Genomic DNA, 135552 nt, shown 5'->3' with positions numbered 1-135552 from the left:
GAGCGCAGCGGGGACGCGCAGTCCGTATGAATGGCCGGAGGACCTTGCCTAAAGGGGAGTAGAATCCCTGAAGGCACCATAGGTCTAAATATTGGCCCTTTCGGTAATAATGTATAAGAAGTGGCCAACCCCCTTTAAGCGACCTCCATTGCATTATGCTTTACGACAGGATGTATACTCTGAAAACATGCGTGTTCAAAAGGCACTGGGCAAGGAGGCTGAAAATAATACAGCAAAATGTGTAAGTAATTATCACAGGTAGTAAAAATTTTTTATATATTTAGTTTTATATATATTTTTTTTATAAAATACAATTGAATTAGAGGTTACAATTAAATTAAAGAGTTCATGATACCGAATATGTCTAAGATATTGATTGTCTTTCTTTCTATTAATTTCATATTATTTTTAAAATAGTTCAAGCAATTTAGATGAGATAACTATACACTGAAGTTATTTCAACTGTTACATAACTAAACATTTCTTTGTTATAATTTTTTTTATTTTGATTCCTTATTTCACTTTTTGCTCAAAGTAACAAACCAAGTGCAAAAATTGTATAGTTATATGGTCTCTGTTGTCTAAATTGTCTAACCATCACAATATGACCTTTGCTCAGAATCATGTAGATTCCTGCATTCATTTTTATTCAGAATATGCATCCTTAACATCCTAAAAAATTTCCTCTTCCAATTGTTTTTAGCGGCCATCTGTAAACTGCAATGTAAAATTTTGTCCAGTACAGATTTGAAAGATGTAATAAAGAAAAAGTAGTAATGAAGAATCAGTGCAGTTTCCAGCCTAGAGTCAGGTTAGCTCCAGCAGAAGGGGCCAAAACCTTCTGCAGCATGGATTTTTTTTCCCCAGAATATCTTCAATGTTATGGCGAATATGTACAGACATACGCATATATCATTTATTTACTTTTGCGTAGAAAATTACCTTCATGAGTGATGCGTGTCTACAAGACAAATTCTGTATTGAGAAAACCAATTTCAGGTGGCGCTTTTATATAATGCTAGATGTTTTTTTCTAAAGGGATTAAGTTTCTCCAAGGAGCATGGCACTGATCTAAGCAAACAGTGCTGCTGCTCATATTAGCAGCAACAAATGGGATTTATCCCAAGTGGAAGTAGCCTAAGTTAACCTCTTTCCCTCTTTTGTTTTCTAACTCACATTCTAAGACACGTAAGGTTTTTATTTTTCCATTGCCGAAGCCATATAAGGGCTTATTTGTTTTGCTGTACGAATCTAAACTGCTGATAGCCCCCTATTGCCCAGGAGGCGTTGAGGATGAAGGTACCTTCTTTTACCCTTATCCTCTGCCTTGTTCTAGTGGGTTAGTCACTTGCTTCACGGTCTGGTAAGATTGTTACGAGCACTAGGGCATCGCTAGGAGCACTGCCCCACACCCATAGCTGCTGATCCGTCGCCATCCAAACCACCCCTTTTCTATTTATAATCAATGGAGTGCACATGCTCCTTCTGCATAGCAGACCTATACACAAAATTGTAGGATAATTTTATTCAAGGCTTTTTGCTCTTCTTTTTTTTTTTAGATTCATTAGAGGGGGAAAAAACATTGATTACAATTGTATGCCTTTAAATTGTGTGGTACTCAGCCAGTGACATTATGATGTCACTCATGACGCCAGTCTTGTGGTAGTATACAGGTGTGGTGTTGTTACTTGTTTTGCAGGCGTGTTGTCCCCAAATAGTCGGTAACCTCCAGGCTTGTTGTGGGTCCCTTGGACACTTGTCACAGCAACCTGGAGTGGTAGTAGACCTACCCGGAATATCGGTACCGCCACCCACAGAGAAGGGGAAAAATAACCCAAGATAAATTGTGGTGTATGTGTGAGTGCAAACAGAGCCAGCAGAGTCCCATGCGTTTCGTATAAAAAATATAGCACTTTAATAAATAACATTGCAAAAGAACAGTACACTCAATACAAATAGCGAAAATCTTGATAAACTTGGTTGCTAACAACAGAGTAAATCAGTGCTTTTTCTAGGAATAGGTGCTTGAAGAAGTAAGTGCTTATGTAGAAATAGAGAGAAGAGGAGTTGCCAGAGGAGCCCTGCCAATGCTGCAACAGAAGCGTAAATAGAGGTAGATAAGTGATATTCCTACTCACATTTAGACTAAGTCTGACAGCCTTCTACCCCCTATAAGCGTGGAACCCGTCCTTGGGGGGTAATGCGAGCCCCAGTCGTTAGTTATCTGGGTGTGGCAGACTTCCAAGGTTACCCGGCTGTCTTACACTGTGCAGTAGCATACATTCCGGTAGCTTTGTCTTACTGAGGTCGATTCCTCTTACTTTTAGGAAATCGCCCTGCACTTTTTTGAGAGTAAATGCCCTTTTTGAGAGGAGATGCAGAGAGAGAAAATCTCTCTCTGCATCTGTCTCTGGTCCCTGTCAGGGGTCCTGGCCAGAGCCAGGCCCTGACTTAGCTCCTGCAGGAACTGTTCTCTGTGTGTCCTTTATCACTGGAAACTAAGTGAAGGCTGAACTATTTCCTTCACAAGGTTAATTCCTCCTACAGGGCTGTATCTAAACACTCCTGTGAGTGGTGGGGCTGAGTGTGTGTAAGAGAGAAGATGCATAGTATAGGCCAAGAAGAAAGAGAACCTGTTATTGGTCAGCAGAGAAACACATGACATAAAATAGTAAACTCATTACCCTTCAGCTGTGTACGTAGAACATAAAGACAGTAGTTACACCTAGTGGGGAAAACAAGATACTTCATCTCTCACTTTTTTAACCTGCGTGAATGACTTACTGGGGTGCATATGCAGGAATATTTTAGGCTATGTTCCCTGTTTTTTGGCCATATTTTGGCCAGCTGCAGAAAAGACAACTATCTTTTGTTAATTATTGCTGCAAAAATTATCACTATTTTTGGCCATAATTGCAAAAAAAAAATGCTGTCTCTTGGCGTTAAATGACGGCTGTCCAAAAACGGCATTTCGACATTATGTGAAAATACCACTTCTGCCATGATCTATGCCTGCTAGCAGGCATAAATCATGGTAAGTCAGGTGTGGGAGAAAGCCCCAGTCAGGTTGTTCAGCTCCAGTGTTTTCAGAGGTTGATGTTTTAAAAGAATTTGCCTGTTTAAAGTTGAATTAGGAAAAGGGTTCAGATTTTACGACAGAGTCCTTAACTCCTTCCCAACCCACATTAATTAAAGGGCTAGGCCGGGGAAAGGGTATACGGAATGGCTCAGGTGGGGAGCCAGTCCTATACACAACAGGTGTAGATAGCAGCAGACATACCAACTAATGACTGACACCAATGATCCTTTTGGTGTTAGTCATTTAACTATTTAAATGCTGAGACCAGTAGTGATTACAGCATTGTAACAACAGATTGTAAAAAAAAAAAAAAAAGTTTTTCAATATATAAAACAAATCACCCCTCTTTTTCAATTTTCCAAAAAATAATGTTCCTGGAAGTTTGGAAAATGAAAAATGATTTAGATTTACTAGATAACCAGCGAAGACAATTAAAACTGAAAGAATCCTCTATCCAAGTTCCGTATTGTCAGATCTGTGTTAGCGAAGACAAGGAATTAGGGGTAATGATTTCTGAATGAGTCTCTGTATAGCGAGAGGTATAACCAGTAGGAAGAGGGAGATTGTGATCCCACTGTATAGAGCTCTGGTGAGACCACATCTGGACATATTAAAAACCCTTAGGATAGCTTTACACGTTCCAGATCCGCAGTGGATTTCACGCTGCGAGTTTGCAGAGAAATCCACTGTGGATCCTGTACTGTGAATCTGAATGGGTCCCATACACGCAGCGGATCTGCTGCCTCTATGTGACCCGGCCCCTTTAACCCCCCACATCCCGCAGCCCTGGCCCGAAGCATACATTACCTGTTCGGCGTCGCGGCTGAGTGAAGCTCCCAGCTCTCCTCTTCAGCCAATCAGTGTACGGCAGCACTCATTGGCTGATGAGGAGCGAGGGGAGCCGGGAGCGTCACACACAGCCGTGGCGCCGATCAGGTAACGTATGCTCAGGGCCGGGGGTGCGGGTGGCCGGTGGCGGGGGTGTTAAAGGCAGATCCGCTGCCTGTATGGGACCATTCAGCTTCACACTACTGGATCCGCAGCAGATTTCACTGCAAACTCGCAGCGTGAAATCCGCTGTGGATCCGGTATGTGTGAAGCTACCCTTAAAGTTGTTAAAGCATTGACATGGTTAAAACGTAACTGTCATTTCAGGGTCATCTTTCTGAAAACATTAAATATCAACAGTACAAGCGATTTTAAGAAACTCTGTAATAGGTTTTATGTACTAAAAGAGTTTTCTTCTGTACTGAAAAAGCAATCTCCCAGCCTCCCCCCTCACATCAAATGAAGCAGGATTTCTGTCTCCATTATGTGGCTATGGAGAGGGGAGGGGCTGTTAGGAGTGACTGAGCACTGAGGATTTCTGCACAGCACAACACCCTGCAATCTTCTCTCAGTAAGTTCATAGATAAGCACTGACCTTTCTGACACCTGAATTTAGCGTTTTAGGTGCCCAGAGAGTCTACAAACAGCTGACCTTCATGTCACCTCTTCCTGCTCCCTCATCACCCTTGGCCCCTCCCCCCTCCACAGGCTTACAATGGAGAGAGCAGAGCCCGTCTTCACTGGCTTCTCTGTAATGAAGACGTGTTTGCCTGATAATGCACAGATAAGAAGTCAGGGGGGGAGGCTGGGAGATTGCTTCTTGAGTACAGAAGGAGGCTTTTTTGGCTGATGAAACCTATTACAGAGTTTCTTAAAATCGCTTATACTACTGATTTCTGCAATAAAAAAAAACATGACAGTTACTCTTTAAGTATGTGAGCAGTTTGGGATGTGTTCTCTGGCTGACAATTTCCCTTTTAAGGCACTTTCCAACTAACATTCTTCTTGGCTATAAATTCTGTATGGTACCTGGTTGATTGATCAATTTTACTGTTATGAGATGTTCCCTACTGTTTTAGTGCTGCAGTAGCCAGTGAGGAGACCTCCAGAGCAGTCTTTTGGTTCTCCTCTATGTCAGGTGTTGTCCATCCATCTTGTGATCTGCTTTATGCTTACCTATGTGTATGCGATGTGACTGTCTTCTTCCCTGCTAGCCCACCTGCAGTCCTCTTTAGCCCTCCCACAGTCTTGTGCAGACTGTTGTGGTACTGTTGTAGTAGTGTCACATTTTAATAGTGATTTTGTGAAGTTTCAGTATAATGGCATAATTTACTGTGATTGTACAGAAAATGCAACAATACTGCAATAGTATGTGCTGTTATTCGGAGGGCTTTAGGTATTCAGCGTGACACAAGAACAGCTCGGATAGCCCTCCCCTCATCAATATCTGTTTCACTATTCACTATTCTCTAGCATGCCCTGTTATGAAGAGGCATGTGGGACGCTAAACATGGAAGAGTGTGAACACAGCCTAAAGCCTTAAGGGAGCCGTATATATTTCTAGTGAGGGATCCAACTTGCCAATAAGATGAGCTTGGCGAGGATGCAGACTACTAGGAAGAGTAGTGGGCAGAAGCAGAGAAGATCTGCAGGAAATCTCCCCCATCCAGGAAGTCTCAGTGCATAGTGAGCAGTGTGAGCAGGACTAACTTGGAGATAAAAGAAAGCACCAAAACATATATCTTTATTTATGTATATAACCACATTTTGTACCACATGATTTGATTTCTTAAAGGGGTTGCTCACCCCCCAAAAAATTCTGTCAAATCAACTGGTGCTAGAAAGCACCAGAGATTTGTAATTTAATTCTATTAAAAAAAATCTCACGTCTTCCAGTACGTTTTAGCTGCTGTATGTCCTGCAGGAAGTTGTATATTTTTTCCAGTCTGGAGAGCAGGAGAGGTTTTTTTTTTTTTTAATGGGGATTTGCTACTGCTCTAGACAGCTCCTGACATGAGGTGGCAGGGGTGGCAGCAGAGAGAACTGTGTCAGACTGGAAATAATACACCACTTCCTGCAGGACATAAAGCAGCTGATAAGTATTAGAAGACTCAAGAATTTTTAATAGAAGTAAATTACAAATCTCTGGCACTTTGTGGCACCAGTTTTGAAAGAAAAAAAAATTATGGTGAACAATCCCTTTAATGTCTCGGATAACCCATTTGACAATACATCATATCATACATATATCAAAGGATTCAACATCGGGACAAAAACTAAGTAGAGAAGAGACAAAGCTTTAGCACCTCTTTGTGCGTCGATAGGTTTTATTCTCAGGTTATAGTAGCTGATCCATAGAATAAACTGACAGATGTGAGATGAGATCCACACGTGGAAAATACTTTGCTGCGCCCAGAGGCCGAGTGGATTTTAAATACAGCAATGAGAATATGTATATAAGACACTAGTATAAGTAAGAATGGTAACGGTACAACAACAAAACTATATACCACGATACCAATTTCATTAGCATATGTGTTTGTACAGGCCAGTCTCATCACCGGAAGAACATCACAGAAGAAGTGGTCTACAACGTTGGAGCCACAGTATGGTAAGCAAAAGACAAGCACAATGTTGGCCATAGGTAGAAACATACCACCTAACCATGATGCCACTGAAAGTTGTAAGCTCTTCCTCTTTGTCATTATAGTAACATACTGAAGTGGATGGCAAATAGCCACGTACCGATCATATGCCGTAAAAGCAAGAATAAAGCATTCCGCTGCACCAAGGAAGCTAAAAAAATAAAGTTGTGCCGCACATCCAGCAAAAGAAATCGATTTGTCGATATGGATAAAGTCTCTAAGCATGCGAGGAAGCGTAGTCGTCACGTAAAAGACTTCGGTGATGGAGAAAAAGGTACATGGGAGACTGAAGCTGAGACTCCAAGGTGATTGTCAGAGTAATCAGCACATTTCCTGTCAATGTAAGAAGATAGATCAGAAGGAAAAACGTGAAAAGGTACGGCTGCAAATCACTCGTGAGCCCCACCAGGATAAACTCAGTCGCTTGTTTTTTATTGTAGGGTGAAAGTAGTGATCTCCATTCTTACAAAAAGGAAGGGGAAGACAGTTAGTGTATTAAATGTATTGGTATATAAGGTATTCTTAATGACTGAGTAAACTATCAAACAGAAACCCATGGCCCTATATGAAATGTGTACTTTTAGAGGAAGAGGAAATATTTAGGAAATGAATAGGAAAGAATATAAAAATCCTTAAAGTGTCACTGTCGTTATAACTTTCAAAATCTAAGTCAACAGCAGATGTGTTATAAAGCAACTTTGCAATTTACATTCATTATTTTTTTAGCTATCATCGAAAACACAGCACTTCCTGTTTTCTGACTGTTTTTTTTTTTTTTACCAAAAACAGGAAACAGAAAACAGGAAGTCCTGTGTATCCCAGGCCATCTGGGTGCTCACAGAGAGAAGGCAGTCATGTGATTGACGGACACATTGAGCCGTGGCTCTCTGTATTGGCTGGAATTTTTGCATTTAGCCCGTTTTTTTTTTTTTCAACCAGCACAACTAGCTCAGAAAATCTGCCTTCAGTCAGACACTTTAAAAGCAAAGGTTGGTGTCTTGATTTTATTAAGCTTTCTTTAGGTAGTAAAATGATTTTTAGACCCACTTTTTTTTTAAAGTAGTCCAGCAAAGGGCAAAAAAATTCACTATAGGCAAGGGGGGGGGATTAAAAAAAGCCAATATGCTTACCACACCCGAGCCTGCACTGCGCCGCATTACAGAGCTCTGGGATCCTTCCAGCTGTCATCTTCTCACGGGTTCTGTGTAGGTCACAATCTGGGTTTAACATTGCAGACAGGTAGGATTTAGCCCACTCAGCCAATCGGTGATTGCAGCGGTGTCCCACCCGAGTCACTGACTGGCTGAGCGGGCATCCATCACCTGGGTCATGACATAGCCGATGGGGAGCTAAGAAGCCGGTGGGGAGCTGGGGTCTAGGAGCGGGACGCTGCGCTGCACGGGCACTAGAACAGGTGAATATGACTTCTTTCTTACGTTTCCCCACTCCCAACCCGAAAAAAGTTTTTGGCCTGATGCCGGACTTCTCCTTTAACTTGAAATCTGACATCCTTTACCTCATCCATCCTCATATGTTATTAGTCTTAGTAGTTGAGGAGAAAGAAAACATAAGCAAAAAAATAAATCTAAATGGGAGGGCTGAGTTAAGGGTAGGTACAGCTTTCTAAATAATTTTGAGTCCAGTCCAGTTTTTAAACTCGCTCTAACACTTACACCTCTCAACATTGAAATTCCAACACCAGGAAAAGCAAAGGAATTATAGGGATTATAGAGATTACAGGATCGATAGACGTGTTATTGGTATACAAACGATGAAAAATAGAAACATAATATTCAAAACAGAAATACATGAATGTACATGGCTTGGCATACTATCAGTGAGGTTTTTCATGGCTGTCCAAGGACAATTGGGCACACAAATCAAAAGATAAGCTGCTGACAGCTCCCTTTGTAATTGTGGACCAATAATGTCCCAGATGTGCTCCTTGGAAGCCAAGTCCACAGACATTGCTGGCTATGGTAGCATGTTTAGGCCACACAGGTTTCTCACAGTAAAACAAGCACTGGTTCCATGACCAAATCAATGTAATACTGAGCTGTTAGTGTACCTAGAATGAAGACTAGAGGGACCTGCCTACTGTACATTTTGCCACCCCACGCTATAATCCTGTGAGTAGGATCAGTTTGATGTCCCCTCATGATGGCCTCCTTATAGTATTGCCCAAATGGTCTCCATACAAGTCTTTAGCCTCCATTAATCTGCACCATAACCTTAGGGCTTGTCCTTCTTGGTATGATAATTTCAATGTTTAGAAGGGAATGTCACACCCAGGATTATGGTGTGGTATGGCATTGTGTACGGTAGCCAGATCCATCTAGTCCCAAGCTTCTCAAATTGTGAGGCAGGCCTCCACAGTGAGGCGGCCTCTAGTTGCTGGTGAGGCACAGGTGGAAAGGTAGTTTTCACAAAAGTGACTTTAAGCTGCACAATCCTTTCCGACTGCAAAAATCTCTGGTTTAGGAACATTGTTGGCTCATTCTGCACTTTTTAGATGGTATACAGAGTTTAGAAGACAAATGAAGGGTAGACTAAGCAATAGTTTTTACATTTACATTAAGTTCAACCCCAGATGGTGAGGCCCCAGCATCCTCTTGGTCAGTCTGGGGAGGCCCAGGTATCATTTTGTTTGTCGAGTGAGGCTCCAGTAGAAAAAGTTTGAGAAGCACTGCTCTAGTCTTAATTCCAGGTACATTAACAGCTCAACATTACATTGATTTGATCGCAGAACCAGTGTTTATGCTACTTTGAGCAGCCTTTATGGCCTAACCATACTACCATGACCTGCAGTGTCTCTGGACTTGTCTCCTATCTGGGGTGTCATTGGTTTGCAAAATACAAAGGTTGCTGCTAGGAGTGGATTTTGATGATTTACATGCCCAAGTACATTGAGAACATTGCTCAGACAACCACTAATAACCTTATTAATAGCATGCCAAGGTGTGTTAAGTGTGTATATTTCTGCATGTGGCCACCACACTTGACACCGAATAAATCAAGGTGATTTAAATATTTTGTTTCCATTTTTCTGTTTGCATATCATCTACATGTTAATTAATCCTGCAATTTCCATAATTCTACAATTTTCCCTTCTTGGTGTTGCAGTCTCAATGTTGAGGAGTGTAGATACACTTTCCGTAATTTTCTAATTATCTTTCTTATAAGAAGAATTGAGGAACTTATTTGTAAGGATTGTGTTATACAATCCTGCAAAAATACAAAAAAATATATTTATACATATCTTATAAAGCAATATAATGTAATATACATTCATATACATTCATGTGTATGAAATTAAGGAATATTATATTACATGCATTTCAAAACTTCAGTATGAAATTAAGTACCTAGTCAACATTTTTTTCAGCAAATAGACCAGAAATTTAAATGTAAATACATATTCAGGAAATTTACCTGAAAGTAAAAAAATGCAATAAAAAAAAGAATGAAAATGAGAAATAAAAATGTTAATTGTAGCAGTGACATGAAAAGGTCTCATTGTGAATATTCTACCTTTTTTATGCAGCTTACCTTCACATATCCTTTTAAAATATTTTTGTAAGATGGCAGTTTTAATTTACCTGTAATTCTTACTCTATTATTTAGTGACTAGATGAGGGAGAGCTGTGAATCAAACCATTGTAATTTTTTTCTGTGTGATCTATTGCTTTCCTTTAAATGTTTGAGTATTTGCCAGAAGAGGTAAACTTAAACATTACCTGTCTCTGGCTTTGCTCCAACTTCAGGAACATATTGGGCAAACATGGCCGTCTATGTTTCAAGACGTCTGCCTTCTTCAATATGTTCCTGAAATGGAAGCATAGCCTATAACTGATGGAGACAGGTGCTGTGCCTAATCTTGGAGACACGGTGCCACATTCATTTTTTGATGATTCGGATAAAGGTCATGTAGACCGATACGTTACTTATTTTCTACTTTACCACCTATGTAAATAAAACTTCCTTAATTTGCAACTACTAGTGCGTTGTACATTGGACGTTCCAAAATGTATATAGTTTTTAGTCAACAATAAGATTTGTTTCGAATGTCTATCTTCTGGAGCGAAATGCACCATGAGAGCACAGACTCTAAGGATTATAATAGAAATGATGTGGAATGGTGCCTAGCATATTCAAATTAGTAACAGTCTCCTCCACTAAACCTGCTGGAATACCATTTCCCCACATACACCTCTTCTTTTATGGTAAATTCTATCCGTTAGCGGCAGTATTGCAATACATCAGGGAAGCGCTGAGATCTATAACAGAGGACAATTAAAAAGCCAGGCTATTCTTGTTTTTTCTAAATGATAAAAATAAAATAAAAATTGCAAGACCTGTAAAAAAAAACAAAAAAAACATATGGCCTTCTCTTTCTATGAGTTTTGGCAACATAAATGTTGAAGCTGGCACCATCTTGTGTCGATGTTAGGTCGACAAAAGTTAGGTCAGTCCCCTCTGCTACATTGTCAGATGACTTACAGCTTGCTCAGCTCCGATTGGCTGTGGAAGCTGTCAGTTCTCTGACACTCTTCAGACCCCTTTTCGACATCAGCAGAAAACTCACAGCTTGCTAAGTTCCCATTTGGCTGAGCAAGCTGTCAGTCATCTGACGCTCCCAGCTGAAGATGCCGAAGAAAAGAAGAACAGATGCCAACCAGACTCCGGGGACCAGCGAACTGCGGAAAATTTGAACTAAAATGGACCTAGGAGTGAGGTGTGAGTATAGAAATGGTGTTCGCCGTTCTTTTTTTTTTTTTTTTTTTTCTTCATGACTCTGAAGTTTTCCTTTAAACTGCCACAATCGTTGCCCACCCGGCCTCTGTTACTCTAATGGTGATCTCTGTCCCCTGTTGTTTTACCAGTCCTCCCTGTTGCTGTAACTAATACTGTCTCCTGCCCCTTGTTGCCATAAATAATAATAGAAATAGAAATACTTTATGGACAAATCATACGCATAAAAATTATAAAAATCACATGGGGGACTAATACCACAGATGAATAAAGCACCAGAAGAATGAACATTGTTATGGTACAAAAAGCATACATGTATAACCTACCAAATTACCTACCAATTTTTACCTTTTTTCCACCAGTATATGTAATTTTTCTATTATATATATCCTCCACAGTTTATCTTTATCCACCCACTACAATGTGTGGTTGGTAGGTTATACATATATGCTTTTTATACCATACCAATGTTCATTCTTCTTGTGCTTTTTTCATCTGTGCTGTTTGTCCCCCATGTAATTTTTATAATTTACATAAATATGATGTATCAATAAAGTATTTCCATTAATATAATTATATGTGCTCTAACCCCTTAGCGACCCATGACGTACCTGGTACGTCATGGTGCCGCGGGGGGTGTTCAGAGAGGGACCCCGCTCTGAACGGCACAGCTCCCGGCTGCAATCTGACAGCTGCATTGAAGTGCTTTATGCACAACATCCCTGGTGTCTAGTGGGACGGATCTCCCCCCCCGCGATGCGATCACAGGAGGGAGATCCGTTCTTCTGGCCGGCCTGGGCCTCAGCGTCGCTATAATCGATCTTTGCTGTATATATACACAGCATTGATCTCTATGAGAGATCAGTGCTGTCTATATATAAGTCCCCCAGGGGGTTTTCTAGTTTATGTAAAAAAAAAAGTAAAAAAGTGTTTTTATTAACCCCTTGCCGCAAAATGACGTTTAGGAAACGTCATGTAAAGCAGGTAGTTCCCGCAACATGACGTTTCCCAAATGTCATGGTTTCCCTGCCTCCCCCCGCTGTCCCTAGGTGAGATCGGGCAGCAGGAGGAGGCTGTGTCACACAGCATCCTCCTGCTGCCTCTGCCCGGAGGGGAGCCGCGCTCCCCCCGGGCAGTTAACCCATAAACGCCGCGGTCAATGGGACCGCAGCGTCTATGGGGAGATTCAGTGTCCCCCGATCGGGCGGCGGGGGGAGGCTGCAGAACGCTGCCTCCCCCCACCGCCACTCAATGTGTGTCCCCCGGCCCCCTCCTCTCGTCCCCCGATACCGGCGGATCGCCGCTATTACCGTTATAGCGGCGATCCGCCGGTACCGGGCATTACCGGCGCCGCCGATAGCTTTCATCTCCCCCCACCGTGAATCCACGGTGGGGGGAGATGAAAATTGTCCCCTCAGACCCCAGATCAGCCCCCCGATCAGACCCCAGATCACCATACCCGGGCAGCCATCAGATCCAAGATGGAAATGAATTAGTGATCAAAGCGCCATGCTCTCCACCACCGGAGGTAGTGGAGAGCATGGTGCAGTGATCGGGGACCCCCATGTGGTCCCGGAGCAGGCGATCGGCGGTATATACTATATACCGCCGATCGCCTGTTCCCAGTGCTGATCAGCACTTTTTATCCCCTGTCACCATAAATCATTGGTGACAGGGGATAAAAAGTGTCACGGTGCCCCCCCCCCAAGTCGCCCCCCACCCCCCCAGTCACCCCCGTCCCCCAGTCAACCCCCCCTTCCCCACATACATTACCTGATCCAGGGAGGTCCGTCCTCCTCGACGTCCAGGCTGATTCTGAAGTGCGCATGCGCTCCACAATGAGTTATCTCGGAAAATTTAAAGTGACAGAGACCAATTTGGTCCATCACAGTAATCATAGTAATACAGTGAAAATTAATGTATAAAGTACAAAAAGTGAAAAACATACAAAAAAATAAAACACACACTTTTTATTATAGTAATAATTGCAGTTTACTCCCAGATTACCCCTAACCCCCCAAATTACCCGTAACCACCGCAGGTTGCCCATGTCCGCCCCAGGTTGCCCATAACCACTGCAGGTTGCCCATATCCGCCCCAGATTGCCCGTATCCGCCCCGGATTGCACGTAATCACCGCACGTTACCCATAATCACCGCACGTTGCCCATAACCACCGCACGCTGCCTCTAACCACCGCACGTTGCCCATAACCACCGCACGCTGCCTCTAACCACCGCACGTTGCCCATAACCACCGCACGCTGCCCATAACCACCACACGCTGCCCATAACCACCGAACGTTGCCCATAACCACCGCACGTTGCCTATAACCACCGCACGTTGCCCATAACCACCGCACGTTGCCTGTAACCACCCCAAATTGCCAGTGACCCCCTCCAGATGGTCCGTAATCAGCCCTGATTGCCCGTAACCCCCCATATTGCACGTAACCACCGCATGTTGCCTCTAACCACTGCATGTTGCCTCTAACCACTGCACGTTGCCTCTAACTCACACACGTTGCCAGTGACCCCCTCCAGATTGCCCGTAACCACACCAGATTGCCGTAACCACCCAAAATTACATGTACCCACCCCTGATTACCTATAAGCACTTCAGTTTATCCGTAACCACCCCAGATTGTCTGTAACCACCCCATGTTGCCCGTAACCACCCCATGTTGCCCCTAATCACATGTAATTCCCTCCAGATTGCCTCTGACCACCGCACGTTGCCTCTGACCACCGCACGTTGCCCCCGACCACTGCACGTTGCCCCCGACCACCCCAAATTGCCAGTGACCCTCTCCAGATTGCCCGTAACCAAGCCAGATTGCCTGTAACCACCCCAAATTACAGGTACCCATCCCAGATTACCTATAAGCACTTCAGTTTATCGGTAACCACCCCACGTTGCCCGTTACCACCCCACGTTGCCCGTTACCACCCCACGTTGCCCGTTACCACCCCACGTTGCCCGTAACCACGCAGGTTGCTCGTAACCACCGCAGGTTGCCCATAACCACCCCAGATTACCTGTAATCTCATTCTTTTATTGTATTTTAGTAACTGCGCTATTCTAATAACCATTACTAGCTGCGGTTTTGCTCCAGCAAATTGGCGCTCCCTTCCTTCTGAGCCCGCTGTATGCCCATACAGTGATTTATGCCCACATATGGGGTACCGTTCTACTCAGAAGAAGCTGCGTTACAGATTTTGGGGTACGTTTTTTCTCCCATTCCTCATGAAATTGAGAAATTTTAAACTAAACGAACATATATTGGAAAAATTCGAGTTTTTCATTTTTACTGTCTTATTTTGAATACTTTCCTCTAATACCTGTGGGGTCAAACCGCTCACTGCACCCCAAGATGAATTCTTTGAGGGGTGTACTTTCCTAAATGGGGTGATTTTTGGGGGGGTTCTCTTCTACTGACACTACAGGGGCACTGCAAACGCACCTGGTGCTCAGAAACTTCTTCGGAAAAATCTGCACTGAAAATGCTAATTGGCGCTCCTTCCCTTCTGAGCCCGGCTGTGTGCCCATACAGTGGTTTATGCCCACATATGGGGTACCGTTCTACTCAGGAGAACCTGCATTACAGATTTGGGCATGCAGCTTCTCTCCTGTTCCTCGTGAAATTGAGAAATTTCAAACTAAACGTACATATTATTGGAAAAATTCTAGTTTTTCAATTTTACTGTCTTATTTTGAATACTTTCCTCTAATACCTGTGGGTTCAAAATGGTCACCACACCCCAAGATGAATTCTTTGAGGGGTGTACTTTCCAAGATGGAGTGACTTTTGGGGGGTTTCTCATCTGCGGACACTACAGGGGCACTGCAAACGCACCTGGCGCTCAGAAACTTCTTCAGCAAAATCTGAACTGAAAATGCTAATTGGCGCTCCCTTCCTTCTGAGCCCTCCTGTGTGCCCATACAGTGGTTTATGCCCCCATATGGGGTACCGTTGTACTCAGGAGAACCTGCGTTACAAATTTTGGGGTGCGGATTCTCTCATGTTCCTTGTGAAATTAAGAAATTTCAAACTAAACAAACATTATTGGAAAAATTCGAGTTTTTCATTTTTACTGTCTAATTTTAAATACTTTCCTCTAATACCTGTGGGGTCAAAATGGTCACCACACCCCAAGATGAATTCTTTGAGGGGTGTACTTTCCAAAATGGGGTGATTTTTGGGGGGTTCTCTTTTACAGACACTACTGGGGCGCTGGCGCTCAGAAACTTCTTCAGCAAAATCTGCACTGAAAATGCTAATTGGCGCTCCTCCCCTTCTGAGCCCCGCTGTGTGCCCATACAGTGGTTTATGCTCACATATGGGGTACCGTTGTATTCAGGAGAACCTGCGTTACAATTTTTGGGGTACTTTTTTCTCTTTTTTTCCTTGTGAAATTGAGAAATTTCAAACTAAACGAACATATTATTGGAAAAATTCGTGTTTTTCATTTTGACTGTCTAATTTTGAATACTTTCCTCTAATGCATGTGGCGTCCTACCCCAAGATGAATTCTTTGAGGGGTGTACTTTCGAAAATGGGGTGACTTTTGGGGGGATTCTATTCTGCTGACACTACAGGGGCACTGCAAACGCACCTGGCGCTCAGAAACTTTTTCAGAAAAATCTGCATTAAAAAAGCTAATTGGCGCTCCTTCCCTTCTGAGCCCGGCTGTGTGCCCATACAGTGGTTTACGCCCACATATGGGGTACCGTTGTACTCAAGAGAACCTGCGTTACAAATTTTGGGGTGCGGATTCTCTCATGTTCCTTTTGAAAAGGAGAAACTTTAATCTAAACATATATATTATTGGAAAATTTTAATTTTTTTATTTTTTTACGGCCTAATGGTGAACACTTTCCTCCAGCCCCTGTAGGGTTAAAATGCTCATTATACCCCTAGATTAATTCTTTAAGGTGTCTAGTTTCCAAAATGGGGTCACTTATGGGGGTTTACAGCATACAAGCGTCCAAAATCAACTTAAAAAAAGAACTGGTCCTTAAAAAAAATCAGTTTTGGAAACTTTCACAAAATGTGATAATTTGCTAATAAATTTCTAAGCCCCATAACACCCTAAAAAAGTAAAATATGTTTCCCAAATTATGCCAGAATAAAGAGGACATATTGGTAATGTGATTTAGTAACTAATTTATGTGCTATGACTTCCTTTTTTAGAAGCAGAGAATTTCAGAAGTTCATAAAATGCAAAATTTTCTAATTTTTCATGATATTTTGATGTTTTTCACAAAAAACACACAAAGTAGTGACCAAATTTTGCCACTAATATAAAGTGCCATATGTGACGAAAAAACAATCTCAAAATCGCTAGCATACGTTAAAGCATCACTGAGCTATAAGCGCATAAAGTGAGACAGGTCAGATTTTGAAAAATGAGCCTGGTCATTAAGGCCAAAACAGGCTGCGGAGGCAAGGGGTTAATAAAACATCCCCTCCCCTAATAAAAGTCCAAATCACCCCCCTTTTTCCATTTTATAAATATAAATTAATAAATAAACAAATAAATAAACATATTTGGTATCGCCGCGCACGTAATTGCCCGAACTATTAATTGATCACATTCCTGATCTCGCAAGGTAAACGGCGTCAGCGCAAAAAAATTCCAAAGTGCAAAATTGCGCATTTTTAATCGCATCAAATCCAGAAAAAATGTAATAAAAAGTGATCAAAATGTCGAATATGCGCAATCAAGTTACCGATAGAAAGTAAACATCATGGCGCAAAAAATGACATCTCACACAGCCCCATAGACCAAAGGATAAAAGCGCTATAAGCCTGGGAATAGAGCGATTTTAAGGAACATATATTTGTTAACAATGGTTTGAATTTTTTAAAAGCCATCACATAATATAAAAGTTATACATGTTACATATCATTGTAATCGTAACAACTTCAGGAACATGCATAACAAGTCAGTTTTACCATAGGGAGAACGGCGTAAATGCAAAACTCCCCGAAATCAAAACAAATTCGTTTTTTTTTTCAATTTGACAGCGCAAATGATTTTTTTCCGGTTTCGCAGCATATGTTATGGAAAAATAATGCCTGTCATTGCAGAGTACAAGTGGTTTTGCAAAAAATAGGCGCTAATGTAAGTCTCTAGCTGAAAAAATGCAAGCGCTATGGACTATTAAAATGGAATTTCCATAAAATGGAAAAAGCAAAAGCGCAAAAACGAAAATTGCCTTTGACCTTAAGGGGTTAAAGGAGAAGTCTGGTCAAAAGTATTTTTTAATATGTTATTACTTATGGAAATTTAGACAAATTCCTAATGTACATTAATTATGGGAAATGCACATATAGGGCTATTTCCCTTAATTTAGTAGATCATGGAGACTTCAAATTCCCTCAAATACTGTGACGTCGCGAATCAGGTGTAATTTCAATATCTGAACCAAATATTTTCTGTTTTTCTATTGTATTAAATGAGTAGTTAATGCTATAAAATGCTAAATAATTATTTAAAAAATCATACAATGTGATTTTCTGGATTTTTTCTTATAGATTCTATCTCTCACAGTTGAAGTTTACCTACAATAAAAATGACAAACCTTTCTTCTTTTCTCCTGTCAGGACAGGACTATGAGACAATGGACAGGTTAGACCCTGTTCTGGCGCCTGCCCCGCTGTCTCTGCCTACTTACGTACCACAACTGCCCTAGGCCACAGCGGATAACTTTGCGACAGTCCCTAACCTGAACGTGGAGTCACAAAAACACATACAGAATAAACAAAACACAATGAATTGGAGTCAAGAAGCAGGGTCGGTATCAGTAGGTATCAGAGGAATAGTCAGGAAGACAAAACCAGGATCAGGAAACCAGAGGAAAACAATCAGGACAAATGAAACGTAGTTACTCTCACAAGGAGGCTCTATTGCAGACAAGGAAGGACACATAAAGGAAGATACTTATGAAGACTGGAGTCCCAGCCCCAGGGGGGATTGGGGCAGAGACTCCAGCCCCCTGTCAAAGCTGACTGACGGTGCCGGCCACCAGTCAGCCTAATTACAATTCACTACACCTTAGCTATTTGCCTGGGAAGCAGTAAAAACCGCCACAATAACTAAGGACATCGTTGACGCATCTATAAAAACCAAGCCAAGCCTTTCGTTAGGGATGTCACCATGGCGCCTATAATAACCGGCCGAGCTGACCGTGCTCTCCTGTGGTGCAGGGAGCAGCACACGCTGGCTGAGTGCTGACATCCCCACTGTAGAAAAAAAAAGATCCAAATAACATCATTAATATGATACATTTTTGGGTTTATTAGAAAGTCTATTATGAATAAACTCCAGAGTAAGCTTTTTGTCCAAGTTTCTGTAATGCTTTTTTAAATTCATTGTTTCTCAAACTATATATCAAGGGGTTTAGCATAGGCACAAAAACAAGGAATAAAAGAGACCATACTTTAGGACCCCCATAAGTGTCAATGGCTTCTGTTCTTAAATAAGTTATGGTAGCTGATCCAAAGAACAAACTCACAGAAGTAAGATGAGAACCACATGTAGAGAAAGCCTTATTACGCCCAGCTGTGGAGCGTATCCTAAGTACACTTATAAAAATGTGTATATAAGACATAAGAATGAGCATAAAAGGTAAGGGTATGACTAAAAAAGTATATATTAAAATATATAATTTTATTACAATTAGGGTACTTGGAAGCACCTCTGCACATACCAAGTGTATGACCTGTAATATGTCACAAAAGAAATGGTCAATAATATTCGAATTGCAAAAAGGGAGTCCAAACACCATAATGATATTAGCCAGAGGCAAGACTAAACCACCTAACCATGACCCAAGTGACAAATAGAGACATTTATTTTTACTCATTTTGGTCATATAGTGAAGAGGATGACAGATTGCTAAATATCGGTCATAAGCCATGAAGGCAAGAATAAAGCATTCAGAGGCGCCTAAGCAGCAGAAGAAGTAGAACTGTGCCGCACACCCTGTTCGGGAGATTTCCTTGTCTTCGTGCAGGAAGTCTCTGAGCATCCGAGGCACAGTTACAGTGATGTACAGCATTTCTGTGAGCGATAAGCTTCTAAGGAAAAGATACATAGGCGTATGGAGATTGGAATTTAATGACACTATCAAAATTATCATTGTATTCCCTGTCAAAGTGAAGAGGTAAATTAAGAGGAATACTGCAAACAGCAATGACTGCGATTCAGAAGACAGTCCGAGCAAGATGAAATCAGTGATATGTGTTTCATTTTTTGTAGCCATGAGCGTTGCTGTCAGGACCTACACCGGAAATACACCAACATTTTAATAATGAGTTTAAGAATACAATGATATTATTTGTATTAATATTATTATTATATTTATTTATTTTTATTTCATAATTCCAGAGCACCAGAGCATATATCTGTTAAAATATTTATTTAGGGAGGACCAATATTAAATTTACATTCTATATTTCCTCAATATATGATAAGCTCACACAATAATTCTTTAAAACTGATGATGATATCAATATTATTATTATTATTATTATTATTATTATTATTATTATTATTATTATTATTATTAATAATAATAATAATAATAATATCATCATGTAAGAGAAATGGTTTAATAGTTGGTTTATAGTGTCACTATCATTATAACTTTCAAAATCTAAATCAACAGTAGATGTGATATGAAGTAAGTTTGCAATATACAATCTTGTATATATGGGGGGGGGGGGTGGGGGGGTTGTACAGAGGTCGGATTCTTCCCCTACAATCTCCTGTGGAGAGGGGATAAGTTGGTTTTTCTTGGAATACCCCTATAAATCTAGAGTCTCTTTCAGACAGTTGTCAGCTGTTCTCTATTCACACCTTTCATACAGAATGTGAGCAATGTAGGAGTCAGAGGGGTCTGGAAACAGAGGAATTTGCCAAAAATTACAGACTTCACAGTTATATCCCTGGCATAGATACAGTATAATGAAAGGAAATTCTGGAATAACATGAATATTGTGAGCTATTTCCCTATCTTCCTTCCCTTATCTCCCAGCTGCAGGATGTATTGCACTTCTGCCTTGGTAACTGTCATATCCAGGATTTTGTATTGATTGATTATTATGTTTACTCTATGGTATAAAATAAAGTGACGTGTCGTGTGTGTGTGTGTGTGTGTGTGTGTGTATGTGTCTTTCTCCCGGCCATACTAAAGCTTATAAAAGGTAAAACCAGAGCTGATCTACACTAGATAATCAATAATATCTGAAAATTTGGAGGTCCCAGCAAGATTTGAACTTGCAACCCCTATTATATATGAATATATGTTACATTAATATACTTACCACAAAAACCCTGCTGGGCTTGTGTATTTTTACACAATAAAAAAGATGCGGCTTCCATGAGGGAAGCAAGCCAGTTTTATTATTTAGCCTCTCCTCTGAGGATCCTCCTATCTTAAATCTATTGGGGTTTTTCAGTAGGTCATCTGTAATTATTCAGCAAATTAAAATTTCCACTGGGTCTACGGCTTTTACACAATGCCTTTTGAGATTCATGTACTGCATTGAGTATTTTGAAAGGAAGAAACTCCATATAATTTTTGATAGAACTGCAGAATTAGATTCTCATTTCATTTACACATTGTACATTGTATTATGACACAGTTTATCTTGGGGTGCAGAATTCTTAAAGAGAACCAATCACCTAATCTTCCCTATTCCTTAGTCCCTATTCTTATTCTCTATGTGCCCCTAAGTCTATTTATAAAGATACAGACTTCTTTTGAAGTCTGTATCCAACAAATTGCCTGAGCCTTCTGTCCAGCTACTGTTCTGTTGGGCGCCACCATCTTCATTTCGCCACTACATTCCAGCAGTGCGTTCCACAGCCGAGATCCCCCCTTTTTTCGGCCATGTCTTTGCTTGCGCCTGGTTGCTAGCTCCCTCTGAGACTCCTGTTCAGCTGGATTGCACAACCCCCCAACCCCCCCCTTGTTGGGTTCGCACTCCTCTCTCCCCAAACCCACTCCCCCTGCCCCTGGATCGCCCTACTCTCTCCAGACTAACCCCCATTCCATCTGGATTTTGTTCCTCTCTAACCTGCTGATAGTTCCCCTTTAAAGCAGTTCACATGACTGAACACTGCTTATGATGTCACAACATCTTACCCGACATATTTGCCTATGCCAACTCAAAATCTAGAACAGCAGTTAACCTGACAGTAACCTACTTCAGACAGCAGCATACAGTATACAGAAGCAGACAATAACAACAGAGTACACTAGTAAAATACTTAAAATCAAATCCATGGTTTCTATTAGTTTGGTGACAGTACAATACTAGCCATAGACAACCTCATTCATGATATAAATATTACACAGAAGATGTGTCCGTAAGTTTAATAAACCTAATATTACAAAAATACCCATGGTGGGACTATTACAGTATTATCTTATCGTAGGCTATGTTCACACATTGTATGACACAGAACGGCCGGTGTCAGATAAGATAATCTTTAGCGCCGCTGAGTTCTGATGCAGGCACATCAGTGTGCGCCCGCATCAGAACTCCCCACTGCACACAATGGAGCGTGCGGCCAGAGCGGTGCGCTTCATTGTGTGCACTGACAGGTTCTCTGCGGCCGCTATTTAATGAATAGCGGACACAGAAAACTGACATGTCAGTTTTTTGCGTCACCGCTATAGATCCCGGCCGGAGTGTATACACATGGAATTCCATAGACGGCAACGTAACGTATATTTTCGTATTAATCACAGCCGTTGTTGCAATCGACAACAACAGCCTTATTTTTGCAAAAATATACGTTGTGTGAGCATAGCCTTTTACTGTATGATCCAAAATACAGAGAGAACCCTTAAAAAAATGTTTATTTATTCAGACCATTTTATTCAAAATCACGCACAATATAATTTTAGCTACTTGTAGATTTTTAAATGCACGTTTATTTAGCAGTATGAAACATTTCTGAAATCTCATCAAATTCTTCATAATATACTTCTACAGTATGTGCATATTATATGGTAACACTGCATTAAGGTTGGCTTCACACACAGATTTTTTTTTGTGGTGTTTTTTTCTCTGGCCTCCACAAGCCACTGAGGAAGGGGAGAGAACCCAGAAACTAGTCTGACAATGTTTGATACTTGCAAACCACATCCACAGTTCAATATTTAAAGGGGTTATCCAGCGCTACAAAAACATGGCCACTTTCCCCCTACTGTTGTCTCCAGTTTGGGTGGGGTTTTGAAACTCAGTTCCATTGAAGTAAATGGAGCTTAATTGCAAACAGCACCTGAACTGGAGACAACAGTAGGGGGAAAAGTGGCCATGTTTTTAACTTATCCAGCTGTCCAAAGCTACATACAGACCTAATCCATTGCTGCACGGGGCCCCCAGGATCCAGGTGACATAACAATCAGCACGGAGCATCAACGAGGCGTATTGGCTTTCTATCTCTCACTGCACGAAGAGTAACCAGACACCTGAGGAAGCAAGGAGGATCACACCCAGCCAGCTCAGTCGAAGTGGTGAGAGGTGCACATGCACCACTTGTCTGTCTATGTGGCACAATCTTCTAGACCCAGGGCCGGCCTTAGGATAGATGGCGCCCTGTGCGGAATTTGCTTTGGCGCCCCCCCCATCCCCCCCCCCACACACACACACAGTATAATGTCTCACTTAGCGTGCCACACACAGTATAATGCCCTCAAAGTGCCCTCACACAGTATCAAGTGCCCCAACACATACATAGTTATACTATAACATTGTTGCCAATAAATATTACAGCCATACATTGATTACATTCGCCTCCATACTGTTACTAAACAAAACAGAAATACATAACAAATGATACCACTACATAATACCGCCACACCATGACAACTATCACTACAGACCCTATAAGAGAGTGCAGTTAGCACTGACAAAGTTGGACGGTGAAGAGGTTAGAATATAGTAGAAGAAAGAAGACCAGACTACTTTGGAAAGAAGATTTTTTTTACTTATTTATTTAATAAAAGGGTTCTTAGGAAAGTTTTATTTCAATAAAGATCTTATTATATTATTGTTGTGTTTTTTTCTTACTTATTTATGGCTTAGTAATGGAAGCTGTCTAATAGACGGTATCCATTGCTAAACTGGGGCTTAGCGTTAGCCCATACAACGGCTAATACTAACCTCCCCACTTATTACCCCAGTACCTACCACAACCTGTAGTACTGGGAAGAGCCAGATACTATCAGGCCTGGAGCGCGAGAAAATTACGGTCCGGGACTGTATGGCAGCAGACTGGTGTTATTAGACTGGCAATGGCCAAAACAAAGCGGTCCTTGCCACCCTGAGGCTGGGTTCACACGCTGTAACTGTGCGGCTGTATTTTTTATGCGGCTGTAAATGTGCGGGTGAAACTCCGGCCGTGGGAAAAAATAGACATGCGGCTCAAAACATACGGTCATTTACTTGGAAATCTGGTTCAACTAAAAATAACAAATAAAATGTTAAGAAAGTGATGGAAACACCTCTGGATGCATCTGGGAAAGCAGGGAAACAGTTTACATGAATCGCTATTACCGGGGTTTGCGATCCTCTGCACTATAGCCGATGTGTCTCATGGTTAATATATTGAATTAATAAAACACATTTTCTGTCTAATAAAGTCCCTTTTATTGTTCAATAATTAAATGTAAACGATTCCATCATTTTGCAATTAAATATACTGTTAAAATAAATATATATATAAATAAATGTATATTTATATATATATTTATTTTTTGACAGTATATTTAATTGCAAAATGATGGATTCGTTAGAAATAAATTATTGATCAACGAAAGTGTCTTGATTACAAAGAAAATGTGTTTGATTAATTTAATATATTAACTATTAGAGGCAACGGCATTCGGCATCATTGCCGGCTATTTTTGAAGTACTCCGTGCGGACCGCCTGTCAATCCACGGCCGCATATTCAGCCGCAAACAATGGTCTTGTTCATTTTTTACGGGTCCGTTTACGATAGGGCCGTAGATTCATACATAGTGTGCACTGTGCAGCCGCATATCCTATACTTCCAAGCATACACACGAACCACCAAAAATACCGCCGCACAATTACAGCCGCAAATACAGCCGCACTCTTACAACGTGTGAACCGAGCCTGATAGTGTAAGGCTGCTGCTGCTGCTTGTTTTTTTCAGACTGATTATGGAAAATAGGGCAGATGCTATGCATTAATCTAATAAATAAATAAAAAAGCTTGGGCTACCCCCTATTCTTCATAACCAGCCAGATTTAAAAAAATATAAGCAGCAGCGGCCTGAGACTACCAGGACGACAAGGGCCATTTATTTGGGCTGTTTCCAGCTTCATAGCACCAGGCTGCTGTTTATTGCTTTTATCTGGCTGGTTATGGAAAATAAAGGGAATTCCATGTATTAAATAATTAAATAATTTAAAAAAATGCGTGGGGTCCCCCTTATTTTTCCTAACCAGCCAGATAAAATACCAAGCAGCAGCAGCCTGACACTATCAGGGTGGCAAAGGACATTTTGGCCATTGCCAGCCTAATAACACCAGCCTGCTGTCGCCCAGTCCAGGAGCGCCAATTTCTGACGCTCAAGGCTTTACGGTATCTGGCTCTTCCTGGTACCCCTGGTGGCGGTGGGTACCGGGGTAATAAGTGGGGGGTTAGTGTTAGCCATTCTAGTTAATACTAAGCCCTGGCTTAGTAATGGACGCCATCTATTAGACAGCTTCCACTACTAAGCCAAAAATAAGTAAGAAAAACCCCACAACAATTGTAATAAGATCTTTATTGAAATAGAACTCGCTCGAGACCCCTCGTTGACCCTTTTATTAAATAGATAAGTTAAAATCTGTTTCTGAAATAGTCCGGTCTTCTTTCTTCTATCTGTAAAGTAAAATAAAAAAGTACATTACTCAGAGAGCCAGTAACAGCCCTGGCATTTATTGTATGTCACTACCCCTAACAGTGACATAGAATAAATCCTGCAGCCTCCCAACCCTCAGGATGTTAGGGATTTGATTGTGGGGGTCTGCTGAAGGGGTGGGGAGGCTGTGGGATTTAGTGTATGTCACTATTAGGAGGTCCCAACAGAGGCCTTAACCTCCATAGGCCTCTGTTGGGACCCCCTAATAGGGACATACACTAAATCCTACAGCCTCCCCACCCCTCCAGCAGACCCCCACACAATCAAATCACAAAGGAGCACAACCCCCCACCCCACCTGTACTCACCAGCACGCGCCCAGGATGGCAAAAAAGGCACCGCCACCTTAAAGGACTTGCAGAGCCGTTGCCTGGTGACGTCATGCACGCGGTGACGTCGGCGCACAGGAGAGGGCAAGGGATGTGAGCGGGGCGGCCCCTGGGGATGCGCATAGGCAGAAGAGACAGCTGCACATCTAGCTGTAGAAATGTGTGCTGCTGTCTCTGTCTGCAGGAGCGCCGCCGCCGATACACTACAACAGGAGGGCTGCATGCTTCTCTTTGGTGTAATAGTCTGCAGAAGCGCCGTTAGAAAGGAGCAGGGTGTCGGGCAGCCAGCTGGGGGAGCGATCGGGACGGACAGACATACACAGCACGAGCTGCACGACACTGTCACATAATGCATGCTGTGTATATCTGTCCGCCCCGATCGCTCCCCCAGCTGGCTGCCCGACACCCTTCTCCTTTCTAACGGCGCTTCTGCAGACTATTACACCAAAGAGAAGCATGCAGTATGCAGAGCTGTCTCTCTCTCTGCCCGGGCGCTTCCACAGCTGATCGCCCTGCGCCCTCCTGTTGTAGTGTATCGGCGGCGGCCCTCCTGCAGACAGAGACAGCAGCACACATTTCTACAGCTAGATGTGCAGCTGTCTCTTCTGCCCGAGCGCCCCCCTGCCGGCCTGGAGTGATGCGCCCTGTGCAACCGCACAGGTCGCACACCCCAAAGGCCGGCCCTGTCTAGACCTATAACGGGCAGGCCCTGATGCCAGCGGGTAAAGCTTGTACTGTTTAAACTCAGTGTGGATACATCACTTGACTTTGCCAGACAGAAGCAGCCCACTGCGCTCTATTGATCCTTGGTACCTGTCTACGGAACTTTCTTCAATCCTTATGCATTGAGTGGTTAAATACCACATAATAACTGCCACCACGGACCTGACTTTTTTCATATGTCCCCCTGTGAAATGTATATTTAACATGGTTTCCCCTATTATTGATGTAGGAGCCAGAACTCCTGTTGATGCAATATTTCTTTCAACAACACATACAGTAGCGCATCAATTATGTGCGGGACACTGCTAGTTTTACCCCAACTTACGCTATGAACTTTGTGTGAGGGAGGCTCTCTCCTATTGATGTTGCACATGTGTTTTTTTCTTATACTCAATACATTTATATTTTATGATTTTAAAATTGTCTTAAGGCCCTGTGCATTATTTGCATTTGACATTTTATCTGGTTTTGTCTTTTTTATGATAAATATACCCCATTGTGTTTTTAATGGTAGTGTTCTTAACTTATTTTAGGCACCACACCTTCAGCAAACTTTGCAAACTTTACAAGTGAATACTATTTTACTCCTTTATATATCTTGTTCGAGAACAAAGGCCCCTTTCTCCACTTATCAGTCACCTTTTCTCCTTTTCCTGTCTTCTAAACTCACTCTGAAAAATCATTCTCAGCTCACTCAGGGGTCATTTTACATGCTGTCCATAGAATTTTAGGGAGAAGGCAGACGGGTTTGAGTAGTTACAGTAGATGCAGGTTTACCTCTTACACTGCTCAATACTTCTTTATAATGTCTTAATAATGCAGCTGCTTCTGAGTTGTTCTATAAACATATAGGATCCTCTCTTCTGTGGGTGTGCAGGGTATGAAAGACATCATATAGCAAGTAGTCCTACCTACTAGCTTAGGGGAAACTAAAAATCTAGAGATGGAGCCTGCAGAGGAAAACCCCTAAAAAATGTCTTCTAAAATTAATATAGCAGAAGGAAATCGTGCTACTCCCTCATGTATACACATCTGGCCTTATTGTGAAAAGATCAGGTACATTTTATTTTGGGGCCCTTTAACCCTTTGAGGACCAGGCCCAAAATGACCCAGTGGACCGCGCAAATTTTGATCTTAGTGTTTCCGTTTTTCCCTCCTCCCCTTCTAAGAGCTCTAGCACTCTCAGTTTTCTATCTACAAGCCATGTAAGTGCTTGTTTTTTACAGGAATAGTTGTACTGTGTAATGGCGTCATTCATTTTACCATAACATGTATGATGGAATTCCAAATATATTATTTATGAAGATATAAATAGGTGAAATCGTAAGAAAGAATGCAATATGGTAACGTTTGGGGGGTTCCTGTGTCTACGTAATGCACTATATGGTAAAAGCGACATGATAACATTATTCTATAGGTCAGTCCGAACACAACCATATGCAGGTTACACAGATTCTCTAATGTTATATATATGTTTTTTTATGAAATCCTTTTTTTTGGCAATTAAATATTAATAAAATGGGCCTATTGTGACACTTATAACGGTTTTATTTTTTCACCTATGGGGCTGTATGGGGTGTCATTTTTTCCGCCATGATCTCTAGTTTTTATTAATACCATATTTGTGAAGATCGGACGTTTTGATCACTTTTTATTGATTTTTTTAAATATATAATGTAACATAAAATCGGTAATCTGCGCACTTTTTCCCCTCTTTTCGTGTACGCCGTTTACCGGTCGCAATGACGCTTGTTATATTTTAATAGATCGGACAATTACGCAGGCTATGGTATATTATATGTTTATCTATTTATTCATTTTTATATGTTTTATTTATATAATGGGAAAGGGGGGTGATTTAGACTTTTATTGGGGGAGGGGTTTTGGGGTAGTGTGTTAGTGTTTTGAACTTTTTTTTTTTTACACTTTTGAAGTCCCTTTGGGGGACTTTTACATTCACTACTTTGATTTCTACACTGATGAATGCTATGCCATAGGCATAGCATTGATCAGTGTTATCGGCGATCTGCTCATTGAGCCTGCCTGTGCAGGCTCAGTGTAGCAGATCGCCGATCGGACCGCACGGAGGCAGGTAAGAGACCTCCAGCAGTCCGTTTCAACGATCGGGACCCCCGCAGTCACACTGCGGGGGTCCCGATCGGTAAGTGACAGGGGACTCCCCCTGTCACTTACACTTAAACGCTGCGGTCGCGGCGTTTAAGGGGTTAATGACACGCGGCAGCGCGATCGCTGCAGCGTGTCATTACCGGTGAGGTCCCGGCTGCTCACTGCAGCCGGCCCCCACCTCCTATGAAGCGCGCTCCGCTCCGGAGCGCGCTTCATAGCGGGAATAACACCCATGACGTAAGGTTATGTCATGGGTCGTCTGGGGACAGACTTCCATGACGTAACCCTACGTCCAGGGTCGTCTAGGGGTTAATACAGCACAATGGTGAACAGAAAAAAATTGTGTGGTAAGGCTGCACAAATGATAGCTGTACTGTTGGTGCAGGGGACAAGTAGGAGATCACAGGGGTCAAACCTTATCCCCGCACCACCACCAATCTCCAGATCGACCCCCAACTCCTTTGGTATGAATACAGCCACAGGTATGGCATGGTATGGCATGAATGAAGCCGCTGGAGACTGCCAAGTGCATGAATGAATAGAGCCAGAGGTCACATGCCATGCCCATACTGCATTCATAACAAAGGAGCCGGGGTCTGATATTGAGATATCGCCGGGGGGTACGGAGGTCAGACCCCTTGCAATCTTTTTCTTGTTAGTTAGTTTTGTTTGAACTCTTTAACCCCTTCAAGACCGAGCCTATTTGCACCTAAAAGACCAGGCTCATTTTTCAAAATCTGACCTGTCTCACTTTATGCGCTTATAGCTCAGTGATGCTTTAACGTATGCTAGCGATTCTGAGATTGTTTTTTCGTCACATATGGCACTTTATATTAGTGGCAAAATTTGGTCACTACTTTGTGTGTTTTTTGTGAAAAACATCAAAATATCATGAAAAATTTAAAAAATTAGCATTTTATGAACTTTGAAATTCTCTGCTTCTAAAAAAAGAAAGTTGTATTACATAAATTAGTTACTAAGTCACATTACCAATATGTCCTCTTTATTCTAGCTTCATTTCATAAACATATTTTACTTTTTTAGGGTGTTACGGGGCTTAGAAATGTATCAGCAAATTACCACATTTTCGTGAAAGTTTCCAAAACTGATTTTTTTAGGGATCAGTTCTTATTTTAAGTTGATTTAGGAGGTTTGTATACTGGAAACCCCCATAAGTGACCCCATTTTGGAAACTAGACACCTTAAAGAATTAATCTAGGGGTATAATGAGCATTTTAACCCTACAGGGGCTGGAGGAAAGTATTCACCATTAGGCTGTAAAAAAATGAAAAATTAAAATTTTCCAATAATATATACATTTAGATTAAAGTTTCTCATTTTCAAAAGGAACATGAGAGAAAAAGCACCCCAAAATTTGTAACACATATTCTCTTGAGTACTACGGTACCCCATATGTGGGCTCAGAAGGGAAGGAGCGCCAATTAGCTTTTCCATTGCAGATTTTTCTGAAAAAGTTTCCGAGCGCCAGGTGCATTTGCAGTGCCCCTGTAGTGTCAGCAGAGAGAAAAAAACCCATAAGTCACCCCATTTTGGAAAGTACACCCCTCAAAGAATTCATCTTGGGGTAGGATGAGCAATTTGACCCCACATGTGTTAGAGGAAAGTATTCAAAATTAGACAGTAAAAATGAAAAACTCAAATTTTTTCCAATAATATGTTCCTTTAGTTTGAAATTTTTCAATTTCACGAGGAACAAGAGAAAAAAAGTACCCCAAAATTTGTAACGCAGGTTCTTATGAGTACAACGGTACCTCATATGTGAGCATAAACCACTGCATGGGCACACAGCGGGGCTCAGAAAGGAAGGAGCGCCAATTAGCTTTTTCAATGCAGATTTTGCTGAAGAAGTTTCTGAGCGCCAGGTGTGTTTGCAGAGCCCCTGTAGTGCCAGCGGAGTAAAATCTCGCCATAAGTCACCCCATTTTGGAAAGTGCACCCCTCAAAGAATTCATCTTGGGGTGTGGTGACCATTTTGACCCCACAGGTATTAGAGGAAAGTATTCAAAAGTAGACAGTAAAAATGAAAAACTCAAATTTTCCCAATAATATGTTCGTTTAGTTTGAAATTTCTCAATTTCACGAGGAACAAGAGAAAAAAAGTACCCCAAAATTTGTAACGCAGGTTCTCCTGAGTAAAAAGGTACCTCATATGTCGCTATAAACCACTGTATGGGCACACATCAGGGCTCAGAAGGGAAGGAGCGCCAATTAGCTTTTTCAATGCAGATTTTGCTGAAGAAGTTTCTGAGCGCCAGGTGGGTTTGCAGTGCCCCTGTAGTGCCAGCGGAGTAAAATCTCGCCATAAGTCACCCCATTTTGGAAAGTGCACCCCTCAAAGAATTCATCTTGGTGTGTGGTGAGCATTTTGGCCCCACAGGTATTAGAGGAAAGTATTCAAAAGTAGACAGTAAAAATGAAAAACTCGAATTTTTCCAATAATATGTTCCTTTAGTTGGAAATTTCTCAATTTCACGAGGAACAGGAGAGAAAATTCACCCCAAAATCTGTAACGCAGGGTCTCCTGAGTAGAACGGTACCCCATATGTGGGCATAAACCACTGTATGGGCACACAGCCGGGCTCAGAAGGGAAGGAGCGCCAATTAGCATTTTCTCTGCAGATTTTTCTGAAGAAGTTTCTGAGCACCAGGTGCATTTGCAGCGCCCCTGTAGTGTCTACAGAATAGAATCCCCCCAAAAGTCACCCCATTTCGGAAAGTACACCCCTCAAAGAATTCATATTGGGGTAGGATGAGCATTTTGGTATTAGAGGAAAGTATTCAAAATTGGCCAGTAAAAATGAAAAACTTGAATTTTTCCAATAATATGTTGGTTTAGTTTGAAATATCTAAATTTCACAAGGAACAGGATAAAAAATGTACCCCAAAATCTGTAACGCAGGTTCTCCTGAGTACAACGGTACCCCATATGTGGGCATAAACCACTGTATGGGCACACAGCAGGGCTCAGAAGGGAAGGAGCGCCAATTTGCTGGAGCAAAACCGCAGCTAGTAATGGTTATTAGAATAGCGCAGTTACTAAAATACAATAAAAAAAATTAGATTACAGGTAATGTGGGGTGGTTACGGGTAATCTAGGGTGGTTCTGGGTAATCTAGAGGTGGTTTCGGGCAGTCTGAGGTGGTTACGGGCAGTCTGGGGTGGTTACGGGTAATCTGGGGTGGTTACGGATAATCTGGGGTGGATACGGTCAACATGGGGTGGTCACAGGCAACCTGCTGTGGTTACGGCAACCTGGGGTGGTTACAGGCAACCTGGTGTGGTTAGAGGCAACCTGGTGTGGTTACAGGCAACCTGGGGTGGTTAGAGGCAACGTGGGGTGGTTATGGGCAACGTGGGGTGAATACGGACAACCTGCTGTGGTTACAGACAATCTGGTATGGTTACAGGCAACCTGCTGTGGTTACGGACAATCTGGGGTGGTTGCGGACAATCTGGGGTGGTTACAGGCAACCTGCTGTGGTTACGGATAAACTGAAGTGCTAATGGTTACGGGCAATCTGGAGGGGGTCACTGGCAATTTGGGGTGGTTAGAGGCAAGGTGCGGTGGTCATAGGCGATGTGCGGTGGTCATAGGCGACGTGCGGTGGTCATAGGCGACGTGCGGTGGTCATAGGCGACGTGCGGTGGTCATAGGCGACGTGCGGTGGTCAGAGGCGACGTGCGGTGGTCAGAGGCGACGTACGGTGGTCAGAGGCGACGTGCGGTGGTCAGAGGCGACGTGCGGTGGTCAGAGGCAAGGTGCGGTGGTCAGAGGCAACCTGCGGTGGTTGCGAGCAATCTGGGGGTTACATGTAATCTGGCATGATTACGGGCAATCTGGGGTGGTTATGCCCAACCTGCGGTGGTTATGCCCAACCTGCGGTGGTTAGGGGCAACCTGGAGGGGTTACAGACAATCTAGAATTGTTACGGATAGAGTGAAGTGCTTATAGCTAATCTGGGGTGGTTACATGTAATTTGGGGTGGTTACAGGCAATCTGGGGTGATTACGGACAATCTGGAGGGGGTCACTGGCAACGTGCGGTGGTTACGGGCAACGTGCGGTGGTTACGGGCAACGTGCGGTGGTTATGGGCAACGTGCGGTGGTTACGGGTAATCTGGGGGGTTACGTGCAATCTGACGTGATTACGGACAACCTGGGGTGGTTACGGGCAACGTGCGGTGGTTACGGGCAACCTGCGGTGGTTACGGGTAATCTGGAGGGGGGTTAGGGGTAATTTGGGAGTAAACTGTAATTATTACTATAATAAAAAGTGTGTGTTTTATTTTTTTGTATGTTTGTCACTTTTTGTACTTTATACATTCATTTTCACTGTATTACTATGATTACTGTGATATTTTCTATCACAGTAATCATAGTTCAGTGACAGAGACCAAATTGGTCTCTGTCACTTAAAATTTTCAGAGCTTGGCTGGTTGTGGAGCGCATGCCGACTTCATAACCAGCCAGGACGTCGAGGAGGAAGGAGCTCCGTGGATCCGGTGAGTATATGGGGAAGGGGGGGTGACTTGGGGGGTGGGGGGACATCACTTTTTATCCCCTGTCACCAATCATTCATGGTGACAGGGGATAAAAAGTGCCGGCATGGCACAAGCGATCGCTTGTACCGGGACCCCACAGGGGGGGTCCCGATGACTGCCCCATGCTCTCCGCTACCTCCGGTGGCGGAGAGCATGGGGCTTTCATTCATTTTTCTTTTTTGATCACTGTGAACAGACATTAGTCTGTTCACAGTGATCGCGGCGGCCATCTTGGATCCGATGGCCGCCGCGGGAGGGGGGGTTAGTGACTGGGGCACTAGGGGGCTGATCTGGGGTCTGATTTTTACATATTTCATATTTCTCCGGTGCTGTACACAGATGAGAACGGGATCTCTGTCCCTGCAGCGATCCCGTTCTCATCACAAAGCCCCATCAAAGTCGGAACGTATATGTACATTCCTACTGCACGGGGCATGTGCAATAGGAACGTATATATACAGATGGCTGACGTGAAGGGGTTAATATATATTATTGTTTTATTAACTTACTCATAGCATTCTTAATTACTGAATTCCTCAAACTATATATAAGAGGGTTAAGCATGGGGATTAGGACAATGTACAATAGGGATATTAATTTTGCCCCAACATATGTTTGAATGGATTTTGTCTTCAAGTAGGTTATAGTAGCCGTTCCATAGAATAAAGACACAGATGTAAGGTGAGACCCACATGTAGAAAAGGCTTTCTTTCTCCCAACAGCAGAAGGAATTTTAAGTACACTGTTAATGATACAAACATAGGAGACCAGAATTAACAGGAACGGTAAAGGTATAACAAGAGAGCTATATATCAGAATAGCAATCTCATTGGCAGCAGTGTCCGCACAGGCCAGCTTTACCACTGGTAGTATGTCACAAAAGAAGTGGTCAATAATATTTGAAGAACAAAAGGGCAAACTAAACACATAGGAAATCTGGATCAAAGATAAGAAGATCCCAGACAGCCAGGAACCCAAAGAAAGTCCCAAACACTTAGTTTTAGACATTATGGTCATGTATCGAAGTGGATGACAAATAGCTACATATCGATCATATGCCATGAATGCAAGAAGGAAACACTCTGTTGTACCAAGGAAACAGAAGAAATAAAGTTGAGCAGCGCATGCTACGAACGAGATGCCTTTATCCAAATGTAAAAAGTCTCTGAGCATCCGAGGAACCGTTACCGAAATATAGAAGATTTCCGTAAAGGACAAACTGCGGAGAAAAAGATACATGGGGCAGTGGAGCTGTTGTTGTATGGTCACAGTCACAATTATCAGCATGTTCCCCATTAAGGTGAAAAAATAAATGATTAGAAAGATTGCAAAGAGGATTGGCTGCCGGTTTTTAGAAAAACCCAATAGAATAAATTCATTCAATTGTGTCTCATTTCCTTTAGCCATTTTAGAGAATCTATTTATAAAGATGGCAAGGTTAAAAATAATTGTCCTGTAATAAAATTAAAGTGCATAATTTCATAGACAGACATACTGTATAATGGTCTAATTCAGAGGTGTCAAACTGGCGGTTTTTCAGTTGTTGCAAAGCTGCAATTCTCATGATGCCTGGACAGACAAAGCTTTTGTTTTGGCTGTTCGGGCATGATGGGAATTGCAGTTGTGAAACTGGTAGAGGACCATTGTTGACAGCCCTGGTCTAACTGAAAAAGTAAATTTTTAAGTATTTAAATCTACGCGGGACTGTTCTGATACAGTAGAAGACTTTCAGAGGAATCCAAGACCATTATTATGATGCCGGGAGGTCTGTGATTCCACCAAGCACCTTTAGGGTCCACATGTTCTGTGATTCACGGACTGTGTATATGAGGCCTCAGTGAGGCATCCATAGAAATTAATGGGCCATAAAGTACCTCTGTAATACAGTGCTGTATAGAGGCACCATGTGGTGGCATGCAAACATCTATGGCCTTGCTACATTGCTGTAGCTGGCCAAATATATTGAGGGAGATTTATCAAACTGGTGTCAAGTAAAATTGTCTTAGTTGCCCCTAGCAACCAATCAGATTCCACTTTTCATTCCTCACAAAATGAAAGATGGAATCTGATTGGTTGCTAGGGACAACTAAGACAAGTCTAACAGTTTGATTAATCTTCCCCATTGTATTTAATCCGATCTGCAATGAGGTTTGTATTTTAATCTAAAAAAAAATAGCTGCTAGATAACTAAAATTTTGATTTAAAACAGCTTTGAAAACAAAAAAATATATGGCAGAGAAATATATGGCAGAGAAGCATAAAAAAGCGTAAAAGATCCACAAATTGCCTTTCAAAAATTAGTTTTGAAGTAAAAAAAAAATAAAGTTTTTACTTGAAATGTGTAGTCAAATGTTACAGATGGATATTTTTTTTTTAATTGCAATTTTCTGCAGCTAAAAAAAGGGGTTAATATATTGTATAAGCCCAAGCATATATTTTTTTTTCCACCAAACATTTTTTTGTCAGTAACAAGCAATGGAGCACATCCCAGCAGAGACAAATGATTTAATAATCATTTAAAACATGCAATACATTTTCTATAGGGACAGGACAGACTTCATATTCTTCTACATTATATTAGCTTGCAGAATTAAAATAATTCAGCTTGTATTCTTAACTAAATTATCATATTGCAATGATATCCAAATAACACAGTCCTACTACAAAGACTCTTCTCTACTTTATTCAGTACTGTATTGCTTTGCATATTTGGTGCTTGTGCAGTATTATGCTTTGTAACTAAGTACAATGTACTTAAGGCTATGTTCACACAACATACGTGTTGTACAAATCATGGCAGTTGTTGCAAATTGCAACAAGAGCCGTGCTCTATACAGCACACATGTTGTATGTAAAAGCATAGGATCCTGGCCGAAGTGTATACACATAGTATACACTCCGGCCGGGATCCCTAGCGGCACCATATAAAACTGACATGTTAGTTTTCTGCAGCCGATATTCATTGAATAGCAGCCGCAGAAAACCCTGTCAATTCAAACAATGGAGCATGCGGCTCCAGCCGCACAGTCCATTGTGTGCTGTGGGGAGTTCTAATGCGGGTGCGCACTAATGAGCCCCCATCAGAATTCAGCGGCGGTAAAGATCATCCGGTCGGTGCTACAGTACCGGCCAGGATGATCTTTTCTGACACCATTCCGTGACACGGCCAGGTCACATAACGGATGGTGTCATACAACGTGTGAACATAGCCTAAAAGTTGAAATATACAAAACTCTTGCTATACTGCAGGGATCTATTGACTAGAGGAGAGAAATACAACCACATAAAAAACATAACTCTAATAAAAATAATAATAATGATTAATGACATGTGATTAGTATAGCTATATTGTCACTTCATTCTTGAAAAAGAGATAAAATAAAGAAAATATGGTCTCAGCATGTCCATCCATATGTATCCCTTGATAAGCAAAGAAATAAACAAAGTAAATTATCAGTAAGAATAAAGTAAAATAAATTCAGTCTACTCACTAAAAATAGCAGGTCGTTGGCTGTAAAGCAAAAAGTCTTACATTTCTAACCCTGTTTTATTTGAAATGAATGCTGACTTCTTTGGGAAAACCTCCCTAATACTCAGTCTGTAAAGACTCTCTACAGACTGAGGCCTAAGGGAATTTAGTTAAAGTTAAAGTTATTTTTTTCAATAGTTTCTGCTTGTATTATAGTTGATAAACTATTTTCTATTATATTTAAAGAACAAGTTTTAACTCAAACTTTGGCTTTGGCTTTGGCTGTGCAGTTGGGAGGCCAAAGGTTCCCCATCATTGCCTTAAATCATGGGCGCCCAATCTGTAGCCCTCCAGCTGTTAGAAAACTGTAAGTCCCATCAGGCCTGGACAGCAAAATGCAATTTATATAGGTTTCGTATTACAGTAATGATTTAGACCCAAAGAACAGTATAATGGATTTTAATGCACTATAAATAGAGATAAAATTTTATAGAATGTAATAAATTGTATGAACCCCTTAGTCTAAAGGATGTAGCAATTTATTCATCTGCTCATTTTGGTATCCATATGTTTATGTACCATATGACAGCTTGTTTTTTTTTGTGGGTATAAAGATGGGGGCCTTTATTAGACACCTTGCCGTTTTGACAGCTAGAGATGAGCAAAAAAATTGATTCCGAAACAAAGCAAATTTTTCGAAAGTTCTTACAAAAAAATGTCCAAAATGGCAGCCACACAGCCAATAGGCTGCAAGGAACCTTTCCCTGCAAAGTCATACTTTCTCCTTCATTATAAATTGAACACATACATTTACACTAGCTAAAGAGAGATAGGTGATGGCAGGGTTAAAGGGGGTTATAAACGGTTAATTAAAGGGGAACTACCAGCAGGTTAGACAAATCTAACCTGCTGATAGCTCCATATTGCGCAATATGGAGCTATCATCAGGTTAAGGCACAGTTACACAAAGCAATTTTCTATTATTAGAGATGAGCGAATATAATTCAATCGAGTAGGTATTCGATCGAATATTGCGGTATTTGGAAGATTCGTATTCAATCGAGTAGTGTGGCGAATACGCGGGAAACATTTGAAAGCCCTTCCCATCGCAGCTGGCGCTTTTTTAAATCGAATCACCATGCAGGGAGGCCGAGGAGTACGCACACAGCGGGAAAACGGCATCTACCCTCATTGGATAGCTGAACCACATGACCTCGAATCTTAAATACTTGGCTCCCGCCTCTCGATCACAGATGCGCTTTCAACTTAGCCAGGAAAAGATCTTGCAGCAGGGAGAGATAGGTTTTAGTAGCGTTCTGGTTAGGCAAGATTACTACTGAACCCAGAGGTCCTTTTCAGGGCTAAGATCCAGCTAAAAAAGTCATGTCTGAATCCAAAGTACTTCTAAGTGCTAAGAAATAGAAGGATTTAACAGCAGCAGCAGGTGTATTCATTCCAGTACCCTGTGTGTACAAGTGACTTATAGTGTCCCTGGTTTAGCCTGCTAAGGGCACATTATACATTCTGTTCCAGTAGCCCACCTCCAGTAGGAGGTGTTGGTGTAATGGCCCAGAACGGTATTTATTGTTAAGCGTCTGGAAATGTATTGTTGCTATTGGCAACCTTAGACAGTCTGTATTAGGGCCTATGTATTTGCTGCTCTTCCTTAGCTCTCTTGTAGTGGTATTGTTTTCTGCTATGTATTTATTTAATATGTTGTTATGTATTAATTGCTAATAATACAAGTGTTCATCAGTGCTCCTCCCCTGCAACCTATCACACTCTAGTGATTGGCCAGGGGAAAGTTAGCTCCGCCCACCTTTTAACCAGAAGGGCTGTGCGGTCTTGTCAGTGACAGTTGGTAGTCTGGCATTGCCAGAGTCACATCCAACCTCCCTACGTCCCCTCAGTAATCCTGTCAGACTCCATCCTCAGCCCCCTAACCTGTTTCCAGTCAGCCATAAGGACTAATATGTGTCTTCTAAATCTCAGCAGGACATCCTCTGTATTTATTAGTGCCTGCTGTCGGATTGGTGAAGTGATAGAGGGTCTCCCATTCACCGTCCACATCTTCCTGGCTTCCAAGTCAGTGTATCCGTGTGTCCTCCTCCTACATGATAGTGAGCATCGACAGCGTCAAGTCTCTTCAGTAACTTCAAGAACCTATTCACACGTATTCCTTATAAAGGCGGAAAGCTATAAAGTCTCTGGAACAGGTCTGTCTCTTTGAAATCCTATTTATCCACCAAGTCTAAGCTACAGTAACCAAGGTAACCCTCCCCCTGAAGCAAAGGACTCTGATCAAGCCAACAGTTTGCCATCATCAGATGCCCCTGTATTGGATTGTATATAGTTATCCTTCAAGTAAAGTCTTGATATACTTTCACTGCTATTGTGTGAAGACTTTTATTAAAAATTATATGTCCCTATGTATATGCTGAAGAGGACAAGGGCCCCAGCGCCCTCAGACCCCACCGTGACAGGAAGGTTTCAGGGGGTGAACCCTAAGGTTGCACTACACCACCCAGCAACACAATGCCCTCGGCATGTTGCAATAGTGCCACCAATGGGGACACTATAATTTTTCTTGGTGTCACGCATAGGACATTATATTGGCATCGTTTAGGGAGGTTTCATGGGGGACTTGGTGACCTCTAAGTGCTCGAATTTGGATTTCCAAATTTTTTTCCCCATAGACTATAATGGGGTTGAATATTCTCTCGAATAGTTGAATCTCGGTGCCTATTCGATTCGAATTCTCGAAAGTCGAATATTTTACTACTCGCTTATCTTTATCTATTATCTATTATTATTCTACCACGCGAGGCAGATATAGTGTCCCTTGAATTAGAAGTCCCTTTTTGTAGATAGAGGTCCTCTAGCACATAGCAAATAATGTCTAATAAATAGACATGGAGAGAAAGGAGCGCTGCACCTCCCACCTCTGGCTGACACTAATGCCTTTTGGCTACATTTAAAAACCAATGCCAGGATGTTGGTATATAATTTGATCAAACCATATTGCCTTATGTACCATGTGCAGGTCCTCTGGCCCACATGAATCCCTACACTAAAACAACACTGTGTCGGTCAGCAACCGCCAACCCGCAAAGCAAGCGACAACAGGGAAGGGGGCCCCCCATACCCTGCAGGCACCACCGGCGGAGAAGGCAGCCACCAAGCAACACGAGTGTGAACAAGGTGTTACTACTCACCACTGCACCAAGAGGAAGAATGGGAGAAATAGGAGGTACTTACCATCTGTGCACAGGTGCTTCCTGCTAATTGGGGTCACATGGGTCTTACAAGGAGGAGTGCTAGCCACTAAGAAAAGGGAGAAAAGTAAAATACAGACATGTAGAGAAAGGAGCTGCTGCCCCTCACACCTATATACACGTGTTTCAATAAACTGTGAAGATCATTAAGACTTAACTTTTATTTAGGATTTTTTTTTAAAAAGAATATATGAGCGATAAAGTGAATTAAAAAAACTGGAGAGACCATAGATTACCATAGGGTTAATCACAAAAATCCACTTTGGATAATGTAGCAAATAGTGTCTGTCGAATAGGAACTAAATGTATAACAAATTATTGGTCATAAGTCGCTCTGAACCACGTCAGACACCCGGAAGCAGACAGGAACCGGGCACCGGAGCGCCGCGATGTGGGACCCGCTGCTGGAACCAGGGAGGTGAGTGGACGTCTTTTTCCTCGGCCACCTCCTCCCCGGTCCCAGTAAAAATGTGCCCCCACACTGGAGTACCCCTTTAAGCCTGGCACTGTAACCGGCCATGCTGCAGACAAGGCTGGGTACACAGGCATCCATAGCAGCCCTGGGGGCCTTCACAGGGCTCCTCTGCTACCATAAAGGAGAGTCGGACCAGAGAACCTCACATCTGGAAACCAACTGTTAAGTATGGAGCACCTAATACGTTACATGTTGCGGTCACAATCTGGTAAAGGGTTAATCTACCAGAAACAAAGCTTTCTTCATACAGCACAAGGGACCCGCAATTCGTTGTGAAACCGCACCCGTTGTGAAAAAGCCACAGCCTAGAATAAGGACCCTTAATGACCGCCGTAAAAAGGAGTACCGGCCAGCAAACACTCACCACTGAAGAAAATTTTTTGCCTTTTTACAACAGAAAATTTGCATGTAAGCCTAGATAACTTCCCTTTTGTATTGAATAAATAAAGCTAGTATGCACAAAGGGAAAACACTGTTGCTTTCTAACTAAAAATTTTCAATAAAAGTATTTCATTGGCCATTACCGCTGGCGTTTACAACTACAGATGGTTTGGTTTCCTTAATCCCTACTTTTTGATGCAAGAGTTTTTTGAGTCCTCCTTTAACTTCTTGATTCCTTAAACTATATATCAGAGGATTTAGAAGTGGGGTTACCACACTATAAAGGACAGACAGCAGCTTGTCATTATCTGGAGTATCACTAGTCTTCACTCGAACATATGTAAAACCTCCCGTTCCAAAGAATAATGCAACAGAGATAAAGTGTGAGGCACAAGTAGAGAAGACTTTCTTACGCCCTTTGGCGCTAATGCGCGTAATGGCAGCAATGATACGTCCATAGGAGTAAAGTACAAATGCAAAGGGTAATGGTAGGACAAGTAAACCAGTAATAGAAACGGCAATCTGATTGGCAGAAGCATCAGTGCACGCCAACTTCAACACTGCAGGGATGTCACAGAAGAAGTGGTTAATAAGGTTAGGTCCACAGTAAGGAAGGGAAAAGATAGACAAAGTCTGTCCAAGGGAGATGAGGTTGCCAAAGGCCCAAGACACGGTGGTCATCTTTAAACATGTAGATTTGTTCATTACAGAAAAGTATCTCAAGGGGTTGCAGATGGCGACAAAGCGGTCATATGCCATAACAGCCAGAATAAAGCACTCAGTGATGCCAAGAGTGAAAAAACAAAACATCTGTGTGAAGCAACCATAGAAAGAGATTGTCTTCTTCTTGGCCACAAAGGTGTGGAGCACTTTCGGGAGGGTGACTGTAATGTAACACATTTCAAGGAAAGAGAGATTGCGGAGAAAATAGTACATCGGTGTGTGAAGAAGGGAATCCAGAGTTATCACAGTGATGATTGTGAAGTTACCCAGAATAGTAAATATATAGATAAAGATGAAAAGGGGGAAGAGAAATAACTGAGTTTTTATATTAAAATTGGTGAATCCCAATAGGATAAATTCATTAATATTGGACTCATTTCTTGACAACTTGGAATGTGAAAAGTTCATCTAAACACATAACAGAGATGAATACAAAATTAAAAGTACATGTCATTTCTATTACTCTAAGGCTAGTATTTCACGGGCCAATGAGGGCCCAATAATAACTGTAAACGAGTGCCGATCTGCTAGATTGGCGCTTGTTTACTGGGCCTATTACGCGGCCCAATTATCGTTTAACAAGGGCTGCAGGGACATCGTTACTGATGTCCTTGCAGCCCTTGCTTTTACTTTATACAATAACTGTCCAGGCTGCAGGGCTCCTCTTGCAGTCTTCATTTCCCTGGGTCCCACGTGCTCCAGCTTCAGAGCGGGCTGTCTCAGCTGACAGGCCGCTCAGCCAATCACTGGCTGCGGCGGTCCCGGCCTGTGATTTGCTAAGCAGCCTGTCAGCTGAGACAGGCCGCTCTGAAGCTGGAGCATGCGGGACCCGGGGAGAAGAAGACCGCAAGAGGAGCCCTACAGCCTGGATAGGTAATGTATATCATCAGTTGCCGGCCGCGCACCGCTATTACATATAGCGATGCGCGGTCGGCGCCCAACAATTATAGGTTCAAACCTATATCAACGATCAGCTGTTGATCATTGTCATCAGCTGATCGTTGTATTTATTACACGGAGCAATAATCATTCCATGTAATGGAATACATGTAATACTACCCTAACAGTTGACCAATAAGGCATGCATTATAAGTCATAAAGGGTGACGCATGAAATGGTACAACAGATCATTTCGTAAATAAGCCACATAATTAAATATAGGAAGGATAGAAAGAGATGCTGACATTATACTATGCATTTCAATTTCTAGCAGTTTTAACATTTAACTCCTATGTCGTCATATTGGTTTCTTCTTTGTGTAAAAAGGATGAAAATGCTTCTTGTCATATGATAGACACATACGTCCATTGTAATGTTTTATGCCCTTGGGGGGGGGGGTGTCCGTCACATGGGCACATTTTTTATCAACAGGGTTGAGAGTTTCCGTGAAGCTTCCAAAATTTTGTAAACTTAGCAAAATTGATACATGAATCCCTTTAAGCTTGGAAAACTTACAATGGCATAAACCATGTAACTTTTTTCCAGCTGCAGGATAGTTGTTACACTATACATATATTTACCCAACATGATCACTTGAACTTGCAGGGTCCTTCCAAGTCAAGGATTAGATTCATTTATTAATCAGTAACTTTGCCCAAATAACAAATGCAATTACCAGCAATCTCAGCACATTCACAGGTTTTAACACTACTTTAAACTTTATTTTCTTCTTTTAGAAAAAGTTCTGGAGTGTATATATCTCAGTTAAAACCCTTAATATCCAGCATAATGAGTAATGTATAAATTATTAAATTTCATATCAGCTCCCTTAGGCCATTTGACAGACATCTTTTATGAAGGCCGTAATTTTGAGGCCAAATAATGCCCTTTATTTGACCTCAAAATTAAAAGACGGACATTTAACGGCCCAAAAAAGACAGTGTGTGTGAACATGGCCTTATATACCTGACATTTACAGAGACCCAATTTTTATGAGACAGAATTCTCCTTGTGTAGAGGGAGAATTCTCTGTCTGAAGCCCACCATAGACTATGCATAATGATCATAATTAGGACCAATCCTAGGCTTCTACTGAAGCCGGAAATGGTTCGCACCTCCCCCCAATGACCACACTGCTTCATTACCCCCCCTCACACCCCACCCAAGCCTATTGAAAATGATAAGTGAGTAAAGCGTGTGTAGCAGAAAACCTACAGCTTATAATAATAGGTGCATATACAAGCCATGTCCACCATAAACCACCCTTGGTCAAGCACTACCTTCCATCCTTGGCAAAGACAAGGCGGACAAAGTGTCAAAGCTGACAATACCACAAGTATCTATACAATTCTTTAATCTTTACTTCTCCAAGAATAAAATCCTCTAACATATACAAGAGTTAATGCATTGTGACTACTCATGGTGATCTTATTCACCGTCATACTACCATTACACCTTGTGCTCCAGCTATCATTTGCACATCATGGGGTCAATGAGGTCAGTGATGCCTGAACAATAAACTCATTTAACCTCATGCCTGGAAGGTCCCTGGTCATAATCTTTGAGAACAGGAAAGCGAAAAATTATTTTAGGGCACTGCTCCCCAAACACATTATACATTTTGTATAGCTTGTTTTTTTTAGTTACAAAACAAAACCAATATCATTATAAGCAATAAGTACTTTGGGATCATAACCTTTTTTTATTTTTCTTTACCTATTGCAAAATAGTCCCCATTCTATTTTGGGAGCATCCCAGCCATTTGTTCCTCAGGGTTAACAGCCCTCCAGACTAGCGTACCCCAGCTTTTGGTGTATAATCCAAGTCCAAGGGGCTGAAAGGTGAGAGTCCTAACAAACTTACAGGATAGACTATTATACCTACGCTATCACACAATCCATTATTTTTGTCCTCCATTTTTTGTCCTTTCTTTATTTTCATAAACTTTAAGAATTCCCATAGAAGACAATAATAGAAACTGTACAGTAAAACAATAATAATAATAATTTAAAAAAATTTGAAAAAATTACAAGGGAAACTAACAAGTATAATACAAAGCTGGTGCCTTCTTTTATTGTAGGTTTCTGTTGTGTGAAATGTATCTATTGTGCATAAAAAGCTTTGTGAATCTGCACAATTTTTCTCACTTTTTTTTCTCACTCAAATTTTATGTCTGGTCAGGAGGTGGCAAATGGCTGCATAAAAATTGTGCACATTTTTTACATTTTTGAGCAACAAATAAATTGGTCTAAGTGTAGATTCATACACAGATTTTTTTTTTTGGTGGCGTTTATCTGGTCACTAAGAAAAAACTGAAAAATTGATTTTTTTGGGGGGGCGTTTTTGACTTTACGTTTGATCAGCTTTTTCTTTTGGCCTTTGGCATTTTTGACACAAACAAAAGTATTCCATTAAACTCTAAGGGAGAAAAAAGCCTCAGTTTGCTGAATTAAACACCAAAGCCTCAGCATGCTGCATTAAAAAAAAAAAAACTCACAGAGTCAACAAAAATGCCAGAAAGGGGAGAGAAATGCCACACAAAAAAAACAGCAAGTAGGCCACTTCATAAAAAATCACTGACTTACAGCTGACTTCTGGTTGCACCATTTTTTGCTTAAAGTGACTGTACCACCAGGCCCAGGCTGAAGCACTGGAGGCGGGCAACTGGGCGGCGGTCCCCAGCCTGTATACGTGAAACATCCACATCCACTGGCAGGAAGACCTGTCAGTCACAGAAAGAACCAAAACACAGATTAACCATGAAGTGTCCATACAGAACTCAGCAGGTGAAGTCGAGTGTGTCCATGAAACTAAGTGAGCAGACAAAATAAACCAGTGTTCAGACTAATGCAAAACAAAGCACAGAAACAGAACAAATATAAGAAAATCAGTGCCTTGTCAGCTGCACAGCATGAGCCGAGGGGAGCATCAAGCTCCGCAATGATACAGTCCTGACAATGTTGTTTTTGTTTTGTTTTGTGTGTTTGTTTGTTTGTTTGTTTGTTTTTTGTGTTTTTGCTATATGTTAAGCTTAGTGAAACCAGCCTTAGGCTATATTCACACAATGTCAAACACATAGAAAAGGCTGTCGTTTTTGCAATATAAAATAACGTCAGTTTTTAGCACAATTTAACTGACTGAAATGGCAATGCATGGAAGTCAATGAAAAGACGGACGTCCAATGCACACAATGTATTGAATAACAGATGTTTTTACCGCAGATGTCAAATTAATGATCATGATCATTATTTTCTAACGTCTTTTGCAAACAGCGGACATTTTTATTAGTTGTTCACACACAGTTTTTCTTTTTCCGCCATTCTTTCTCCATTTTTACTATTAAATTCAATGGACTTTTCAATTCAGACACAGCCAAAGGGCAATTAGTAATCCCAAACTAGAATAATGTACCAACAGCTGTCATTGCACTAAGGGGAGGCCAAGCTGCTAAATGACGTCTGTTATTTTAGACTCAAAATGACGGACATCATTTTAAATGGAGAAGAAAAAACGTTGGGTGAACGTAGCCTAATACAACTGCACAGTCTAAAAGACATGCTTTACATTTAGTTAGGTGAATAATAATAAAAAATAAAAAAAAAATCACAGAAAAAGCATATTCACCTGTCGTACAATAATTTATAAATACCACTGTCAGAAAAAAGGGGTGCAAAACAAGTTAATGTACCCCAAAAAAGCAATGAAAAATTATGGTCAATGTGTTAAGAAATGAACATATTTCCTTTGTTTTTTAGGTAAATTCTATTTTCCCATATTTATGTGTGTGGCAGTAACAGGTAGACTGTGAACAGTGCTGAAAATAAATTTACACATTGAATAAATCTTCCTTTGTCCAGATCTACTGTAAAGCGACATCTGGTGGAAAGCCTGTTTCCTCATATTATCATAAACCAGAATGTTTTCTTTTTAGTCCTTCGCTGCTCTCCACCCTATTGAATATACTCGCATACTGTTTGCTGGGGCTATTACATTAAATAGTCCCAAACAATAATAGCAGCTGCACGGAAAAAAAAAAAGATTACAAGGAACGCTAACAAGTAACGTGCAGGAAACTTGCACCAGCAGGACAAAGGCTTTTCTGTCTGTGTAATGAACTCCCTAAAATGTTATTATGCACATTGCTGTGTTCATTGCATTTTACTATAATAGATAGAAACATGTGAGAGCGGCTGTGAAAAAAGAATCAGAAGGAATCAGCTGTAATATAATATTTCTAAATGGCAAAAATCTTCATAATTATATCATACATGGGTCACATAATCAGATCACAGGACGATGTAAGATATGGGGACGTTCAAGTAGAACACATGAAATAAAAATGTAGGTAAAATTTGCTGCTATTATATAGCACTATATATAGATAGATAGATAGATAGATAGATAGATAGATAGATAGATAGAACGCGAAAATAGTCACTGCAGCACTCCAAGGTAACAGCTTGAGAAAAGCTCATATGGATTGAGCTGAAACATTGCTAATGCATCTTGTGGGAGAAATAAACACGAGTTACCTTGGAGTGCTGCAGTGACTATTTTCGCTTTGTGGATATCCATACCCACTGTCCTCAAGGGTATACACTGCTGGCACCAACTGCATATGTTTTCTGGAGTGCTGCGTCCACTTTCACATTCTAGATAGATAGATAGATAGATAGATAGATAGATAGATAGGAGATAGATAGGTAGATAGATAGATAGATAGATAGATAGATAGATAGATAGATAGATAGGAGATAGATAGGTAGATAGATAGATAGATAGATAGATAGATAGGAGATAGATAGATAGATAGATAGATAGATAGATAGATAGATAATAGATAGATAGATAGATAGATAGATAGATAGATAGATTGATAGATAGATAGATAGATAGATAGATAGGAGATTGATTGATAGATAGATAGGAGATAGATAGATAGATAGATCGATAGATAGATAGATAGATAGAAGATAGATAGATAGATAGATAGATAGGAGATAGATAGATAGATAGATAGATAGATAGATAGATAGGAGATAGATAGATAGATAGATAGATAGATAGATAGATAGATAGATAGATAGATGAATATATAATCAGCAGTGATACCACTGAAACGTTGTGTCTGTTGGATTGCTGCACCTGTGAACTAAATAAATCACAATTTTTCTTCACGACTACCTTGTGTGCTGCGGATTCTCTGCTGATATATGAAGACGGTCTGAAGTCAGGACCCTGACCGCTGGCACCTACATCTACATGCTGTGCTGCTCACTTTCTATTTCATAGATACATAAATAGATAGATAGATAGATAGATAGATCGATAGACAGGAGATAGATAGATAGATAGATAGATAGATAGATAGATAGATAGATAGAAGATAGATAGATACATAAATAGATAGATAGATAGATAGATAGATCGATAGACAGGAGATAGATAGATAGATAGATAGATAGATAGATAGATAGACTATAGTAAAGACTAACCTCTGCCACGTTCTGGTGGGCTGATCTGCCACCCACAAGAAGAACAGAGAAATTATTGTTTATAAAGAATATAAGAGCCCCTCCATTCTGTAGCCATGTTCTACAGAGATGACTGAATCCCCGTGACATCTCATTAAACTCCCTCATAGTTTTATTACTTAACTGAAACTTTCTGAACTACTTTGGATTAACTTTTAATCTATCCGTAATGGATCACTTTCAATGTACATTCCCAATAGAATGGAAAGTCCACTCATTTGAGCTAGACATGGTCACCAGTGCTAGACTAAAAGGGGCTAATATTAAAGAAACTGCTAATTTTGTGGGGTTTTCATTTCCAGCAGTGTTGAGGGCATACTGAAGATGACGGATTGAGAAATAACATCCAGTAAAAGACTATTTTATACACCTAAACAACTCATTGACAAAATTGTGAAGATCAGTCTGATGGACAGACAGTGCATAGTTAGGAAAATTGTAAACAAATACAACTAAGACGACTGGGCGTATAAGACGACCCCCAACTTTTCCAGTTAAAATATAGAGTTTGGGATATACTCACCCTATGAGACTACCCCTCTTCTAACGTACACCAAATAAGAATTTATAAAAAAAAAAAAAAAAAACATCAAACAGAAAGGAGATCTGAGACACAGAGAAGGAGGTACAGTAATACTGGTAGGATACAAGGATGGTCCAGACAGGTGAAAGAGGTGTGCTTTTTTTTGGGGGGGGGGGGGGCACAGCGCCACTCTACCGTGTCTGTTTTTTCCATACCCCAGACGGTGCATACGTCGGGGATGCGACCGTATTTGAGCTCTCCCACAGTATGGGGCTACCGCAGATTCTCCTGTCTGGTTTCGATGTTTTTCAGCACCAGCTCTTCAAGATGACACCTGGCGTATAAGAAGACCCCTGACTTTTAAGAAGATTTTTATGGGTTAAGATGTACAGTAGTCTTATACATAGGAAAATACAGTAATGTGCCTAAACACAATCAGTCCTTCTTTAGCTCAGAGGGGTTATATCAACAACCAATTGATGCCTAAGGGAAACCAGAGATCGATACAAAAAAATAGTAAAATAAAATGACTGAGCAGTAGAAAAACACTAGAATCTTAGATATGGACAAAGCGCATCATGAGGTGAGTTGAGAAGACTGCCCATATTTAATTCCATGAGATAAGAGCACTAGCCAATAGTAAGTATACTATTACAGAAAACAGGATATGTTAATCTAAACTCAACCTGGAGACATCATCTTAGAGCATCAACTAAGTACAACACTTACAATAGCGACATGTGGTGGCGAAACGTTAACACTACTTCATCACCTACTGACACACAAAAAGTACAAAAAGTATAGGCTTTTGCGAAGGGTGTAACCAATAGCAAAACCTGTGGTGGGACACCACACACTGCACTTCCTTCCTCATGGAACCTTATCTCAACCTCAAGGACAAGCACCTGAGTAACTTGCAAGTTTGTATCTTTTCTTGTATTGTACAGTACATGACTGTGTTCCTATTGAAGTACATTCTTTGTATTTCACTACGTTATCCCAAGTAAACTGTTCTATTCTTCGAAAACATTGGACTTTGGCCTATCCTTATGCACCTGTACCTACACAAACTGGTACACTGGGTTACCTTTTCTTACTGTGCTGTTGCTGTGCCAACTGTCTGGGGTGGGTCCCATACCACTCCAAACTACTGTGACAACTGCGCAAGTGACCCTAGACCCACTCTGCTACCACACAACTGTACAACCGTTAACCCCATAGGTGCTGCGATCAGGCGAATCGCAGCACCTATAGTGTAGAATAGAGGGAGAATTTTCCCTCTATTCCACTCATTTTTCCATACAGCGGGGAATGCGGCCGTATTTGAGCTCTCCCCACCGTATAAGGCTACAGCAGATTCTCCAGTCCAGTTTCAACGTTTTTCAGCACCCACCCTACAAGATCACACCCGGCGTATAAGAAGATAAGAAGATCCCTTCACACTTAGTAAGACACTTGATAAGTTAGGATCCAGATCTGTAGCGAGCATATAGAAAGCAGTACAGTTGTGTGGACTGAGTAGTGTGCAGAGGGTATAGAATCAGAGCAGTAGAGAGGAGGATGTTCAACTTTGCTCTATCCAGATCAGTTCCTAACCTTCTGCTTTGTGAATACTGTCCTGCACCTTGACTCTCCTTGTCCACGGCATTGGTTGAGATGATCTCTGACTTGTTCTCTCTAAGGGTATATTCACACGGGCGGGCTCGCAGCGAGATTCTCGCTGCAAGCCCGGCAGGTCCTGGCAGTTCCCATACACTACATACTTGCTGCGGTCTAAACGACCGCAGCGAGTATGTAATTATACCGCCCTTAACCCCTTCTGCTCCCGGCCGGCTCCCCCGCTGAAAGCAGCATACATTACCTGTCCTTGCTGCACGGGTCCGGCGTCCTGCTCTCCCGCCCGGCCAATCAGTGGCTGCGGCTGGGCAACACACTGATTGGCCGGACAGGAGAGCAGGACGCCGGACCCGTGCAGCAAGGACAGGTAAAGTATGCTTACAGCGGGGGAGCCGGGCGGGAGCAGAAGGGGTTAAGGGCGGTATAATTACATACTCGCTGCGGTCGTTTAGACCGCAGCAAGTATGTAGTGTATGGGAACTGCCAGGACCTGCCGGGCTCGCAGCGAGAATCTCGCTGCGAGCCCGTTCGTGTGAATATACCCTAAGGAAGGGTTTAACACTGCATAGTGTCGGGTGGCGTTACTTGAGGAGAAAAGGTTAACCGCATCTTCTCTCTACGGAGTCTAGTGATAAAGAACACTCTGGACTGGTTCCTCTGTCCCTGACAGGAGACCTGGAAGAGGACCAGGGCTCAACCAGGCTGCTGTAGAGAGCGTTCCCGCCTGTGTCCTCCCTCTACAGAGCCCAGTGACAAAAGACCACTACACTTCCTCTAGCCATGTGACTTTCTATCTACAGCCCCTTAAAAGGTGAGCTGTGAATGGGTGAAGAGTGCATACAGAAGAAGTAAAGAGAGGAGTAATAGGTCAAGAGAAGAGAACAAGCTCATTGGTCTACAGATCCATGTGACATACCAATCAACAAGAACCCCTACAGTTCTACAGCAGTGCATCAACTAAGTACATACACTTACAATAGCGACATCTGGTGGCAAAACTTTAACACTACTTCATCACCTACTGATACACAAAAAGTACAGGCTTTTGCGAAGGGTGTAACCAATAGAAACACCCATGGGGGGTCACTACACACAGCACTTCCTTCCTCAAAGCACCTTGGGGGAGATTTATCAAAGGGTGTAAAATTTAGACTGGTGCAAAATGGCCACAGCAACCAATCACAGCTCAGCTTTAGGCTCTGCTGAAAGGAAAGCTGAGCTGTGATTGGTTGCTGTGGCCATTTTGCATCAGTCTAAATTTTACACCCTTTGATAAATCTCCCCCCTTATCTCTACCTGAACGACAAGCACCTGAGTAACTTGCAAGTTTGTATCTTTTTTTTTGTATTGTACATGACTGTGTTCCTATCAAAGTACATTCTTTGTATTTCACTACGTTATCCCAAGTAAACTGTTCTATTCTTTGAAAGCATTGGACTTTGACCTATCCTTACGCACCCGTAACTACACACAATGGTACACTGGGTTACCTTTTCCCTCCATGCTGTTGCAGTGCCAACTGTCTGGGGTGGGTCCCATACCACTCCAAACTACCGTGACAAGTGCCCAAGTGACCCTAGACCCACTCTGCTACCACACCACTGTACCAGCTGACTCAGTCGAGCGCGGATTGTGGCAGTTAATCTCGTAGGTGCTGCGATCAGGCTGATCGCAGCACCTATAGTGTAGAATAGAGGGAGAATTTTCCCTCTATTCCACTCTGTTTTCTACACAGCGGGGATGCGGCCGTATTTGAGCTCCCCTTACCTAATGTGGCTCCTGCAGATCCTCCTGTCCAGTTTCAAAGTTTTTAAGCAACCGCCCTACAAGATGATACCCGGCGTTTAAGAAGACCTATGACTTTGGGGAGATTTTCTTGGGTTAAAAAGTAGACTTATACATAGGAAAATACAGAAATGTGCCTAAACACACAATCAGTCCTTCTTTAGCTCAGAGGGGCTATATCAACAAGCAGTTGATGTCTAAGGGAAACCAAAGAGCGAAACCAAAAAGAGAGTAAAATTGGATGACTGAGCAGTAGAAAAACACTACACTCTTAGACACTAAACTCTTAGACTTATGCAAAGCGCTTCATGAGGTCAGTTGAAAAGAAAGCCCATATTTAATTCCCTGAGATCAGAGCACTAGCCAATAGTAAGTATACCATAACAGAAAACTGCATATGTTAATCTAAACTCAGCCTGGAGACACACAAGTATGGGGGCACACCTGCTTTTATTTTAAAGGGCTGGTTACACCTTGTTCCTCTGTGGTCAGTGACCTGCCGGCTGTTGCGGGGTCCCTTGGGTAGTAGTCACGATGGTCTGGAGTGGAGGAATGACCCACCCGGACTATTGGCACTGCCACCCACAAACAGGGGAGAGGATCCAAGGAATGTTCATGTACTGTGTTGGTGCAGGGTGAGAAATCACAGAGTCTCCTTTATCATAAACAAGGTCTGCTTTACTTGGAGAATACGTATGTACAGCTGGTCATACAGCTTTAGGCTATGTTGACACACCGGAAGAGACCAGCCGTTCCATTACCCGGCCGTGTCACGGAAGAGCCGCTTTCTGCAAAGATCATCCCGGCCGGTACTTAAGTACCGGCCGGATGATCTTTCCGGCCGCAGTGTTCTGATGTGGACGCATCAGCGCACCCACATCAGAACTTCCCATAGGACACAATGAAGCAAACGGCCGGAACCGCTCGCTTCATTGTGTGAACTGACAGGTCTTTCTGTGGCCGCAATTCACTGAATTGCGGCCACAGAAAACTGACATGTCACTACTTTGCGGCGCCGCATGGGATCCCGCAGGAGCGTATACTATGTGTATACGCTCCGGCCGGGATCCCATAGAAGAACAGGCTGTGTTCCACACCGCACAAAGTACGGCCGTTGTTGCCGATGACAACGGCCGTCCTTTTCTGTAGTGTGAACATAGCCTTACCTTGAAAGAATACTTCACACTTAGTAAGACACTTGATAAGTTAGGTTCCAGATGCCCCTTCCTAAATCAAAATACCCTGATTGGACCCCATTTACCATTACACATGATTTTACATCTCTATATAGGAGTTTTACCTTCCCTACAAAGTTGTCCCCCAACCCAAACCGCTCCATGACCTTCCATAAAAATTCCCACTCCACCCTGTCAAAGGCTTTCTCCGCATCCAATGACAGAATGGAGTGGGGAACCCCCTCATCGGCCATCTGCATATTGTGAAACACCCGTCCAATATTACTCATAATCGTTCTCCCTGGCACAAAGCCTGCCTGGTCTTCATGCACCAAATCAGATATTATTTTTTTTAAACGGTTTGCCAATACTCTAGCATATAGCTTGACATCAACGTTTAACAGTGATATTGGCCTATATGCTCCTGCCTGCTGTAGATCCTTACCTTCTTTGGGTATGAGTGTTATACTTGCCTCTCTTATAGATTCAGGTAATTTACCCTTTTCCACCGCCCCTCTCATTACCCTACATAATGCCGGTATCATTACCTCTCCGTACCTCCTATACACCTCGAAAGGTAATCCATCCCCTCCTGGAGAGGTATACCCTTTCACTTCCTTCAGGGCATTCTCAAATTCCCAAATCTGCAATGGGGCCCCCAGCTCTTCTTTCTGCTCCTCAGAAATAACTGGCATTTCCACCCCCTTCAGGTACTCCTCAATCTCCTCTGATGTTTTCTTGTTCTCTGACCTATACAACCCCTCATAGTATCTTACAAACTCTTCCCTAATCTCACTCTGCACACTAGTTAACCTCCCATTCCCATCTTTTATTACTGATATTCCCTTCCTGGGCTCTTGACTCTCTATTATCGCCATTGTTCTTTTACTGGGCTTCCCTCCACTTAAATATCTCTCTTTTCCCATAAAAAAGATTTTGTTCTTCGCTTTTTCTTCCAACATTTCATTATATTCTTCCTGCGCCTGTAACCACTCCCTCTCCTTTTCCTCACATGGGTCCTCATGATATTTTTCCTCCATTCTTGCTACCTTTTTCTCTAGCTCTATTCCTTCCCTTCTGAACTCCTTCTTTTTAATTTCGATATTTTTTTTTTGAGTATGCCCCGAAGGAAGGCCTTCATGGCTTCCCATACCATCTCATCCGGCGCTGTCCCCCAGTTCTTACTTAACATCTCCTCTAATTCACTCTTTATCTGGTTATCCTTGTTCATAAGCTTAAACCAGTGTGCATTTATTCTCCACCTAATCAATCTCTGTTTTTCCCCTGACATTATATCTACACATAAGGGGGCATGATCTGATACTGCGCGTGTTTTATACTTTATTTCTTTAATATAACGTACAAATAAGTCATTTACCAAGGCTAGGTCAATTCGTGAACTTGTCTGGCAGGTCTTATTAAAACAAGAATAAACCGATGCCTCAGGGTTCCTCTCTCTCCATATGTCCCTCAGACCCATTTCCACGCCAGCTTTACTTAATGGGGTTACTTTAGCCAGATTTTTCACCTTTTTTCTTCTCAATCTATCTTTCTCTTCATTCATCACACAATTCATATCCCCCAAAATCATAACTGGTAACTCCTCCCACCCACTAATTATCTCATACACCTTATTCAAAGTGACGGATGAGTACGGTGGTGGTATATATACAAAAACCAGAATACACCTCAAAAATCCTATTCTACATTTCAATATTATATATTTTCCCTCTCTATCTAATACTTTTCCCTCTAATTCCCAAACAATTGATCTGTGCACTAAAACTGATAACCCTCTAGAATATTCAGAAAATGTTGCGTGATATTGAGAAGACCACCAGGGCCTATTTAACAAAGTAGTCGTGGACTTCGTGAAGTGCGTTTCTATCAAACATATAATCCCCGGCAAATAATTTTTAATCACCCCAAATACTGCGTGTCTTTTTAGCCGATCTTTTAAACCCCTTACATTCCAAACCACTATTTTCGTACTCATCCCTCACTTATCAGACGTCTTTCCCTCCCCTTTGGCCTAGGACCCATAAAAATAACTGAGGAGCGAGTAAAGTAATAGATACTCCTAAATAATTTGAGACAATTCTGCTTTTTACACCCTATTCCACCCGGGAACCCACCCCCCCCTCTCCTCCCCCCCTCCACCATCCACCCCTCCCCCCCACTCCCCTCCCCGATCCCCCCTCCTCCCCCCCCCCCCCCACCCTCCACCCCCCTCCTCCCCCCACAACCTGTCCCCCTGTCCTCACAGGAAGGCAGATTCCAACTCTTCATTTTCGCTTATCATTTACCGGCCTTGGCTATCCAACCACTTCCCCGTTTCCTCTGGTGTACCAAAAAACCACACTTTCCCATTAGCCACCACCCGTAATTTTGCTGGAAACAGTAACGAGTACTTTAGATCGGCCGCTCTCAAACGTTTTTTCACATTATTATAGCTCATTCTGTCCCGCCCTGTTTGGGCTGCAAAATATGGATAGATAGAGATCCTCTGTCCATTATACATCAACTCCCCTACCTTCCGTGCCCTTTGCATAATGGTGTCTCTATCTCTAGCGGACATAATCTTCGCTATTATAGGCCTAGGATAGTCACCTGCTGTTATCCTCTTCCCTGGTATTCTATGTGCCCTCTCTACTTCAAACCCTGGGGAGAGATATTCCCCAAACCTTTCCTTTAGCCATTCATATATAAATGTGGTTGGGTTTTCCTTCTCTTCCTTTTCTGGTATACCAATTATTTTCACATTGTTCCTGCGCGACCTATTTTCTAAATCTGTGGTTTTTTCCTTCATCTCTCTGCTGCTGTTCTCCAGATGCTCAATTATTTTTTTCATTTTCTGCACCTCATCCTCCACTGTGCTGATTCTGTTTTCTGCCTCATCACATCTTTCTTTTATTTTCCCCATATCTCCTCTAATCAGGGAAATTTCTGACTGGATGGTCCCGATCTGTCCTGTTAACACTTCTAATGACACATTACATTTGTTCACTGCTTCCAATATCTTTTCCAGGGTTTCACTGCCTTCAGCCTTTTCCAATTTACTCTGTGCTCCATCTGCTGTTTCCTCCAGTAAGGATTCCCCCAACCCTCTGTTAACTAATTTAGCTTTATTTGCTGCCTGTGACAGGGATAAATATTTTTCCATCTTTCCCCCCTGCTTCGTCTCCCTTCCTTCTTTAGTGGGACTCTGCTGATTTTTTTTGGTTCTCATCATTGTACCCTTTAACACACAGAGTTTTCACCCCTCCTCCAATAGTTCTCCACAGGTTATTCCCCTCACTCCCAACAAAGGTGGAACCAAGCTCACATACAAGGTGGGAAGATTACAACATGCATACAATTACATGACCCTGCAAATCCTAACCCCAAAATAAATTACAAACTTAAGGACACACAGATGGGGTTTTTCCAACTCCTACTCAAACAGCTAACCCCTTTTTTTTTTTTTTTTTTTTTTAAATTATAAGGTTATAGAATCAGAGGAGTAGAGAGAAGGATGTCGTGAGAGTCCCAACCCAATTAGTACTGTGCTCTGTCAGGATGTTGGAGGATGAGGTAAAAGAATACTTGAGAAGAAAGTGAGAATACTTGTGCCTGTGTTTTGACCTTTGTGTCTTCGCACCACCTATTGCCCTACCAGTGTCGGGGGACCCATCCTAGTGGGTGACACAAGCCCCAGACCTTGTTACCTGGGATGAGCGGAATGCTAAGGGCTCCCTGTCCACACCCGCGCTGCGAGATAGAGTTCATAGGCTTCAAGCAACTGTGCTCTATCCGGATCAGTTCCTAGCCTTTCCTCTTTGTGGATACTGTCCAGCACTGTGACTCTTCTTGTCCACGGCATGGGTTGAGATGATCTCTAACTTGTCCTCTCTAAGGAAGGGTTTAACACTGCATAGTGTCGGGTGGCGTTACTTATATACTTGCATACAGAAGAAGTAAAGAGAGAAGTAATAGGTCAGGAAAAGAGAACACGCTCATTGGTCTACAGATCCATGTGACATATCAATCAACAATAACCCTTACAGTTCTACAGCAGTGCATCGACTAAGTACATACACTTACGACATCTGGTGGCAAAACTTTAAAGCGACTCTGTACCCACAATCTGACCCCCCCCCAACCCACTTGTACCTTCGGACAGCTGCTTTTAATCCAAGATCTGTTCTGGGGTCCGTTTGGCAGGGGATGCAGTTATTGTCCTAAAAAACAACTTTAAAACTTGCAGCCCCGTGCCCAAAGGGCATGGCTTAGAATATCTGTGCCCTAACTTTGCACCACCCCTCCGTTCCTTCTCCCCACCCTCTTCATCATTAGGAATGCCACTGGAACATTTTCTTCATGCTGAACATTGAACAGGGCTAACAAAGGTGGGGAATAGTAGATAATCTGCCTGGAGCATTCCTAATGATGAGGAGGGCGGGGAGGAGGGACAGAGAGGTTGTGCCAGCCTAATGCATAGTCACTCTAGGCCATGCCCGTTGGGCACAGGGCTGCCAGTTTAAAAGTTGTTTTTTAGGACAATAGCTGCATTACCTGCCAAACAGACCCCAGGACAGATCTTGGATAAAAAGCAGCTATATAAAGGTACACGCAGTTTGGAGGGGTCAAATTGTGGGTACAGAGTCGCTTTAAAACTACTTCATCACTTACTGACACACAAAAAGTACAGGCTTCTGCAAAGGGTGTAACCAAAAGCAACCCCCGTGGTGGGACACCACACACTGCACTTCCTTCCTCAAAGCACCTTATCTCTACCTCAACAAGCACCTGAGTAACTTGCAAGTTTGTATCTTTTCTTGTATTGTACATGACTGTGTTCCTACCAAAGTACTTTCTTTGTATTTCACTACGATATCCCAAGTAAACTGTTCTATTCTTCGAAAGCATTGGACTTTGACCTATCATTACGCACCCATACCTACACACACCGGTACACTGGGTTACCTTTTCTTGATGTGCTGTTGCCGTGCCAACTATCTGGGGTGGATCCCATACCACTCCAAACTACCGTGACAAGTGCCCCAGTGACCCTAGACCCACTCAACTACCACACCACTGTACCAACTGACCCGGCCGAGCGCGGATTGTGGCAGTTAACCCTATAGGTGCTGCGATCAGGCCGATTGCAACACCTATAGTGTAGAAAAGAGGGAGAATTTTCCCTCTATTACCCTCTTTTTTTTCCATACGGCGAGATGGGGCTGTATTTGATCTCCCCCCACCGTATGTGGCTCCCGCAGATTCTCCAGTCCAGTTTAGGAGTTTTTCAGCACCTGTCCTACAAGATGATACCCGACATTTAAGAAGTAGACTTATACATGGGAAAAGTAGACTTATACATAGGAAAATACAGTAATGTGTCTAAACACACAATCCGTCCTTCTTTAGCTCAAAGGGGCTATATCAACAACCAGGGGATGCCTAAGGGAAACCAAAGAGTGAAACCAAAAAGAGACATGCGCAAAGTGCTTCATGAGGTCAGTCGAGAAGAAAGCCCATATTTATTTCCCTGAGATCAGAGCACTAGCCAATAGTAAGTATACCATAACAGAAAACTGCATATTTTAATCTAAACTCAGCATAGAGACATTTCAACCAAAACCAAAATTAGATGAAGGAACAGTTAACAACATATTAATCTCGAACTACAAAAATGGAGCAAAATTCTTCTGCTCATTAAAGCCCATTGGAGATAATGTCCCCACACTGGTTATGTAGTTACCAGGTACAGGCCCCTAAGTTCTGTTGCGTAAGGTAATTCTCTTGGGCTCACACAAGTAGGATGAGGTGTACGTAGCGTTTTTCCACTAGGTGTCACTACTGTTTTTCTCTGTAACCTGTCTTTTGCACATCTGAAGTATTCCAGGGGCAAATTGTTATGTGTCATGTGTTGCTTTTCTGACCACTCACGGGTACAGGTGCTTTCCCTCCTTTCTTTAACCTTTGCTCTTTTTCCTACACACACACACACACAGCCCATTAATCACAGGCAGGGTTACACAGACCCCTGTAGTTAGGGCTTAGTTCCTGGTGGGAGGAGTTGGTCAGCTTGTAGTCTGGATTCAGTGTGAGAGGGAGCATGACAGAATGGTCTCGCCAGAAGCCAAGCCAGGGCCTGGCCTTGGCTAGGTCTTCTTACAGGGACACAGCTAAGCAACCACAGTTCTTCCTTATGAACAACAGACCCAAGATGCAGTGCTAAGGGAGTATCAAGAGGAGAGCAGCCACACAGGGATCACCTTGTCCAGGAACACCAGGGCCATTGCTGAGGGAATATTCTTTTTCTCAAACACTGCAAGAAGCAGGAGGTACATCTACAAAATCCCCAGCTGAAGGACTTTACACAAGGCCCTATTTTCTCAGTAGGTCTCTAAATTTGCCTTCTTCAGTCACACTGTTGCAGGCAGAGTACACTTCTACATTGGACATGGCCCCTCCGGCAACCTCTCTCCTCCACTCTCTAAGGCCTAAGGCTGAGCCTTCTCAGCTTTACCTATTTTACAGGCACATTACAAAGCAATGCAAATCTGCACTGCAATGTAAATGCCTGTAATCAGGCAATCAGATAGTGATGTCCCCATGGGGGGGACAGTAAAATAAAGTACAACAATAAACAAAACACACGCACAAATAAATAAATAAACTTAAAATCCCCATAGCCCCCAAGTCAATAATAAATGTAAAAATAAATAAATAAGTACACATATTCAGTATTTCTGCATGCGTAATGACACTGGCAATAAAATTATCACATAACTAAACCCGCACGGTGACCGCAGAAATATTTTACCACTAACCGGTGACCGCCAAATTTTACCACTAACCTAAAGTACAATATGTGACGAGAAAACAGTCTCAGAATTTCTAGGACAAGTTATAATATCACAGATGTATAACCACATAAAGTAAGACTGGTCAGATTTAAAAAATGGGCTCTAGTCCTCAAGGCACTATCTGGACCGATCCTGAAAGGGTTAAACACATTCAGATTTCATTGTATCAACAACATTCTTTCCAGGCTTTCAACTTAGACCTGCATTCTCAAACTTAGTTATTTGACAACGCCCCAGTCATCACTTTTGCAGTCTGAGCACAGGATGTTATGTGGACTTGTGTGGTCTCGGTATCCTGGCTTATATATCCATACAGTCATTACCTCAGCAGAGGTTGCTGTCATTCCATAGGGTTCTGAACACCGACTTCTTCAAAAGGTTGCAATCTGGTAAGACTGACTTTTTATTTCAGCAGCTGAAACTTGTTATATCTTTGGGCATCGCCTCTCTAACACCTAATATTGATCTATTAATTTTTTTTATTATATGGCCTGTTCACACATGCAGTAAAATGCAGTAATAGACCATTCTGTTGCAGTCATGCATCACTTCAATGCAGCAAGTAATCATTTAATTGCTGTCCAGCCGTCCTTTATTGCGGTGAAGCAATGAAACTCCAACATGTGCGAACATAGCCTAACAGATTTGGGAACATTTATAGGCTGCTACCTGTTAATTATGAATATGCAATTTATCTGAAAGTCCACTAGATGGCAATATAATTCTATATCTGTTACAAAACTTTCTCCAACTGATTGTACACATGATGCTTTCCAGAAGTACAGTAGAAACTGATTTGTCATATCTATGAGGATTGTTACATGTTGTCAGTCCTGTAAGGATCACCACATTGAAGTTACTAAACACTAAGAAGAAAAGGTAGACACTATAGAGATAATTTTGTGACAAAGGTGTCATAATCATTAATCATTCTGATGTGAAACATATTCCTTGAATATTGTGTACACGAGGAAGCATAATGTAAGAATTCTTGCCTGCCACTTAGTTTGAACTATATTCTTCTTTTAAAGTGTCACTGTCTTTATATAAAAAGAAACATTTTTGGACATATCATAAGGACATGCCACTCCAGGTCTGGAGTGCTCAGACCTGTACCAATCGTAAGAATGAGCGGGGGGAGGACCGTGCTGCAGTGCGTCCACTCCTTGCTCTGCATCAGGTAAAAAAAAGAGTCAGGCTCCATAGATATACATTAGGAGCCCGACTCATCTTGTCACATAGAGCTGGGAGAGGAACATGTGGCAGCGCGGTTTTCTCCCAACTCGTTCTTTTGATCGGTTCGTAGCACATCTTCCATCGGAATGTGGGAACAAGCACTTAGTCTGCAGGGACGTATACATAAAACGGTAAAAAAGGACTTGGTAGGGACGTGGCTCCTACTTTAAGCCTCAAAAAAGATTGGTGTAACGTAAGGGGACCTTTGTTCTGCATTTCTCCAGCTCCTGACAATGGCTATTTTCCTTCTTGGAGCAGCAGAAAACTTAAACTTTATCCTCCCAGCATGGACTGGTAACAAGGCAGTGACTTTCTTGTGGCAACTTGACTTATACAGGATCAGGTTCAGAGGCAGTGAAGAGGCAAAAACTTCTCTTGATTTTGCTTAACCTTCCCGCAGGTAATTCAGGAATACTGGAGACTGGTTACAGGTTAACTGGTTAAAGGGGTTTTGAGAGGCAAAACATACTGATCAGCTGACATTTGCAGTTTGCAGAAGGCTTGGGCCAGACTAGCACAGAGTGCACAGATACCATGTAGTGAAAACATGTGCCAAGACATCACTCATCTGTTACAGAGAATATGCAAATGTTAAAAATCTAACACTACTATTTCAGTATAATGTAGGAACTAATGTAATATACAAAGACAACTTGTTGATAGATGGTGAAATCAAAGGAAGGTTCTGCCAGCTGGAGGTACAACCGTGCAGGAAGATTCGGGACTTTTGGTGGCGCTGACGGCATCAGATGGACTCCTTCAGATCACTCCTTCAATGATGGGAGTAGTAGTACTTGATGTAAAATCAAAGCTTGATGTAAAATTTAAGTTTTATTATAATATTGTATAATATTGTAATAAAACTTCAATTTTACATCAAGCTTTGATTTTAACAAAAATCAGTTTTTTTAAGCCAAAATACAAACGGACCATTAAAAAAATGATGAACCTTTTGCCATCAGTTTGCATCAGTCTGCTCATCAGTTTATGCTCATCCGTTACATTAATATGGACGGATCCATTAAAAAAAGAAAAACGCTAGTGTGGCCAAGCCCTAATATGTAATGTACGGCAGTATTATTTGGTAACATTAGCAAGGTATTTTCAGTCACTACCTGTATGTGGAAGTAGTGTTTTATTATGATGTGGCAGTATTATTTAGCTTCTATATAGTACAGTGGTACCTCGGTTCTCAAATTTAATTGGTTCCAGAAGGCAGTTTGAGAACCGAGCAGTGTCTTCCCATAGGAAATAATGTAAATATGTTTAAGTGGTTCCAGCACCCACCAATAATTACCTACAGTATCCATATATTACATTAAAAAGTATCCAGTTTAATCACTACAGTACATTATAGAACAAAACTATACTGTACAGTACAGGCCAGAACAGCACTATATACTGTACAGTACACTATGCACAAGAAACATTAGACAAAACCAGCAATTATAGTACAGTACTCCTTTACTGCATAGAGTCCTCCCCATCCCAGCACTGTAACGGACATGGTGGTGCACTGACTGTACTATTACTGTACTGTACATGCACTCCAACAGTCTAATACAGCACAGGATGGGAGATGGTGGTGCACTGCCTATACTACTACTGTGCTGTATATGCACTCCAGCAATCTTATACAGTACTGTACTGTATGTGAAGCCTCACCAATGCTAAACTCACCAGGTACAACCCACCATCCACGCTCGCAAAAACGTTCAAATACCAAGTACTTCAAAACTGGGAGCCCGAAAAGTGTTTGTGAACCAAGCAAGAGTTTGAGAACCAAAGCAAACTTTCCTTGAAAATACTGTTTAAGTTCCAAGCGGTTTGAGAACCAAGGTACCACTGTATTATAATTGGTAATTATCTTAGGTGAGTTATTCACATGGACAGATGCAGCTGTGTCAAAAATGGATGTATCGGTGAACTATATGTGGTGCTCTGTTCCCGTATAGCAGAACTTTATTCACATGGGTACATGAGAGACAGATGAGCGGCACTCACCACCGAGTTGAATGGTCATTTATCTGTGAAGCACACAACACCGGTAACAAAAAGCGGTAGACATGGATTAGCAGGGGCGTTCCACAAGGCAACAGGCGTTTCGCGCACATGCGCTTCTTCTGGCCGATGGGAAACATATAGGAAGCAACTGTATGCTTTTTGTGCATTTTATTTTTTTTCACCAGAATACCCCTTCAAGGCCCCTAGCAATACCCTTGCAGGCTTGACCTCCAACATGACAAATAAGGAGTCAGAGCAGGTGGTCATTCAAAAGTTTGCTATGGGGCCCAGCTATTTCTACTTACACCCATGGTCAAAGGTCTGCGATGCCCGGGCCCCTAGGGGCCACTCCGCTGAGAGGGTGTTGTAGCGGGCAGGAACCGGGGCAGCTGCTAACTGGATGGTTGTCACGGTTTAGGCACGAGGAATCGCACCTGGAACCCAGGCTCCTGACCGAGCGGAGACTAGGCATGCGATTCTTCGTTGTCCTTTGTCAGGGCATCAATTATCACACCAATGCCAAGGTTCAGAAACAACGGTTGTTGTATATTAACTGTAACGGTGGTAACTAGTAGCAACAGTCTCTGTTCTGGGTCCTATTCTTTTTAATATGTTTGTAAGTGACATAGGAGAAGGGTTGGTAGGTAAGGTTTGTCTATTTGTCTGTTTGCTGACAAAAGTGTGCAATAGGGTTGATATTCCTGGAGATGTCAGTAATATGGAAAACGATTTAGCTTTGCTAGATAAGTGGTCAAAGCAGTGGAAATTGAAGTTCAACGTTTCCAAATGTAAAATAATGCACTTGGGGAGGAGGAATCGTCTATCCGAGTATCACATCGGCAGTACTGTGTTGGAAAAGACTTCAGAAGAGAAGGATTTAGGGGTAGTGATATCAGACAGCCTTAAAATGAGTCACCAGTGCAACCAGGCGGTGGGGAAAGCAAATCGTATGCTGGGGTGTATAGCTAGAGGTATAACCAGTAGGCAGAGGGAGATTGTGATCCCGCTGTGTAGAGCTCTGGGGAGGCCACATCTGCAATACTGTGTCCAGTTCTGCAGACCTCATCTAAAAAAGGACATTGATAAAATTGAACAGGTCCAAAGACGGGCTACAAAAATGGTGGAGGGTGTGAGGCATAAACCATATCAGGAAAGACTTAAAGATTTGAATCTGTATAGTCTGGAGGAAAGACGGGAAAGGGGGGACATGATTGAAACCTTTAAGTATGTTAAAGGACTAAATAAGGTTCAGGAGGGAAGTGTTTTTAGTAAAAAACTGAGCTCAAGAACAAGAGGACACAGTGAGAGGTTAGTTGGGGGAAAGATCAGAAGCAATGTGAGAAAATATTATTTTACTGAAAGAGTAGTAGATACCTGGAACAAACTTCCAGCAGAGGTGGTTGGTAAATCTACAATAACAGAATTTAAACACGCCTGGGATAGACATATATCTATCCTAAGATAATAAGACAGAAAATACTAAAAGGGCAGACTAGATTGACCCAGTGGTCTTTTTCTACCGACAGTCTTCTATGTTTCTATGTTTCTATGTTTCTAATGGGTGATGCTGCAATAGGCTGTGAGAGTAGCGTGCTGGATGATGGGAGTAGTAGTGAAACTGAAGATGAGATGCTGGGTGGAATGAGACTTGAATGAAATACTTGCTGTTGATGATTAGAGAAGATGGTGAGAGGAATGACTGAAGAATCGGCACCCAGATGAGAATCTTGAGACTTGAGACAGGAACAGCCAGTGGACTGGAGCAGCAGAGCACACGCAGGCCTCTCTCTTAGCAGGGAGAGAGGACAGACACAACCTATCCCCTCTGTGGTAGGGAATAGACTGAGGTAGAACAGGAAGTCACATGGTAACCCCAGCCAAAGCTTGATGACCATTGGGGGCACCATGGCAACAGGGCACAGTCACGTGATACACCAGCCTTTGCATCATCACACTATTAGGCATATACAGAGAAATATACATAAGAAGTACCATACTTGAACACTGGGAGGCGACATAATAACATTAGGCACTGATAACTGAATATGCATACAAGAAACTAATGGAATAGCAGACCTGAACACTGAGAGGGGTGACACAATACTCGCAGTTTGCAGTGAACCATAGCTTTCCAGAACAGAACTGGTTATAATAAAAGTGTGAGGATAAGAGGACCTGTTCTGGGAAACTGCATACTTCCTTACTAGAAATGAGCCGACCTCGGTGAACCACAAGTTGAGGTAGATGTGGATGAATGAAACATAAAGGACCAAGACAACAAGATGAGAGGAAGGTATGTGAGTGAGAGTGAGTATGTAGGTGTGTGTTTACCACGCTCAAGCACCGGTGAGAGAAGAGAAATAAAAACCCTAGTGGCAGGACTTCATCTAGGGGTGCCTAACATACTCTGGTTACAGGTAGTGAGTGCGTGAACCATCTGACATGGAAGTCAGGACTACTTAACTGCTGGCGGGCGACCCTCAATTCTAGTCAGTTTGGACAGTAGGTGTCCAATGAAATATGTTACCCTACTGGAAAAAGAAATGTGCAGACCTGTGTACTGCCTTGGGTGTCTGTGTGAAGGGACTTGGACACCTGGAAGAGAAAGAAGAAAATAACAAAAGCAAGCATACACTTGGGATCCCTCATACATACATACAAACAATCAGGCAACCCAAACACTCAGGCCAAACACACGAAAAAGGTATCCAAGGTGCAATATGTATGGACAAATGTAAGTGTTGAGTATGACTATGTGTAGCAACTACTGTGTTGGGACAAGATAGGGATAAACAAACAATGGAGACACAAGGAAGGGAAACATAGAGGACAACAAACGTTAACTGCGAGGTCTTGAAGAATACTGGCTCAAATAATCTTTCCAGTTGAAAACACCATAATGCAATATATGAAGGAAACAGAAAACCCCTGTGAGAAAATACAATCTTTGGAAAATATACTCTTTAGAAAATGGACTTTCTCTGAGGCTGTACACATATACTGACTTCTAACTCAGAGGAGGAGGAAAAATATCTGACTTTGATACGAGAATATACTCTTATGAGAAGATATACTTTTTTTTTTTTTAAAGACACACTACTCTGACTTTTCTGCTTACTCAGAGGAAGAAAATATATAGATATGTCGCTAATATGAAAATAACATTTTTGACTACTGTAGTGCAATAATAGAGTGCAACAATAAACTTCTGACAATCACATACTCATGAAAGTGCTTTAGGAAGAACTGGGTAAGTGTCTCTGTTATGGTAGAGTCTCTTTTAGGCAATTAAAACCATCATCCATGTAAAGGCTCTGGGACAGGTACTAGAGAACAATGTAACAAGTTGAGTGTCCATCAGCACATAGCTGGATGAGAAACAAGGAAGCTTGGTCAGGAGGACCAGTGCGAACCTTAAACGTTGCAAAACTTTTCAAACTTAAAACAAAACAGTCATATGAACAGTGAAGGACTTTGCTTTCTGTAGCAAAGCTTAATGAAAGGATGCAGGAAGACCCTGAGTAGGCTTCTTCTTTCTCCTCTCTCATGGGTAGTTGAAGCGTGGAGGACCTGGAGCAGAGGCATCACTGGATGCAGTGGTGGCCACGATGCTAGGCGCCGCTGTGGTGATAGGAGAGATGATGGGGGCCACATGGTAAGTGATTGACGTGGTGGAAGAGGCAGCTTTAGCCACGGCAGTGGGAGCAGTAGAGGGGGCTGCTGTAGTAGACGGGCCCGCTGTAATGGAAGCTGCAGGAGCAGCGCTAGGCATAGCGGTGGCAGCTGCAATGGCAGGTGACAGGGCAGCAAGGGCCTGCTGAATGTCCTCGATCAACTGCATAATCTTAGGCCCACGCCCGAGCATCCATTGCGGCAGGGGCGGCGAATCACGCCCTGGAGGCTGCCACAGAGCCGGGGACACTGAGGCCTTGGCCGAGTCCTTTACTTTGAGGCCCGGGACGGGAGATAAGAAAGTCGGGTCACTTACGGACAGACCGCTCTCCGGTGATGTGGATCCTCCAGTAGAGAAGGCTAAGTCGCAGGCACTGGAACGGACCGGTTTCGGTGAGATGCGGGCACCAGGAGTGGATCCCCCGTCCTGATTAGCGGAGGACGGAGTGGAGGCCCGGCTGTGGCTTTCGTCGTCCAACGGGGCAGCGCCCCAGCTGGTGTCGCTGTAGGATGGGAGCGGTGCTAGCAGGCACGCTGGAAACTCCGGTACCACAGGATCAGCTGCGGCAGGTACGCACTCCTTGCAGGACGCCATCTTGCTGCGCACTGGCGGGCCTTTGAGGACCTGGGAGGAGGAGGAGCGCAGAGGCTGAAGTTCCGGCCCAACAATCTGCCCGGCAACAGTGATGTCATCCAGCACAGGTGGCCAATCAGGAGACACAGCAGCAAAGTCTATGGCGCCAGGCGATTCCCACGCTTTGGCGGCATGGCGGTTAACCCCCTCCTCTCTGGGGTATGGCGCAGCAAATAATCCCCAAGCAGTAGGCCCCAATAAAGAACGATAGACATCCTCCACACTGACGGGGACGCTGGGCACCTCGATGAATCCCATGACAATTTAACAAAGTCTTTCTGGGGATTGTAGTGCACCTTTGGGCATCAGTGAAGCGGGCACAACGCGGTTTGAATCCTGTTCGTGACGCCAAATGCGATGCCCGGGCCCCTAGGGGCCACTCCGCTGAGAGGGTGTTGTAGCGGGCAGGAACCTGGGAAGCTGCTAACTGGATGGTTGTCACGGTTTAGGCACGAGGAATCACAGCTGGAAACCGGACTCCTGACCGAGTGGAGACTAGGCATGCGATTCTTCGTTGTCCTTAGTCAGGGCACCAATAATTACACCAATGCCAAGGTTCAGAAACAACGGTAGTTGTATATTTATTGTAACGGTGGTAACTAGTAGCAACAGTCTCTCCGGATGCAACCGGGAATAAGGCAAACTTGAATAAGGCAGAGTAATGGGTGATGATGCAATAGGCTGTGAGAGTAGCGTGCTGGATGATGGGAGTAGTAGTGAAACTGAAGATGAGATGCTGGGTGGAATGAGACTTGAATAAAATACTTGCTGTTGATGATTAGAGAAGATGGTGAGAGGAATGACTGAAGAATCGGCAGCCAGATGAGAATCTTGAGACTTGAGACAGGAACACAGCCAGTGGACTGGAGCAGCAGAGCACACACAGGCCTCTCTCTTAGCAGGGAGAGAGGACAGACACAACCTATCCCCTCTGTGATAGGGAATAGACTGAGGTAGAACAGGAAGTCACATGGTAACCCCAGCCAAAGCTCGATGACCATTGGGGGCACCATGGCAACAGGGCAGTCACGTGATACACCAGCCTTTGCATCATCACACCATAAGGCATATACAGAGAAATATACATGAGAAGTACCACACTTGAACACTGGGAGGCGACATAATACCATTAGGCACTGATAACTGAATATGCATGCAAGAAACGAATGGAATAGCAGACCTGAACACTGAGAGGGGTGACACAATACTCACAGTTTGCAGTGGACCATAGCTTTCCAGAACAGAACTGGTTATAATAAAAGTGTGAGGATAAGAGGACCTGTTCTGGGACACTGCAGGTCCCCTTTAAGTAAATCCATTAATAACTGATTCCATTGCTACACAGACTACTGTCTTCTTGGCTTCATGGATTTTTACAGTCCTGCTTCACGTGGCTATTTTTACCAGTGTCATACAGAGGGCACCCGATCTCTCTCAGTCTTCTTTTACTGAGTAGTGGTATGGCCAGCTAGCTCTGAAAGATTATGTGTACTGAGAATTTTAACAACGCTAAAGTAGATAATATAGTAAGTAGATACAACATACAGTAGGCAAGTCTTGCTAGGTGTGTGGAAGTACAGTATTTGGGATCTTTTATTTCAATGACGAATACATTGGAACCTATAACTGTCACTATAATTACTATGTGCAGCTTGTAAACATTGCTGAGTGTATTAATTACAGGTCATAGACATCATCATAGATACATCCCATCCAGAACACAGGAATAGCAACTCAGATCCTTCACGCTTCATACACTGCTTACTGTATATCTCCTGAATTCACTGATAGGATTCCTAAGGTAATTTACTATACCATTTCCCTTTCAGGCTGAATTGACATGATGTTGTTTTGCATATTTTCTTGCATGTTTTTATCTGTTATGCTGGGTTTACACTATGCTGGTAGTGTGCTGCATGGCCGTTTACAATGTGCCAAAACTGTGCACTGTACCTTTCCACATGATGTAGAGCTGACAGATTCTCTTTAACCTGTTAACGACAATGGGCAAGCATGCTCGCCCTGATGCTGTTAACAGTGTATAGAGCAGGTCAGTGATGTAATCTTCGGTAGCCGGCCGACCTGCTCCTGCCGTCCCTCATGCCGCCCCCCCCCCCTCTGCCGCGTCATAACTGTGCTCAGCCGCGATTGGCTGAGCACAGTTATGCTCAGCCAATCGCAGGTGAGCAGCTGAAGACGCGGCACACGTCATCAGCTGTTCAGCTGCGATTGGCTGAGCACAGTTATGACGCGGCAGAGGGGGGCCGGCATGAGGGACGGCAGGAGAGGGTCGGCCGGCCTCCCGAAGATGACGTCTTTGACAAGATTACAGACGGGGTTGGTCGACACGGATCAGGTATGTACCTGTATACTGCACTACACTTTCGGGTACACGGGCGGGGGTTGGGGAACACGGGGAAGGGGACCATTCACATACATAACACTTTGTAATGTGTGTTATTTTGTGAATAATTTCTTAGCGCCGCACTACCCCTTTAATCTCATAACAAAAGTTTAAATTACTTCCCTTTTCTTTTTTTTTTAATAAAAAATATATTAAAAATGTGCATAATTGCTCAAACTGTTAAAATATCACATTCCTCATTTTGCACGGTACATGGCATAAGTGCAAAAACCTGCTGAAGTGCAAAATTGCTGATTTTTTTTATCACATTCCAGAAAATAATTGACTGTAAAGGGATCAAAAAGTCACATATATACAAGTGAGGAACCAATAAAACTAGACGAGTGTGTGTGTTTAAACATTCTAACCCTTAGACGACCCAGGGCGTATAGTTACGCCATGGAAGTCTGTCCCCAGACGACCTGGGGCGTAACTATACGGCTTGGGTGTTTCTCCGGCTATGAAGCGCGCTCCGGAGCGGAGCGTGCTTCATAGCAGGTGGGGGCCGGCTGCAATCAGCAGCCGGGACCTCACCGGTAATGACACGCTGCAGCGATCACGCTGCTGCCTGTCATTAACTCCTTAAACGCTGCGATCGCGGTGCGACCGCGGAGTTTAAGTGTGAGTGACAGGGGGAGTCCCCTGTCACTTACCGATCGGGACCCCCGCAGTGTGACTGCGGGGGTCCCGATCGTTAAACCGCCAGAGGTCTCTCACCTGCCTCCATGCGGTCCGATCGGCGATCTGCTGCACTGAGCCTGCACAGGCAGGATCAATGAGCAGATCGCCGATAACACTGATCAATGCTATGCCTATGGCATAGCAATGATCAGTGTCTGCAATCAAACTAGTGTGTGTAAAAGTCCCCCAAAGGGACTTCAAATGTGTAAAAAAAAAAGTTTAATTTACTAACACACTACCCCAAAACCCCTCCCCCAATAAAAGTCTAAATCACCCCCCTTTCCCATTATATAAATAAAACATATAAAAATAAATAAACATATAATATACCGTAGCGTGTGTAATTGTCCGATCTATTAAAATATAACAAGCGTCATTGCGAACGGTGAACGGCGTACACGAAAAGAGGGAAAAAAGTGCGCGGATTACCGATTTAAAGGGGTAGTGCGGCGCTCAGAAATTATTCACAGAATAACACACATTACAAAGTTATACAACTTTGTAATGTATGTTATGTGTGTCCCCCCACCCCCACCCGTGTACCCGGAAGTGTGGTGCATTATACATTACCTGATCCGTGTCGAGGGCCGTCCGCCATCTTGTGCCAAACGTCATCTTCGGACGGACGGCCGAGTCGCTGCCGGCCGTCCCCCCTCCGCCGCGTCACAACTGTGCTCAGCCGCGATTGGCTGAGCACAGTTATGCTCAGCCAATCGCGGCTGAGCATCGGATGACGCTGCAGAGGGGGGACGGCATTCGGAACAGTCGGAGCTGTTCACCGTCCACCCGAAGAAGACATCGCTGAATGAAGATAGAAGACTGGTGGCGGTATTAATAAAAACTAGAGATCATGGCGGAAAAAATTACACCCCATACAGCCTCATAGGTGAAAAAATAAAACCGTTATAAGCATCACAATAGGGCTATTTTATTTATAATTAATTGCCAAAAAAAAGGATTTCATTTAAAAAAATATATATAACATTAGAAAAACTGCATAAACCTGCATATGGTTGTGTTCGGGCTGACCTATAGAATAATGGTATCACATCGCTTTTACCATATAGTGCATTACGTAGACACAGGAACCCCCCAAACGTTACCATATTGCATTCTTTTTTACGATTTCACCAATTTTCATAAATAATATATTTGGGATTCCGTCATACAAGTTATGGTAAAATGAAAGACGCCATTACAAAGTACAACTATTCCTGTAAAAAACAAGCTCTCACATGGCCTTGTAGATAGAAAACTGAAAGTGCTGGAGCTCTTAGAAGAGGAGGAGGGAAAAACGAAAGCGCAAAGATCAAAATTTGTGCGGTCCACTGGGTCATTTTGGGCCTGGTCCTCAAAGGGTTAAACACTTTTGTTTTTTACATTTTTTTAAAGTAGTAAAATAAAATTAAAGTTATATAAATTGGCTATCGTAATTGTACTGCTTTAAGGAATATAGATAACATGTTTCTTTTACCACTCAATTGGCGTAATAACAAAAAACACAAACAAAAGGCTTCTTTTTTATTTCACAGTACAAATTTCATTGTATCACACCATATTATATGGAACAATTAAGCATGTCATTACAAAGTACAATTTGATTTTGCAAAAACTAATGCTGCGTTTACACGGAGCGATAATTCGCCCAATCATACGATTAACGATTTCTAAGTAACGATTTTTCTTTTATAACGATCAGCGTTTAGATGGAACGATATATCGTACAGAAAATTTGTTTTCCGATCGTTTTGCGATCACTTAAGCCTATCTCGCACATAGGTAAAATCAGTGAACGATCGGCAAATTTTTTGCGAACGACGATTTAAGAACAAGTTAAAAGATCAAAATGAACGATTTCTCGCTCGTCGTGCGATCGTTCGCTGCGTTTACACGTACGATTATCGTTCGAATTCGATCGCTATCGTGCAAATTCGCACGATAATCGTTCCGTGTAAACCCAGCATTAGGGTCCATTTACACAGAAAGATTATCTGACAGATTATCTGCCAAAGATTTGAAGCCAAAGCCAGGAATGGATTTGAAAAGAGGAGAAATCTCAGGCTTTTCTTTATGACCTGATCTGTGTTTATAGTCTGTTCCTGGCTTTGGATTCAAATCTTTGGCAGATAATCTGTCAGATAATCTTTGTGTGTAAATGGACCCTCAGGCCTTATATGGATCTGTAGGCTGTACACCATCTGCAAGACTTTTGAAAATAGCCAGGCATTTACATTTTCAGTGTACAGTATATACAAAAGATTTGCTGCAGACCGGAATGCGGAGCTCATGATTCATTATGATGCTGGGAGCTCCAAATCAGTTCAAATCTTCCTGCTCTACCCAGTCTGAGAAATCCTACATTCCCTCCTGGGCTTTCGTGTAATAGGTTCCTTCTATAGAATATTGCTTTTAACCCAGGACTGAAAGATGTGGTGACTTACGGTACCATTCCTGAGCTTAGTTCTTTAGAAGTACATGAATCTCAGTATCTTGGTGGGATTTAGAGCAAATGTAATTGTCAGACGCCGGCCCTCACCAGTGTCCCTGGTAACCTGCCCAGCCGGTTGTGGGGAGTGCACGGGCAACGTCCCTGATGGGGGGGGGGGGGCGGCATCCTCTGTTGTTGCCAGTTATGACTGAATGGCGGCCAGCTTCGCCAGTCAGCTCTGTGTGTTGTTGGGATGGAGTCTCATGCCCTGGGGCTGGGACTCCAGTCTCCATTAATATACTCCCCTCAGTATCCTTGTCGCCTGCGATAGAGCCTCTTTGAGTGTGACTAAGCTAGCGTTGTGACTGTTCCCTGTTTTTTCTCATTTTGGCTTGACTTTCCAGCTATCCCCCTGATTTCTGAATTGTACCGCAACCCAGTTAGCTGATCCTGCAAATATTGTGTCTGTTCGTCTTGTCTCTGTTTAGTGTTCTCTTGTACCAGTGTAGCACCAGTCTTCAGGTTTCGGCTGGCCTGCTAAGGAGCCGATAAGAGGAAGGGACAGAGGGGCGCATGCCAGTGTTAGGGCTTCACCTCCTCTACATGTTTGGTGGGGGTATCCACTCATCAAGGGTTTTTGGGATAAAATTCTCCAAATTTATGCTTCTTAATTCAGGCAAGAGTGTCCCCAATTCCCCTCAGGTACCTGTCTGTAATACCAGGGTCTTTGTCCCATAAAAGTATCTTAAGGCATATGTTAAAATGGTGATCCCGAGACACTGCAAAACACAAACAGTACCCTCTTACAGCATGGATTGCTGAACCAGGCAAAATTGGCCATATAGAAATAGTAGCTCAGGCGCACGACAGGTCACCAAAGGTTTCTGCTGTTCGGTCTCCATGGTGACTTTTTCTTGACTCACCGTCATTTTAAGAATTGTTGCAGTGACATTTCGGGTGTAGTGTCCCACCACAGATGATTCCCTAAGTCTTATACCACCCTGGTAAAATAACTCTCTCAGGTGTCACACCAAGTGTTTTCAGCTGCAATCTTCACTGTGGCCACTAGGTGTCTCACTCCTCCTGTGCACAGCTGCAGTCTATGTGGTAAGGTTAGGCTATGTTTTATATATGTATAATTATCTATTGGAGCAGACACTCTGTACACCACTACACTCTCTATTTCCTACCTTCTGTCACACTACCCTATAAAAAGTAGGGATGTCCAGTCAGGAGGAAGTTCTAGTTGAGTCTTAGACCAGCTCAGTTCAGTGAAAGCTAGCCAGCTAGGATGCAGTGCTGAACCCAAGTAACTGGATCATAGGAACACCCTTGTCTTCGCCATGGATTTCTTCAGGCAGGACAATCACTCCCTAAAGGAAAAGGCAGAGGGACTGATCCCCAGTAAGGCAAAGAAGCTAGAACCCGAAGCACCTTACTGACACATGCTCGTCGACTTAGAGATAGTGTGGGAGCTCAACCTAGAGACAATAGGACTCATACTGCAACACAGGATGGTCACTGATACTGTGTAGGCAGAAGGCGGTGAAATATCAGATATATCTAAACGTGAGTACGAGAAGTTCTCTTCAAGTTAAGTATTTCTTCACACATCCAAGCAGAGTACTGTACTAATTAGACGAAGGCTCCTACCCAGACCCTATATCACTCTCTCAGCACAAGTCTTCACTCTCTTCTATTTTCTGCTCAAGTCTACCTCTGAGTAGCTCTTAATGAAGTATTTGCCAAGTATTTTTCTTGCACTAGCATTTGTAACCAGAACTGCTCCTGTTTTGTATTCTTCTTCTAGTAAAGTTAAAACACTGATTCATTCAGAACTCCTGGCCACCGTGACAAGTTGCCCTAAAACACCAGAGCCCACCAGTTGCACACAAAATCTACACTAGCACCCCAGGCCACACGATTAGCATAACTGTTTTAATATGGTAAAATACGCACTGGATATAAACCTGTATATCTTTATAGTATTCCAATGTGCATTGCTGTCTTCACATTCTTTGTTATCATAATGACATTTGTCATTTGCTACTATTTTTGAACCATATTAATAAAAACAGGTGGAGCTGTGTCAGTACTGTAGCGCAAAGATTTAAACTGATTCAGAGCTCCCAACATCATAATGAATCATGATGCTGGGAGTTCCATGATTCCGGTCTGTAGCACATCTTCTGCACAAAGACCATAATCCATGTAGATATTCCCTTAGAGAGAGGGGCTCTACTGCAGCTTTTAAGGGGAGTAGTAGACTCTTAGGCAGTATGGGTTTTGGAGCTTTCAATTGGAGTAATTAGGACTTAGGTGTCATGATACCTTTTGGTAATTTGTCAGCAGGGTGGATTATGTGCAAACAGAAGTTGTGGCTGTGTTTGTGCCAAACTCTGACACACCATTACCAAAAGGTACAGTAATACTCGGCCAGTGATGTAATTTGTCTTGACGCCAGCACTGTAACACTGCTTTGTGTATGGTTGGTTTATGCCCCCAAATGGTCGGTAACCTCCAGGCACTTGGGCACTTGTCATGGCAACCTGGAGTGGTAGTTGAACCACCCAGGATGTCGGTACCGACACCCACAAAGAAGGGGAAAAGTAACCCAAGGTGTACCGTGGTGTGTGTATGGGTGCAGGTGCAGACTGAGGAAGACAGAGGCTCGTGGGTTTCGTACCGAAAAAAGAACAGCTTACTGTAGAACTTCGTAGGCAAACAGTACACGTTATACAGTGCAAATCTTGACACAGACTTGAGTGCTGACAGTGAAATAGAATTGATACTTGTAGGAATAGGTGCTGAAAGATTGTAGGAACTTACTAGTAGAAGAAGTCGTAAATTTGTAGAGGTAGAGAAGAGAGGAGTTGCCAGAGGAGCCCTTGCCCAGTGTAGATCCAGTACTCTGCCGGAACTGTAGTGTAGATACATAGATAGATAAGTGATACTCGTACTTACGTTTAGACCTATGTCTGACCGTCTTCTGTCACCTAGCTTCATAGAACCTTTTCTAGGTGGGTAGCATGAGCCTCAGTCGTCAGTTATCTGGGTGTAGCTGGTTTCCGATGGTTTCCCAGTAGCCCTGCACTTCGCAATAGGATACATAGACCTTTTCACACTGGTAGCTTTGTCCTACTGGAGTCAGCTCCTCTTGGTTCAGGAGTCTACTCTGCACATTTTTGAGAAGTTCCTGGCGTGGACTAGGGTACTCCTAAGTGGCTGCTCTCTCCTATGGTAGCTTAGCACTGCATAGTAAACAAAGCTGCTTGTATAGAGAATAAAGTCTTTTGATACATCTGTCCCTGGTCCCTGTCAGGGGTCCTGGCAAAAGCCAGGCCCTGGCTTAACCTCAGCAGGAACTGCTTTGTGGAGTGTCCTCTGTCACTGGAACCTAAGGGAAGACTACCTCACTTCCTCTACTAGTCTAACTCCTCCTACAGGGGTACTATCTGTGTGAGTAAGAGAGAGGGAGAAGAAGATAGGATAGATAGAAAGAGCACCTCCTGGTGGTAAGCACAAAACACATGACACAGAAAAAACTTAACCCATGACCTTCAGCTGTGCATGAGAGATAAGACATATAAAGAACAGTGACACCTAGTGAGGAAACTACATACTTCATGCACCACTAAACCTGAGTGCGGATTTTAGGACAGATGCATAAGAGAAACACCAATGGTGGGACACCACAGTACCATTCTCACAAGGGGACTTCTAACTACAGCAGACTGTCAGCACCTCGAGTAGTGTTTGGGTGTTGACAGATTCCCTTTAAGGGTGCGTTCACACATACAGGATCCGCAGCAGATTTGATGCGGTGTTCAGTTATTTAGTTACACTAATATCTGCGTCATCAAATCTGTTACGGATCCTGTATGTGCGATCACCCTGTGGGTGTGTTCACATCTGCAAAATCCGCAGCTGTAACTAAATAACTGAACACAGCATCAAATCTGCTACGGATCTGCTGCGGATCCTGTATGTGTGAACGCACCCTAAAGATTTTACTTTGGGACAGGGTTACTGTGTACTTATTCAAAACAAAAGAAAAGATACATTCTACTAACTGTAGAATGTCAGTTAGTAGCATCAATATTTTGAACAATGAGTTTGTTGTTCCTGCTCATGTTTAGCTGTCTCATTATAAGTCTAGGTGGGGCTCTCATCCACTGAATCATGGTCATGATGAATGATGTACTTAGCACACTCTGACTTGAAAGAATTATGTGTTCATAAAGTAAAAGATGAAATGGGTAGAGGGGGCTGGTGGAGTTATAAAAAAACTAATGCCCCTGTCACTTGCAAAAAGATAATAAAAGATAAGCCTGAACTGTTCTGCTTTCTCAAGCCGATAATGCGACATCTGTTCAGCAGCTTGGTAAATCCCTCACTTGTATTCGATTCTATTAGACATGTAGTCAGTATTTTTCCCTACATACAATCTGTAGTATTGAAAAAAGCAGTCCTGTCTCTTTAAAAGCAGAGCACATGGTGCAGTAACCAGGAAGTCAGAGATAGTTGCTTGCTCATGGCTGGAGAGAAGATGCTAATCTATGTGTGAACATTTGACTAACGGAAGCTGATGCTGGATTTCATCCCTGACTCCTGATACTTCTTGAAGACATTGCACAATCTGGTTTAATATTTTGTCTTTTTTTAATTTTCCGCCAGCACATCTATAATCTACTCCACTAATCAACATCCTAATGGACATCAGTGAGGTAAGTGACCATTTTATTTATAGAAATCAAACGGACATTGGGGCTAGTTGTGATAGAGTCCACATGTGAGTGTAGACTCAGCTATTGGCTACGTTCTGTGACCCAAAAGAAAGTACGACGCTGAAGTTGGTTACTTATTTGCACAGCTTCTTATTCACAGGATTTTTCCTTTTTTAGGCTATGTTCATACAACGTTAGTAAATTATTAATCATTATTAATGCTGATTTGCAACACAGCCATGATTAATCCTTTACCCACATTTTGCTGCAGGCCAAGGGAATCCCGGCCAGAGTGTATACACATAGGGGGAGATTTATCAAAGGGTGTAAAATTTAGACTGGTGCAAACTGGCCACAGCAACCAATCACAGCTCAGCTTTGGGCAGTGCTGAAAGGAAAGAGGAACTGTGATTGGTTGCTGTGGGCAATTTGCACCAATCTAAATTTTACACCCTTTGATAAATCTCCCCCTTAGTATACACTTCAGCCTGGACCCCTAGCGGCCAGCAAAAAAACTGATATGTTAGTTTTTTGTGGACGCTATTCAATGAGTAGCGGGTGCAGAAAACCCTGTCAGTGCACACAATGTAGCGAGCGACTCCAGCCGCATGCTCCATTGAGTGCAGCGGCGCTCGCATCTGAATTCAACTGCAGTGAAGATCATCCAGCCAGTACTGCAGTATCGGCCGGGATGATCTTCTCTGACACCGGCCGTGCTTCGACCCAGCCGGTGTCTTACAAAGTCTGAACATAGCCTTAGCCATTATTGTTACAGAAAAGTTATAATAATCACAACCTACCAATAAGTGGGGTGCCCTGAGGGGAATGGAGATAAATGTAGCCAAAAGGACCTCATGGTTGGCATAAAAATGGGCATCAAAGTGAAAACACAAAATTGTGATTTAAAAATAAAATTGACTTTGGGCCACTGATCTCAAACTGATAGTACATAGAGAGGGATGCCCGAATCACATCCAAGAGAGTCCAGCCTGGCCCAAAGTGGTTCTGTATGTTAAAACTGGCATCAAAGTGGGCAAACAGGCATTTTTTTCCTAATTTGAATAAGTAACTGGTGTATTTGAAGAGTTAAATGAGTTTGGGCCACTAATCTCACACTGATAATACACAGAGAGGGATGCCCCACATCACATCCAAGAGAGTCCAGCCTGGCCCAAAGTGGTTCTGGGTGTTGAAACCGGCATTAAAGTGGGCAGATGAGCATTTTTCCTGATTTGAGTAAGTAAATGGTGTTTTCAAAGGGTTAAATGAGTTTGGCCCACTGATCTCTCACTGATAATACACAGAGAGAGAGGGATGCCCCACATCACATCCAAGAGAGTCCAGCCTGGCCCAAAGTTGTTTTGAGTGTAAAAGCTGGCATCACCAGTTACTTATTCAAATCAGGAAAAAATGCCCATCTACCCACTTTGATGCCAGTTTTTACACTCAGAACCACTTTGGGCCAGGCTGGACTCTCTTGGATGTGATGCGAGGCATTCCTCTCTGTATTATAAGTGTGAGATCAGTGACCCAAAGTCAATTTTATTTTTAAACTAGAATATGTACCCGGCGCTGCCCGGGTATAAAGTGTCAGTTTGTTAATTAGATTTGTTTTAAGGTCCCCAAGAGGCCAATCTAAAGGTATTGTTTCATCAGTGGAATTAGTGTATACCTGTAGTGCATAGTTGGAGGGGTTCTGTATACCTACAGTGTATAGTTTTTAGGGGTCCCGCATATCTGTAGTGCATAGTTGGGTGGGGGGGCTGTATACCTGTAGTGTATAGTTGAGGGAGGTCCTGTATACCAGTAGTGTATAGTTGGGGGGTGTATACCTGTACTGTATAGTTTGGGAATTCCTGTATACCTGCAGTGTATAGTTGGTGAAGGTCCTGTATACCTGTACAGCATAGTTCGCGGGTCCTGTATACCTGTAGTAAATAGTTGGTGCTGTATACCTGTAATGTATAGTTGGTGGAGGTTTTGTATACCTGTAGTTTATAGTTCGGGGGTCCTGGATACCTCTAGTGTATAGTTTAAGGGTCCTGTATACCTGTAGTATAGAGTTGGTAAAGGAGCTGTATACTTGTAGTATAGAGTTGGTGAAGGTCCTGTATACCTGTAGTGTAAAGTTTGGGGTCCTATATACCTGTAGTATATAGTTGGTGGAGTTCCTGTATACCTGTAGTGTATAGTTTTGGGGTCCTGTATACCTGTAGTGTATAGTTTGGGGTCCTGTATACCTGTAGTATAGAGTTGGTGGGGGGTGCTGTATACCTGTATTATAGAGTTGGTGAAGGTCCTGTATACCTGTAGTGTATAGTTTGGGGTTTCTGTAAACCCGTAGTGTATAGTTTGGGGTCCTGTATATCTGTAGTATATAGTTGGTGGAGGTCCGGTATACCTGTAGTGTAAAGTTTGGGGGTCCTGTATACCTGTAGTATAGAGTTGGTGAAGGTGCTGTATACCTGTAGTATAGAGTTGGTGGAGGTCCTGTATACCTGTACTGTATATTTTTGTGGTCCTGTATACCTGTAGTGTATAGTTTTGGGGTCCTGTATACCTGTAGTGTATAGTTTGGGGTCCTGTATACTTGTAGTATATAGTTGGTGGAAATCCTGTATACCTGTAGTATAGAGTTGGTGGAGGTCCTGTATACCTGTAGTGTATAGTTTTGAGGTCCTGTATACCTGTAGTATATAGTTTATTGGAGGTCCCGTGCACCTTTAGTGTATAGTTTTGGGGTCCTGTATACCTGTAGTGTCCTGTATACCTGCAGGGTCGTATTTACCATTAGGCACCCATGGTCTGGTGCCTAGGGTAGCACCTTGCAGAGGGGCAGTACCCTCCCGTTCAGAAAATCTGGTGTCTTTTTGAGGGGGGGTATGGCAGTATTGGTCAGGTCTGGTATAGCGTTGTTATCCAGTCACAGTATGGCGGTATTGGTCAGGTCTGGTATGGCAGTGTTATTCAGTCACAGTGTGTCGGTATTGGTCAGGTCTGGTGTGGCAGTTTTATCCAGTCACAGTATAGCGGTATTGGTCAGATCTGGTGTGGCGGTGTTATCCAGTTACAGTAAGACGGTATTGGTCAGGTCTGGTATGGCAGTGTTATCCAGTCACAGTATGGCGATATTAGTCAGGTATGGTATGACAGTGTTATCCAGTCACAGTATGGCGGTATTGGTCAGATCTGGTATGGCAGTGTTATCCAGTCACAGTATGGCGGTATTGGTCAGGTCTGGTATAGCGGTGTTATCCAGTCACAGTATGGCGGTATTGGTCAGGTCTGGTGTGGCTGTGTTATCCAGTCACAGTATAGCGGTATTGGTCATGTCTGGTATAGCGGTGTTATCCAGTCACAGTATGGCGGTATTGGTCAGGTCTGGTGTGGCAGTGTTTTCCAGTCACTGTATGGCGGTATTGGTCAGGTCTGGTATAGCGGTGTTATCCAGTCACAGTATGGCGGTATTGGTCAGGTCTGGTGTGGCGGTGTTATCCAGTCACAGTATAGCAGTATTGGTCAGGTGTGGTATAACAGTGTTATCCAGTCACAGTAAGGCGGTATTGGTCAGGTCTGGTGTGGCGGTGTTAAATGTGACATCTGGAGCTATAACCTATCCTGATGCTAATTGGTGAGTGAGGATGGGGCGTCTTCAGGTTTAGTGCTTAGGGCAGCAGCAGCTGGTAATACTGCCCTGTATACCTGTATAGATGGAGTAGGAGGTCCTGTATACATGTACTGCATAGATGGAGTAGGGGGTCCTGTATACATGTACTGTATAGATGGAGTAGGGGGCCCTGTATACATGTACTGTATAGATGGAGTAGGGGGTCCTGTATACATGTACTGTATAGATGCAGTAGGGGGCCCTGTATACATGTACTGTATAGATGGAGTAGGGGGCCCTGTATACATGTACTGTATAGATGGAGTAGGGGGTCTATCAGTTATTTCTGTGGATCTGTTATGAGGCAGCTGGCCCTAGCAACCATTCACATTTCAGCTCCCTGTGAAAGTAGTAATCCTATTGGTTGCTAGGGCTCCCAACTGCCAACTGCTGGGCAGCTGCAGCTAATTATATCACCTGTGTTTGGAGTGTGGAGATTTTCCCATTCATTTCTATGGGGCACCGCTCTTCCCCCTCCCCCTCCTCTCCTGTACATCTGGCGGTGACTTCGCAATAACCTTCCCGGGCACCCAATGTATCTGTGTGCCAAATTTGGGGTCAAACCGTTCAGGCGTTTGGAAGTCTATTTGGGACAGACAGACAGACAGACAGACTTTCATTTTTATTATATAGATGACAATTTTGTGATTTCACTTTGATGCCCATTTTTATGCCAATTTTGGGAGCCTTATGGCTATATTTATCTCCATTCCCCTCAGGGCACCTCACTTACGGGTAGGTTATGATTATTATAATTTTTCTGTAAGGATAATGGCTAAAAAAGGAAGAAAAAAAATCCTGTTAACAATAAACTGGCCGAATAAGAAAACAACTTCAGAATCGTAAAGAAAATGGGGTGTGTCAAAGTTAGGATTAGTTACTTTTGTGCTTGTTACTAGATAAAAGGAATTTGTAGATTCTTGAGCAGTGAAGATTATGGTCTTATCACAATATATAAACACGTATATATATTTCTTATGGTGCGTTTATACAGGCAGATTTATCTGACAGATTTTTGAAGCCAAAGCCAGGAACAGACCTTAAACTGGGAACGGGTCATAAAGGAAAGACTGAGATTTCTCCTTTTTTCAAACCAATTCCTGGCTTTGGCTTCCAAAATCTGTCAGATAAATCTGCCTGTGTTAACGCACCATAATACAGTCTCTTAAAAAGCTAGATATTAACCACAATGTTTAACCCAACAACTGCCCCACAGCTTCCTCTGATTCTTAAATTAGTTATGCAACAATACAAAGCACAGGACACATCACTTTTACATAAATTACTTATTTAATATTCAATGTCTATGCAATGACGCCTGGTTTGGCATGCATTAGGCATTCTTAATGATCATATACTGCAAATAAGAAACATGGGCAGGCATAGGGATCTGAGGGACTGACTACCTGTGATAGCCAGAATCAGAGCATCTACAATACAATAAATCTTGTGGTGTGGTCAGTGGTTACTGCATACCAATCCAATGACCTGGGGTTGCTAAATGTTGTTAGTAGTGGACAAGGCGTTGGCGTGTATGACCAGGCACTTGTCACGTAGGGCAGGAGTTGTATGCCCACCCCCGGGTATTTGTAAAGGTAGAACAAGGTGTGTAGGTACAAAGTCCAGGACTTTAACAGGAACGGTTAAACAGTAGATACACTCTTAAAGCGGCACTATCAGCAGGTTCTGCCCAATGAACCTGCTGATATCTAGAGATGATCGAACAGGGCCAAGGTTCAGGTTCATACGAACTCAAACCATCGGCATTTGACTCCCGCTGCCTTCCCGTTCCGTGGGGAAGGTGAAGACAGCCCAAGTACCGCCTGGAAAACAGGGATGCAGCCTATTACCTAGGCTGTATTCCTGTTTTCCAGACCTAATGTCTATAGTTATATATAGTATGATATACTGCATTAAACAGTAATTTTGTTCCCTGTCTTTCCATAGAAAATCGACATTGTCTATCATACATGTGATCCTTCAACGTAAGTATTCTATAAGTTGCATTATTTATAGGGTAATACTACAATCTGTGGGGGAAAAAAGCTATGGGTCTGGGTGCTCCAGGGCCAGAAACACTGCACTCAAACTAATGCTTGTGGGCTCAGCCTTTTAGTCCACTGCCTGTTAGTTGGCAGTGACAAGACGGTAGCCCAGTGCCTGACAATCAGGGCGGCCAACAGGAAAATTGCTTGGCTAAGTGGATTGCCAGTCTAGGCCTGGTTGCTATGGGCAAATCAGGCAATTTTTTTCTTGATCAGATTGATAAATTTGGCCCAGTGATTGATTGATTTGCATAGATTTGAAGATTTCCAGGACTTATATATTTTTTTATAATAGATGTAGCTGTATAAGGAAGTTTTTAAAAATATGCCAATACAATTTTTTTAGCAGGATTATCTTCCATGTAATTTTATTAACTCATGCAACATTGATTGATCCTTACAGCTTCATGGCTGGAAGAAACAGTGGAAAACATTGCAAGGGAATAAAACTACATAAAAGATTTTCTTGCACCCACGGGCTCTTTTTTGCATAGCTTTTATACTTTCTGACTTGGCAGGATACAAAGCCTGAACTCCCATGTAGTGTACATGCCCATGTGCTGTGTCTTGATACAAGGCACTAATTTGGTCGATGGGAAGTTATATAGCTACATTACTACGCATGTAAGATTTGAAACATATCCCTTTTGCTGTTTTACAGCCATAAGATTATACTGAAAATGCCTGAAAATAACCTGAAACAAAATATAAGACAGTGCTCCATAGCGTAATTCAGACAGGGCAGAAGGGGTGAAAGTAAGCCGATAGAACTCTCACCTTAGTAGGTTGTGCTGTGTGCCGGTGTAAAGCACAACTCTTACTCATAGCATGTGAATGAACCGCAGCCACTCCCGACTAATCCCCACAGGGATTAAAGACAATCAGTATCTTCCTCCACCCCAAGACGGGTAAAACAGGTGCAGGTCCAAGAGGTAGTGGTGATATAAAATATCAAAAAATTTATTAAACAAATCTTGCCAGCAACAGAACACGTTTTGAGACCGATCCGGTCTCTTTATCATGTGCCTGATTTCCAAAATTTACATGTAATATCTTTTCCAAATACACTAGAAAGAAAAGGAACAGTGGCGGAGATTTATCAAACATGGTGTAAAGTGAAACTGGCTCAGTTGCCCCTAGCAACCAATCAGATTCCATTTTTTTATGCCACCCAGACTCTTTGAAAAATCAAAAGTGGAATGTGATTGGTTGCTAGGATCAACTGGGCCAGTTTCACTTTACACCAGTGAAGATTGGATAAATCTTCCCCAGTGTGCAATGCACATTGTGTAAAATTCGGTGCAGGAATCAGAGAAAGATGGGCACAATCAGAGGTGCAATGTGTGGCGTTTTTTCCTGGAGGATTAGGTGCTGCACATCAAGTCCAAGATCCTTATCAAAGGAGGATGGAAGTCGTAGAAGGTCCAAAAAAACCCATATTTTTTGCAGATAACGCGTTTCGAGGGAGTCCCTCTTCATAAGATCAATAGCATAAAACATAGACATACAGGATATTTATAGGGGAAAGGGCGGGAGTTTCAAAATCAAAAACACCCGTGAATGTCTCCCATAGGCCAGTGTAGCATCAGGTAAAAGAGCATATTATACTATCCATTTTAACCATAGTACCATAGCGTATTGAAGATATTCGGTACAAAAGTCAGGGCTCAACAAGGGCTCAGATATCACAGCCACCAGACCGGTCGGACCAGTGAGGGCGCGCATGCACTCTGGCCTCCATAAAGACATATTGCTGGGCCGGATAGTCTAGTGATTTAGTTCCATCCCATGGTGCTCAGTTATCTTGAGGAAATCCAGGAGCGTAGCTATAAGGCTTCGTTCCCGCTGAAGAAAACATGTTCATTCTTCAGCACGGACAAAGCAGGAGCGCGCGCCTCCCATAGACTCCCATTATGAGAGGGAGGCTAACGGCATTCCGCGGCCGACAATTCCGCTAGTTTTCCTCAGTGGGAACGAAGCCTTAGACAGAGATCAAATTATTTAAGAGGGAAAGAACAGATTTTGTAATTCATTTATAATAGCTATAAAGGGGGCAACAGTTAATTGATCATTTCCATTGCTTCCTTTGAGCCGTGAGGGTATGTGCACACTGAGAAATTTAAACGGAAAGTCCGTCGCGTAATCCATCACTTGCTGCTACTCGCGGATAGCGGCAGACGCGCGCGTCTCCGTCCGTGTGATGGACTCCATTCTATGCACGGGCGGATTCCTTCCTCCCTCCAAAGGATGATCAAGTTCATTCTTTTGGACAAGGGAGGAATCAGCCCATGTATAGAATGGAGTTATAGATGGATTACGCGACTGACTTTCCGTCTAAATTACTCAGTGTGCACATACCCTTAGGTTGCAGTGTATTTAGAGTGTAAATCCAAGACATCTCCTTTCTTACTAGATTACTGTAACTATTATTAGCTGTCTGAGGTATGTGATCAATCGGATAGATTTTAAGAACTTTGTAGTCGCATGTGTGCTTCTCAAAGAGATGTCTTGAGAGGCCGTGCTTTTAAAAGCCTCTTCTAATATTGATCCTGTGCCCGTTCAGCCTGAGGTGTAATGGCTGAGTTGTCCTTCCATTTGATACTTGCAGGGACACTCGATAACATATACTGTATTACATAGCTTGAAGAACAGGTAAGGTGAGATTTAATTGAGAACTTTTTACCACTCTTGTTGTGAAACTCAGTGATCCCAGCGACGCGATCGCGAAGGGGCAATACCCACATCCTCACCCAGCCGAGAGCAATAGAGCACTGATCTCATTGATCTATGCAGTATAACTATAATCGCCTGATCACATTCCCGATCTTGCATGGTAAGCTGCGGAAGCATAAAAAAATTCCAAAGGGCAAAATTGTGCATTTTTGGTCGCATCAAATCTCTAAAAATTGTAATAAAAAGCGATCAAAAAGTCACATATGCACAATCAAGGTACTGATAGAAAGAAGACACCATGGCGCAAAAAATTATTCCTCACACAGCCCCATAAACCAAAGGAATATAGCAATTTTAAGGAACATATTTTTTTTAAAGGTTTTAATTTTTTAAAAGCCATCAAATAAAATAAAAATTATACAAGTTACATATCATTGTAATCGTAACAACTTGAGGAACATGTATAACAATTCAGTTTTACCCTTGGGTAAAACGTTTTTGTTTTTTTTTGTTTTTTTTGTTTTTTCAATTTCACCACACGTATGATTTTTTTTCTGGTTTCACAGCATATTTTAGGCAAAAATTACGTCTGCCATTGCAAACCTTGTCAGGCGCGAGATTTGTCCCCGCACCACCTCTGCTATTCAAGTTTCTAGCCGTTTTAAATGTAATGGTATACATCACCTCAACCCCTTCAAGACTGAGCCCATTGATGCACGGATGCCATAGCGCTTTTATTTTTCCACCTACAGGGCTGGTCGAGGTGTCATTTTTTTGTTTTTGTTTTTTTTCTAGTTTTTATTAATATCATATTGGTGTAACTGAAAAATTTTGATCGCTTTTTTTTAATTTTTTTCTGATATATAATTTTAAAAAAAATCAGCAATCTTGGTTCACCGTGCGGGAACAATAATGGTATATTTTATTAGATCTGACAATTCCGCACGCTACGATATACAATATGTTTATTTATTTATTCATTTATTTATATTTTTAGTTTTATAATGGGCAAGGGGGTATTTTAAACTGTTATTGTGGGAGGTTATAAGGGTTTTTTTAATTCTTTAAAAAACTTTATTTTTTTTACACTTATTCTCACTGTAAAACATGAAATTATTAGATTGCATGTACTCATCTATGCTATGCCATAGCATAGCATAGATCAGTGTTATTGGCGAACTATGCATAGACCCTGCCTGAGAGCAGACTCTATGCACAGATCGCCGAACTGACAGGACGAAGCTAGTGGCTTACCCCCGCCCGTCGGTACAAGCGATCAGGACCTCCGCAGATCCCGATCACTCAGTGACAGAAGCTTGTCCTGTCACTGAGTACCTTAAATGCCGCTGTCGCCATAGATTGCAGCGTTAAAGGGGTTAATGAGGGGCAGCTGCGGGATCACAGCTGCCTCTCATTATCCTCAGCCCCGGAAACTGATGTGTGCTGGACTGCTCTCACTGCAGCAGTCCTGCACACATCAAAAGCCCCTTCGGTCAGGAACGTATATATACATTCCTACTGCACGGGGCTTGTGCAGAAGGAACGTATATATATACAGATTACTGACGTGAAGGGGTTAATAATATAACTTATTAAAATTCATTATTACTCTAAATAAGACAGTTGTTTCAAAGAGTAAAGCATTTACCAATGAGAAATCCTCGTTCATGCTGAAAAACATTGGTGTGTTATCCAGGTCTTGAACCTGGGCCTGTGGCTGTCTCAGACAGGACACTTACCTTTAGGCCAAAGCTGTTATGCACGAACAAAGGTTTTCCACAGTCAATGAAATAGAGAACGGCAACACACAGATTCATTCTAATTTATGTTGTTTTTTGCTACAATTATTGAAATAACAAGTTCAGTCAGCACATAGTTTTATACTCTTTTAATGATCTTGTTTTTATGGTACTATGGTTTAAAATTAATAGAATAATATGCGCTTTTACATGATTACACACTGGCCTATGGGAGACATTCCCGGGTTGTCATAAGCAGGGCTGTGCGTTCCGCTCCCAGCACTGCCGAAGCACGCGGTCGGCTTTGCAGAGAAGCCAATGTCATCCCTAGTGGTTGCTGGAGGCGCGGCTGCACTTTCTTTTGATGTGGCTTCACTGCCCCCAGCCGATCGGCATCAGGTGTGCCCAGGGGCTGGCTGGCAAGTTTTAGCCTGGGGGGCAAGCACACAGCACTGGCCCTTGAGTGACAGGCTAGCGGCCCATCTTTCAAGGACCACTCTGGCCCTTATCTACTATTATCCTCCCCAAATCGGTGCAGGGAAAGTAGATGCCACAGGCGCCACAGAATCATAGTATTGGGGTCAGTGTTCCCAGCCACGAACATCCCTTGTGATGTGAATTGGGGCTGTGAAGGCCAGCCCCAATACTCTAATCAAGATGTGTGAGTCCCATCGCGCACCTTCAACCCCGTATCAGAGCCATGTCTCACCTCTGGTTGAGATGTCTCAAGCCCCTGAGTACTTCTTTAAACCTAGTGCTTTCTCACATGCTATATAGTATGTAATGAGAGCTATACCAAGATATACATCTATTGGATTAAAGGGAACCCAGCTCCAGGTGTGCACCATAGTACCTTGGGGTTGCCTTTACACAGAGAGATTTATCTGACAGATTTTTGAAGCCAAAGTCAGGAACAGACCATAAACTCCATTCCTGACTTTGGCTTCAAAAATGAGTCAGATAATCTGTCTGTGTGAATGCACCCTAGGGCTGCGTTCACACTACGTATATTTCAGTCAGTATATGTATATTTCAGTCAGTATATTTCAGTCAGTATTGCAACCAAAACCAGGAGTGGATTAAAAACACAGAAAGGTTCTGTTCACACAATGTTGTAATTGAGTGGATGGCCGCCATTTAATGGCAAATATTTGCTGTTATTTTAGAACAACGGCTGTTATATTGAAATAATGGCCGTTATTTACTGTTATATGGCGGCCATCAGTTTCATCATTGTGTGAACAGATCCTTTCTGTGTTTTTAATCCACTCCTGGTTTTAGTTGCAATACCGACTGAAATATACTGACTGAAATATACTGACTGAAATATACGTAGTGTGAACGCAGCCTTAAAGTGTCACTGCCATTAGAATTTTTGGCAGAAATCAATAGTACAGGCAATTTTAAGAAACTTTGTAATTGGGTTTATTAGCCAAAAAATGAATTTTTTATAATGAAAAAGCAGTTTGAAGCTCTTCCCCTGTCTTCATTGTTTTCCTATGGAGAGAGAGATAAAAGACAACAAAACAGGGCTACAAAGAGTTAAATGTACTGCCACATCAGGGATCTCTCCTCTGATGTCACCACTGACCTCTCTGACCTCTGAATAGCCTCTGAATAGCTCCGGCTGTGCAATCTGTTCTCTGCTGCCAGCTAATCTCACTCCTTCTCCCTCCCCCCTCCCCTCTTCATAGACCAGACAGGATCCTACTGATAAAAAGAGATGAAAACAGTCGAGATTTCCTGATTCTGAGGAGTGGATAGCAGAAAGGAGAGGAGGGGGGGACCTGGGAAAAGGCTTTTTACTTGCAGATAATAGCAGATTTGCCTAATAAACCCAATTACAAAGTTTCTTAAAATCGCCTGGACTATTGATTTCTGCAAAAATATATATATATTTAACAACAGTGACTCTTTAAGGTACCATGCTGTGTACCTGGTGACCTTGATATCAGTGCTGTAATCATTTAAATTGCCCTTCTGGTTCTCTTATCCTGTTACAACCATCAGCCCTAAGGGTGCCTTCACACCTACCGACTCGCAGCGTTAATAACGCTGCGAGTTGGCTAGGTCCTGGCAGATCACTGTCATTACATACACGCAGTGGTCTGAATGACCGCTGCGTGTATTAAATCTGCCGGCCGCTTAACCCCTTCTGATGCCGGCCGCCTCCTGCTCCGCTCTGTATACATTACCTCCTCGCTCCACGGGGTCCCGGCGTCCTGCTCTCCCGCCCGGCCAATCAGTGGCTGCGGCAGGGCAACACACTGATTGGCTGGGCGCAAGAGCAGGACGCCGGGACCCCGTGCAGTGAGGAGGTAATGTATACAGAGCGGAGCAGGAGGCGGCCGGCATCAGAAGGGGTTAAGCGGCCGGCAGATTTAATACACGCAGCGGTCATTCAGACCACTGCGTGTATGTAATGACAGTGATCTGCCAGGACCTAGCCAACTCGCAGCGTTATTAACGCTGCGAGTCGGTAGGTGTGAAGGCACCCAACACTAAATCTCTACCGTGCCAGCTGTTATCAGAAGAAATATACCGTTACTGACCAAATCGAGTACACCAAGAACAATATTACCAATCATACCAGTATATAAGAAACATATCACTGTGACCACAACCATTACCACCACATAGTAACTAATACCACCATACCATAACTGAAATCCAGTATACCAAGACAAACAATACCAGTAAAAGGGAAACAAATATCACAACCCCTTCACCACCACCATACTACTAAATAACATCCTCTGTAAAAATACCAGTATCATCCACATACACTGACCCATTTAGAGTAAGACAAGAATGGTATACAGGGTTTGCACACCATCTAAGTGATTACAGTGCAGCTAATAATGACTCACAGGTGACGTCTTCTCTGATTGCAGTCACTCACTTTTCGCCTTCTTCTCCATATGGCACGGCCATCTTTTCCCAGACACAACTCGTCACCACAGAATCTGTGAGCCATACATTTTAGGGTTCTTGCTCATACAGTATAGACATCCTCTGCGCTCCCATATAGTAGTTAGCCCCCTCTGAGTATCCATATACTAGTTGGGCCCCCTCTGTGCCCCAATAAACTTAAAAGCCCCTCTATGTGCATCCATATAGACATCAGGACCCTCTATGCCGCCAACAGAGTAGCTGGGTCCCCTATGTGCCCAAGAAGACTAGTTAAGCCCCTATCTGGGCATGCCCAATACTTGTTAGGCCCTTCTGTGCTCCCATACAGTATTAGGCTATGTTCACACCACGTATTTTTTTGTATTTCTACGGCCGTTGTTGCCGATTGCAAGAACGGCCGTAGTTAATACGAAAAAAATATGTGTGCGATCTGTCTATGGGATCCCGGCCCGATCGTATACACATAGTATACGCTCTGTCAGGGATCCCTTGCGGCGCCGCAAACAACTGACATGTCAGTGCACACTATGAAGCGAGCAGCTGCGGCCGCTCGCTTCATAGTGTGCAGTGGGGAGTTCTGATGTGGGCGCACGCTGAAGTCTGCAGCCATAAAGATCATCTGGTCAGTACCGGCTGGGATGATCTTTTCAGAGCTGGGATGATCTTTTCAGAGATAGTGGGTGCACATGGCCTGAGTATGTAGTGCCCCCTCTGTTACCCCATATAGCATGCTATAGAGTCCATATATTGTAGAAGCACCCTCTGTGTAACAACATGGTAATTAGGCCCCCTCCAAGCATCCATACATTAGGTACGACCCCAGGGTAATAACCCCCCCCCCCCAGGAGACAGCTCCCACCATTAATATTATTTCCCCTCTCCCCCATAAATGTTAACCCCCTGGGAACTAGTGGAAAGCCCTCACCATTAATAGCAGCCCCCCCTCCATTATATGATTGTTGTATGATAACATGATTGCTGAAATAGAAATCAGCACAGCTCCTCTTCTCCCCACCTCAAGCCTGTGACATCACTAGAGTGGGAGGCCGGGAACAGTGCGGTGCGGTGATTGACAAGGCAGGCAGCCAATGGGCTGTCTGCTACCAGTGCGCCTTGGATTCCCGTCTGCCGGTATCCCCGCTCCTTTACATCTGGGCCGGGCAGGGGCGGACACAGAATACATAGGGCCCCTTTGCAAAAAAGTTGCCTGGGCTCCCCTATAAGCAAACCATGCCACCACATTCCTCCCACACGCCAGAGAATTAGACACAAACGGATTTATGTACACACACACACACACACACACATATATATATATACATACACACACTACACACACACACACATATATACACCACACACACACACACACATGTATATATATATACACCACACACATATATATACACCACACATATACATACACACCACACACATATATATACACCACACACACACACACACACATATATATATATACACACACACATATATATACACACCACACACACGTATATATACACACCACACACACACGTATATATACACCACACACATATATATACACACACCACACACACACACATATAAATATATATATATATATATATATATATACACACCACACACACACATATATACACCACACACACACATATATGTACACCACACACACATATATACACCACACACACGTATATATACACACCACACACACACATATATACACCACACACACACGTGTATATATATACACCACACACACATATATATACACACCACACACATATATATACACCACACACACACACATATATACACCACACACACGTATATATACACCACACACACACACATATATATATATACACCACACACATATATATACACACCACACACATATAAATACACACATATATATACACACACACACACACACACACACATATATACACCACACACACGTATATATACACCACACACACACACACGTGTATATATATACACCACACACATATAAATACACACACATATATATATATATACACACACACACACACACATATATAAACCACACACACACGTATATATACACCACACACATATATATATATATATACACACCACACACACATATATACACCACACACACGTATATATACATACCACACACACACACGTATATATATACACCACACACATATATATACACACCACGCACATATAAATACACACATATATACACACACACACACACACACACGTGTATATATATACACACCTTCATATACACAACACATGTATATAGAGACACACATTACATAGATATACACTAACCTCCTGTGTCTGTCTCTCTGATAGATGTTACAGGCCGGCAGCAGTGGAGGGGACAGGAGATCAGGCTGTACAGGAGGGCACACAGCTTCCAGCCATGCTGCTCTGGCACATAGCTCTGCTGTACTGGGCCTCCCTCCCTCTTCCTCTCTGCCCCGACACAGACATGGAGCAGCTTTAGGAATCGTGGGGACAAATTCTTCTTGTTTTATCCCCCTGCAGCCTCCAGACAGAGCTCTGCCACCATAGTGTCCCTGCAGCTAGAGGGTGCACAGGGACAGGGCTCCGGTCACTGAGCTGGGAAGAGGGGCCTGAGGAGGCTGCCTGGAGCTGTGCCTGAGGAGGCTGCCTGGAGCTGTGCCTGAGGAGACCAGATGCAAGTGGGAAGATAACCAGACATCTTGCCACTTGCAGAGCTGGAGTCTTCTACAGAGAGACAGGGAGTGATTGTCACTCACTGTTTCTCTGTCACAAGGTTTTCTAGCCTGCCGGGAGTGTGTGTGGGGGAGGGGGCGTCCTGCCCCGGCGTCCTAGTGCTCCCTGGGCTCCTGCTGCTAATATAGCAGTCACAGCAGGGGTCGGCAGCAGAGGCAGAAATCATCCTCCTCCGGTCTGATGCTCGGTAAGCTCCCCCTGCGCGGCCCTGATGCACTTAACCAGTGGCCACATTGCGGCCCTGTGATGTGGTGGGCAAGACCGGCCCAGGGGGCACATGCCCCCCTGCCCCCCGGCCCAGCCCGCCCCTGGGTGTGCCTGACTTATGCACTGACTGGCGGCAAGCTCTGCCAGTCAGAAGTCTATATCTGGCCTGGGGCTGGGACTCCAGGCCCCATAAGTATCCTCCTCTTCTCCCTGGTCCTTGCCTGCAGTAGAGCCTATTTTACTAGTGTATCTTGACCGAGCATTCCTGCCTTTTTGGTGTACTTGGTATTCTGACTTCTGGCTTTTGGACTTTGACTATTCTCATGGACTACGTTTTGTACTGCGTCACCTTCTTGTTGCTGACTTTAGACCTTTGACCCTACTTTATTGTTTTACATTTGTCTTGTCTTTGTTCTGTGTTCACACTTAAGGCCCTATTCCACCAACAGATCTGATGACAGATTATCTGCCAAAGATTTGAAGCCAAACCCAGGAGTGGATTTGAAAAGAGGAGAAATCCAGTCTTTCCTTTATGACCTGATCTCTGATTATAGTCTGTTCCTGGGTTTGGCTTCAAATCTTTGGCAGATAATCTGTCGTCAGATCTGTTGGTGGAATAGGGCCTTTAGAAAGGACTAGGGACCGTCGACCAGTTGTTTGCTGCCATAAGGGCTGTTGAGGCAATTAGGCAGGCACAGCAGGACGGGCACAAGCTTCAGGGCTGCACCTGTCTTTTGTTTTCCTGGTCCCATATCCTGACAGGGGTGTTTTTGAATTTAAAACTCCCACCCTTTCTCCTATAAATATCCTATATATCTTCTTATGTTTTATGCTTTTGATCTGACGCATTATCTGCAAGTTTTATTAGACTAACTACGACTCTTTAAAAAAAAATTATAAAACATTTACATGTGTAATTTATCTTATAATGTTTTTGTAATTTTAGCACTGCACAAGTTCCTGATGCTTTTCTAAGGTCAGCAGGGGAGTTCTTATCTGTTCAAGCTAGGCAGAAAAAAGTGCGGGAAGCCCTTAAGAAATTTAATTTTAATATCGAAGAGGTAAGTACAGTATATATTTTAATAGCACCTAATAAATGTCTTAAATGTTATTAAAGCGAATGTACCATCGCTTAAGTATCAGCCCTGCCCATTAATACAACGGCACCGTACACAGGAATCGGGCCATGGTTCAAAAAAAGGACCCGTGGCACTGGCTTTCCCGCGTCAGCGCCGTTCAATCCATGGGTGATACTTAAAGCGAATGTACCTGATGGTGCATTCGCTTTAAAGATCCTAATAGAGCTGCTAAAGCGTTTTCTTACCATACTTGGTGTGCCATCCTCCTAGAGGGGTATATAGAAGAAAATGTATTCTGACACATGCTGCAGGGGTAGATGTCGGAACTAGTTGATTTGGTGAAGCTGGCTTGTATCTAGTCATAGCTCCCTGCCTGTCTGCGCGCTCTGCAGGCAAGATTGACAGGCAAAAAGGCCTGCCTTTTTGCCTGTCAATCATCCCTGCAGAGCATGGCAACAGGCAGAGAGCTGTGACTAGTTCTTGCCTCTCTACCTGCAGCACACGCCAGAATAAAATGTTTTCTCCTACATACCCAATTTTCTTCAAATGAACTTTAGTTCTGTATGATATTAAGAGGGAATTGACACCTTGCCTAAAGACATATCTTAACTAAAATACTTGTTTTTGTGCCATTTTTTTTCATCCCTATCTAGAATGCAGAGCCTCCTGTAATCGCCATTTTAGCATCTGGTGGGGGACTTCGGGCTATGGTTGCTTTACTTGGTGTGCTAGTGGAATTGGCTAAAGAAGATATTCTAGATGCTAGTACATATATTTGTGGCACCTCTGGATCAACCTGGTAAATCTTTTTTACATTCCACCATTATTATATTTGTAAAAAAAAGCTGCCTTTCTTGCCGGACAACCTGCTGCATGCTGTGAGAGGTTTTCTAATATTGCTTGCCATTGCTGCCGGGAATTTGTGTTTAGTAGATTGATCCTCCTCATGTGGCACATATATCGTAGGCACGAGGGTATCTGTTACAAAAAAATAAAATAAACAATAGAATACATCAACAATTATTTTATATTTAGGTGCATGTCGGACCTCTATAATAATGACAAGTGGTCTTCATGCATGGAAGAAATGGAGCGTCAGATGGCTGATCGCCTGGTAAAGCCTTCATGGACTTGGGAGAAAACAAAGGAGAAGCTAAAGCAGACTTTTTCTAAGGAAATCTATTCACTCACCTCTTTTTGGGCTTATGCGTTTATTTATAAAATCACCAATGAAGTAAGTAACATGGACATTATACATCATGTTCTTTTCTTTGTATATAGCGTGTACAACACAATGCAGCAGGAGACATTTCATAAGAGGGTTGTCCCAAAAAGGTTGTTTTTTTTTGTGTGGTTTTGTTTTGTCTTTTTACTTCTAGATTTCTAGACTTAGTTGCCATATACTGACTGCTGTGTGGAAGTCACCCTGTGGGTGTTTTGTTCCAGCCCTAAATTGTTGATGACATGATGGAAGACGAGCATCCGGCTCTTCTGGTCCAATGCATAATCTTTATTGAAGCAACCGTTAAAACCTGAGCACAGCTGTGCTCAGGTTTTAACGGCTGCTTTAATAAAGATTTTGCATTGGACCAGAAGATCAGGATCCTCGTCTTACATTGTACCCAAGGTGAGCTCACATCTTTGTGCACCTAACAGGGCAGGTACTATGTGCAGGTGCGGAGAGTTGGGCTATGTTCCTTTTTGTAGGTGACATGATGGTATAGAAATGTCAGATGGACACAGGGTCGCATTATCCCTGCTGACCCACAGGTGCATCATATCAGTCTTTCACTGTGCCCTAGGGAGTTCTGGGGCTGCATCCAACTTGTGCAGCCTGTAGGGAGTAAAATTTGAGCGTTTGGGTTGGGCGACATTACTACAGCGTATGTATTATACTCTTGTTTCATTTCTGCAGATAAATGAACATACTTTGTCCAACCACCAAGCATCTTGTGAGAGTGGAGAAAATCCTTACCCGATCTACCCTGCTGTGGAAAAGTCCTATTTAAATTCTTTTGACAAAGGTGAGGTCCACCAAACTACTGTTGTGACTGTGTGGGGTTCCAATGACAACTGGAGGTCTCTTGCTTACCTCCATGCTGTCTTATCACCGATCTGTTAGGGTCTTTTCGCTAACGACAAGCTTTTTTTTTCTTCTAAGTATGGTCATTTAGACGAAAAGATAAATTGCTACGAAATGGTAATACGATCATAAAGTAATACTAATACCAGCAAACGGCTGAACACCGAGTGTTTTGTGGTGCACCACCGGTGTGGTGGACAACCGGTCACCTGCCAGATGGTGAAGTGTGACTCCACTGCAGTAATGGTTGGTCAGGATATAGCCCAGCCAGGTCTTATAATGTTGTGACACCAGTGCCGGTTGGGCACACAGATATGCTGGCACACCTGCTTTTATTTTAGTGGGGCTGGCTATACCCTTTCCCCTGTGGTCAGTAACCTGCCGGGCTGTTTGGGGGTCCCTTGGGTACTTATCACGGTGGGCCAAAGTGGAGTTGTGACCCACCCCGACTGTTGGTACGGCCACCCACAGAAAGGGGAGATGACCCAAGGAAGATGTAATGGCTGTGTAGGTGCTTGGATAAGGATTACAGAGTCCAGTTAAAAAAAAATAAACTCTTCATTACTGCCAGAATACATGGTGCAGTGATACACAGTAAGGTTCAGCTTGATAAGTTACTTTAGACCTTAGTGACCAGAGGTGTAAGAAAAGGTAACACCCGTGGTGGGATACCACATTTACACCAAAAGCCTTGCACACAATTAACGATTATGAGGTTAGCTCAAAAGAGGCAATCAATGACATACAAACTACATTTTGATCATTGCCGCCTTTACACCAGAAGATTATCGCTTAAATTTGAACAGTATAACTATTTCTTGCACAATAAAAAGGCCTTTAGTAGAGTCTGCCCCATTATCTCTGATGGTATTAAACTGCAGAAACACATCCTACTGACAAGGTGGAAACACCCATTTTCAATTAGACTTGGGCCACACTGAATTTTTGTACACATTTTGTGTTACTAAAGCTCTTTAGTAAATCCAGCCAGCCTGAGACGGGCACAGGTGTAGATTTTCACTGTGATTTACACCTGCTAGCAGGCGTATATCATAATAAATGAGGAGCAGGGGAAGACCATGCCTCCTCCCTGCCTTGCTCTGCCCCCTGCCCTTACTTTAGGCAAACAGGGCTGCGCCTTGTGAATACTTTAAAATAATTGCAGATTTTTGTATAGAGCAGCCTCTTAGTGCAAAAGTTTGATTTTATTTTCAGGTATCCACCAGGTGTAGGCCTTCATCCCTTCCAGACCACCATGATGACTTCTCCTAACGACAACAAATTTCAGCCCTTTACTTCTGGAGCCATCCCTAGCTTTTAAAGCAAAAACAACAAAATTCCAAGATTAATCAAACTTAAGAACATTAAGGGGGGGTCTTATATTAGGCCCCGCCCCCTTTTCCCCAGCAGGATTCACTATGAGGCGCACGCCTCTTAGTGAATCCAGCCGGCCGGATGCCCGAACCTGCGCCCGGCGTACGAAATCTACACCTGTTTCCAGCAGGTGTAGATTTTGATCATGATTTACGCCTGCGAGCAGGTGTGAACCATGATAAATGAGGTGCAGGAGGAGGCCACGCCTCCTCCCCGCCTAGTCACACACCCCAAGCTCCCAAGCCCACCTATCGAGCAAGCCTGGCGTACGGGAGGCGTACGCCAGGGAGAAGGGGTGAATCTGCACCTTCTCCCTGGCGTACGTCTCGGGCGGGACGCTTTGTAAATGTCCCCCTAAGTGAATGCATACCCCACTCAAGACCTTAAATTTTATGCAGATAGGTGTAGCGATGCACTGGTACGGTATTCTACAGGTCAAGGTTGTATTAATTCAGATTCACTATTTTATTATTTGTGTAATTTATCACAGGGGCCTGGTTCGAGTTCACGCCACACCTGGTTGGATTTCCAGCATACAAAGCATTTGTCAAAACTGAGCTCTTTGGCAGTCAGTTTAAAGATGGTAAATTGGTAAAGAGTCATCCTGAGAGGGACCTCTGTTATCTCCAAGGTAGGCCTTATAGTGATATTGTCACCCCCCCCCCCCCCATACATGAGTTCTCAGCACCATTCTGAGGCTTATGTTATGCACATTACATATCTACCTGAATAAACCATGTCTTTGTTCTTTCTCCAGTCAAAAATGCATTTATCATTGGCGGATTGGAGTCATCAGGACGGGGCTTCACGGCTGTTGTGCCCCGTCTCGCCGCCCACATCGGTGCCATAGTCCCCGCCCCGTCTCCCCTGCCAGAATCAGAACGGGCTGCTTTGGAGGCCGGGATTCATCCTCTGTGGTGCAGGCATGGACGGGCAGTGACTTTGCCATATTATCTGCTGTTAACGTGCCTCCACCGGTGAGGATGAATCCTGACTCCCACTGCAGTAGGAGTGGCTCATTCTGTTGATACCATGGGGCACAACTGCTGTGAAGTGTGAAACATGAGTGTGAATCTTCTATGCCTCTTTCAAAGATTACTTAAAATAGCAATATCATTCCCATTGTATAAAAATTAATCCAATGGTCAAAAGACACTTACAGATACTTAGCTAAAATTACAGCTAGCTACATAGTCAAGGTATGAAGGGAAATTGTAGGCCTTTCGTGTCAGGCTCTTCATGAGACTACACTCTTGCTAGTTGTTAAAGGGGTTATCCAGCGCTACAAAAACATGGCCACTTTGCCATTTACTTCAATGGAACTGAGTTTCAAACCCCACCCAATCTGGAGACAAGAGGAGGAGCAAAAGTGGCCATGTTTTTGTAGCACTGGATAACCCTTTTAATATACTGTATAATACATTGATAGATTTGATATGGTGTTCAATGGTTTAACTGATCTGTCCAAATCAATTTTTAGCAAAGCCACAAAAAACACTCACAAATTAAAGGTTATAATTAAACAAAAAAACATTTTTGGTTTATCCAATGTTACTAGAACTATAAATAAAGTAAAAAAAAAAGCAAATACCACACACATCACAGTAATTAAAATGGCGGTGTCATGAAGCAAAGATAAAATCAGTGTCTAACATACTGGGGGGGATTTAGGAAGCTTACACCAGAGGCGTACGCCAGGGAGAAGGTGCAGATTCGCCCCTTCTCCCTGGCGTACGCTTCCCGATGGGCGGGCTGGCGGGTGCGTGATGAGGTGGGTAGGAGGCGTGGCCTCCTCCCGCGCCTCATTTATCACGATTTACGCCTGCTCATGGGCACAAATGGAGATGCAAATATACACCTGCTGGAAGCAGGTGTAGATTTAATACGCTGGGCGCCCGGCCGGATTCACTAAGAGGCTTACACCTTTTTGTGAATCCTGCTGCGGAAAAGGGGTGGGCTTAAGACCGGCGTACTTGTACGCCGTTCTTCATAAATCCCCCCCACTATGTCTATGTCTAAAGGTGAACAATATCTCTCTACCATTTTCTTCCCTATGTATCTATGATTACTTCCTTTTTTCCATACTGCAATGCAACAGTGGGGACACTTTCCCACAATCCTCCTCACCTGCATGTGAAGTGAAAACCAACTGCCAGTACTAATGGGACCGATCATGTGACTGCAGTTGTGTGACACAAGATGCATGGCAGGCAAGAACCATAGCATCAAGTTATTATAACAAAGCAGACACGTGGGGATTAGTGAGTCTATATCCCGCAAATGATTCACTTTAAAAAGTGCTTGTACATTGGAAATCTGTTCCAATTTACATAATTCATCAGTATAGGCCTAATTTTCTTCATGACACCACCCCTTTAAGCTAAACCTTTAGATACTGCAGCTGTGCACTGGGGGAAGAGTGAGACACCTAGTGGCTAGAGTGGAAAGGTACTTTTACAAAGGCGGTAAATAACCGTACTGGGACACTACATATGTAGTGTTACTTCTCACACACTCTCGTTAACCCAACTCCAACTCTTCACTAACTAACTCAATCCCAACCCCACTATATAGAACCTAGGCCTTCAGGGGATAATCTGATTGGGCAAGAGAAATAATAACCCTGTTTGTAGGGCAGTATTCCCTGAGGTAGCTGGCTCAGTGATTGGCTAGAGTGTAGTGTATAGAACAGTGGCATGACTGTGCAAAGAATATAGTGACATCTGGTGGTGGGAGCAGCATTTCAGATACTTGAGTGAACAGTTGTCTCGAACGAGCATGTCCGGTCTAGTAGGCAATAAAATACACACACACATCTGCATGTTAAATTTTGATTATCATTAAATATTGTATCTTTTTTTTTTTTCTCTTCTCACTAGGTCTGTGGGGCAGTGCATTTGCAGATGAGAATTCTGTTAAAAATGTAATCAAAGGCAAGTTATTCCACACATAATGCTGTTCTCACACATTGCAGTTTTTTGGATCCACTTCTGGTTAGAGCCAAAACCAGAAGTGGATTCAAAGTAATAGGTAAAATAAGCACTTATATATGAAAAGAGAAAAAAGATCAGGCACTCACCCATCAACGTGTCAGTTTTCTTCTTTATTAGTTATAGAAAAAAATCATAAAAACGCAGGGAGAGGGAGCATGGCAAGCAGGTCTCAGCGACGCACGTTTCGTGTCAAACAAACACTTCCTCTAGCTGATGATTGACAGCATCAAGCTGCGTCCCCTGTGATAAATACCCCACCCCTATGTGACGTAAAAACACAGTGAATACAACGTACAACATATTAAAACCATTAAAGGAAGACATGTAGCTCGTTTTTATCATGAAGGCCAAGAGGACCTACTGCTTCGAAATATGAAATAAGGTACGCTTCTCTTTGCAATAGTCTCTGGTGTCTATCTCCGCCATCTCTACCAGCAGTGATCCTTTCTAGTCCTGCAAAACGCATCAGGTTGCGATTCCCATCGTGGGCTTCTCTCATATGTGCTATTAGTCTTGCGGACCCTTTACCTGTGACTAGTGAGTGGCAGTGTTCCCTGTAACGGGTTGCTAGCTGCCTTTTAGTTTTCCCGATATAAAATCTCTGACACTGGCACAGCAAGACATACACCACGTAATTGCTTCTACAGGTAATGAGATCTTTCACTCTCCATTCTTTACCTCCTAGTTTTAGGTAATTTACAGGCATTATTTTCTCACAATGTGTGCAGCTATGACATTTTTTATTTCCCTTTGGTGTATATTTACTTAACCAGGTTTCTCGTCTCTCTGCACTACTATTGTCTTTTAATTTATCTGCTATAGTTTGGTTCCGCTTGTATGTCACTATAGGTTTTAATCTGGCTCTGTCTTTCAATATTAGATCACTCTCTATAATGTACCAGTATTTATTAATAGCTGTCTTGATCTTAATGTTCATGGGTGTGTTATCAAAGGAAAAACAAAACCTACTATCTTCTTTTCTGTTATCTCTTCTAGTAGTGTACAGTAGCTGATTTCTCTTGTTTCTTCTCTGCTTTCTTATAGGCTGATTCCAACAATTTTCTAGGATACTCTCTCTCTTCCAATCTGCCTAATAATTCTTTAGCTTGTTTCTCATACCCTTCTGTAGTGCTGTTTAGTCTTTTGAGTCTCAAAAGCTGGCCAAAGGGGATGGCCTTTTTCACTGCTAAGGGGTGGGAACTCTTATAATGTAGCAATGTGTTACTTGTAGTAGGCTTCCTATACCCCGTAGTCACTATATTGCCATTCTCAATTTTGACTAACACATCCAGAAATTCTAGACTAACGTCACCAAAATTACCAGTAAAGGACATGTTCATGGTGTTGGAGACATTCAAAAACTGCAAAAAAATAAAAAAAAATCCTTTTCCGAACCCTCCCGCGATGGGCACTCCAGTATCATGTGCATATGCAAACATGTTCTTGGCGATTTTTGAGAAAAGATGTGTTCTCTGTTAATAATCCCTACTGCATCAACATCAAGTCCTACCTACGATTTATGGACGACGTGTTCATGGTGTGGGAGGGTTCGGAAAAGGATTTTTTAGATTTTTTGCAGTTTTTGAATGTCTCCAACACCATGAACATGTCCTTTACTGGTAATTTTGGTGACGTTAGTCTAGAATTTCTGGATGTGTTAGTCAAAATTGAGAATGGCAATATAGTGACTACGGGGTATAGGAAGCCTACTACAAGTAACACATTGCTACATTATAAGAGTTCCCACCCCTTAGCAGTGAAAAAGGCCATCCCCTTTGGCCAGCTTTTGAGACTCAAAAGACTAAACAGCACTACAGAAGGGTATGAGAAACAAGCTAAAGAATTATTAGGCAGATTGGAAGAGAGAGAGTATCCTAGAAAATTGTTGGAATCAGCCTATAAGAAAGCAGAGAAGAAACAGAGAAATCAGCTACTGTACACTACTAGAAGAGATAACAGAAAAGAAGATAGTAGGTTTTGTTTTTCCTTTGATAACACACCCATGAACATTAAGATCAAGACAGCTATTAATAAATACTGGTACATTATAGAGAGTGATCTAATATTGAAAGACAGAGCCAGATTAAAACCTATAGTGACATACAAGCGGAACCAAACTATAGCAGATAAATTAAAAGACAATAGTAGTGCAGAGAGACGAGAAACCTGGTTAAGTAAATATACACCAAAGGGAAATAAAAAATGTCATAGCTGCACACATTGTGAGAAAATAATGCCTGTAAATTACCTAAAACTAGGAGGTAAAGAATGGAGAGTGAAAGATCTCATTACCTGTAGAAGCAATTACGTGGTGTATGTCTTGCTGTGCCCGTGTCAGAGATTTTATATCGGGAAAACTAAAAGGCAGCTAGCAACCCGCTACAGGGAACACTGCCACTCACTAGTCACAGGTAAAGGGTCCGCAAGATTAATAGCACATATGAGAGAAGCCCACGATGGGAATCGCAACCTGATGCGTTTTGCAGGACTAGAAAGGATCACTGCTGGAAGAGATGGCGGAGATAGACACCAGAGACTATTGCAAAGAGAAGCTTACCTTATTTCATATTTCGAAGCAGTAGGTCCTCTTGGCCTTAATGATAAAAACGAGCTACATGTCTTCCTTTAATGGTTTTAATATGTTGTACGTTGTTTTCACTGTGTTTTTACGTCACATAGGGGTGGGGTATTTATCACAGGGGACGCAGCTTGATGCTGTCAATCATCAGCTAGAGGAAGTGTTTGTTTGACACGAAACGTGCGTCGCTGAGACCTGCTTGCCATGCTCCCTCTCCCTGCGTTTTTATGATTTTTTCTATAACTAATAAAGAAGAAAACTGACACATTGATGGGTGAGTGCCTGATCTTTTTTCTCTTTTCATATATTTATGGATTACCTTACTATCATTGAGCACCGCACGGACGTGTATTACTATTGCCTATATTGCTACTACTAATACAGGAACTGTAGTGCCGAGCAGTCTCTACTAGTTGGACTATTGATTGCACAAAATAAGCACTTATGTCTCTTACCTGCCAGATCCACTCCTGGCTCTGGCTCAAAAACTTCAGGGGCGGTTTTCCAAAAAGCTGCCACGTGTGAAACCAGCCTTAAGTTTAATTCATTGTGATATGTTTGTTATTAGACACTTGACAAGGAGAACTATAGGTGTTCATACACCTTAGACTAAAGTCAGACAGTCAGGTGTGTTGGTTTACCACCTTACCCTATTGTTCTAGGAGAGAAAAGCCACCCTAGGTATATCTGGCAATATGAGCTGCAGATACAGAAGTTACATGTGGATATATGTGTACATAGGGACCCTGTTACAAACAGCTGGGCCTAGGAGCTTTAATATGGCAGTAACCCAGTGCTTAGATCTGTACTAATATGTGTTAATTGTATAAATCCATGCTTCAATATACCGCACACCAGTGTCATATTAAATGTACCCTGGGCCCCGGGCTGTCCACCCAACCTGGGCCCCCCCCCTCCGGTCAATCCGCCCACATTATACTCCGCTACTCTACTGTCCCCAATAAACACTACCTGCCTCCCCTCCCTGCTGGCCCCAATAAACATAATGTTTGGTCCCTTGCTGCTCCCAGTAAGCATTGTCCATCCCACCTCCACTGCCCCCAATAAACATACTGCCACCTGGTTTCAGGAGAGGAGGGAGCTGATTTTATAGGGGAGGTCGCAGGGTCACAGCAGCACAGAGGATGTCAGGAGCGGAGGGTGCTGATCTTATAGGGGAGGTCACAGCAGCACAGAGGATGTCAGGAGAGGAGGGTGCTATTCCTATAGGAGAGGTCCCAGCAGCACAGAGGATGTCAGGAGAGGAGGGTGCTGATCTATAGGAGAGGTCCGAGCAGCACAGAGGATGTCAGGAGAGGAGGGCGCTGATCTAATAGGGGAGGGTCACAGCAGCACAGAGGATGTAAGGAGACGAGGGGGCTGATCTTATAGGGGAGGTCGCAGCATCCCAGCAGCACAGAGGATGTCAGGAGAGGAGGGTGCTGATCTATAGGAGATGGTCCCCCTCTCCCCCCCCCCTTATAGATGGTCCCCCTCTCTTATAGATGGTCCCCCTCTTTCCCCCCCTCTTATAGATGGTCCCCCTCTTTCCCCCCTTATAGATGGTCCCCCTTTCCCCCCCCTCTTATAGATGGTCCCCCTCTCCCCCCCCTCTTATAGATGGTCCCCCTCTTTCCCCCCCTATAGATGGTCCCCCTCTTCCCCCCCTCTTATAGATGATCCCCCTCTTTCCCCCCCTCTTTCCCCCCTCTTTCCCCCCCTCTCATAGATGGTCCCCCTCTTTTCCCCCCTCTTATAGATGGTCCCCCCTCTTCCCCCCCCTCTCATAGATGGTCCCCCTCTCCCCCCCCTCTTATAGATGGTCCCCCTCTCCCCCCCCTCTTATAGATGGTCCCCCTCTCCCCCCCCCTCTTATAGATGGTCCCCCTCTCCCCCCCCCCTCTTATAGATGGTCCCCCTCTTTCCCCCCCCCTTATAGATGGTCCCCCTCTTTCCCCCCCCCCTTATAGATGGTCCCCCTCTTTCCCCCCCCCCCCTTATAGATGGTCCCCCTCTTTTCCCCCCTCTTATAGATGATCCCCCCTCTTTTCCCCCCTCTTATAGATGGTCCCCCCTCTTTTCCCCCCTCTTATAGATGGTCCCCCCTCTTTCCCCCCCTCTTATAGATGGTCCCCCCTCTCCCCCCTCTTATAGATGGTCCCCCTCTTTCCCCCCCTCTTATAGATGGTCCCCCTCTTTCCCCCCCTCTTATAGATGGTCCCCCTCTTTCCCCCCTCTTATAGATGGTCCCCCTCTTCCCCCGCTTATAGATGGTCCCCCTCTTTCCCTCCCTTATAGATGGTCCCCCTTTGCCCCCCCTATAGATGGTCCCCCTCTTCCCCCCCTCTTATAGATGGTCCCCCTCTTTCCCCCCTATAGATGGTCCCCCTCTTCCCCCCCTCTTATAGATGGTCCCCCTCTTTCCCCCCTATAGATGGTCCCCCTCTTCCCCCCCTCTTATAGATGGTCCCCCTCTTTCCCCCCCTCTCATAGATGGTCCCCCTCTTTTCCCCCCTCTTATAGATGGTCCCCCCTCTTTCCCCCCCCCTCATAGATGGTCCCCCCTCCCCCCCTCTTATAGATGGTCCCCCTCTTTCCCCCCTCTTATAGATGGTCCCCCTCTTCCCCCGCTTATAGATGGTCCCTCTCTTCCCCCGCTTATAGATGGTCCCCCTCTTTCTCCCCCCCTTATAGATTGTCCCCCTCTTTTCCCCCCCCCCCCCCCTCTTATAGATGGTCCCCCTCTTTTTCCCCCCCTCCGTGCAGGCAGATTTAAAAAAAACAAAACAAAAAACAAAACAAAAAAAAAAAAAAAAAAAAAAAAAACTCACCTTACAACCCGTTCCCCCGTCGATCCTCTCCTGTCCTGCAAGTTCCGTCTGTCCCCCGGCTGATGCGCGGCTGCCGGAGGTGTCCCGTCCTGTCCCCAGCAGCGCGCGCATCACAGAGCTCCCCGTGCGCCGGAAGTCACAGCCACAGGCGCACGGGGAGCTCTGTGATGCGCGCGCTGCCGGGGACAGGACGGGACACCTCCGGCAGCCGCGCATCAGCCGGGGGACAGTAAAAGCAGGACTCTTGTGACCGCAAGCAAAACAATGCTTGCGGTCACAAGAGCCTGCAGTGGCGAGGGGGGGCCGGGCCGCAGCGGCATTATAATGTGGGCGGCGTATCATGGGCCCCCCGGAGCCCCGGGCGGCCGCCCAAACCGCCCACATTATAATCCGCCATTGCCGCACACTACAAATGTTTACAAATTTAACCTGTTTGTAACTTATTGTTAGATGTTGCCAGCATCTTGATCATCCTGTCTCTGTACAATGTTAATTTATTTCATTCCAGGATTTGTTTTTTTTAACAGGCAAAATTCAAAAACTTGTAACAAATGCTGAGACGAAAGGTAAGTTTTCCTCCGGGTACTCTGGTTTCCTCCCACACAAAAAAACAAACAGATAGGTGAAGCGCTGCGGAATCTATGTGCGCTATACAAATAAAATAAATAAATAGAACTACCAGAATTATCCTCCAAATCCTACATAACACTGAATCTCAACAGTAGCCCACCAGGAGTCCCTTAGGTTCAGGACTATAATGTACAGTAGTGTAACACAACTGGGGTATGTTCACGCTATGGAAAAGGCGAGGGATTTCAAGCGGAGTCCGCTCCGCGGACTCCACTTGAAATATTGCTTGTCTCATTGATTCCATGGAATTTCTCAAGCACAATTCACAGATTACCGATTGATGCAGCCCTAGAGAGTCCTGGAAAACATTGATAAAGCCATAGGCTGTATCCAACTTTTCCCAAACTCCCTGGGGCTGCATTTTCCTTCAGCCACTAATGTTCAAATCCAGAATGGTTGGAGTTGTGCTAATTTCTAATCCCAACCAGTCTAACATCCCCTAAAGAGGTAAATATGCTCCACCTTTTATATTTTTTACTTTTAATATGCCTGTAACATTGCACATTCCCTAAAATCTTAGTACTGTGACAATCTGGGGGTTACTCACTCGCTGGGATCGCCATCTCCTGGGTCATAGACAGTTGGCACATCACAAATTGCAGTCAAGTCAGCGCTGTATGCTTTATATTGACCTCAGTCAGCTTTATTTATCCGTTCAAATAACACAAGACATAGGCAACACTGCCAATAAAATTAAACCTGAGCTGTCTAGCCACTGACTACACATTGCAGCTTCCCTAGCTGACTTTCTGAGCCTAATGCTCAATATCACCAGCTCCACTGGTCAGGGCCGGACTGGGACTGAAAATCAGCCCTGGCACTCACACCCCTCCAGCCCACATACCATATCACACTTAGGTCATGTTGTGTTCTATTGCAACTCATTTTTATTGACAGAAATGGTGCCAAGTCTATCTATCTATCTATCTATCTATCTCCTATCTATCTATCGAACTATCTATCTCCTATCTATCTATCCATCTATCTCCTATCTATCTATCCATCTATCTCCTATCTATCTATCTATCTATCATCTATCTATCTATCTATCTATCGAACTATCTATCTATCTACCTATTATGCAACAACAGGCTACAACAGTGATAATATATATAAGTAGGGTCCTAGGGAAATTGTTAGGATATGTAAAATAATATTACACATTTCCTGTATAATGTTAGCACTGGTAAGACAATTTTCTATGCATGATAATACTGTATATCTCTAAATAGCTATTATAGTTACCAAAAAACACCAGTATACAGGAAGCGAATATCATCATTACTGTTACTGGCCAATCTATTATAAAGAGACTGATACTACCATTATTACAGTATACAAGTAACAGATAATACATCAACTACCATTATCACTACAACATGACTAATACCACTATGCTGTCACTGAATAAATCCACTATGTGAACACAAGTATTACCAATAAAATGAGTATACATCATCACCATACAGTGACTGGATAATACTGCTGTACTGTCTATTAATAATATCCCCTTTATACCACCAGTATATAAAATGCAATATTCTACCTCAGCATTGACCAGAGATGAAGTTCAGAGCATTTGGGTTCATGTGAACCTAAACTTACTGTAAGGTCTCTCATCTCTAGCAGTGACCAAATAGAGGTAGAGATGCAGCTATACAAAGGATCTACAGACCTTAAGAGTGTGTTCACACACACAGGATTTGATGCTGCAGATAGCTTTGTTACTCAATGACAGAACCCAGCATCAAATCTGTTGCAGATCCTGTACGTGTGAAGTGATTAAGCATGATTGTGCAGTTACATCCAGTGACTTACAGGAGGCGTCTTCTCTACATGAATCATAAGTGACTTTTTGATAGTCAAAGCTGTCTGTTTTTTCCTTTTCTTTCCATCTGGCTCAGCCCATCATGAAGATTTCTCCAGCCATGACTCTTCTCCCCAGAATCTGCGAGACAAACACTTTAGGCTCCACGCTCCAGCACCAACCTAACCTTATACCTCATCATAACCTTATATTCCCCATTGCTTTACACAGTAACAGTGCCCGCTCTGTGCTCCTACATAAGCAGTCAGGCCCAATATGTGCCTCCAAATAGTAGTCAGGCATATAGCCCCCCCACACATAATATAGATGCCCTGTGCAGTCCCACATAATATAGGCCCCCCACATAGTATAGCCCTTCCCACTGTGTAGCACCCACATAGTATATCCCCCTTTGTAGCCCCCACATAGTATAGCCACAACATATTATTCCCCCCTTCTTGTATCCCCCAAATAGTATAGGTCTCTGTGTAGCCAGCCCCCACATAGTATAGTCACAACATACAGGGATGTCACTCAGGATATGCACAGTATACAGGGATGTCACTCACTATATGCACAGTATACAGGGATGTCACTCAGTATACAGGGATGTCACTCAGTATATGCACAGTATACAGGGATGTCACTCAGTATATGCACAGTATACAGGGATGTCACTCAGTATGTGCACAGTATACAGGGATGTCACTCACTATATGCACAGTATACAGGGATGTCACTCAGTATATGCACAGTATACAGGGATGTCACTCAGTATATGCACAGTATACAGGGATGTCACTATATGCACAGTATACAGGGATGTCACTCAGTATATGCACAGTATACAGGGATGTCACTCAGTATATGCACAGTATACAGGGATGTCACTCAGTATATGCACAGTATACAGGGATGTCACTCAGTATATGCACAGTATACAGGGATGTCACTCAGTATATGCACAGTATACAGGGATGTCACTCAGTATATGCACAGTATACAGGGATGTCACTCAGTATATGCACAGTATACAGGGATGTCACTCAGTATATGCACAGTATACAGGGATGTCACTCAGTATGTGCACAGTATACAGGGATGTCACTCAGTATATGCACAGTATACAGGGATGTCACTCACTATATGCACAGTATACAGGGATGTCACTCACTATATGCACAGTATACAGGGATGTCACTCACTATATGCACAGTATACAGGGATGTCACTATATGCACAGTATACAGGGATGTCACTCAGTATATGCACAGTATACAGGGATGTCACTCACTATATACACAGTATACAGGGATGTCACTCAGTATATGCACAGTATACAGGGATGTCACTCAGTATATGCACAGTATACAGGGATGTCACTCAGTATATGCACAGTATACAGGGATGTCACTCAGTATATGCACAGTATACAGGGATGTCACTCAGTATATGCACAGTATACAGGGAGGTCACTCAGTATATGCACAGTATACGGGGATGTCACTCACTATATGCACAGTATACAGGGATGTCACTATATGCACAGTATACAGGGATGTCACTCACTATATACACAGTATACAGGGATGTCACTATATGCACAGTATACAGGGATGTCACTCACTATATGCACAGTATACGGGGATGTCACTCACTATATGCACAGTATACGGGGATGTCACTCACTGTGTAGCCAGCCCCCACATATTATCCCCCCCCCACATAGTATAGGTCCCTGTGCAGCCAGCCCCCACATAGAATAATCTCAACATATTATCCCCCCCCCTGAAGCCCCCCACACAGTAAAAGCACCCCTCTGTAGCCCCCCACATGGCATTTTCCCCCTGTACAGCCCCCACATAGTATAGTATAGAGGGGTCTATAACTCCATGTTATAGGCCCCAAGTAAAGCTCCCACTGTGTAGGAGCATTCATGTAAAAAACAAAAAAACAAAAGTATACTAACCTCTGGTGGATCCAGCAGGTCCTCTCTGTTCCTCTCTGGTCTGGTGCTGTTAGCTGCTTACATATTCCGTTACCGGCAGCCCGATGCAGCCCGGCCCCGGAGGCTCACAGCTCCAGCCCCGCGGCGCCTGCATCTCTCTCCTCTCCTGCTTGGGCGGGCAGCAACTGATGACGTCACACGTCTGCCGACGAGCAGGCGGGGAGGGAGATGCAGGCGCCGCGGGGCTGGAGCTGTGAGCCTCCGGGGCCGGGCTGCATCGGGCTGCCGGTAACAGAATATGTAAGCAGCTAACAGCAGAGGACGGCAGCAAATGCAGGGCGGCCACACAAAGTTCTTACGGCCGCGGCGGGCGGGGGGCGTGAGCGCGTGGTGGCTCGTGGTTTACTTAGCAGGGGGGCTGGTCGGCGGCCCTCCGACTGATAATCTGAGCAGCCCAGCGGGCATTTGCCCGGCCTGCCAGATTATCAGTCCGGGCCTGCCACTGGTCACACCCAGACTTCTTGTCTGCAGCTCCCACAGGCCTAGCACTGCCTGTGTTCTCCCACCCTGGGAGTCTTCACCTGGGAGCCATCACCTGGAAAGCTCTGGAGTCTCTAATAGAGCTCCACCAGGTGGTTTCAGAGCCTCATTAGCTCTAGGGCTGGAGTGGAGCATCTGGACCAGGAGCTTCACCTGAACTCCAATTCCCACTCCAGAGGCATAGAACTGCCTCTTACAGCCCCACCATGCCACAGTACTTACACCATTTTATTCAATTTCTTTAGAGCCGTTAACTGAAGATTCTTTAATACAACACATTGATGAATCACTGGATCTAGGTAAGGGGATTACAGTAAAATTTCCAAACTTGTGAGGAATTTGCCTTCTATACAAGGTCATTAGTTACTTTAAGGAATAGTTAGGTAACTGTTTAGTATCTGTTTACAGACAATAGAAATTTTAGTTTTTTCTATAAGGGATAAGTGATAGAAACAAAGGTACATGGCTGATTTCATACTGGCATCTGTATTGGGCCAGCATGAACCCAGCCTTAAAGATGTAGTTCAGCAAAAAAAAATTAAAAATACTTTCCAATCAACCGGTGGCAGAAAGTGCCAGAGATTTGAAATTTTCTGCTATTTAAAATATCTCAAATCTCAGCAAAAAATCTGCAGCAGATTAAAGGGGTTTTCCATAGGACTAATTTAGGCCATGTTCACACAATGTAAGTTTTTAATTAATCATGGCTGTTGTTGCCGATTCGCAACAACGGCCGTGATTAATTCAAAACTTCTGTGCACTGCAGGCTGAGGGAATCCCAGCCGGAGTGTATACACATAGTATACACTCCGGCCTGGATCCCTAGTGGCCTCACGAAAAACTGACATGTCAGTTTTGTGCGGTGGCTATTTATTGAATAGCAGCCGCACAAGCCTGACAAGTCACACAATGGAGCGTGCAGCTCCGGCCGCATGATCCATTGTCGGCTATAGCGAATTGGGATGCAGGCGCATACTGATGCGCCCGCAACTCAATTGAGCACAGAGAAAGTCATTTGGCCAGTACTGTAGTTTCGGCCGGGATGATCTTCACAAACACCGGCCATTCTTTGACAGAACAGAACAGCCAGTGTTGTACGCCATGTGAACATAGCCTTACACTTTAGGCTTGTTGAGGGGGTAAATTAAAAATCACACTTACCCCCCTGGCTATTGCATTGCGGCCTGTACCACACTGCTCTGATTCCCATTGTCTGTCTGCTTCTGGGTTTGGGGACATTATAGAAGTGGTCTCCTCAGCAATGCAGCAACTGAATTATTTTTAACTTGGCCACTCCCTGGGTTTACAGCATAAACAGGTCCGGGCCGGACTACCTCTTTATGTGTGAGCGTACCCTTAGGGTACATTCACACATTTGCATCTGCTGCAGTCTTGAGCAGCCAATCTAATTTTAAAAACAATTTATTTTTGATCAGAAACCCTGCACAGCAGATCCACAGCAAATACAGCGCCTTTGAATGTACCCGAACGGTACATTAGTCAGATATAAGAAGCTTACACGTGTGCATCTCACATAACTAGAATGTGGGGGGCTATACGGCCTGAAAGGGAGAGAGAGAGACAAAAACCATGTAGAGGTCCCGGTGTTTACTGGACTGGGACACACAGTTAGAGGGGGCCAGGAAGGCTTTTTCTATGGTAATCTTATTAGTGCCCTAGAGCCAGGGAGATCAGAGATGGGGAATATTTCTTTTTTTGGTTTATGGGTGAGGGTGTGGAAGAAGATTAAAAAACTATGCAATATAGATAATAGTACACGATACACTCCACTATGGGCTAATAGGAATTTGATAGAGCTAAATAAATTAGATAATAGGGAGTTTTGGGTAAGGAAGAATATTAGGGAACTTGCACAAATATTCATGTCAGGAAAGCTTGACAGCTTTTCCATAATTAGTCGCTCCTTCGCAGTGGCAGAGCGACAATATTTTCAATATATTAAATTAGCTCACGCGGTAGGGTCTACCCTTAATAAGGAAATTTTGGATGTACAAGAACACACACTTTTTCATTATATGGAGGGTTTGAGTGGAAGTAAACAGGGGGAGGTTGGGATGATGTATCGGGTAATGTTGAAAATAGGTACACAAAACATTCATCAGAATATTAAACAAAAATGGGGAAAGGTGTTGGGTTCACTGAATGATAAAGAATGTGCCAATATAATGGAGAATGTAAAAATTTGCTCAGTTAACACAGAACATAGACTAGTTCAGTTTAAGATTTTACATTGGTTACACTACTCACCAGCTTTTCTTCACAAAATAGGTAGATGTGAGTCATCCAATTGCCCTAGATGTGGGCAAGAGGAAGCAAATAATTTTCATCTCTTGTGGGGCTGTAGAGAAATTCAGTTATTTTGGGATGAAGTGGTAAACCACATCCAAGAGAGACTGAGAATAAGGATTCTGTACAAGCCTGTTTGCATAATTCTGGGATGTACGTTGGAGATTATCTCTCAGCAATTTATGATTATTAAGTTGCTACTTGCCGCCCGTGTAGTGGTACTGAGACATTGGATATCGGAGGATAGACCGAGGATAGAAAAATGGTTATCGTTTGTTAATAGAGTGCAATCTTTTGAGAGAATTCCCTACTCTCAGACAAGCAAAGGGAAGAAGAACTATTATCGGATATGGGGAGGATGGAATGAAAGAGATTATTGTTTGATATTTTATGAATCCTGGATAAGAAAATTATTATTATTTTTTTTTTCTTACGTTTTTTCTTTTCTCTTTTCTCTCGCGGTGGCGGCCCGACTCAAGGCCTGGGAGGGAGAGGTTGAGAGCGGGGAGGGTAGGGGTTACTTTTTGTTTTTTGTTGTTGGATGTGAAGTTTATTTTTAAGTAATAAAGGTGTTACATGCACTGTCAATAATCTGGAATAGGGGATACGCTTTTGGATTTGTCGGGTATTTCTGATGTACAATTTAAGGCTATGTTCACATACAGTAAGAGACCAGCCGTTCCGCGACCCCGGCCGGGTTACGGAACCACCGGTCTCTGGCCAGATAATCTCGGCCGGTACTTAAGTACCGGCCGGGTGATCTTTCCGGCCGCGGAGCTCTGTTGCGGGCGCATCAGCACGCACCCGCATCAGAGCTTCCCATAGCACTGACAGATCTTTCTGCAGCCGGAATTCACTGAATTCCGGCCGCAGAAAACTGACATGTCAGTTTTTTTCCGGCGCTGCATGGGCTCCCAGCCGGAGCATGTACGATGTGTGTACGCTCAGGTCGGGATCCCATTCAACATAAGGCTATGTCACACACCGCAAAACTACGTCCGTAGTTCTGCGGCGAGAACTATGGCCGTAGTTTTACGTAGTGTGAACATAGCCTAAATGTATATTCAATATGATATGTCCATGTGTATTTAACCAGCGTTATATTGTTCTTAATACTACTGTTTTATACATATTTATTGAAATATGATTTATCAAACATGGTGTAAAGTGAAACTGGCTAAGTTGCGCCTAGCAACCAATCAGATTCCACTTTTCATTCCTCACAGGCTCTTTAAAAAATGAAAGCTGGAATCTGATTGGTTGCTAGGGGCAACTGAGCCAATTCTATTTTACACCAGTTTGATAAATCTTCCCCAATGTCTTTTATTAGAGCAGACTTATTTCTGTGCATGTCTTTCACAATTTTTTTTTAACACTTAAAGAGGGGACATGCTCATGTGATGGATGCAAAGAACTGGGGTCCTTCTTCTCAAGCCATGATCTTGATCGGATTACCGAAGCGGATATAGAAAAGCTGTTTAATGATCTTGAAGAACTGTCACATGGTAACTGGTTTGTTTGTTTTTAATAAATTTCCATAATGTTTAAAGGAGATAAAATAAATATTTTTCATAGTGCTTGGGACACTGAGAGTAAAGGTAACTTTCTTACACTTATCCCCTGCATCCTTCCTGAAATCTTCAGTTTAATGAACATGCAAATTAGGCAGTTTGGTGAACGGGGGGTGCACTGATCTGCCCCTCCTTATTAATACTTATCTGGTACTCTGCAGTGATGAGTGCCACGGAGTGACGTCACTGTGGGGCGATGCTTTAGTATTCATGATAAAGGGTGGGCAGGAGTGGTGGATCAGTGCACTGAGCGTCAGTCCCACCCCCAGTACATCAAACGGACTAATATTAGTATTTCATATTGATTAAAGTGAAGTATTAAGGAAAATTAACTTTATCCTTATCATCCTGTGCACTATTAAATCTTTTAACCTGCTGTTTCCCTTTAAATAATATAGTTAGTAAGCGTAAATTTCTGCATTCTGACCATTTCTGCACCTGCACCAAGGTGCCCATACTTTGGTGGGCTTTGACAAAACATGTTCAATCTTCCTTCCCCCAGTAAAAATACATACATACTGAGCGTTCATGTGTATAGGGCAGTTGAAAGGGGTAGCTGATAAAAAACCAGTGATTAGGCAAAAGCTATCTAACATATGTGGGCAGCTAAACACGGTAATTGCAATTAGTATATCTGTGATGCATTTATTTATTTCCTATGATTTTACTGCAAATCCAGGCTGTGTATATTTATTTCCCTGTGCATCTATGTTTAGATCTGTCAGTATACATGTAACCACCCCCGTACCTCCATTCTCCACGCCATTTCTGTGATATAGGAGTTTAATCCATATGCTAATAAGTTGTTTTGGTGCACTGGGGGCAGGACTACTGTCACCAGTGCACCAATCTGCCCTGCCCAACCCACCCTAATCAATATCAGCTGGGGGAAGGGAGGTGCATGTGGATCGGTGCACTGGGGGCGGAACTGCCTGCCCCTGTGCACTAAAACAACTTATTAGCATACAGAGTAAACTCCTAATATCACTTGCCTTCATTTAAATGCTGCTAACCTGATAGTTTCCCTTTAACAAACTTAATTCTGCAGAAAATGAGTGAAAGACGTCCACTTTTTGTTTGAAAAAAGATGTCCGTTATTGCATCATTTTTGTTGACTTCAGTAAATTGCATTGAAGTCTATGCATTAACGGACGTCTTTTTCGCACAATGTATTGAATGACGGTGGACGTCATTCAATACACCGTGTGAAAAAGACGTCTGCAATTTATGGCTAGATTCACACAATGTCTTCTTTTGGCTGTTCGGCGGCCGTCTTTGCGGACGACCATCATTTTGAGGTCAAATAACGCCTGTTATTTTGAAATTACGGACATTATTTTAAATTAACAGGCTATGTTCACATGTTTTTTTTCCGGTCCGCTTAAAATGACGTCCATCATTTTGAGTCTAAAATAAGAGACGTCGTTTAGCTGTCTGGCCTCCTAGGCTGTTGATACATTATTCTAGTTTGGGTTACTAATTGCCCTTTGGGTTTGTCTTAATTAAAAAGTCCATTGAATTTAATAGTAAAAACTGAGAAAAAACTGTGTGAACAACTAATAAAAAATGTCTGCTGTTTGCAAAAGACATCCAAAAATAATGCTCTTGTTCATTATTTTGATGTTTGCATTGTGTTACATTGTGTGCATTGGATGTCCGTCTTTCCATTGACTTCAATACATTGCCATAGCAGTCAGTTAAATCGCGGCAATAACGGACGTTATTTTAAATTTAAAAAATCGGACGCCTTTTCTCTATTTTTGACGTTGTGTGAACATAGCCACAGACAGCTGTACTCAAAGACAGCCGTCAAACGGCCAAAAAAAGACATCGTGTGAATCTAGCCAATTGATCACTCAAATTGATGCAAGAACAGATGTCTTTTTAAAGGACAACTCCGGCCAAAAGTATTTTTTAATATGTTATTACTTATGGAAAGTTAAGCAAATTACTAATATACATTAATTATGGAAAAAGCATATATACTGTTATTTCCCTTAATTTAGTAGATCATGGAGACTTCAAATTCTCTGAAATACTGTGACGTCACAAAAAAGGGTGTAATTCCTATGGAGTGTCCAGCAGGGGGCGCACTATATATAGAATTCAATGAGTACCATTGATTTCTATATATAGTGCGCCCCTGCTGGACACTCTATTGAATCTGTACAGTACACTGTACTGCTCCCCCATCATCCGCTCATAGTATGAGCAAATGATGGGGGAGTAGTACCAGGGCCATGCCCATCCCCAATCCAGCCCCCCCATATGCTCTGTAAGTTTTTTAAAAGGACCAGTATCCCTTAAAGGGGTATTCCAGTAATCCCATAAAAATAATAAAATGTGCAAAAAGTATATAGGCACCCCCCCCCCCCCAACATGCATTGCATCTCAGCAAACTGCCTGGTATCCACCCGCCAGCTGTTCTACTAATGCTTTGGTAAGGTGATCACTGAGATTTGTCAGTTACAGCTTGCTAGGCCGATAGAGATGGTGATCACATGTCTTCTGTCTCAGAAGGGAGGGGGAGGACAGAAGAGTATGGACCAGGTAGTGAGGGGTTTCAGCAGCCTCACAGGTTACGTTGGCATGTGATACAAATGACCCAATTCATGAAATGAAAGCCTGTTGAAAACTAATTTAGATTATGAGCGGGGATTGGACAGGGTTAACTCTTACCTAACTGGAGTACCCCTTTACGGACACTGAATTTCTTGGTTTCTTCCGACCTCTGACCATGTTCAGTATATCATTTGCTGGCATTACTTCTCCTTATCTCTTGGGGCTCTGTATGAAGCAATCCTGTCTTTTCTCTAAACAGCACATGTTGGAAAAATTATCAGCAGATTTGCCTATTAGTACCATATATACACTGACACCCAATTATCTATAAATACCAGGGATTGTCTCTGAGGGCCGTATTACATCAATCTATAATCAATATATACTTACCTGATCATGTTCCCTGGTGTCCTCAGGCCTGGTCTGTGGGATTCCCTGATCTCCACAACTGCAGATCTCCCTTCTGGTCCCATCTCTGAAGTGACAGGCCACTCAGCCTATCAGTGGCCACAGTGGCGTCCCATCTCCGCCAGCGATTGGCTGAGCGGCCTGTCACTTTAAAGACGGGGCCAGAAGTGAGAGCTGCGGCTGTGAAGACCAGGGAATCCCACAGACAAGGCCTGAGGACACCGGGGGAGCCTGGACAGGTAGGTAATAGCTGTATTATTTTCTATACAAAATTAACAGCCATCAGCCGCTGGGTCATTTTGGGCCGGGTCTTCAAGGAGTTAACAGCATCATATGTCTTTATCCTTAGAAGTGGTTTTAAGAACAGTTCAGTTGAACAACAGGACATGTCATTTATGTATGCATTTTATTATAAACAGAAAATCTACATCATAAATAAAAGTGCCTGCACTAATCTATAGTAACTTGGAAGATTGTCGACAGATAAAGACCGGCTGGTCCGTCTAGTCTGCCGCTATATCTGTTGGCAGAAAGAACAATTGACTAATCTGATTTAATTTCTATCTCTTGTAGATTGTGAAACTGTGAAGTTGATCCGAAAAATACTGAAATGTTTTGTCAAATGGCAGTGGGGAACCACTAATAACTATCTCTATGAATGGAACAGTGAGTTTTTATTGAAATGTTTTTAGTTTCGAGAATATTTGAATACTATAAAGGAAACCTGCCTTTAGCTTTCTATATAGTAAACCATGTCATACTGCTGAGGACTAGCAAGCAACTGTAATACAGTGTGCACTATATGCACACTATATATATATATATATATATATATATATATATATATATATATATATTCATTCCAAAACCCAGAACAGTTACATTTCTTTCCATCATAGTTTTTTAGTTTCACTCCTGGTTTTGGCTACAAATCCTCATCAGAGGCCTGTGTATGGTTGCTCCTCACTTTAGTTTGAATCGGAGGACTCAATAAAGCAAATACAACCTTTAGTGTTCTGTTACATGGCATGATGTAGCATCACAAATAAGCGCCAAACAGCGAGAACGACACTAGTTTGTCGTTGGCTCACTCAATCTTGTGGTCGGGCAGCATGAACAACTACTGCATCGTTAGTGCTGCCTATTTACTTCATGAAAGTCTTCCTACACTGGAAAATATAGGGGCGAATATTGGTGCCTTTAATGCCTGCACAAAAGATGGGATCAACAGTGAGGGTGCCTGCCTGCCAATAATCGGGCAGTGTGAAAAAAAAAAAACATTACTGTGCCATCTTCATGCTCCTACACTCATGAGGACTTTAATCCACCTCTTAGGTTCCCTACCATCGGTCATTGGACAATACAATGAAAACCTTATCAGGACAGAATAAATCCAGTTCTGAGGTGTTAACCTTAGAAAATGGAAACACTTTTATTCAAAGGGATTGTCCAGCGAAAATATTTTTTGTTTTAAATCAACTGGTGTCAGAAAGTTATATAAATTAGTAATTTACTTCTATTAAAAAAAATCTCAAGTCTTCCCATACTTATCAGCTGCTGTATGTCTTGCAGGAAATTGTGTTTTATTTTTAGTCTGAAACAGTGCTCTCTGCTGACATCTCTGGCCGAGAGAGGAACTGTCCAAAGGAGTAGAGGTTTTCTATGGGGATTCCTATGGAAAATCTCTCCTAATCTGGACAGTTCCTGTCTCGGCCAGATATGTCAGCAGAGAGCACTGTGTCAGACTGAAAATAAAACACCATTTCCTGCACCACTTTCTGACACCACTAAGAAAGTTATAACCCCTTTAACTAATTCTTCAAATGACTTAAACAGGCAATACAGCACATTTTATTCTTGCTGTCTATTAATGGTGGTGGCTGAAAGTATAAAATACAGTGCACTGCTAGTTCATGTAATTTTAAGTATTGTTTAAATAAAGTTGTGTTATAAGTCTTCTGAGAATATCAGTGCAATATTGACAATTGCCGGAAAACCAACTGATTATAGTAGAGGAGCAACTCGGAGTGAGCTAGTATCCTTTTGTTCCACAATAACCTAGCACCAGGTTTATACTGTTTGATACGACTCTGCTTTACTATTTGTAGTATATTAGACATCATGGTGCAAAATAAATGAAATTAATTGTTTCAGGTGAGATCCCTGATGAAGTCCGCAAGAAAGAATTCTTATCTCTTATTGATGCTGGGCTGGAAATAAATACTGCATACCCGCTAATGTTACCACCCAATCGCAAAGTCGATCTTATTTTATCATTTGACTTCAGTGAATCGGATCCATTCATGGTAAATGTTACAATCTGTATATATTAGAAATCTTACTAAAATTTAACGTGGTCATAAACTGTTCAATATTACTGCAAAGATAAGCGCACGATTCTCCTTAACATACTGATTCACATGGGTCACGCATTGCTCTTCGAGTGTTGAAAAAAAATGTAATCTGTATGTAAGACAACTTTTATTGCACATTGCATCTCCAAGACTGCAAACAACCCCTGTATAGTCTGATACTGAAGTAATGTTACCACTAGAGATGAGCGAATATACAGTAAATTCATCCAAGCTTTAAGCTGTTTAAAGCTGCCTGGAAAAGATAGACACTGGGAAAGATGGATTTAGACAAAAACTGAAAAGTGCAACAGCAACCTAAAAGTGCTGGAACATATATATCCCCCCCCCCCCCCCCCCCCATAGTTTGCATGATTAAAAAAAAAAAAAACAGGTCTCTGAAGATTTTTTGAAAAGACAAGGTTCTCAGCAAACCATTTGATCAAATAGAGTGTACCATCCCACCACGTTAAGGTGACCTCAGACAGATGGTTCCTACACTAACTGTGGCCTCTATTTGGCTCACACTAAACCTACAAACTGGTCATGCAGGATCCAACTATTCTGTTTAAAACACCCACAGGAGATGGATGGCATGTATGCCAAAATAAGGTAGCCACTCTCCCCATATATAACGCACTAAACAGAAAAAAATGGCCAACATTGCATTACCATTATTCACACTATGCAGGTGCAGGCTGAAGCGGCTAATATACAGACAAAAACACAAAAGTGCAACAGCAACCTGCAAGTGCTGGGAACAGTTGGATCCTGCATTTCTAGTTTGTAGGCTTAGTGTGAGCTCAAGAGAGGCCTGTGTCAGTGTAGGAACCATCTCTCTAAGATTCAGATTAAGCGCTAAGGTTCAGATAATTTTATTGTAAGTTTGCTCACCTCTGGGTTACGACCCATCGTTGACTTTAATAGGCTCCATCTGCTTTTCGTGTGGTGACCATTTGTTTAACAGGATTTGGTCCAGTCAGATTCTGCTAAACAAATAGAATTTGCAACAGAGGTCCCTGAACATGTTCATTAAAAGCAATGTTATCAGATCTAGGGAACTGGACGACACAAGACAGGTGATGTTCTGGCACTGACACCTGCCCCGCCGTCCCTGCCTAATTGCCTTGACTGCTTTAGGCAGCAGCGGACAACAGGTCGACAGTCCCTAGCCTATGCAGGTGTGACACTTAATGCGGACAAGACAGACAAAAACAAATACTTGTGGTCAAAGGTCCTGGTCGGCAACTAGAGGTCTGCGCAATACAAAAACGTAATCCAAAGAGTAGTCACAAGTCAAAGCCAGAAAGTCAGGGAACCATTAAAACAGTCAGAACAAAGGCTAGATCAAGAGGTTACTCAGGGCATGAGGCTCTATCGCAGGCAAGGAGGGAGGGGAAAATACAGGTTTATGGGACTCCAACTTCCTAACATCACCTAAGCTGACTGGCAGCTGTACCTGCCAGTCAGCATTACAACCAACACTATCATATGAGTTCCTGTCTGGGGAGCGGTGTGGCCCCGACCATGGCGTGGTGACTAAGAATGCCGGCGGCGTGACCCTAACAACCGACTGAACCAGTTATCACGTCTGACAGGCAGCCGCAAGCTACGGCAGTGCCGGACGACTCATGGCGAATGTATTAATTTAATAGTCTATCGAACTGACAGTCCTGCATTTAGATTAATAAGACCAATCATTGTAGATATGTCTGTCTGCAAAACATAAAGTACTTAGAGGAGGTAAAATAAGCTCTGATCACAGAGGTCTTCCTATATGCTATGTTTCATAATATGAAAATCTGACCTATCTTGTTTTCACTTTCAGACATTGAGGAATACAGCTATATATTGTAAAAGAAATGGAATCCCCTTTCACGAAATAAACATAGCTGAAACAGAAGTGGCTGAGCCATCACAAAGTTGCTATGTGTTTGAAGGAAACAGCCAAGGGGTTCCTGATGTGATGCATTTCCCTCTTTTCAACAACCAGACCTGTGAAGGTTGGTTTACAGTTATATCTATCATAGGCTCATCGTGGTAGTAAATACTAGGGACCCTATTTTTTGGGGGGAGGGGTGCAGTCTGGTAACTACTCTGGCCCTATAGAAGTACTATGGCTTTGACAGCCCTTTGCATTTAGGGGGGCGCTGTCACTTTGCTTTGAGAGAAGAATGGTTGTCAGTATGGCGATATTTTGTTTTGTTTTGGGTCCTAAGGACCAGTTCACACAGAGTAAAACTGGAGGAATCCCGCCAGCCTCCGTGTCATGCTGGCAGTCTATGGAAGGCTTGCGTGCCTCCTCTATCCGCGAGGAAGAATGGACATGTCAATTCTTCCAAGTGTAGAGGCACGGAGAGAGGAGGCACGCGAGCCTCCCATAGACTACCAGTATGATTCGGAAGCTGGAGGGATTCTGCGGCGGAGAATTCCACCAGTTTTACTCCGTGTGAACTCAGCCTAAGAGTGCTTGTCCTATCTCTGATACTGAACCTCATTTATCTCAAGACAGACGGCCCTAAAGGTTGTTCTCCCACCTTTGTGCAGTTTTCCTCTCTCCAAACCACTGCTATATTAGCAGATTCACACCACCATATAGATGCCAGCTTCATCATGTTTGGTTTAGCTCTAAACATCTTTTGACCCGGCATAAAGACGACATAACGTGAGGGTGTATGTCCAGCAGCGATCTTCCAAGCAACACAAACTTTGTCTTATAACTAGAAGTTTATATTTAGCGCGGATCTACATGTTCTGTGAATAGGGTCAGTGCACGGAAGATGTGTAACGAACCGGAATTGCAATCCTGGGATCACTGCAAGTGTTTAAATCTTCACAGTACTATACTGATGGAGCCGCAAAGCTGTGTCAGCACACTACTGTGAAGATTTAAACCCTTGCAGTACACCCAGCATCATAATGATAATACATGATGGTGGGAGGTTTGTTAATCCAGTCCATTGCACATATTTCATTCATGGACCATGTTCGCAGAACGTGTGAATGTGCAATTAGGGGGAGATTTATCAAACATGGTGTAAAGTGAAACTGGTTCATTCATAGTGTATCCTGTACTGACTTGACATTTATTCATGTGAGTGTATAGTATTTGAAAAACAACAACTCACGTTTTGTAGTCTTCACTTCGACCTGGATTTATTGTTGCTTTATTGCAAAGTTTGGCTGCGTGTAATCAGAACACTGGAGCTCGCTGGAGGCTAGGCGTCCTCTCCCTGCTGCGCGACGTTTCAGAAGGCGTGGCTTTCTTACTCATGCGCACAGGTGAGCGGTACCTGCTCAGCTAAGTACCGACGTCTGAAATCACATGTGACCTCTGGCATTATAAATCATAGATATACAAATATAAGAATATTGTTACTCTGTGCATGGCACATAATAAATTCACAGTTTACATGATATACTATATATTATATTGTTGTATGCATGACGTCGTCTACTCGGGGATGAATGTTGTTATAGGTACGCCTTGAAGCTACACACTTCATTTAAACCGGATGGCTCTACACTCTCTAACTTTCTTATCCAGTATGTCTCCCGTTGTAGTAACAGCTGTTTGTCTCTTCTTTCTGACCCTGTCGTTTGTATTTCCTCTAGGATACACCATTTCAATTCATATACATGATGCCCTGCCTGTTTAAAGTGTTTGGCTACACTCGTCTCTCCATACTTCGATTCTGTTGTGTCCTCTTGTTTTAAATGTTTTCTGATCATGGACTTGTGTTCATTTATTCTCACCTTTACTTGTCTCATAGTTTGCCCTACATATGTCTTGCCACATAGGCATTTCAACATGTATATAGCTCTTTGTGTACTGCACGTATAGAACCCTCTAATTGGGATTTTGTAACTTTGTGTGGGATGTTGGATGTGTTCCCCTTTTAGGCTGGGTTCACACGCTGTAACTGTGCGGCTGTGTTTTTTATGCGGCTGTAAATGTGCGGGTGAAACTCCGGCCGTGGGAAAAAATAGACATGCGGCTCAAAACATACGGTCATTTACTTGGAAATCTGGTTCAACTAAAAATAAGAAATAAAATGTTAAGAAAGTGATGCAAACACCTCTGGATGCATCTGGGAAAGCAGGGAACACAGTTTACATGAATCGCTATTACCGGGGTTTGCGATCCTCTGCACTATAGCCGATGTCTCTCATGGTTAATATATTGAATTAATAAAACACATTTTCTGTCTAATAAAGTCCCTTTTATTGTTCAATAATTAAATGTAAACGATTCCATCATTTTGCAATTAAATATACTGTTAAAATAAATATATATATAAATAAATGTATATTTATATATATATTTATTTTTTGACAGTATATTGAATTGCACAATGATGGATTCGTTAGAATTAAATTATTGAACAAAGAAACTGTATTTATTTAAACGAAAATGTGTTTTATTAATTAAATATTAATTAGTACAGGAAGCTCCATAAGCCGTTAATTCATATTCCCGGCAATAGAGCATTCTGTACTAATCAACACTTTACTTTACTCAAAACATCAAATGTTTCTTCTAATTATGTTGTGACAATAACATTATTAGAAGAAACATTTAGAATTATATGTGCGCTCAGCTGATTGGCTGTTCGGCTGAGCGCACATATAATAAGCCGGTCCGCAGCACAGTGACTTCATTGTGCTGCGGACCAGCGAAGAGGACACATCGGGGTGAGTATAGAGCTCTCACCACCCCCTCCCCAGCACTGCACCCCTCCCAGCAAGGAAGGGGGGTCAGTTAACCCCTTCCTTGCTGGGATGGGTGCAGTCTGACATCAGTCTGGCCCCCCGGGGGTTAAGGGGGATGCAATACATCCTCCCTTAACCCCTTGGGGGTCAGACTGTAAGCAGCGATCTGTAAAGATGCTGCATACTGTAAGGAGCACAACACCGCTCACAATGATGGGTGTTGTGCTCCTGTTTGTGTTTTTTTTGTGTGTTTCTCCCTTTTTGTTTTTCAGATATCGGTATCCTGGGGATTACGTCGGATTCCATGGACTACGTCGATGACCAGCGGTTGTTCTTTGAATTTTTTAAATAAAATGGTCAATGAGGGGTGTGGGGGTGTTTTTATTTGAATAAAAAAATTTTTAAACTTGTGTCTTGTCTTTATTTCTTTACTTTTTAGACTTAGTAGTGGAAGCCGTCTAATAGACGGAATCCATTACTAAGTTGGGGCCTAGTGTTAGCCGGTATAAAATGGCTAACACTAACCCCCTATTATTACCCCAGTACCCAATGCCACCAGGGGTACTGGGAAGAGCCGGGTGCCAGTGGTCCCGGAGCGTCAAAATTGGCGCTCCTGGACCGGGCGGCAGCAGGCTGGTAATATTTAGGCTGGGGAGGGCCTAAACCAATGGCTCTTCCCACCCTGGTGTTACCAGGCTGCTGTCGTTTGGTTTTTAACCCGGCTGGTTATAAAAATAGGGGGGACCCTATGCGTTTTTTTTTTTAAATAAATAAATAATTAAAAAAAAACGCATAGGGTCCCCCCTATTTTTATAACCAGCCGGGTTAAAAACCAAACGACAGCAGCCTGGTAACACCAGGGTGGGAAGAGCCATTGGTTTAGGCCCTCCCCAGCCTAAATCTTACCAGCCTGCTGCCGCCCGGTCCAGGAGCGCCAATTTTGACGCTCCGGGACCACTGGCACCCGGCTCTTCCCAGTACCCCTGGTGGCATTGGGTACTGGGGTAATAATAGGGGGTTAGTGTTAGCCATTTTATACCGGCTAACACTAGGCCCCAACTTAGTAATGGATTCCGTCTATTAGACGGCTTCCACTACTAAGTCTAAAAAGTAAAGAAATAAAGACAAGACACAAGTTTAAAAATTTTTTTATTCAAATAAAAACACCCCCACACCCCTCATTGACCATTTTATTTAAAAAATTCAAAGAACAACCGCTGGTCATCGACGTAGTCCATGGAATCCGACGTAATCCCCAGGATACCGATATCTGAAAAACAAAAAGGGAGAAACACACAAAAAAAACACAAACAGGAGCACAACACCCATCATTGTGAGCGGTGTTGTGCTCCTTACAGTATGCAGCATCTTTACAGATCGCTGCTTACAGTCTGACCCCCAAGGGGTTAAGGGAGGATGTATTGCATCCCCCTTAACCCCCGGGGGGCCAGACTGATGTCAGACTGCACCCATCCCAGCAAGGAAGGGGTTAACTGACCCCCCCCTTCCTTGCTGGGAGGGGTGCAGTGCCAGGGAGGGGGTGGGGAGAGCTCTATACTCACCATCCGATGTCCCGATATTGTCTCTTCGCTGGTCCGCAGCACAATGAAGTCACTGTGCTGCGGACCGGCTTATTATATGTGCGCTCAGCCGAACAGCCAATCAGCTGAGCGCACATATAATTCTAAATGTTTCTTCTAATAATATTATTGTCATAACATAATTAGAAGAAACATTTGATGTTTTCATTAAAGTAAAGTGATGATTAGTACAGAATGCTCTATTGCCGGCATATGAATTCACGGCTTATAGAGCTTCCTGTACTAATTAATATTTAATGAATAAAACACATTTTCTTGGAAATAAATTCAGTTTCGGTGTTCAATAATTTAATTCTAACGAATCCATCATTGTGCAATTCAATATACTGTCAAAAAATAAATATATAGATAAATATACATTTATTTATATATATTTTTTTTTTAACAGTATATTTAATTGCAAAATGATGGATTCGTTAGAAATAAATTATTGATCAACGAAAGTGTCTTGATTACAAATAAAATGTCTTTGATTAATTTAATATATTAACTATTAGAGGCATCGGCATTCGGCATCATTGCCGGCTATTTTTGAAGTACTCCGTACGGACCGCCTGTCAATCCACGGCCGCATGTCCAGCCGCAAACAATGGTCTTGTTCATTTTTTACGGGTCCGTTTACGATAGGGCCGTAGATTCAGAGATAGTGTGCACTGTGCAGCCGCATATCCTATACTTCCCAGCATACACACGAACCATCAAAAATACCGCCGCACAATTACAGCCGCACATACAGCCGCACTCTTACAACGTGTGAACCGAGCCCCCGGGTGCATTCACACAGACAGATTTATCTGACAGATTTTTGAAGCCAAAGCCAGGAATGGAGTTGAAAAGAGGAGGAGCTAGGTTCCCTTTAATCCAATAGATATACATCCTGGGATAGCTCTCATTACATGCTATATAGCATGTGAGAGAGCACTATGTTTAAGGAAGTACTCAGGGGCTTGAAACATTTCATCCGGAGGTGAGACAATCACAAGGGCTTTTCATGGCTGGGAACACTGGCCACAATACTATAATTCTGTGGCGCTTGTGGTATCTTGCTTTCCCGCACTTATTTGGGGAGGGTAATACCAGGTAAGGGCCTGAGTGGTCCTTGAAGAATGGGCCGCTAGCCTGCTACTCAAGGGCCAGTGCCGTGTGCTTGCCCCCCAGGCTAAAATCTGCCAGCCAGCTCCTGTGGACCACTGATTTTTAAATTCCTAGCAGACGTGACGCGCACAGGCACGTCTGCTTCCCTGACGTCCTTTTTGGCAACTGACGTCACTTCCTGGACGTGCCGCTGAGGATCCAGGAGCCACCGCAGCTGCTGGGTACCAGAGCTCCTGAAGGAAGAAGACATAGCTGGGGAGCAATGTTTGAGGTGAGTATATTTTTTTTCCCCACATGGGGCTGCACAAAACGAGGTTAGAAGGGAAGGGGGAGGGGGATGCGGGGACTTGATCTTGGGTGGGGGGCCCAGTCCACAGCTGTGCCCAGGGGCCCATAGTTTTGTTAAGACGGCCCTGGCTCCAGACGCACTTCCATTGTGAGCTATGGTGAGTTGGGATGCATCCCAAATCAACAGAAATGACGTTCATCCAGCCGGAACTTCAGTGACATCAGCCATTCTGTGGCACGGCCGGGCCACAGAACGGTCATACGTAGTGTGAACCTGGCCTCAAAGTGAACCTTTCCCTTTTTTACATTGTCAAAAAAAAAGTATCCCATTAGCTAAAATAACAGCAGCAATGATAATGTGAAGTTTAGAAAAAATGTATTTCACTTTAATTTTGTTCCTTTTACTTCCAGGTAAAGTCCATGAATTAAGGAAGAAATATGCTACCTTCAATTTTACTTACAATGACACGGAGCTCAGAGCGCTTTTGGAGATATCGAAACTCAATGTGAAGCTGAATAAAGATCGGATCCTTCAACACATTAAGAAACTTAAGTGTCACTCATCTGCATGAAAACCAGTTGGCTCCTTCCTTCCGTTTGTTATAACTACTGAATTTATTAAATTTGAAATTTCAAGTCTAGATGTCTCTAATCCTTTTGGTATTTACAAACGTACTATCTATTCATATTGTGGTTGCATCATGAAATCCATTTCTAATACATGGACAGGTTTAATGTAACTATATGCCACTTTAAATTTGTGTCTAAAACACCTGTATGTGTCTAATTGATTGATGTGTCTAATTGATTGAAGGGTTAAAGCAAATGTACCACCAGGTACATTCACTTTAAGTGTTGCACATGAATAGAACGGCACCGACGCTGGGAAGCCAGTACCGTAGTCCCTCTTTTGCACTGCGGCCCCGGGTCCCACGCACTGCACCAGTCTATTACAGAGCACCAGCATGGGCTAAAGCAATGGAGGGAACCCCCTCCACTCTGTGATGCAGCTCCATTAGAATCTGCTTCAGCCCGACCGCTGCTCTGTATCGCGGGAACTGGGCGCCGTGCACGAGAACCGGGCTGCTGTTAAAAAAAAAAGGACCACAGTGCCAGCACCTTTCTATTTATGTGCAACACTTAAAACCAATGCACTGTAGTTCTGTCTCTGCAGGATTTTTAAGCTTCTGGTGATGATGTAAGTTCTTAATGTTCCTATCCAGTATTATACTTTTGTGTAGGCGACATCACAGTATTTATCAATGTTATTTTACTAATATCATACTTTCCTCAGAACTGATCTGCTATAATACTATTTTAAATAAAATTGCATTGTATCTTAAGTTGTAGCCTTCTTTAATTAAGATCTGTCAGCTGCAATTCACATTCTAAACAGCTGACACTGGTACATCAGGGAGACACCTGGTACCTCTCATATAGGTCTGATTCCAGAACGTAGAAAAATGCTCTTATATAGTGGTCACAGCTTGCTTCACTTTTGTAGCTCAGAAAAGGCTCTAACACCCCCTTACCCATGTTCCCACAATGTTGTTTTCCTTCAGAAAGGGAATACGTCTGGCCAAATGCTGAGTTTTACCAAGAGTCAATTTGTTTCAGTAAAATTGTAATTCTTGTGACCAAGAATTATTGTCGTTATTTAGTTTTAGTACAAATTTATCAAAATTACAAACAAATATATTCATTGTCTAATTTATTATGACTGCTTAGCATAAGTTACATTTTTATGATTGACAATGGAAGGCCATTATACCCTTACTAGGCTGCACACACAGGAATGAGCTCCTAATATAGACACACACTTCTTTTCATGAATTGGTGTTTACAAGGTATCTCCCCATCACCACCACCACCCAGCTCCAAAGTCAGACACTGAGAATACACTGAAGTTTTTGGTATTTAAAGAGATACTCCGGGCTGGGGTCCTTTTTATGGTACGGCCGGGGAGGGGCATCTCAAGGCATCTCAGCATTTTAGCATCCAAGGCGGGACTCAGCTACAACCGCTAAATAGCTGATCTGCCTTGAGACGTCACGTCTCAAGCTGCAGCTCAGACCAGGAAGCGGCTGTCGGACGGGACCTGGCTCTGTAACCGAAGAGGTAAGTGACCGGCGGCTTCTATATCCACCCCCTCCCCGGCCGTACACTGAAAATTACCCCAGCCCGGAGTACCCCTTTAAGTAAGACTACTCTCCCGGCACTATATGGAGACAAGTGCAGTTATATAACTAACATCTATCAACAATTAGAGATGAACGAACCTCGAGCATGCTCGAGTCCATCCGAACCCGAACGTTCGGTATTTGATTAGCGGTGGCTTCTGAAGTTGGATAAAGCTCTAAGATTGTCTGGAAAACATGGATACAGCCAATGACTATATCCATGTTTTCCACATAGCCTTAGGGCTTTATCCAACTTCAGCAGCCACCGCTAATCAAATGCCGAACGATCAGGTTCGGATGGACTCAAGCATGTTCGAGGTTTGCTCATCTCTATCAACATGTGTTTTATGCTGTCAATAACTGAATTAACATAAGGTAAACCTTCACTTCTAGCTACGCTGTGAAACTAAAGTACAAAAAAACCTTTTAAGTAGAACCTTTAAGGATTTGTTGGTATATGCACTGGAGGACCCATGTAATGCTAATAAAAAAGTCAATAATTTTAAGTCAATAATGTGGAATCCACTTTGTATCTGCTATTTAAATTATATTATAGTTTCCATTTTATATCTTAATAAAATCCTTCACTGCTGTATAAATTCAAGTATGTACCTTATAACTACACAACTCGCATAACTTTGATATCTAGGTTTTAGTTTGCATCTATCAAAGCTTATTATTCTGCTTGCAGATTGGTTTTGGCTACCGTATCTGAGACCTTGGGAGTTGACTTTCCCTAGTAAGGATAAGATGGACAACGAGCATCTGCTGTGGTTCAGTTGGTGGCTCAAACCATTTTTAATGGATATAAAAAGGCAGCGGGATCTCGGTTACAGAGAGTAGCACCTGTACCCATACATGGTGTTGGTAGTACCCGTGATATGGTGTTTTGTACCCATATATGATGGCACATCATTATGCTGTTCGTCTCCCAGAAGTTCTGTCCTTGCAGAATTATTAAGCTTCTGGTGATAATGTAAGTTCTTAATGTTCCTATCCAGTATTATACTTTTGTGTAGGCAACATCGACTGTATTTATCAATGTTTTGTTACTAATATCATCTCCTCATAACTGATCTGCTATTATACTATTTTAAATCTATCTTAAGTATCTTTAAGGACATATCCGAGCCTGTTTAATAAAACTTGGCAAAACAACCCACCAGCATGCTGTCCTATTTATTCTTGTAAAATGGTGTACTCCATTACAGTCCATCATTTGTATTGTCTCTGTTGTATTGTAAAAATGAAGGAATTATTAACGTGTGGAAACAGATTTAGTGTCTACCTAAATATATATACTGGATCGATTCACAAACTTAATAACATGTACATATGTAGCACTTGTTTTGCGTCAAAAACGTTAATCACATAAAAGGTATAAACGCTGTACCTATTTTTGGATGTTTTCTTATACACAAGAAAATACCTAGAGATGCGTGAATTTACAGTATTAATGAAGTGAAGGCCTTTGTTAGCTCAGCACTTGGCTTATCAGCCGGCTGCCTTTGAACTCAGTGCCGCTCCGGATGCTGGGAAAAGCTGTATCCAGTCCTGGGAATTTCTCCTAGTTTCCCAGGACTGGATACAGCTTTTCCAGGCACCTGTGGAGGAACAGCACAGAGTTCAAAGGCAGCCGGCTGATAGGCCAAGTGCTGAGCTAACAAAGGGCTTCACTTCATTAATACTGTAAATTCACTCATCTCTAAAAATAAACACTTTAGGTAAACAAGCTTATTACAGTCTTTAGCAATACTTGTTATACGAGAGGCTACTGATAAGTCTTTGGCTTTACCCAGAAAGAAAGGAGGAAAATTTAATTTTACATTTATTCCACATACTGTCCACTGATGTCAACACACTTCTTACATCGGTATTCCAAGTTCTGTAAGTCTTTCAAAAAGAAGGATTTCGGTTGTGCCCCAAACCAGTCATCCGTAGTAGCCATGGCATCAGAAATGGTGTAAAATTTGTTACCCTTCAGGTGTTTCTTCGGGTTCGGAAACAGATGATAGAGGGAGCTAAATTTGGTGAATAAGGTGGGTGATCAACCAGTTGGAAGCCTAGCTCCACCAGTTTTGCTGCAGTTGCTTGTGCATTGTGAGGGGAGGCGTTGTCTTCCAGGAACAAGAATCCTTTGGGCAGCTTGCTGCGCCTTTTGGCCTTCAGAGTTGACTTCAATTGGTCCACAATTTCTATGTAATATCTTTCATTGATGGTAGAACCATTTTGAAGGTAGTCCACTAGCAGCATACCCTCCTTATGCCAGAATGCAAACATCATCACCTTAGTGGCTGATTTTTGCACCCTGAACTTCTTTGGACCAGGAGAACCACTGTGCCTCCACTCTTCTGACTGCTCCTTGGTTTCAGGGTCATACAAATAAATCCAGGTCTCATCCACAATGACCAGTCGGTCCAGAAAGTTATCGGTCCAGAAATGCTGCCAAATGGACTGGGACATTTTCACTCACATGCTTTTCTGACCTGTTGACAAACATTTGGGGACCCACTTTGCGGATAGCATGTCCATGTTCAAATGTTCATGGATAATGACACAAACACATTCACGAGAAATTCCCATGATGTCTGCTATCCCTTTAGCTGAAATTCTCTGATTCACAAGTATAAGGTTGTATACAGCATCGACTATCTCCGGAACAACAACCACTCTTGGTTGTCCAGGATGTTCCTCATCATTTGTGCTGAAGCGGCCCATTTTAAATTTGGCTGCTTCAGCTCTTAACTGTAGAATATGAAGGGCATTTATCCCTAAATATCTGTGACATATGAATATCCTTTGTGGACTTTCCTTGCAGAAACAAGAATTGTATCACTCTTCTGCTCTAATTTGCTGTGAATATCGCTTTAGACCCCACCATTTTGTTTTCCTGCGCACCTAGATCACTGTTGCCATAAGCTACATACACAAAATTGTGAAAACATATATTAGACATGTAAGGCTTTCATGTGATGTAACATTCATTACCATAGAACCAAAAAAAGAACACAAAGCCATAGATCTGTAGACCAATGGGAGTACTCTCTTCTTCTATCCTATCATTTCTCTCTTTACTCTTTATTTAGGCACTCTTCACCCATTCACAGCACACCTTACAGGGGCTGTAGATAGGAAGTCAAATGGGTAGGGGAAGTGTTAGGTCTTTTGTTGCTAGATTCTGTAGAGGAAGGAAACAAGCCAGAACGTTCTCTACAGTGTTCCAGTTGGGCCCTGGCCCTCTGCCAGGTCCCCAGTCTCAGTGTGCAGCCTAGGCACATGCAACCTACATATTCTTAGAGTCACAGTGCAGGACAATATCCACAAAGCAAAAGGCAAGGAACTGATCCATATAGAACAAAGTTGTTAAGAGCCTGTGAACTCCATCTCGCAGGGTGGGTGTAAGCAGGGAACCCTCAGCATTCCGCACATCCCACGTAACAAGGTCTGGGGCTTGTGTCACCCACTAGGATGGATCCCCCAAAACTGGTAGGGCAATAGGTGGTGCAAAGACCAAAAGAGTCAAAACACAGGCACAAGTATTCTCTCTCTTCTCAAGTCTTCTTCTATTTCTACCTCCAACATCCCGGCAAAGCACAGTACTACTTGGGTTGGGACTCTCACAACAGCCTCCTCTCTGACTTTTCTACATACCTTTCAGCACCCAACCCAGTCAGCGCGACTGTACTACTCTCTATACTCTCACTACAGATCTGGATCCTAAACTATCAAGTGTCTTATTAAGTATAAAGTATTATTTCAAGGCAAAGCTGTATGATCTGCTGCATAAAGGTATCTTCGGAGTAAAACTGATTATTTATAATAAAGAGACTCTGTGATTCCTCTTCAAGCACCAACACAGTACACAGACACTCCTTGGGTCATCTCCCCTTTCTTTGAGTGGCAGTACCAATAGTCCAGGTGGGTCATCATTCCACTCCGGACTGCCGTAACAACAGCTCAAGGGACCCTGCAACAACCCAGCAGGTCACTGTCCACAGGGGAACAAGGTATAACCAGCCCTTTAAACAAAAAGCAGGTGTGCCACCATACCTGTGTGCCCAACCGGCACTGGTGTCACAACATATTATCACTGGGCCCGGCTATATCTCGGCCAACCACCATAGAACTGGCGTCACACTTTACCATCTTACCAGTGACCGGTCGTCCCACCTTCACACCGTGGGTGGGCACCACAGATGAACTGGATCAATACTATATAACACGTGATTAGTACAGATGACAGAACTTTTCAAAAGTTCGATCAGACCGGACTTTCGGATTTTTTCGGAACGTTGGGTTCGACAGAATTTCGGATTTCTTTGGATTTCATAGTTTAAAGCATCTATATGATACGGGGGTAGTGTATTTGGTTGAATTTAGGACTCTACATGTCAGTAACATCATTACCTCTCACCTTTCCCCCCTGGACTGTAGTACCTTGACCCTGCACTGTCCTACTCCGTACTAATACTACTATGTAATAATAATATGCCTGGACATGTACATATTACTAATCGGTGCATATGTTTTCTCTATAGCCATGGATTTCACCACTGCTCTTTCCACTCATCCCCAAGCCTAGAATCACCATTGAGTCCATTTGTTGTATTTATGTCTTTCATACCCTGTTTATAGACCAAGATATACCTCCCACCTCATTTGCTATGTACCCACGGGGTTCCTCTCCCATACCCCTTGTATTGTGTACACTGTTATTATGAATTGTGTATCATATCTACCTTATTCTAGCACCATAACATAATGTTTATCTCTGTATTTCATGTTCATAGACTCCTTGAGAAAGGTGCCTTCACCGAAACGTCGGGATATGTCTGTGTTTACCAGTATTATGCAATAAATGATGCACAAAAGCACTTGCAATTGATTACTCGAGACTACCTTGTCCTTAATTTCATATTATGGAATCGGTGGATTACTATCTATACTAGATTTACTCTTTTCCACCTTAATACATTACTGAGTGATACTCCTTCCTCTTACAATCATTATCTTTTCGATATCTCAAAGTCATTTTTTTTAGACTTCAATATTCACCATTACAGG

General features: G+C 42.9%; 4 protein-coding genes and 1 pseudogene across 4 annotated transcripts; 1 reads left to right on the top strand and 4 right to left on the bottom strand.

The window, feature by feature from the left end:
- Positions 1-6145: 6145 nt before the first annotated feature.
- Positions 6146-10335, bottom strand: LOC138786434 (olfactory receptor 10A7-like; annotated as a pseudogene).
- Positions 10336-18620: 8285 nt separating this feature from the next.
- LOC138786433 (olfactory receptor 10A2-like) lies at positions 18621-19574 on the bottom strand. Its single transcript, XM_069963422.1, has one exon. It carries the CDS (start codon positions 19572-19574, stop codon positions 18621-18623), a length of 954 nt encoding a protein of 317 aa, XP_069819523.1.
- A 13915-nt stretch (positions 19575-33489) lies between these two features.
- Positions 33490-34413, bottom strand: LOC138787040 (olfactory receptor 10A7-like). Its single transcript, XM_069964141.1, has one exon. It carries the CDS (start codon positions 34405-34407, stop codon positions 33490-33492), a length of 918 nt encoding a protein of 305 aa, XP_069820242.1. The 5' UTR covers positions 34408-34413.
- A 6316-nt stretch (positions 34414-40729) lies between these two features.
- LOC138786432 (olfactory receptor 10A7-like) lies at positions 40730-41731 on the bottom strand. Its single transcript, XM_069963421.1, has one exon. The coding sequence runs from the start codon at positions 41729-41731 to the stop codon at positions 40730-40732; it is 1002 nt and encodes a 333-aa protein (XP_069819522.1).
- Positions 41732-59994: 18263 nt separating this feature from the next.
- PLA2G4C (phospholipase A2 group IVC) lies at positions 59995-129651 on the top strand. Its single transcript, XM_069961541.1, has 16 exons — positions 59995-60139; positions 77487-77536; positions 83151-83188; positions 94496-94610; positions 95282-95427; positions 95664-95862; positions 96544-96652; positions 98576-98716; positions 100965-101018; positions 107015-107053; positions 111658-111711; positions 115102-115224; positions 118834-118926; positions 120415-120566; positions 122440-122614; positions 128720-129651. The coding sequence occupies exons 2-16, from the start codon at positions 77522-77524 to the stop codon at positions 128878-128880; spliced, it is 1614 nt and encodes a 537-aa protein (XP_069817642.1). The 5' UTR covers positions 59995-60139; positions 77487-77521; the 3' UTR covers positions 128881-129651.
- Positions 129652-135552: the final 5901 nt, after the last annotated feature.

This window comes from Dendropsophus ebraccatus, chromosome 3 (genome assembly GCF_027789765.1).
Source record: "Dendropsophus ebraccatus isolate aDenEbr1 chromosome 3, aDenEbr1.pat, whole genome shotgun sequence".
Taxonomy (NCBI): domain Eukaryota; kingdom Metazoa; phylum Chordata; class Amphibia; order Anura; family Hylidae; genus Dendropsophus; species Dendropsophus ebraccatus.
The sequence above is the reverse complement of the archived record's forward strand: the minus strand, read 5'-3'. Positions and strand labels throughout refer to the sequence as shown.

Excerpts from the sequence above, each read along its gene's own strand:
- LOC138786433 (XM_069963422.1), bottom strand. The coding sequence starts at position 19,574 with ATGGCTACAAAAAATGAAACACATATCACTGATTTCATCTTGCTCGGA.
- LOC138786432 (XM_069963421.1), bottom strand. The coding sequence starts at position 41,731 with ATGAACTTTTCACATTCCAAGTTGTCAAGAAATGAGTCCAATATTAAT.
- PLA2G4C (XM_069961541.1), top strand. Across the intron at positions 107,054-111,657 it reads AACAAATGCTGAGACGAAAG|AGCCGTTAACTGAAGATTCT; the intron begins GTAAGTTTTCCT and ends CAATTTCTTTAG. Across the intron at positions 111,712-115,101 it reads TGATGAATCACTGGATCTAG|AGGGGACATGCTCATGTGAT; the intron begins GTAAGGGGATTA and ends TAACACTTAAAG.
- LOC138787040 (XM_069964141.1), bottom strand. The coding sequence starts at position 34,407 with ATGGCTAAAGGAAATGAGACACAATTGAATGAATTTATTCTATTGGGT.